A 144179-nucleotide genomic window follows, 5' to 3' on the forward strand; every position below is an offset into this window, starting at 1 on the left:
AATGGAGTTAATTACAAGTTCTTGCTGAATAAACAGTTTTATTTTGATTCTGCTGCCTTCAAAACCATGTAGATGCAGCCATGGAGTCTGGCTAGCTGGGTTAGGATTCAGATTAACTGCTCGAGCCTAATTACCTTCTATAACTTTACTTGTACGGACAAAAGGGCTGGAAATGCATCTACATATTGTTCTTCTGCCTGTTTTCCCTTCTGAATCAACTGATCTCACAAGAGAAGCACAGCAGGAGTCTGCCTTATTTCCACAGTCTATCTACAGAGTGGTAAACCTGCTAAATTCCTCTTTTTGTCAGTCTAGATAGATAATCTTAGGGACATCGTTTTAATGCAGCTAAATGGCTAGAGATCTCATATGTATCAATTAGAAACAGAATGTAGAAAAGCTGGTGAAAAATTAGGTCTCAATGATTTTGCACCTTTATCCAGAAAAGTGCAAGAGCACCCAAGAGTGTTTCTTCAGAAGGGGAAATGCAAGTAAAATCTGTTTCATCGCTTCTGCAAGTGTATTTCCTCTTTTCTCATCACAGAAACTCTAGGGAGACAGCTTATTTGTTTGGACTCAGAACAGTAATACAGTTTGCTCTGTTCCTTGGTATGTCTGTTTGGAGGAGAGATCCAGATTCTGAAGGAGTCTTCTTCCTTTCTCAAAGGTTTTAGTAAAGATTACTTTTAACAAAGATTACTTTCCAGGGATGTTTTCCTTTAGGCCTCCATGGGAGGGCATGAGCTGCTGTCCTCTGCTTGATTTAAAATGCTGATAGAGAAAATTTCAGTCCAGACCATAAAGTGGGAATGGAACACAAGTCATAAACCATTGGGAATAGGTTTAGAACCTCTCTGAGGTAGGAGAAGTAAAAAGAAATGATCTTTTCCAGATCACTTTAGGCACTTAAGGCGTCTAAGGCTAGAATATGTAAATTCTGCTTTCCTTGTTCCAACTTGTATGCTAACTATTTATTTTCTGTCCAGAAATGGCACAAACAAAAATACATAGTCCTTCTCCATAGGTTTTCACCCTCAGAATCTCAAAAAAGTTTGGAGGATAGAGGAGGGAAGAAAGATGTAGAATGGAAGAAATATTTTTCCAATGTTTCTGGATGTTGCATAATTATCATCTTGCCATCTCTAAGAATATTTTTCCCCTTTTTTACTATTTAAAATATTATAGCATAATTTAAACTATCAAAATTACACATGTATGAGTCTAATTCTCAAGAAGCCTCTCTCAGCCACTGCTCAGTTCAGTAGAAATATTCCTACTTAGTTCAGGCAGAGCAACATTGGATTGCAGCAGAATTAAGGGTGGTAAGATGGCAGTTATATTTCTAGGGATGTTCAAGTTCAGATGTTCAAGTTTGGTTTAGATTCTGCTGCTCATTATGAACAGAATTTATTTTACTATCTAATTAAGACACAGGCACACAACAGTTAAACCCTGGAAAGGACTCACAATTTGCTTAATTCTTTGAGTTCAGAATGTTTGCTTAAAATTGGGAGCAAATTGAAAATTTATAAAATGTTTGTTTCAAAGGTAGTGATTCAATTACCTTTGGAAAAGTAATAATTAAAGTTCCTGCTACAATAAGATATATGACAACAGCCTTTTATTAGAGGTAGGTCAGCCTGATCCAATTGCTCTGGACTTTTTCCATTGACTTCAGACCCATAGAACAGGGCTATTGGGAACTGCCCAGGCAGGCTTGACAGCAAATTCTTGTTCAAACAGAAACTCCAGTCACTAAAACTGTATCAGAGATATTAAGTTCTGAACATTGCAACATTGGAGCTAACTCTGTCATTCACTGATCTTAAATTATTGCCTAGACAAGTTGGAAAACTGATGATATCTTTTTTTCATGAAAGGCTTATATAGATTAAGATAGGATGGGATGCATAGTTTGTAACATTCATAAGATTTTAATATCCTCCATGATTTTCCTACTCAGAGATGACGTTAGGGTCGTTTACTCCCCAGAAGACTTCTCTGAATCCTCAGGTAGCTGTCTTATGTGCAGTGAAACTGGCAGGGTTAGAAAACATTAATAATATTCAGAGAGTAAGGATAAGCCAAATAAGAAGGCCTGTTATTTTGTTACAGATTTTCTTCTCAAAAACCTGTGACAGGCTTCAAATTATAACATATTAGCCTTTTCTCCTCTAGTGGGTTAAACATTAGGTAATAAATCAATCTACTTTATGCTATGCCACTTTTTAATGCTTTTTTAATAGGGGCTAGCAGTAAGCATAGTAGCATCTTTCTCAAGAAGTGCTTATTTAAAAATATTCAAGATCATATTTTTTTTGAAGAGTGAATGGAAAACTTTGGACACAATTATTTTACATTTTACATGTACTTCTGTAAAAATGTTATGTGGGTGGACAATTCTGTTGGAAATGTATCCTTTTGTAGTGTAGTGTGCTTACAGGCACCTGAAGTATCAAATGAATGCTTTTTGGGAAAAGTAAAAATAAAGAAACCTTTTACAGCCCTTCAGTAAGGGTGGTGTCTTGCAACACATATTCCAAAGTTTGTCTTCATTCCTGCGACAAGCTCCATTTGCTCCAGAACATCTGGGTGGGCACATCCAAGGTACCAACACAGGTGAGAAAGCTGCAGATAAAGCTTTGGAGGAGAATTCCCCAGTATCATTTTTCCTGTGGTTGAGTAGGTTTTCCCAGTGCCTTTTATGAAAGTTAGATCATGTTTTGATAAGACAGTCTAACAAAAAAATCATTGACAATATAACATTTCATCCTGTTCTGTTTAATACGAGTATTTAAAAATAGCTTATGAGTTTGTACACTCAGTTCATTTTTGTGGACATAGATACCTCTACTCTATCTGGACTTGCAAAGCTGTGATGCACAAATAAATTGCTGCTGAAGCATATGAAATCTTGCATGGACAGACAGACAGCAAGTTGGACTTGCATGCTTACTAGTGAATGACATTTTTGAAGGCTTAAATTTGACCCTGGATTAGAAGACTGTTATATATGCAACAAAAACGTACACATTCTGTCATATTGGAAAAATATTTTTGTTTTGGATGGTTCTGTACATGCCAGAAGACTCATACAGAATATGTTGCTATGGTTGCTACACGAAAAACATTCTGTTTAAATTTTAAAATGGTTAAATAACCTTGTAAAAATTCATAGATCAGTAAATATTGGCTGTGCCTTGAAATTACTCTGTAGCTGTCTTTTAAGCATTACAAAGTGTGATATGGTTGTATGAGAGCAAGCAGAAGTTCAGTAGGGATAATGAGAGTGGGCAGGAACAGACAGCGTGTAGGAATTTGTGTGTTTACAGAGATTCCTAGACAATCTCTTGACATCCCAAAGGAGCTGTGCGCCTCAGGAGAAACAAGGGGAGGAATAAATACATTTTGTGAAGTCTGATATGATTTTAGATGTAAGCTTTATCCCTGGAAACCCTGTAGCGTGAAGAAGGTGCTTGTTAGTGGAAGACTTTTAGGCACCTTGGAAATGCTAATATTAAAAAGAGAGTTTGAGCTTTTCCCAGGATTAGGTGCTGAAAGAAGGAGAGGGATGAGGAAGAGATCTAAACACCTAAATTTTCATGTAGCTGTTATCCCAAGTGATTGCTCAGTCTCAGAGAAGAGGATAGATCTTAACCAGGGGCCACTCTTTCCCTTACAGGGAGAGCCAGAGTGGGAGCACAAGCATGCATGTCACAGATGAAAGTAATGTATTAAGAATTTGTCTGAAAGACAATGTAACTGTACTACAAGCTGAGCAGCTCTCTGAAATGTTGATGCCAATCTGAGGGGAGAAATAACTAAAAGGGGAGCAGTGAGAGGAAACTAGTTCAATACAGCTCTATGTCAGAAGGTGGTGCAGAATGTACAGTCTCTCGAATCAAAGAAGCCATCCCAAGATGTCATTAAGAAATAAAAGAGTTAATAAAAAGATATCAATAAGCCTTGGGCAGTACATAAGGGGCTGTCAGAAGGGAGTGATCTGATGCCATCAAGACTTTACCTGAACACTGAATTTTCTCTGCCACAGTAGCCCTGGTGGGACTTGACCTACTGCTGCCTTGCACTGCAACTGCTGGGTGAAGTCTTTCAAGATGGTCCCATCCTGCCAGATGGTCAGATTTGCTGTGAGATGCAACGTTAGCGGGAAGAAAATATAGAAAGGGAGGGAGAGGAGAGACCTGTTACCTCTTTTTAGTTTCCTCACCTAGCATCTGCTTTGCTACTGCCTCAGAACTCTTCACAAGTAAGTTACTTGGCTTTAAGTAAGTCTGAGATTAGTGAAAAGGGACTACAACACCTTTGAAAGTGTTAATGGAATAGGCTATGGATAAAATTTTTTATTTATGACCCATTTTGTCCATTCAATTCTTAAATGAAATACTTCTGCAATGTTAAAGTTACTTTCTCAAAACTGTGTGATAATACAAATTAGCTTATATATTACTTCTGACCACATTTGTGTACAACTGAAAGGTTTTCCTCTTGTACTGGGATATACTTCTTGTTTTTTTTACTGAGCTTTTATTGACAATGCAATTAAATTGAAGAAGTTGGCTGTTATATCAAAAGAATTCAGTTGAGTTGTCATTCAGGAAAGCAAGCCTGGGGAAAGAATATAGCAAACACAATATTCATTGCTTTATTTAAGTTGTAAAAACTGTTATGAACCTTAAATATGTAATTCTTTACCATTTGGCAAGTAATTTATTAACTAGTATTAGATTCAAAGTTAGTAGTCTTCAGCATGGTCTTATTTAACTAGCATCTAAATCAAGAAAAAAGGTATCTGTTGTACTCTTATGAGGAATTAATGATAAACAATAAATGGATGTTAATGGTAGACTACATCTTCATAGGATCATTTCAGATCAAAGTTCAGTGTACTCTTACTGCTATTTCCATATTTGTTCAGTGGATACATTAAAGGCTAAAGTCTGTGAGAAGAGGGAGAGGGTGGTGACACAACAAGCTGTCGCAAAGCAAACAGAGTTACAGATTTACATCATTTGCCAATGTTGAAGTGTATGGGCTTACCTCATCTTAGATTTGAGGTGATATGAAATAATATATTCCTCAGTGAAAGCTATATATGCTTCCTCTTTGCATTTATTATAGCTTAACTACATGCACCTTGGTAATAACAGTGGAATTCACCTTAGTGACGTTAGGAGCAGGGTCTCCTCTTCTGTTTAAGGAAGTCGTATCTGTAGCAGTAAGTAGCTGACAATCAGGTGATCCTTTAAAAAAGTAAATGATTGATTTCTGTTTTAAAATGCCATTTTTATTTAATAAAATATCCATATACACAAACCTTTACATTTTCATATGTGTATTTAGTCATAATTCCCTGGATTTTGGTCTTAATAATTTAAGAACTCGGCTAATTTTATTTCTAAGATGACTGCGTCGCTTTGAAGTGTTTGCATCACTTTCAAAAATGAAATGTTATTTGTAGCATGAATAGTACTTATCCTTTATACATTTCCATCTTCTATAATGAATGTCAGTGCTTGGAGTTTATACATGAAAAATGCATTTTGCTGAAGTTTTTCTCCATGAATAGAATGCAAACATCTGCAACATCCTCCAATTCATATGAGAGGGAGCCATCTTGTGGTTCAATTTACAGTTTCTTGAGAAATTAAGATACTATTGGTGTAACAAAGCAAGGAATTGCAGGGCAGGGGGGGAGGGCGATAAAATCCCTGTTTCAAATATAATACCATTAAATATAATATGTAGGAATTTCCAATATTCTCCTTCTTAAATAAGTTCAACCTAATTCTAATACCATATAGACTTATTTTGTAGTAATATACCTACATGGAATTTACTCCTACTTCATGCAAGGGCAAACAGGTTAAAGTATCATGTGCTTTTAAAAACAATTGTTTGAATGTCTATACCTACTGGTCATGCCTAATGAGAATGGCTCTGTATAGAGCTAAATATATATAAAGTAACATGATGGTTTTCAGAACAAGTCAGGTATGTCATGTGGCTTGTTAAGAGAGGAATTAAAACATGTTATATAAACATGGACAAAAATTTTAGTATAAAATATAAATATTTGTTTATTAACAGTTCGGAAGTATTTATTCAAATTTTGAAAATCTTTGATTTATTTCCAGGTTGAACTTTTTTCTCTGTTTCTAGTTTTGCCACTTTGGTGGATTGTCTTCCATGATTTTAAATTCACAGAGTAGTGCCTCATTCAGGGAAAATGATACCTAGCAAACATAATTCTCACCCCTGCTCTTGTATAGAGTGGGATATTAGAAATAAAATCCACTACATGGATGAAATGGAATGAAATGTTTATTTCATTTCTAACATGATTAGACAGCTATATACAAACAATATCCTCTTTTTCACAGAATGGTTGAGGTTGGAAGGGACTTCTGGAAATCATTTAGTCCAACCCATGTTCATGTTTGTACATTATTAATATAAGTTTATTATTTGATATAATATCTGTATTTTTCCAGAATGCCGTGTCAAAAGGCCTGCATAGTTTATGCAGCACCAATCACATATTGATCTCTTTAAGATCTGTTATTGCTTCCTTCTGTGACTTTGGGATCACATTGCCTGGCAATTACCTTCTGGTTTAGCTGCTTGTTGCACATCTCAAATGGGTGCCTTTGCAGTTTTCATGCTCTGGGAACTGTGCACCTTAGCGTGAAAACATTGCCATTCTAGTAGTTTTATACTATTGTTGCTTGTCAATATATATGAACAAGGTCAAAGGTACCAGGTTTTATTTGCTTTTGGGAAGAAAAGGTGGTAAAGACCTGACAGAGCAACAACTGTCATAAATAGCAGGGGTTTGATCCCGCAGTTCTGTGGGCTGTGTGAGGGCTTGGTCAGGAGCTCTGCGCAGGCTCCGCCAGTGCTCTGCTTACATCGGGCTGTTTGTCTAAGTCGTTGCCATTTCATAAGGCTCCATCCCGTATGTTGTTGAACTGAATTATTAGTAGCTGATAATGGAAACAACTCTTTTGAGAAAATGCCACAGTTCTTGTTTTTGTATCCCATTGACTTGAAAAGCAAGTGGAAAGGGGTGACCTGATACCGCTTTTGCTTATGGGCGGGGGATTGCAAAGCATCTGCCTTGAGACTCTGAGCATGCTGCTAAGATTTCCAGTAGCCTATGTGGCATTAGTGATACGTGGCTGTTACTGAGATGACCCGTTCTGTTTGCTCTTTATGAGCATGTTAACACTGCTGTAATCAAATTAGCAGAACTCAGACTGTTGTCAGAGGAGTTCTTATGTGTTACTTCTCCTGAATTTTGTCGGTCATTTTTCTATCAAAGAATATTCAGGGGGGCAGATCTCTAAAGCTTCCATAAGGCCATTTTTCTCCACATGAAATTTTTTGCCTTTTTGATAATAAGGCCAGCAGGACTATTTTGGAGTGACTGTAGTTTTTTAAACAGGCACTTAGCTGGATAACCTGAACTTTCAAAATGTTTTTTTTTTCATAACAGGAGCCAGTCTTCCGCCTACAAACATCCTCTGTAGAGCCCTCTTTCCATCCACTAACTGTAAAGGAAGCCTTGGGAAATCAAACTTCTAATTGAGGGCCTACCCTCCTCCAGCAGTCTCCCCTAAAACACCTCTGTGTATATTTTCATTAATTCAGTTAAAGTATTTAGAAGCTTATTCTGAACAATAAAGCAATTTAAATCACTCAATTTCTTCTCTTCAAGTTTTCAATCGTGCAATATTTAAATGCTAATACACCTTAACTATTCTTGAGATTTTCATTCTTTCTTCCAATGGGGTTGATAGTCCCTCCTGTGACTTTAAACTTATTGCATAAAATGTCATAAAAATAATTGCATAGTTTCTGAAAAAAGTTAACTTTATTTTTTTGAACAAAATATGTAGAGTTACATGACTGACACCATAAACTGCACATATTTTAACACTTCTGTCTGCAGAGAATGTCAGTTTAAGTGCAATATTATACTGTAATACAAGAAAAAGGAATTTAATCAAATCCATGCATAACACATTTATAGGATTTTACTAAAAAGTACTTTGAGATGAAATTGCCATTGTATGTTGTCTAGAAGGAATTTGCAGGAGAATATGTTTAAAAATCACAGACAAGTTATTTGTACACTAGCATATTTTTCTTGCTGTAGCCTTTAAAAAGCTGGGATCACTAACACACAAGCTACTGTACGTTATGTTAAAACTTTGTCAAAAGCTTATGGCACAATTTCTTTTTATACAGTTCACAATTACACATTCATGGAACATCAGTAGTTACTTTAGTCCATTTCATCCATTAACATCACTCTGTCATACCTTAAAATACAAACAGAAGAAATGTTTCTTGCATATTTCACAAAGATGAAAGTGAAGAAGAGCAGTAATGTTCAAGAATGTCAAGAATACAGGACGAGCCAACATTTTTCTGGCGTTTAACCCACTGCTTCTAGCAATCTAACCTGTTTCCACAAGCCTTCTGAACTGATAATATTTCAGTAACTACTGTAGGTGACGTGTGTTGCCTGAAGGCACCTTTTCCACAACCACTGCAAAACAGAGTGCCCATTTTATTATTAGCAAGTAGCTGAGTTCATGATTTAGATTTTTCTTAGTGGTCTCAAAAAGAAAAAAAGCCATGATGATCTCATATTGTTCTCATTTAAATAACCATATGATTGTATACTAAGATGTGGATAAAATTATTTTACTACCTTGCAGGGATCCTGTAGGAATTATTAGCTCACTCGGCAGTTTCACAGTATAAGGCCAAATTCTGCTCTGTTGGATTAATTCCAATAATAGCTCAAATGAGAGCAGAAGTTGCACATAAATTATATCTATCACTTTTTACAACCAACCATCTCAATTTGGGCTGGGTACCGTAAAAATAAATTCATTTCCATCTAATATAAAATTATTGCTAAAAAAGAATACATTTTAATTTTTTAAAGGTTAAGGAAGACTTTTTAATCTTTCCCTACTCTTACAAATATAAAGTGTTTACACAGTTTATCTTCAATCTATTTTTATCTACATTACCATCCTACAGTTCTGTAATTGGTTATAGTGCAAAGTGGAAGCATTTCTTTATTCCTCAAATGTAAAGTGCACATCTGAATCGCCTAAACGTAAGTCTTTCTGGTGATTAAACAAAATCATATCTTGCACTTCAGAAAGGATTCCTTAAAAAGCAGCCTATAAAAAAGCTTATGGAACAAGCTCTAATATAGAGAATTCAGAAAAAAACAATATGTTATTGAACTAAAAACCTGAAATTCCATGTTGTTCCTGTATTCCACTAGCCTGCTTAAATAGTAATGAGTGTCTGCAGTCAAAACTCCTTGAAAATAGAATGTGGGGACAGCAAAGAGTTACCTTTATTTTGAAATAAAGTTAATTCTAAATAGTAAAACACTTCTTCACTTCCTCCCTGTCTCCCTCAAGTCTCTTCTAATTTATTAACGTTGTAGGGGAAGAAAACCAACTCTCTGACTTGGCAAGGTATTTTTTTGGTATTTGGAGATGGTTTTAAAAACAAAATGCATTTTATTATGCAGATTTTAAGTAGGAGTTTGGTACTCTAGTTTCTGCAGGACACCTGTGGTAATTGAGTAAGTTTAACTACTGTACCTATGAAGCATCTTCCTTATCCTCTCTCAGCGACTGAAAATTTTTAGCCTTACAGGGGATGATATGATTAGGACCACATATCTGTCTTTAGGGCAGGAAGCAGAGAGTGGTGTGAAAGGCTTCAGGCTTTCTCTCTCCATATGGCCCCTGTGCTACGCACAGCCCCAGCTCTTCCACCTGTCCCCATGCCCCACTCCTCTTTCCATTCAGAAAGCAGGTGGTGTGGGAAGAAAGTCAGCTCTGCTTCTTGCCAGCCAGAAACTGCCGTCCCAAGGGAATGCACACTTGGCAGCAGCTGTCCTGGGTAAGGCAGTGCCCCCTGTGCATGCTGTTTCCACCTGCACTGGCATGCCTGTGGCCGGGGCCTGGGGGCTGAACGGGGGTGGTAGGGAAGCCTCATGCTTCTGGCTTTCTCCTTTGTGGTAACTGTGCCAGCTCTTTGGCAGCTGTACTACTGCAGTAATCCACCAGATCCTAGAGTCTTTGCCTCTGGTTTTGGTGCATTGCATGGCTTTCCAAACATCAAACTATCAAACATAGGTTAGCCCCCTAAAGGGGGGGGGGCCTAAAGGGCTAACCTATGGCAACCATGAAAACACAACCTGAATAGCACAGAGCCTGCACCTATGGTGAATAATTACCTAGGTCCAGGCTGCGATGGCTGTTGCCTGTCACACAGGGGTTGTGCGTACAAGAAGCTTCCCTGTGTGGCTTTGCTGAAGACCTGTGTCCCAGCATAGGTCCTCAGCAAAGCCACACAGGATAGCTGAGGTAACTAGCTGCTCCAGACTCGTGAATGGAACCCGTTTTAGATGTAGGCGAAGTCCCAAACAGGTAGCATCTGCCTCAAGCATCATTTCTTTGATCATTCTGTTTCTGCTTCTGCATTGCTCCTTGTGCAGGATTGTAGCAGAGATGCTGCAGTGTGATGGATGCTGCAGAGTACCTCTGTTTGCAACTTCCTGATCTCATTCCCTGCTGCTTCATTTTACAGTTATAGAAGAATCGGCTCCCACACTAATCATCATAGCTGATGACAATAACTGTTGATTCCAGCTTTGTGTAGAGGGCAGGCATGCCTTTTGGCATTTCGGGGGTTTTCCCGTAGTCAGTTAGTGGACAGCTGGTATGTGTGCCTGGAAGTCTTTTGTAATCTTAACTGACATTTACCTTTTTCTTTGTCACATGACTTTGCTCAAAGTTGCTTGGGACTGTAAAGGCTTCTGTTAAATTGGTAAATATTATGGTTACAGTAAAAGATAAAGAAACAGCAGTTCAAGAGAGTTCTTCATACCATTGCATCAAAATAAAAAACCTTTACTTACTTTAGGGCAGCAGTATGACATGCCAAATGTTCCATACATTTGAAAGTATCATCATGGAACCATTCTTGCTTTTTCCCTCTCACTGGAAATATTTTTTATCCTTAATAGAATTGCTTAATACATACAAAAATGCTGGAACTGTAGAGTTTTCATAACATTTTAAATATATTTAATTCTCTTAATTAATATGCCCTGTTAGAGGACTGAATGTTATAAGTAAATTTTCAATGTAGAAGTAGGATGTGCTTACCCTCCCCATGTAATGGCCTATAGGTAACAATCCATTAGGGATGTTAGAAAAGAATTATAATGTAGTTTTATGCTTTTTATTGTATATATACGACGTACTGTAATTTTGACTTAGATTAGCATACCATCTTCCCCCTCACTGAGGTGATAGATTCATACACGTATGAAGGATCTTGCCCTTCTTGTTCAACAGTTCTACATTCCTCCTGACTCCATTATATTTGCCAGCACTGTAATTCAGTCCCTCTTTTATCACTTTCAAGACTTCCATCTCATTTCTCTGTCTGAGAACATAGATCTTTTCTCGCTTAAGTAGTGAAGAAAGAAATTAGGGATACATTTATTTAGCTTGTATTATTTGGATTTGTTAATATTTTCCAAACAAGGTGATATTAGACTATTGAATGATTGGGAAAGAGGCAGTGTGAACCAGGAAGTCAAGTGAAGTGTTATAGAATAACTCAGAGTTATGTATCTGGCCAGCATTTTTATGTACCAATCTCTTCAATGAAGAATTCCTTATTGAGGGAAACCAGCTATTTTAAACGGTAAGAAGAGAGATAAGCTTGAGAGTTCATGTAATGTTTTATGATTGCCTCTTGATTATGGGTCCAGTACTTCAAATAGGCCTTTAACTAAATACTGTTGACTTCACTGAAAGTAAAAATAAGTTAACAACCCTTTTTATAAAATACAGTTCACGACAAGTTTGAAGAAGACAAATGTAACCCAGCTGAAAGGTCAGGCGTTAGTTCATAGTACCCCTTCACACAGATCAGCACATGCATTCATTAGTGATCAGGATTTTTTGGAACATGTATATAAATAAATCAATTAAAAATGACACCATGTGAGCAAACAATAATTGCTTAAAATGAATTGAATTCATATCATATAATAAATGAAGGAAAACTGTAAAATAACACTGCTTTAAAATAAGGGAGGATTATACAGCTTCTTTCTGAGACAGTTGAACAAAATCAGAGAACTGCTATTTTAAATCTCTCTAACTAATCTCTGGAGGAAAACAACAAACCCAACCAAACCCAAGGTTGCTATGTTATAATCCTCATTGCAGGGTAACATTGCTTCTGTTACTTCATATGCAACATGCCTTTGGCAGTGCACCAGATGTTTGCCTGCAGCTGTATTTTGCTTTTGTATACGCATTCCAAGCAATAACAAAACAAAAATCTAAAACATGGTCAAAATAAAAACATTTTGCAACGAGAAACAGCCTCAGCTACTGGACTTAAAGTATTGAGTACTTCTAAATGTCAGATTTCCATATCTTAGCATGTTTTTGTTTTTCGGTAAAGAGTAGCAGGAGTGTTTACAGACTATGCAATAAATATGATCTGTTGTGTTATAATTCAAAAAAGCAACTAATGTGACTTATGTAATTCTAAATGGGGAAAATCTCTCTTAACAGTTTTAATAGTGTTTTCCCTTTTTATTAGTATGAAGTACAATTAAAGTAAAAGATCATCTGGATTTTTTTTCATGTTTTAGAGCTGCATGTTTTTCAAAGTTGTGAAGTACTACTTAAGCAGTATCTAAGTCATGTCAATAAACTTCAAAGAATGAGAAAGAAAACTCCATATGCCTATATATCAAACTTTCTGTGACTTATGTAACATATAGGAGGTATATGTACATAAACACAGCTGTACTCATCCTCCTGATATTTCAGCAGAGCTGATGACTGCTTTTAGCTTTGTTACAGGGTTTCTTTTGCACTGAATTAAAAATGGAGCATTGCAAAAGTTTAATGCAGTTTGTCCATCTCCAAAGCTGTATGAGCTGTTACCAGTTGAGGAAAAAACTTCAAAAATAGAAAAAAGATTAAAAAGCTTTTAAGTTTCAATTTATCAAAGTGTAACTGTAGGTAATTAAAAGAAAAAAAAAAGCCCTTACAGGAAGCAGTACATGACAAATTTTAATATATTTTCCAAGTGATATTCAGACTACTGGGCAACAGTACCTTGTGCTGTCTCTGAGATTATTTCAACACACATTTTCCAGTGGAACCATAATATGGACTACTTTTAATAAATAATATAACTTAAATGCATCATATGCGCTCATTCCAAAACCACAGATATTGTTCTTAATACAAGGAAAAGTCCTTCGATTCTAAAACTCAAATCAGTAATTTGTCATTATCTTGTAAAACTGAAATAAGCGTTACAAATGCTAATCTATTCTCTAATACTATGGGATTTACCTAGGGTGTTCTGGACCCATTTTATAATTAAAAATACACCAGAATTAAAAAACTTTTAAGGAACATCAAAGAGTACTGTACAGTTATACCACTGTGTAACAGTATGTATAAACACTTGGCAGTAAAGCTTCAGTAGAGAGTGATTTACTATGAAAAAGTTGATAATTAGTTTGATGTAGAAACTGCAATAGCAGACGTATCTTCTCTGGGTGTCATTCTTCCACTGTGACTCGGTAAAGCAAGTCATGCAGGATCCTTTTTGTTTTTCCCCTCGATGCCTTTAGCTCTGCTGATGACTTCTGTGCATATTTCTAACAGAAAGCCTCCAGTTGAACATGCCAGCCAGAACTGTATGTGCTAAAAGCCTTAATCTTGTTATTGGTGAATGTCCTCATGCCTAATGATTTTGTAAATTACCCAGTAAAAAATGTTGAAAATCAGAAAAGCTAATGGAAAACAAGCTCTGGAAATTGTGTCTATCTTCTTGGCCCGGTCAATAAATACCTTTCTCATCTCATCAGGGCTTTTTGGTGCAGCTTGAATGGGGTTTTTTGGCCCCTTTTGTGTCACTCCGTCTTTTGCTTGCAGACATGGCCCCATTCCATATGCTGTAAAACTAAACCGACTTTCTCTTACATCATCATCCTGTTGCAAAAAGAAAAAAAAAGCAAGATTTTTTGTTTATAGAAATCTTACCAGCTGCTAAGTACCAAGTGCTGTACCTTTACCTCAGTGACTTCTTGAATCTGCAGTTTAACTTGTTGAAATTCTGGCCTTATCAATGTCTCTGCCAAAACTATTGCAGCCACTTCAACAAGCCCAGTTTTATCTATTTGTTTATAGAATCTGTAATCTTTTTAGAGAAAAAAGAAATCTTAGTAATCTAGTAGCAGTCAGGAACACAACTACTGATCGGTTTTGTTTTTCCCCGTTTACAGCAGATGTCTGCAGTCTTCAACTGAGCAAATTTCACATGATCTTTTGGACAATAGCCATTAACTTTGTGCGTTACTTAACAAAATGGTTTCCTGGCCCTGAGACATAACCGTCATGCAAATAGTAATGATGGTCACATTTAGTAAACATGCGGTGATCAAAAAGGCAGAATTCTCACTTATATAATTAATCATTTGTATGCCTTATTTCTACTCTTCCCTGTGTAGAGAATAGTATGTAAAGTGTCTTAGTTTAAAATAAAGTGAATGAAAGCTAAAGGCCGGATTTTTCTCCTGCCTTGTTCTGTCAATCGAGGGGAAAACTGGCAAAGACATTCTGAATTCAGGGAGCTATAAGAGAAAATTGAATCTGGTTTTAAATCACACTGCACAGAAACAAAAACAGATAGTCTGAAGATGTACATATTCTCAAAGGATGGGTTTCAAGAATGTGGCTTCTATCGGGAGATGCATTTTATACCTCTCTCTGCCTGGTTAGAGGTATTCTCAAGTAGTAAAGGAGGTAGAAATGCAGACAGGTAAATAATACATAGACTGAGAAGCCAGGTCCAGATTAGATCTGAATATATCCCAGAATATTCCTGCACTATCTGTGCTACCCAAGCATAGTGCTATGATTTTGAGGGCATTCACATTTTTTTAGCTAATTTTAAATTCAGCATTTCCTTTTTTTCATGTCTAATTTAACCCAGTTTCTTTAGGATTATAGGCTTTTATAAAGTATGACAAAATATTATGTATATGTTGTTTCTTAACTATTTTGGAAAATCATTTTCATAAATATTAAAAAGTTAGAAGTGAGCAGAGTCAATTTTAATTTTATATGAGAAATTTTGATATTTTAAAATTCTTCCTAGAGTGAATTAAAATCAAAGTTAAAAAAATATATTTACCAGTTATTGTTTAAATACAAACTTCCGAATTTCTCATTTTGAAAATACCAGTGCCATTCAGAAAATTTGAAAGTGTTCCAGAATGGACAATTAATTTTAAACATCCTTAAATTTTTGATTAAGTGATAGTTACTAGAAAAACCATTGTTAATTTCTTTTGTTTTTTAAAAAATCCAGCAAATTTTATTATCAATATTGGTCAAATCAATTATCTACAAGAAAATGCAAAAACATTAGTATTTGAAGTGAACTAGTTGGCAAACAGCATGAGCATCCAGCACTGCTGTAGTTATTACCCAACCGACACAGTTTTTCACATATGTTAATTGAATAAACTTCTAGACTAATACAGTTCACTGAAAACACTATACTTCAAACCTGTATTTGAATACTTCTATAAAACCGAAAGTAATGAAAAATTAACATGAAAGCAAAAGAGGAAGAAAAAGCACTGACTTACTTAAATGTGGAGATGAATAACAGAAATACAAAATGATAGGATGATTTTTTGATGACATGATAAAACAAAGGACTAATTACTACAGTACTGTGCCTCTCCTGTCAGGAAAAAATGGGAAATAATATCTTTATTGGAACATCTCCAGTTAACAGAAGTTACAAATCCATAGACTATGAGGATTATTCTAGAGTCGACATATAAACTCCTTGATACGGGCAAAGATCTGTGATTCATGGTTAAATCTTTTCACACTTCTCCAGAAAATAGTGCTTATAACGTCGCTAGCTCAGAATGACTGTGTAAGAATTGTTCCGAGAAGCCGCTCTCGGTTGGACGTGTTTGCAGGGTGAAGCGCTGTGCTGTGGCTTCCCTGGCCCTGTGCTGTGCTTGCCTGAACTGAGTGAGTGATCCCCTAGAGCGGCTGTAAAGCTCAGTTCTCTGCTTGCTTTTGACTTGCAGACATCCTGAAGTGAGCCAGTGAGCAGGCTGCTCGGAAATCCTGTGTTGCTGAGGCAGCGATGTGAAAGCCCTTCTCGGGGTCTATCTTTTCTGCCTCGTGTCTGTCGGGTGCCGTGAGGGCAGGCGGGATGGTTGGCGCCTGCCAAGTCCGGCCAGAGCGCTTGGGCTAATGGCTATGCAGAGAAGGGCACCTCCAAGAGCATCGTAGCGTGCCGGGTACCCCCTGCCTTTTTGCTGGCACAGCTGGCGCACCCAAGAGGTAGTTCTGCAAGTTTTCCAGCAGATCAGTAATGCAGAAAAATCATTGAGTTGGCCTCAGATTGATATCTGCACAGCAGGTGAGATGCAGCTACTATTGCTAATGAAATTAACTTTTGAGTGCTTTTTCAAAGCCATTGTATAAAGTGACAGTGATCCCCCATTCATTTTCCTAAAATGCCTTGGCTGAAGTCCTTCTTTTTGGCTAGAAATATGCCTGCAAATACAGGTATCTGAGTCCTCAACTGTTGAGATTATCTAATGGAAGGATCCTATGTATCCTGATGCAGAATCTGCCAAGCGCAATGTCTTCCTCAAAAACTCCGTTGCATTCGGAGTGAAAACTTTCTTTTAAGATGTTATAAGGAAGCTTTTTTTTTTTCTTTTGCGTATATCTTTAGTGCATCATCACTAAGGAAAAGGAAATGAATGACATTTATTATTGATAAAGATTTTAGTGAGGTTTTAATATGAATGTGGTTTTCACACATACTGTGTAGTAGCTAACAGTTTGAATACTATTCGGTGTACAGCTGCATTTAAATATTTTATTACTTCTATTAAAATTGTGATAAAGAATATTAATACATTTAGATAACAATTTTTATTTAGAAAATTAGATTTTTTTGGCACTTGAAGGAAATAATTTCACCTGCTTTATTTTTCATATCAACATTGTTCTATAACATATTCAGCCATAAAATAAGAGAAAGATTTCAATTTGCTGTTTTCTGTACAAATACTTAGTAATTAATTTTTCTCAAAAAATAATATGCATAATTGCTGAAGATATCTCTTGTAGCCTTTTGACTGTAGGTTGCTGAGGATTTATTTGAAGCCTTATCTTTGGTTGTTTGAACACTAATTTTTTTACTGTTAATTTTTGAGAAGAAAAGCAGTATTGAATTGTTTTGCACTACAGACAGCTTAGTTTTAAACATTTATCTGGTACCAGCTGATTTCTCCTAGAACTGATGTCAGTGTTCCTTTGAAGTTGCAGAAAGTATAATTTTAATTTTATGTTTTAATCCAGATTTTAAAAGATCAATATGGATTACAAAATTAACAAGACAGGTACCTTTATTTACATTTCACGTCATCACATACAGGTAGCAATGATGGTTTATGGAGTCCACATGGGAAGACATTAGTTCAAACAAAAGGACAGGGCCTCTGTTAATGACTAGGTATCACATTATGACAAATGGGACATCTTCTACATAGTTTACCCTTAAATTTGTACTGTAGATTTGAGGCAAAGTCCCGTCTATACGTCCTGTACATCTCAAGCCATTGCTATGCTGCAATGATTCATTCATTTCATTTCCATCAAGAACTCCCTCAAAATACTTTCATCAAAACAGATGGGTTGACCAAAAAGAAAACAAAAGAAAAGACGTGTGATTACCATTAAATCAATCTAGTTCGCATGTCTATTTTCCTCACTAAAGATGCTTCGATCTTTAGATTTTTGAAAATAGAATTATAAGATTGACTGTTCCTGAAAAGTAAATATTTTATACTAAAAGGTAATGTAGAATCAAAGTGTTTTTCAGTATATGTATACAATTAATGTTGTTTCTTGTACAGTGGAAATGCATCCAAGAAAAACAATGTCCATAAATATGTTTCAGTATCCCTGTATGACTTCAATCATTTTTTCTTTTTCAAGGACCCAAGAGAGTGTAACTTTAAATGAGTAATTAATATTTATTCATTTTGAAAGCATATTTCCAGCGTATCAGTAAGACAGTGCCTGTGAAATTGATGAGTTCTTTGGCCAAACACAGCAAAGATTTATGGATCATATAATGGATGACGACCAAATGCAGTTGCAGATTGGGAACTGAAACTTCTCTGTTCTCAGGATTTATTATGCTAGTTTGTGTAACTGTAAAGAAACCAGACACTTTCTAAAAAATCTCCTATACCTGTTGTGATGCTTGTTGGAAAACAGCAATGAATAATTTGCATGTTATGTTGCAATAATTATTTTTATTTATTACCGTATGTGTAGCACAATCCCAGACTCCCTCAGATCAATTACAAATTTTTGTTAATTCTGTGGGCATTGGATTTGGCCTCTAAAAGAGAAAGTTACCTTTAAATTATTTGGAATCCTTGAGTGAGTTACAAGTATACCAAGAGTAGCCAGAAGGTGCAGTTATACCTGAGAATGACCGTTGACGCTGCTGTTAGTGCCATCCAGGAAGGGAGGCTGCAGACATACTAAAGTGTTACAAGAAGGAGGCAGTGGTTGAAGGGGGAAAGAGCATAAAGAAAATAGCAATGATGGATGGGCTTTGGATGCAAGAATGTCCTGATATGGTTCTGTAGATAATTCCTCTTTGTAGAATGTGTACTTTTTCCTAAATCTCAACTGTTCTTGCTTTGGTTTATCATACTCACAGAAGTTTTTTTGAAGTTAGATAATACATATTTTTTAAGGGAGAGATTTCAGTTCTCCTGTACTTTTACTCAGCAATGAGAAGGAATAACCCAGTCTTTCTGTCTAACTTATTTTCATGCCTTCTGCTTTTGTGGTCAAATGAGTTTAGATGTTGTCATTTTAGAAGTCAAATAAAATCTAATTCCTGAGAATCGGTGGCTAGTCACAATCTTTCAGTGTGAATTCAGAGCCTATTTATGGGTCACAAAAACATACTAAACTTTATAATCATGAGCTATAGTAGCTGACTGAAAAAGACAAAAGAGGAAGGCAACATAAATATCTTGATTTACCATCCTAGGTTTTCATGTTAGAAATTGTGGTGAGCAAATAATAACATTTGTGGTAAGGAAGGCTAGTTATTAACTGCTTGCTTTGATCCATAAGATATCAGTTATTATTTGTATACCAGAGGGTTTAGGATATGATCCAAATTTTTTGAAGAGATAAAATCCCTATACTGCAGTGTTTCTAGTATACTTGCTGGGCAAGCAATGGTTTAATAAAACATGGAGAAAAAAGAGAAACAATTAGGTGAGCTGTCTCTGGAGCCTGAGAGGGTAGCTTCTCAGAGGTTACCTCTGGTCAGGAGCTTCATCTCTACACGGAACTGGAGTCAGTCAAGAACCCTTCAGTTAAATTTGTTTTGTCAGAAAAATGTCTATTTGTCAAAATCATAACCTTGCACAAGAACAAACCATTTTTAGGTAAACTTATGCTCAGAAAACTGTCTTATGATGAAACTTACAGAGACAGGAAGGAAAAAACACATACTCTCAAAATATTCAATACCCTCACCTCGGTTGTAGGAAACTCATGTTCAAGGCTCTTGCTATGCCAAGCCAGGGAGTGAGTGCCTTAGCTACAAGGTTATTTGCTATTGTGGGGTGAATTGGTCTCCTACGTTTTACATAGTGTTTGGAAAAATAAATGTTTTCAAAACATTGGTTTCATCTTGATGCAGAATTGATTGTTCAGGGAGAAGGGAAAGAGAAAAAAATGGAAAATTTAGTAAGATGGAAAAGTAATTTTCTATCCCGTTCTTAAAAATTTTCTTTTTGTAGTCTACTCTTTCGGAGTTAATATAGCCCATAGCAACTAGAATTTTCTGCTATTAACCTGCAGATGCAATTAAAAGAACCTACTGTCCTTTCTGTGTGCAAGATACAAACAACTTCTGAAGATGTTAAAAAAAAAAAAGATGGCTCACACAGAAAGTAGGAAAAGCAACAAATTATCTTGTGTTTTTGTCATTGCTGAAAGTAAATACTAGTTCTATAACAAAGCAAATGTTATTTAAAAACACAATAAATGAGAAATCTTCTCCAAATAAATCTTTCAAAATCACAGTAAAAAAGCGAACGTAAAAAAGGTAAAATTGACAGATCAGCTCTCTGTAAAAGTAGCTTGTATTTTTGCTTTTCTCATTGTGTGCCTTGAGAACATGAAAGCAAGTAAATAAATTCTGTTATTAATTCCATAGATTTCAATGCATAGAACAAGAAAAATCTAGGCTCCGCTTAGTAAAAAGAAAATCTGAGAGTACAATATAGAGTGTTTTCAGGCAGTAAGGAAATATTATAATGGCGGAATACTTGATTAGCTAACCAACAAATGGCATCATGACATTGATTTCTCTATATCTGCTATATCTCTGTTAGCTATATATCTGTTAGTATTATCATAAAAATCATTGAAATGTATGTCTTCATCCTTCAGTATCTAAGGGGGGGAGTATTTGATGCTTTACTATAGACTTTGGAGTCTGTAAGTCCAATCCTTTAATTTTACTTGAGTCTAGCAGGCAACCTACCATGAAGTTAGAGGACTGTCAAAGGAAGTGTAAAATTAGAATAAGGACTGCTGATTCATACCATGATGTCATGATGTGATGTGATGATTGCATACTCTTTTTAAGCAGGCTTTTCTTAAAAGTGCCCGGTATATTGTGGATCCTCCCTCAAATATCTCTAAGGTGAAATGTGATTGACTGTGATTGCTGAAAAAGTATCTTTAGCAAGTCTAAAGTCTTGCTAAAAGAGGGCTGAAAATATATTTGTTTTGCTTCTAAAGAAGAAAGGCAGTAGTACTTGCCAGGCTCTGACCCTGTGGTTATAATAATCAGGCTGTATTCAAGATAGTGAAAAGACATCGCTTGAGCTGAATAAAGTGAATTTGCCTGAGATCCAGAAATCACTGTAGTACGTGGTGGAAAAAAAGGATAGACTAAAAGTGTAGTTGCATAATGTATCATTCAACATAGCTGTTTATATTTGATACATAAGGCTTTGGTTTTGGCGCACCTGCCCCCAGCCCGGTAATCTGTCTCTGCCTGGCCCGTTCCTGCATTCCAGACCTTTGAGCAGCTCTCTGAGAGCTGCCATGTTTCGGAAATAAACACCCTGTCACAAAAATGCTGCTTTCCTCCTGTGTGTCTCGGGAAGCGTGTTTGCTGCTGCTGCCAGCTAAAAGGAAGAAGAGCGCATTTTTCACAGGGACAGATGCTGAAAGCAGGCATATACGGAGTCTGGACCATCCTCTAAGCTGTGGTAGATGAGTGTCTCTGTGCATTTGAGCAAGGCTAGGACTTAACACACAGCAACAGACAAATGTATGAAAATGTCATTTTCATATGACTGCGTAGCCTTCTCTCCCTTGTTCACACAGAGTCTTGCTAGCAGAAACTGCTAGATCAGCTTTACAGTGTTATATATTTTAACTATCTTGTAAGTAAAAGGGAACAAGCTGTTAATTAACTTTTCTTTGTGATACAAGCAATAAAGTGAGGTAAGCCTACAGGAATGGAAGACAGCTGTACTGAGTCACGTGTCACTCCTTGCTACGGCCATGCTTTGACCCGTAGCAATATTCTAGATAGTGACTGAAAGCCAGTGAAAGGTCCTGCGTGACAGCAGTTGTGGGTACCTATTTAATGAGTAGGTTGGAGAAATATTTTCTCTTGGAAAAATCTGAGGTAGGAGTCATGCATAAAAGCTTTACTCAATGCTTGATTTAGCTGACTTCAGAATTTAAATTTGTAGCCTCAGTTGCTTGGTTTTATACAACGTTAGCAGTGACTTATTTTACAAGTAGTCTAGATAGTTTCAGCTATAGAATAAATAAATAACCATTGCTCCATTAAAGTTTCTTACTAACTGTATGAACAATTTACACTAAAGTTAATTAACATGACAGAAGGAAAAAAACCTCCTCAGCCTTTTAAAGTAAAATGTTTATTCTTCCACCAATAAAACAATTGAAAAAGTGATTTTTATATTAAAAATATTTACATGAAACACAGCTGTGAAGGCTTTGAACTGAACTCTAGAAGCAAGTTAAGAAATATTATTTGTTGAATCTCAATGCAGTACAAAATGCTGCATGTACCAGTAACATTCATCCTCTGAAGAATAATCTGACTCTTCTAACAGAGTGAAATTCATGCCTGCACAGATGGCTCCCACATGGCCCATGCCTCATTTAAATCCTTCTTAATCCCTCTTTTGAGAATTCAAGTTGGATTTATGCAGTGCATAGTCCTTGTAGTGACCCTCTGCCTAGAGTGGATTTCATTCTGTGCTGCCATTTTATTTATATAGCCACTTTAAGCAGCACTATGTTTACCAAGTAAAGTCTATATCATGGCATAAATCAATTCCTTTGACTCTCTTTCAAAGTTGTTAATACTGCTGGTTTTACCTTGTTCTTCTTCCTCTTCCGGCGGAATCGCAGAAGTTCTTTATGCTGTCTTGACACAAAGTTTACAGCTGCATATTCCAGAAGTGCAGAAAATACAAAGAGCAGACACACAGCCATCCAGATGTCAATCGCTTTGACATATGACACCTATGGAGAAAATAGAGCAGAAGACTGAAAATGTTAAAAACACAGATGTGAAGTCTAGTATTTCGTAATGTTAGGAGGAAGTGCATTAATATCTCCAGATCCCAGGACTATGTTGATCAAACAGAATTTAACATGAAAGTTAGCTAGGTAATAAGAGGACCAACAATGCAATCTGTATACCTTAAATTTTATTTTTTTTTAAGTGTAGTCTTTCACAAATATTTGTTTATTTTTTACCTCATTTATGTCTTTAGAATGTACTGTAGGTCATAAACCAAATAATCCACAAGAAACACATGCTGTTTTTCCATTTCTCCCAATATAATATGTAAATGATACTAAGGAATTAGAGAATAGCTTATAGTGGGACCAGTGGGAATTCTCCTATTGTAAAGAGTCTGATTTAAAGCTCCTGGCAGAGAAATTAGCTTGAAGAAGGGAGTTAGATGGAGAACTCCAGTATGTTCATTCCCTGCTATTATGGGCATGGTAAATCAAAGATACTGGCTCAAACTAGGCCTGTAATTTTGACACAGTAGAAGTATGGAAAATCAATTACAGAATAGAGGAACTCACTGCAGTCCTTCATTATTGTGAAGCTAAAGTGCAGGACGTAATCTGAACTGGGAATATAGGGCCTGTTCTCTTGCAGTGTGCAAGAGCTGTATCCTTTACAAGATAAAGCACATCTGTGTGCAACAGCTTTATCATTTCACCCAACATAGCTGGCATCAGGCCTCAAAAATATAACAAGTGCAATGGTACATGAAGATGGTAAAGGAATAACCCTTAAAATACAAAAGAAAATGTTTAAAGCAATGACAGGTCAGGAGACTCAAAAAGTTAATCACAGAAATATACCATTCTTTATATACTTGTTTGGAACCTATTTATCTTCACTTTTTTTCTTTTTAAAATGTCGATAAAGCAAAAGTCTCCTTTACTTCTTGTGGTGCTAAGAATGCAGGTTTCCTGTTGAGAGGGAGATTTTCTCATTAAATTGAGATGCTTGGTCACTCCATCTGGTATACTACTTTCTCAACCATGACGGGTGACATGGTTCAGCATTACATAATGGCCCAGTCTGACCATTTCCACAACTGTGATATCTATTTGTTGATCTGAGAAATGTATTTTTACATGTTTTAGGATTATACAAGTTTTTGTTCCTTCACTCTTATCAAGCGGGTGTGCTGTATTGTGAGCAAGTAAAACTGAGGGAATAGTCAAAATAAAGGACAGATGTAGCAGTTGCTCCCTTAGAACAGCTGGCTGGATGCAAACAGCTGTTCTATGGATAGTTAAACAACTTTGTTTTGGGAATCAAGGGGAGGAATTGACTACATTTGTAATTTAGACATTAATTACTGTGGATAAATTCATAATGTAGGCAGTTTCTGGGCAAGCAAGATGACTGAGAGCAGGTCAGAATCTATGACCTTTAGAAATTCAAGTCATCATATTTGCTAGCACATCATCAGATACTGGGATTTGAAAAGGATAAGCTAGTCAAAGGCTAACAAGCAGCATTTATGTGGTACTGAGTAACTTACTTTCATGCCTTGCTGAGTTTTGTGGAATTGTAGGAGATATGAACCTGGCTAAACAGTTGAGTCAGGAGAGAAGTAGTGTATATTTGATTGATGGCTCAAAAAAACCCTAAATATTTCAAAATGTTTATCTCCTTTCCTTCAAAAAATACTTATGTGCTAATAATCAGAGCAGCTATTGAGAGGATGACTAGAAGTGTTTTTGTCAAGGAGCGTTATCACTTTGTACTACCGCAGTGCCAACAGAAGAAATTCTGCCTACCTTTGGAAGTGACGCTCGTGAACCTGAGCTTTGTGTCGTCATGGTCAGTACAGTTGTTATGCCTAAAGCCACTCTGGCTGGAGCTGCATCCATGTTGATCCAAAATGACACCCAGGAGAGAATGACGATCAAGAGACTTGGTATGTACATCTGGATGAGATAGTAACCCATTTGCCTCTCAAGGTGAAATCGGACTTCAATGCATGTAAACTTTCCTTGTTATAACAAAGAAGAAAATATTTAATAGAAATAGCATGTTCATTACTGTCAACATGTCAACATAGTGCACACGCTAAAGAATTTATACAATGTCAAATATATTTGTTCTCTAATGAATGATGAATATTTTGATTTCTCTTTAGTGGTTTGTAATATATATGCTCTCCACTACAATGGGAGTATCTACTGAAAAGAAAGGGGACTGAAAAATTGAAAATTTAAGAATTCAGTAAGCTCAGGAACCCTTCTCTCCTTATAAAAACAAAGAGATGACTGAAACACAAAGCATTATGATACAGAAAAGTTGCTCTGTGGGATGATACTTGTTATCCTACTTACTGTTTGGAAATACTACTATCTGCAAAGAAAAGACTTGCTCTCCCATGATACAAGATCTTTATCTCTTGATTCAATTTTAAGCTTCAATTTGTTTTTTAAATGCAATGAATTGGGGAAAAATGTCCTAAGATCAGTATGGGCATTAGGTTATCAATAGGAGATTGTTCTAAATATCCTCCTTTATCCCCATTCCAGCTGTTCTGACTTAAAAACACAATGACCGAGGTTCAAACAGAAATAGAGCATGTGGAATTAGGCTACTTCAGGAAACTGATCGAGTGGCCTAATTCTTTCAAGCAGTGAACATCCAGCAGCTCCCACTGTTTTAACTGTAACAGAGCAGAAAAATCTGTTGTTTGCTCAGAGAAGTGCCATAACTCACAAAACCAGTGTTTTCTGTCACCCAGACTGCTTTTTACCCTGTAAGCAAAAGAGTATTTCATAGATCTTGATCTGCATTCATTATTTTTTTCTCTCTTTTCAGTGTTCTTATTACTTAGATATGAATGGTGCTGAACACAGTGCTGCTAGTAACAAAATAGTGTATATGTGAAACAGTTTCTCTTATCAAGAAATATATATACATCAGATTTCTGTACTTGTTTGAATGAAAGTATTTACTAATTCTAAATTTAACATGGAAAACAATGTAGTAATTTCTTAATTGGTTTTGGGTTTCTCAAAAACTGTGTATTTTTCAGTAATTTTTAATAGCTATTTTCCTAATCTGTCTTTGTATGTTAAAATGCCATAACAGAATGATCCACATTAAGAGTGCTTTCATATTTATCATATTAACAGAATTTATGTATCAAATTTATTTATCAGCTTGCCCTATATTCATATTGTATGTTGTACTGTGACAATAGTGTTTGGAGTACAGAAATGAGTTTCAGATCGATAAAGCCAAACTGAAATGTTTTTATTCTAGGCATAATAAGTGCTTGGAAATATATTTCTTAAATATGCTATTTTCTTAATAGTGGGGTCTGTGAAGCCACAATTTTTTTCTGTGATGTCATAGCAATTGTCATTGTGTAAAATTTTTATTTTGCTGAGTAACTCAGAAATACCTATATTAAGAAAGACAGTGGTTGTGAAATCCAGTTAAGTGCACATGTTCAATTTTAAAATGACGTGATATAATTTAGGAGTTTTATGTACGAGCTCAATTATTAGTTTCACTCCTAATCTCTTTGCATTTTTCTGAATCCTGCACTCCTGAAATCTGTGGTCCAAATCCTGCCTCAACCATTTCTTGCTCCAACTTCAAAACTTCTCTCTTCTTCAATCAAGGAATGAAGTTCTGGTTTAACAAAGCAAATGGGAATTTTGCTGTTTACTTCAGAAAGGGCCAGGATTCCCCCCTCCTCCCCAACTTTCTCTCTTCAAAATGCTACGTGTTACATTCGTTCATTTAGCATTTGGCGCATCCCAGATAATCGTTTGAAGTTCTGCACTGTCCGGCCTTTGTCAAAATAATATTCTTGTTTCAAGCTGATCCTTACCCTGAAGATTTTTTTTTTTGTGACATTTGTTCTGTTAATTCACAGGTCTTTGACAGAACTGGTCTCTTCTTTCTCAGCAGTTTTATTAATGTTTTTTGTTCTTTACCTAGAGTAAAGAACCATTCCCACATGTGTTCAGTACTGTCTGCCATAAACGCCCATTTTTTTTTCTCCTTACAACTCATTTCTTGGCATATGAGAAGGAGCTTCAAAGAAAACTAACCTGTTTTGTGTGTCATATTGCAGTCATAACTCAGAACTGTCATTCTTGTGTGTATGATACCTGAATTAGATGATGACAGGCTATTGCTCTACTGTAAAATGGCTGTAAAATACTTTGTTCCTTATCTACTCTAGGAATGAAACTTTATAACCCTTCCTGTAAAACACAAAAAAGAATCTTTTATGTAAAATGGTGCTTTTATAATGTTTATGCAGGTGCTGTTAATTTCTAAGATAGCCAATCAGGGATGTGTGAAAAAGTGAAGATAGGAAAGCCAGTTTCAGGTAGATTAAGGCAGGTGTTGTACATTAGAGTAAGCCATGGTGGTAAGGAGTGACAGGAATGTGTTAACCAAATGTAGGTCTCTTGCAATCTATTTTAGTATAACCCCCCATCAGCAAGGTTTAAAATTCATCACGCGACATTTTCTTCTTCTAGGGCCTCATGTTCCCCTTTCAGGACAAATTAGGAGGAAAAAACAAGGAGCTTCAGAATGGATAATGTATGCCTAAATGGAGTGTCAATAATTATAGACTATTGCTTGTACATTGCTTGTACTCCAAGGAAAGGTGGGATAAGACATCTGAGTCTCTTTCCTGAGTATTCAAGTGAGCTTGAGTTATCACAGAGGTCTCAGCACAAAAATACTGTGGTCCTAAACCACGAGCAATAAATAATACATTAGCTCTGATGTGGTTTATTTTTATGTAGTTGCAGGTTTGTCAGGTTTGTCTGAACTGAGGAGGAAGGGATGAATAGCTGTGGACAACACAATCCTAACTAAATGAAAGAGATTCTGCAAATAAAAAATATAGTAGCCAAGGAAAAAAGGAGAAAAGAGAAATGGGGTTATAAAAAGGCCAGAAATAGAAGTGAGTGATATGTCAAAGGAATTATATGGAAAGATTTTTTTGGTCTGTTTTTGTATTTTCGTAAACATAAAAAGTTTCATCAGCCAAGGTTAAAAAAAAAAAAGTGAAAAGTGCCACAAAGTGGAAAAATATCTTTGCTTAACTCCATTAAATGTGTGACTTAGACTCCTGCCTTGGGCTTACACACAATGAGCTTATGGACATGCCAGTCATATATTCACATTAGGAACTGGTGGGATCACATCAACCTTGGAACTTGCCTCTCAGCTGTAGTTGCTGTTTTCTGGTCAAGACCACTGTGTTCCTCCTCTCCTCATTGAAAAGTTAGCTTAATCCGCAAATAGATGGCAACTCCCAAGGAAGACTTGTGTCTACCCAGACAGCCACTATTCCAGTGCTGGCTATTGGATTTCTCACCAGTGGAAGACAGCAGAGGAGAAAGGCAGAAGTCAGTCTCAGCAGTGTGGTTGCAGTGGTTGCTGGTCTAAGTGTGGGAGGATGATGTTATATTCTGCCCTTCCTTGCTGAGCATAAACTTGGCTGAAGAAGCAAAATAAAGTAGAAACATTTGCACCAGCAGATGTGACCTTCAGCTAGGAGGCAGCCAACAGAGGTTGTGCTGTTAGTTGTTTTCCAGCTAAAACCACTGTGGGCCCCGTTCTTCTTCCCGAATTCCATTTCAAAGTCAAAGTCAAGTTAGCTGTGGTTTAACTATTTGACTGGATGCTTGAATGCATCAGAAGAGACATACTCAGACATCAGATGAAGACTCAGTCATCAGATGCATCAGATGCAGACATCTCAGCTGGGGAAGGAGATAGAAGAGCAAGTAAGAGTATTACTGTAATAATTCATTCTCACTTCATAAAAAGTGAGTTCTAGTTGATTCTGATATGCACTGTAAATGTCATGGAGAGTGGCTAGGAAGAGTATAAGAAATCTTTGTGGTAATATGGTTTTGCCTAGGCTGAGCAACAAATTAAGGCATAACGCTAGTTTCAGTCAGGCTAGAGCTAAATACAGATGTGCACACAATCTATAAAATGGACAGATTTCTGTAATACAGAGAAAAACAGCCATAGCTGTAGAAAGAGGGTTTCCTAAAAGAAGAATGTTTTTTTCCTGAAATAGAGGTAAGTCAAGCCTAACTGGGGATTCAAGGGTGATAAAGGCACTAAAAGTGCTGCCTTCTTGAGTGCTGTACCTGTGCATACAATGTGAACAAACTGGTATAAATGCAGAGGATGGTGCATTTTCCTCTCTTACACATGTTCTTTGGTGACAATGCAAGATCTGCAGTATTGTGGGCTGCCATGATTTCCATGTATCTTCCAGTCATTCTATCAGATTTTTCTTTCACCCAGAAAGCCTGAGTGGTTTTTCTTGGGAGTCAATGTGCAGGGCATATGTTCTTTCTGTTGCTCATGGCTGCTGCCGCCACCTGTGAGTGATCTGAGGAGAGAAGTCAGTAGAAACAGCAATTTTCCACCCCTTGGCACACCTTCACACAGCACAGCTTCCTCTGGCCATGGCTGGTGCTGTTTAGGCAGTGGGGTAAGCAGGCAGCAGTATGCCTGTGTGGTTAGAGGGGACTGCCAGGAGTGCAGAATGTGCAAGGGAAATCAAGCATAAGTAGTAGCTGTCAGGCCCTAAAGGGTCCTTCTTTTCAGATTCTCATCTGCCTGAAATTGCTCCAGAGGGAGTAGCTGGTAGAACTTAAATGTATTTGTCCCCTCCTGGCTTCCGTTAAGATATCCCTTGGAGGGAGCTCTTCTTACTCTACCTGTACAATGTCCTGGTCATGGTAGCAATTCCTAGGAAGGCTGAACAGCTGTTTCTGAAGCTATATAGAACGTGTTCATAATGGATAATCAGCACAGGAAAGTGAACCAAGGAAATAGTGTGCCTGAGAAATAATTAATAAAAGTAAGATTAATAATAATGAATAAATTACTATTAGATTCTTAAAAATGAATAACAATGCAAAATTTAAAATGAATTAGTAAGAACAAATAAGGAACTAAGCATGCAGAGATTCAACTGTTAATCCATGCAGGATGGAGAGAGATCTGCTGAAGGAGCTGGTTTTTAATACCACTTTGGATACTAGTAAGTGGTAGTCTAGTTTTTCTTGTAATAAAAGCCATTGATAATGCTAATATCTGATCTGCTGTGAAGTGTTTTAAGTACAGCTGTGGCTGTACTTGTAGCTTAAATGGAGAAATAGTGCTAAATGAAAGTACATTTCTAATGCACTGGAATGGTAGTCCCAACAGGAGCATCAGAATAAATAGCTGAATAACTGGAATTCTCATGATGCTGTTTGATTGAGTAATTACACTTCGTATGAGTATGTGCAAGGTGTCTGCTGCACTTTCACAGTTTTCTAATAATTGATGCCTGGGAGTCCCAAATTCTCTGTCAATACCTGCCATTGCAATGCTTTGAATATTCTTGCCTATTCACTGTACCTTTATATGGAGAAAAAAAGGCTAATATTTATTCAATTTTTCATCATTTATTCAGATGTCTGTAGCAGGACACCCACGCTGAAAACACTTGGTGGGAGGCACGTACACTGCTGTTCAGCTGCAACCAAATATGATCTAACTGCTGGTCATCATAGTCTTACTCTCAGTGACATTTTTCCAATCCTTCTTTAAGGCCAGTGCTGGCACTCATCTGATCCTGTGATGGGACATTTCAGTGTGCTGGGTAGTAGAAAGCTGGATAAGTGAAATTTAGATCAGTCCTGTGCTGAAGGCAAATCCTTCATCATATCAATAGAAGGCCTTCCTAAAGTGTCCCCATATATATATGGGCCTTAGTGTTTTAAATTACTCAGTATGCAGGATGAAATCATCATGGCAGTGGTTTCTGTCGGCATTAGTAACAGTGAAGGGATTTGCTCCAAATGTCCTCAGAGAAACTGGATTAATGAAAAAAAAAGCCAAATGGGAAACATTCTATTTGTAAAGTTATTAATGCCGATACTTCTTTTTGAGGACAATTTTGTGTTCTAATTAAAAGAACTGTTTGACTGAAGACAGGACTATTTTCAATATGATACACCGTGTTGCCATAAGAGAGATGACATACAGACCACCAGCGCTTTCCTTCTCCCTTTTGTGATGTGCGTTCTGGTTGGTCTGCAACTGCTAAAATAAGACTGTAATTAACCTCTCTTGTGTTATGTATCACACTATGCAGCTACCATAATTTCAACCAGATAGCATGAAAAGGAACTTGAAATACATAAACTGACTTTCCTGTGAGGCAATACTGCAGAATTTTAGAAATAAAATTTTGTCTGCTCAATTTTTGAAAAAAAAGTAATTTTCAGAGGAAAGTAGGCACTGTTTGTGAAAAATACTGATCAGCATCAAGTCCAAAAGTCTGCTGAAATTTACTTAAACAGAAACCTTTTCATTTGCCTAACTAATTATCAAATCATTTTGGATTCTGTACTATTCTTAAGAGTGACCAGTCTTTCAGTTTATTTGCATAATGGGATAAAGGAATATGCTCTTTCTTGATTTTTCAAAAGGCAGTGAAGTTTGGCTGGCTGGCTTTTTTGTTTTTGAAAATATTTTCTTACTTGTTTTCTAAAGTTTAGTTTATTAGAAAGCTTCCAAAGTTTCTAATAAACTAAATTTTATTAGCATAACTATTACGCTAATAAAATGACACATGGTTTGTACTGTAGATGGATAGACAGTGGCACAGGTACAGCTATGCCCAGTTGACAAGTGTGTTTGATTTTTGTGTCTGTTATCTAGTGGATAGCAATCAGTGTGGTATCTTTTTGTCTTTTGTAGTCCAGGGAAGGAATGAAAAAAGACAGGGGCCATGAAAAAACAGGCATTACTCTTTTGACATCAAAAAAGATCAGTGCTTGAGCCAGAATTGCTGCTTTTACTTTCTCTCCTGTTTGAGTCATTATCAGATGCCATTAGGCAAGCAGTCTGGCTGTGTTTATTATTGTTCAGTAAAAAGACTTCTTTTTTATTCCCCCCAGAATGTTACACAGTCATTTGAGATGCACTCTGCTTTCCTTATTACTGAAATACTGCTAAATATTTTCTGCACTTTCACCTTCCCTTTATGAAATTTCTTAAACAAGCAATATGTTCCATAAATACGTATGTGTGGTATGTGTGGCTAAGCTGGTTATTTTAAGAGACTGTATCTATAAAATGGATTATATATAAATAAACTTAGTTGAAATTATTTTCATACCTCTCTAAGAAGAAGACAAAGTAACAAAAAAACCTTAGTATTGCAGTCTCCAGAAAAAACCTTTGCAATTTGCAATGGAATATAAATTGCACTTTTTATATATTTTGCTGTTAAAAACTGCTTGGAAAATACTTGACTTTTCCTCATCATAAAACATTCAGACCGAACCTTTGATCGTGCAGCCTGGCTAGAAATTATGATTTTTGAATATCTGGGATGCAGAACCAGCCAAGTTCTGAAATATATGGCTGGCATCTGTGTATCTAAAGCCAAGATTCACAAAAGGACTGTAGGATTGTCCAATCTTTTTTTTCTTTCAAGGCAGTCTGTGAAAGAAAGGGGCTAACAGTGCTGTCCATCATTTACAGGATACATAAGTTCTTGCTCAGGAAGGAAGGTAGCTTGCTTGGAAATAAATCCCAGTGCAGGTAATAAAGCTGACTGTTGGCATAAGACTGATAATCAATGACTACATTAAGAGAAAAATGAAAATAATTTGGAAAAGAATGACTATTCCTTTTTCAGCTGCGCAGATTCACACTTACAATTCCTATCTACCTCAAAATGGAGGCCGAGCTACTGTTCAGAGGGACCTCCACAGCCTGGAGGAATGGACCAGCAGCATCCTCATGACGTTCAGCAAAGACAAATCACAGTCTTGCACCAGGGATGGAGTAACCTCATGCAGGCTGGGATGGACTGGATAGGTAGCAGTTCTGCAGAAAAGGACTGGAAGCCTGGGAGATATCAAGTTGAATGCAAGTCACCGGTGTGTCCTTGCAAGGTGGAAAGCTAGTCACGTGCTGTGCTGCATTAGGAGGAGTGGAGAGGGGAGAAGCAGAAGCTAAGGAGAATCTAATGGCAATCTAGATAGCAAGGACTGCTAGATGTAAGACCTTTACTTCCAGACAGCTGATGATATTTTATTCAATAAATGTTTAAAATAGAAGGGTTAAATTTTGGTAGGAGCGAGACTGAGAATCCCAGTCTCTTCTTCGTCAGAGGAAGATGTCCTGCTGGAGTCAAGCAGATTTGCCATAGTAAAGATACAGAGGTATCAAAAATAGCCCCATACAGAGCCAAGTCACACCTGTCAGTATTCAGAGTATTATTTCAGCTGGTGTTTGCAGGCTTTTGCTAGCTAATGCTATGATGCATGAATTCATGCCATTGTATGTTGGGCTTTTTGCAGCCACTGGTACCTGTGAATGAAATTAAAGCTGGGTGTTGCATAAGAGCCCAGGAGAGCAATGTGGCATAGGAAAGGAATGAAATAATTTGGTAAAGCAAGACCATCCTTGGAATGTGAATGGTTCACGTGTTGTGTTTGTTCTGGTTATTATGATTTCAGTTCACTTCCCAAATTGTCATTGCAGATATGCTGGCAAATGCAAAGACAGCTGAAGGGATCAGAAATGTTGTTGCATCACTTTAGAACATTAGACTTGATGAGCCAGTATGCTCTCAACTGTTATGTCCCTATATTTGGAAGCAGTTTGTTTTTCAAGCTATGGTTACAAAGATGCACTTTCAATTGGGCACGAAGCACTGATAAGACATGCACTGATGAGTTTCCACATACTGTGCTGAAGCATTGTGTTGATTTGTTTCGCAGGGACTTTTGTTTTTTCTGTTTTACAGGATGTCTCAGAAAAGCTTTCTGTCCTGTACTGTAACTAAATTCGTAATGAAAACTTACTTAGTCACTGACTGCATACCAGCTGCAATTGCTTAGCATCCTTTTAAGAATCCCTTTTAATGTAATCTCCTGTGGGCCAGATAAATAGGCTTATTTCTGTTTTTAAAAAATGATTTGTTTTGTTTCTTGTGGATTGTCTTAAAGAAGTATCAGTCTGCAGTATCTCATTTTGGGAGCCTTAGAGAAAGGGTATTAGTGATCACATACTCAAATGGCGTAATGGAGGAAAAGAAACACTGAGTTGCTGTCTTTTAATATCATGTTTAGTGTTTTTTAGCCTACACAGAGTAGTTAATAATACAAGTTCTGACAGAGAAACCAAAGGCACTCCCACCTTCCCGAAACCAAATCAAACCCCTTTAATTTGCTGAAGCTAACTTCATACTGAAGAATGAAAAAAAAAAAAAAAAAAAAATCCCCAAAACCTCAGAGTAAGACGAGCATTATGTTGTAGAGGAGAATGTCACAGTGGATGTAATCCTGCTGACTAAAATGAGCTTTTCAGTCCGTGTTGCCCTGCCAGCATTCTTCCTGCTTTGGGGGCCAGCATGACCCCCAAGGGAAAGCGGGCTTGCTCTCCTGCTGTGACTTGGCGCGGGCAGCTCCTCTACTGCTTGCCGCAGTGAGGGCATACCCCTGTGCCTGGGAGGGTGCCCCCGAGCGTGGCAGTCCCTTCCCTCCGCACATTCCCAGCAGCCCGGTTGTCTCCCCATTTGCTGAGGTCTTTTAAAGTCTGCATCCAGGCGCATGCGGTGGGCGCCAGTGTGCAGGCTGCCAAGCTTTCTGTCTTAGTAGGTAGTCTTACTTTTTAAATGCAAATCAAATGGCCCAATTCTGTTTCTAAGTAGGGTCTGTGGTCTACACAGACAGTTCAGAGCACCTCTTTGGCCACAGAAATGCAGTTTTTGGCCAAAGCGATATGGAAATATAGTGGACTGATGCTGTCCTGTCGTTATGACAGTAAATCTCTTCTTCTACCTAAAAGTGACAGCAGTTCACAGGGACAAGCACATGTGCTTGTCCGTAGGCACAACTTGACAGCTGTGAGCCTTCACATGCTGTCACTAACAGCTATTCCTCCCGCTCCCCTTTGCAATTTAGGGCCAGAATGGCAAACACAGGAGACGCAAGCTGAACCTGTGGAGTCTAGCATGTTAGGCCTTGGTCTAGCATGTTTTCCTACTTCTGCTCAGAGCAAAATTAATTCCATCTTAAATAAACAGGCCTGAAACAGAGGTTATGAAAAAAAAAGGTAGTGGCTTAAAAATATTGAAAAAATGAAGTCTCAGTCAACATCAAAATGTTTAAAATACAATGATTTTAACAAAAGCTCTCAGAGGAAACTGTCAAAGTATGTTTAACTTGTCCTCACTGTGATAAAGGGGAGCTATTTAAATGAAGAGGTGGAGTTCTAATTTTGACCATATTAAAATATTTTAATATATTGTTCCATATTAATATTTTATTTGACCTTAGGAGCATTCTTACGATGATCACACTAATTTGAGATTATCAACTTTTTTTTAACCTTACTGCAATGAAACAGTTCAAGATTATGAAAATGAAACTTTTAAATAATTGAAAGAAGAAACATTTTGGATTTTTCCCAGGGAATTTTAAAGCAATGGTTTCTTAAGCCTTTAATGAAAGCAAATGGTTTTTTAGAGAGATATTTGGAAATCACTGGAAATTCTGACATTTTAAAACAGGTTTCCATTCAATATCAGATTAAGTCCCACAGCAATGCTTTAATTCCTGATTGAGAGATTTTTGATATATTACATTGTACAAATGAACTTTAGAAAGCTGAAGAGAATACTTTGTACAACGAATGTTCTTCTAATAATATAATTAGCACAGCTTATAGAAGTACAGTTATAGGCACATGTTAAAATAGCGCAAAAGCAGGAGAGCCCTAAACATGAAGCAGAGATTGCCTGTATAATTAGAAAGAGTCAGAGAAAAATCATTAAAATAAAGTTTGTTTTCTTGTTTGTTGCAGGGATTATGGTAAAAAAGAAAAATAATGTTAATTTCAGTATTCTCATTAACAAAATGATGTTGGAATGAAAAAATTATCCTCCTAAAGGGTATATATCTCCATTTTTTGAAGCTTTTTGAGGATTAGTCAGATATTAGTATTTGTACAGTAAAGGTACACGTCAGGTATTTCCAATTTGTTTTAGGGAACACTTCAAAATGTCAGTATTAATACCTCCTCACTCTAAGCAGAGTTTAGGGATCATTTCCCTCCCTTAGGGTATCGTGGCAGCTGTGATAACCTCCATGTTGAGAAGCACTTTGCCTTAATTTGGATTGCAACAGGACATTCTTTATGAATGAGCTGTTGAGTCTCCCTCCCAGCCCCGCGTGCCGTTTTCTGACAGAGCCAGGACAACTCGCTGCGAGTGTATGAACCCCAGAATCCAGGCAGTGCCTCAGATCCCACAGTACAGACGTGGCCTCAGCACCCCTTGCAAAAAAAAAAAAAAAAAGCTGAATTGCTTCTCAATTATTTCAGCTATGTATTTTCTTAAGCGTACTAGTTTTGTTTCATTGTTCCAGTTATTTTATTTATTTTGCATTATCCTGCAAAATGCAGGTATATGTTTTAATGTTCATGTGAGCTCAATGAGAATGTTTATAAAAAGAGACCTCTCCAAAATAGCAGGAAACGTCTTTCCAGTTTTAATCATCAAAATGCTCTCCTACCTGTATTGTAATGCTTGGTACAGTAACATAAATCCTTTTCTTCTTTCAACAGAAACTGTGGCAGAGTGAGCCCTTCTGCTACTTGGACAGCTCCCTTTTCTTGCCATTCAAAAATGAGATCATTCATTGTGTATCCAACTGAAAAAAAAAAAGAAAAAAAGGCAAATAAACTCTAAGTCAGCTGCAAATTTTTAAAACGGAGACATTCCAAATAGCGATGATATAAATAAATGTCATAAAATGAGAAAATACAGCAGGTTTCCTTGTAAAAGTTAACCAAAACGCATTATCTGCCATTTTATACCATACTAATCTAGGGAAAAAAAGCCAGTTTTGTTGATCATTTGTGAAATCCTGTTAATCAGGTAGTCTGGTAGTGGAGTTAACAAAAACACCAAAATGAACTAAAAATTGAGTTCTCTTGGGTGTTTTTGAAAACCCTACCCTCCTTCGCCTAGGAAGGATAAAACAGGCCCTTCAGTTTCAAATCTGTTTCTCATTTTATGTGGTGTGAAATTGTGTATTGTCAAAGTTTTATTTATAGTTTTATGGATTTGAAGTAAGTTAGGTACAAATCCTACAAAGAAAACAATGAGAATTCTGCAGGAGTGAAGTTAGCTGAATTGAAAAAAATACTTTTCTCTGAAACTGGTACAAACCAAGAACAATTGAATGTAATCATCTTCTCATATTAGCTGACTCAAGTAATATGATATTAAGAGGCATTTGGTTTTAATATTCAGATTTCCTGCATACATCCTTACCCCATGCTTGAGTGTATATGCTTAAATAAAACAGTAAAAGCTGTAGTAGAAGTACTAACCAGGGACCAGACTTTGTAAAGGGCAAGTAGTCTTTCCTCCTGTTTCCCTCTCTCAGCTGACTATGTGCGTGGGATACCACTGAGGAAAATAGCTCTGCTCCCTCTGAATATGTCAAGTATTAACCTTGCAGTGTATCCTTGGCATCCTCTTCCACACTTCTTCTGATTCAATTCCGTCCAGTTATGACAAGTGAAAAGCGCTTCCTATTCTCATTCATTAAAGCCTTGCTCAGAATCTAATAGATTTGGACAATAATGAGATTTTAAAATTGAAATCTACATCTAAATAGCTTCTATTGTCGTAACAGCTAGAACCACAAGGTTCCACTTGAACTACATATAATAGCTTGAACCACAAGGAAAAGAATGGAGTCATTTTTACATCTATATTATATAGCTTTCACCCATTTAATTTGCTTCTTTGCTATGTTTCCTCTCTGCTTTAGTCCAAAGCTAAAAAGCTGATCAGAGTAACCTAGTGATAAATGGAAATATCTTTTAACCTTTCAGTAAGAAATTACTGTTCAAAGGATAGTGTTCAGGACTTTCTAAGAGTAACACTGCCCACAAATACTGCCCATAAATGCTGGAACCTTGAGTTTCAGTGAAGGAAATAAGATGTTTGGTTTGTACACATAAATCTTTCTCCTGTTCTATTCACTGACCTCATTACTCTTTGAATACATCTGTGAATGCTGCTTAGTCATGATGCCCTGATACGCTGAGCTCAGCTTTGAGACACGCTTCATCCTTTCTAAGGTACCTGTACTGAGTACATCTGTCAGTTAAGAATGAGTGATTATAAATTTAAAACTCTTTCCAACACCTCTCTGTGCTTCTAGATTTTTTATGTTTCTTTTGGAGAGTATCTTACACAAGGTATTGATAGACACTCAGGATGACTGTCAGTTACATACTTGTGTATTTTGCTAGGGCTGGATGAATATGCTGAAAACAAGACCACATTTTTTTGAATAAGTATTTCATTAAGATTAGGTCTTAACAATTCATTACATGCATATATTAAATGTGTATGGAAAAATTTATTTTACTGTCTTCCTCAATATGCAACATTCTAAAATACAGTTTTAAAATTCACTATTGAATGCCATAAACTATGAAAACTGGAACGTATAGCTCTTAGCAAACTTTGCATGCATTCAGACAAAAAGCAGTTGTGTGTAAAGCAGATTATCATTTGAAGCATGTAGATTATGGCCAGAAGTGATATCCCCTGAGTAAAATTCTTTGAACTGACAAGAAACAACTGCTGTGTCGAAATGTATTTCACTAAATCGGATTCACTCATCTCTAATGCATGTTTTTAATTTTAATTGTCTACCCTGGCCACTAATTCTTACATGGTACATGCTATTAAAAATAATAACAGTGTATGCAAAGTGCTGATGTAGTAATTTATTTTTCTTGTGTTTACATTTAAAATACCCAAATATAGCTTTATCATTCAATATGGTAATTTCAGTTTTGTGAGTTCATATTTATGCAGTAAATGTGTCTTAAAATATAAAAGAGCTAATGGACATAGGAATTTATGTTCAACTCAAAGAAAACAAAAAAACCCAAAAGTAATATGATATATATCCTATTTCTACTGTGTAAGTATGTTAAATTAAAGCAACTTAATCTCTGTTAAATTTGTGGCCCTTTATTAAATGTGAAACACCTGTCCCAACCATGTGCCTGTTGAGTTAAGGAAATCTAAAATTTTGTAACACTCATGTAATGGGGGAAGTAGGAAAACTTAAGTTATATAAATATATGAAACTATTTGATAATTCTAACTTGTTTCTGAATTTTGGGTAGTAAGCAGTGTCAACCATGGCAAGTATCCTTGATTTTCTAACTGACAGTATATCCTTATATGGTGCAGTTCCAAAAAATTAATAAACTCTTTCTTTTTCCAAAGAAATTCTCCTCTACTATATAGTTCTGTCTTGTTGGCATGGAGAAAAGGAAGAAAGACTACAGTGGGAAATATCTTTTCATTTGCAGATATAAAGCAGAATTAGAAAATTTGTAAGAATTAAGTCAGTCATGCCAGAACAAACTGAAATTCATATTCTAGGCCAATCCCAGAATATTCTTTGCACAAAAGGGTAAAACCACATTATTCTTCTGGGTTAGAAAATTTTCAGGATGAATATCAATAGCAATAGAGCTAACTGTGTTTTCTTAATGTCTCAAAAAAGGCAAATATTTTTGTTTCTTAATTAATTTTGTGAAGAACTGCTGAATAACACAGAAAATGACTCTGAATGCTAGTTGTATTGCTGTGTGTACTATGTATAAGGGGGAAAAAAAGCATATCTCTAGAAATGGCCATTAAAAAAACTAGCAGTTACCGTACATAGTATATATACTATTATAAATTAGGCATATGCTGCTATATATGCAATGGAGCTTAAAATCAGTGCTCCAGCCCCTGAACTTTGGGAGCTCTGTTGATTAACGTAATCAGTGTCCCTTATTGAAGTGGCTGGGCTCCCTGCAGCATGACAAGATACCGTGGCGGCTTCTGAAATCACCTTCAGGATCAGTCTCAAGAGCAAAGATAAGCAGAGGCTTATGATCCTGATAGGGATAAGGCACTGAAGTGCTTAGTGCCAGCAGGATTTGGGTGATTATGTGTGCAGCAAGCGGCAGAAGTGTAGGGAGCTTTGCTAATGAAAATTTTGGAGCCTCAAGGGCAGTTGAGTGTTATTTTTCAGATTTAGGATCCTGCAATTTCTGGTCATAAATGTTTACAGTATTAGAATTATGTGAATAACTTTAAAATCCTTAGGCCACTGCCTGAGTTCGGTGGGACTGTATATGGCATTCATACATATATATTTGCAGTACTGAGGCCTACATTTGCAAAATGGAAATCTGGTTAGATATTTTAACAAAGCAGGTCTCTACTAAATTACCTTTACCTTACTCAGATAGAGGGAAAAAAAAAAAAGAACACACTCAGCCATCCACTACTAAAATGAGTTTTACAGGAATAAAAATGAAGAGGACTAAAGCATTTCATTGTCTGCATAAAATAAACAACTGATTAGCTGAGAAAAGATAGATGAATGAAGTAAGTAATGGTGTGGTTTTTTGTTCTGTGTGTGTATAGCACTGGTCACAGCAGTAAAGATCATGACTAGAGCTGAGCATGTCTCAGACACAACTGTAATTAAAAAAAAAAATCTGAGTTTAGTAGTATCTAAATATTAAAAATAAATGAGATAGATATCCGGTTTGTGTTTTCTTAAGTTTTGCTTTGATATTCGTGAATAATGGCACTGCTAGTGAGCAAAGAAAAAGGAGGAGGAGGAAAGGACCCATTAACTTAGTCATATTCTTTGTCTGCATCTGTTACATGTGTATCTTAAGAGTGAAACCTAAGGCATCATAGTAACTGAAAATCATAGATTCTCAGTATGGATAGATGAATGTAACTAGCAACTTTCTCTTTTCAAGTCTGTTATTCAGTGGATAGGATACAAAATGTGTATAAATATTATGGAAAATATTTACGGTACCGCTTGAGAGACAAATTCTGCTATTTGTATATTATGACAACAAGCTTGAATGTGGAGCAATAGAATGTGGAAAACACTGCAGCAAATGAAAGTGGAAACACCTGAATAAACAAATGATTTATACGTAAAAAGATACAGCTGTGTTCCTGTAACTCTAACAATTATAATGTGCCAATTTGTTGGGTGGATATATGCATAAATGGTCAAATAGAATATCTCAGGAATGCATTATCTTGCCACTGACCAGTATATACAGAGAGGTTCAATCCAAGATTTTAATTTTTGATGAAAGCATCAGAAGGTATGATAATGAAATTAAGGCAAAATATCTCAAACTAAATGCCAAAAATACTGAACCTTAAGCTTTTGCTTCTTACTTGGCTGTTTAATTTGGAGTTACCTGATTGATGTATGCACATTATCTTCAAAGCAATTTAATGAATATCATTCAGTAGGGTAATGTTAAGTAAAAGTCTAAATGTCTGTTGCTAATATTGGTCTGCTGTCAGAGATTAAAAATGTACAGTGTGTATTTTCCAAATGGCCTACATGATAAAATATTAGAGAACCTCTATTTCCTTATGTGGTTATCATTGTACAGATGGAGCAGTAAAGAACAGTTACATGGTCAGATCAGTTTATTATGAGAAAACTGTGGGCCCGAAATGTGAAGAAATTATTCTGAACAGATGTGTAGTTACTAGTACAAACTTGTGCTGTGCATGGTATATTGTTATATATGTTGTGCATCTTCTAAGAACTGCGCTGAAGTATGTAATAATTATGAAGAACCAGGATATTTCTCTTTAGGGATTTTAATGGAGAAGGAGAATAATGGTATCTTTATTGTGTTATTATGTCCGTAAATACTGAATACACAGAAGGTGGTTGGCAAGACAGTTGGCACAATCTAGATACTTGAATTAGAGGAAGTTAGAAGAACCAACTCACAGCAATGTCACAAAATCAGGAATCATGTCCTTTGCACTGTTTTTCAAGTTCAGATAGAAGCCTATAGAAGCCCTGTTTCTCCACTGATAACCTGTTCTTGGTTTTGCAAAAATAGCAAGCATGATACTTAATCATGTATTTGCTATGCCTCTAATGGCATTGTATTTTGTCTAGTTGGATAATTTCAGTGGCCCTCTTTTGATCTCCTCTAAGAGTATAGAAAGAGATGACCCAAAGACAAATCAGAGAGTCCTTTTATCAGCTACACAGAAGTGTAAATGCTCTGTAAGTCTACTTACAGAGCTTATCCTGAAGTAGATGGAAGTACTTCTCAGCTCTTGAATCCTAACTTCATCTTGGAGTAAGACTTGAGTATAATATGTTTCCCTCCTCTCCTTCTTGCTCTCATCATATCTGATTTCCATGGTAAGAAAACTTGGTGTGGAGGACCAAAGGGAGTCCCAGTCTGTGTCTGGAAGAAAAAAACTGTGGATCTATTTCTGAGTACACCCGTGTACTGTGTAAACCTTTGCTACATAATGGTTATCCATATTATTTGTAGATTCTTGCTATTCAGTCTTACTGTATTATCTCCATCCTTTCTTGCTCTTGCTTTGTGAACAGAATAGAAATATCTGCTACTTACTTGCATCTCCTGCAGCCCAACATGATATTCAGTCTCTCACTCAAAAGGATATTTTTCTTTTTTCACTGAGAGGTGGTTTTGATCACTATGATAAATTGCTACCAGATATTTTTATTATTGGTGATTAGGAAATTCAGTGTTATGGGAAAAGGTCCAAGTGATGATGTTCTAATTTTTTTTTTTTTTTTTTTTAAAAAAGACAGTCAGTCACCAACCTATTTTATACTAGGTTACAACTCACTTTTGGAAAAAGTGACCCTTTTATATTACAGAAACAGCTGAAAGCAATGGAGACTATCACGTGATACAATGGTCTGCAGGACCACATCTAGCAGAACTAAGTTAGGTGGATTAGTAAGGACTTCTGTCTCTGAAATGTGGTGTGCTAGGATTTGGGTTTGCGGTCTGTAAATGAGTAAGGATGCATTCTTGAGAGAAGTAGAGATGCCAGATTTTGTACATTATGGGCCACAAACAAGCTACCATGGCTAAAGTAGAGTGCAGTTTGCAATATTTTTGTTGTTGTCTGGCTACTGTCCAGATATTTGCTCTTACTTTTCAGAAAAGGCAAAGCTTTTACCTGTGATTCATGGAGGGGCAAAATACTTCACAGTTGTTCTTGAATTTCTCCAGGTGAAAGCATGTATATTGACCATTACTGAGAATAACTGAAACTATAAATTCACGTGCTAGTTTATCCCATTTTCCTATGTATTTTACCTTCAAGTACTGAACCCAGTGTGAAATTTTGCACTGCAGGATTTTGAAACAAGGAAACTGCTTGCTATTGTTTGTTTCTGGTGTGACAAGGAAACAGGATTTGGGTGCGTTCTTTGTACAAAAAGATTACAACAAAGATATCTGCCCTGAAGCAACTGTTTCTCCTTGTAGTGGAAAGAACCATGAAAGAGACCTGAAGGAAGCAGTATCATGTGTGTCTATGCTCCCTGTAATATCCTTGTCCAAACAGGATTACTTTTTATCATAACTTTAACTGATTAAAAGTTGGTGTTATGAATTTTTCATATTTTCCTAATTAACACTACAGCTAAAATAATTTAATGTAATTTACATTTTCTTTTTCATATAGCAATCACATTTACATAATAGCAAATTACTTCCACAAGAGGGCTAGTTAAAGTCTTGCAGGAGTTTTTTACTGGCAGTAGGCTTAGTTGAAGTCAGTATGTGTTAATACCTTAAAAGGTCTGACAAGGTATATGGGAATTTAGTGGTTCACTGAGAAAAGTTTAGACTTCTTTGTGTGCAAGAAAAAACAGAAAATTATCTGTAATATGTAATGCTTTAAAATATGCAAGACAGTCAAGTGTGTTTGCTGTGATGCAAGTACATTATTTATTGAGTCTTACTGGTTCTTGTTCTTTAGGGATGATGCTCATGACTCTGGTAGATATTTTCTCCTACTCTTTTTGACTGACTGAACATTCTGCTTTTAGCCTCACAACACACTTGTGACTTAAAAAATAAGTAGACTTTCTCATTAGATATTTAAGTTATATTCCATTCACTATGAAACTTTATTTAGAAAATTATCTACAAGATGATATCTACAAGATGTTTTGTAAGTGACTACTGTGCAATGTACACAACAGATATTGGTATCTCACTTAGCAATAGGAGAAAAAAATATATGGTATTAACAGAAGAAGAATTCTGCTTGAATGGACAAAAAGGTAGAATCAACATGTTTTGCTACCTTTTAATGCAATCAGCTTTCTATCATTTAAAGATTAATATAATCTATAAAGATGCTTCAAATCACACAAAATCTAATCAGTATGGTCATAACTACTGAGAAAAGGCAGAAAAACACACTGGTTTGTTGAACAGCACTGTTCAAAAGTTACAATACTGATTAGGTTGCATTAATACTGACCCCTTTGACTTACACTGCTTTAACCCAACGACCCTGTTTTAGCACATATGGTATGCAAAATCAGATGGTAAATTGCTGGTAATATGGCAAGGCTAGCATCCCAGAAGAGAAATGTTGCCAGAGGAAGTTTACAGGAAGAGGATTGAGGACTATGTCCTCATGGCACTGTAGCCTCTCTGCAAATAGTTATCATAAAGAGAAACTACTCAGATGAGGAGCCTGAAGTTATTCCAGCTAATTAGTTCGTGAGGCATGTGCTGGCAGACTGAGACCTCCACCTGAGATGAACAAGATAAGGCCCACGCCTTATCTTGAGTCATGGTTGTCAATATTTGTGTCTGGAATAGTTGGTGGAAGTTTTTAAGATATCTAGACATCAAATAAAATTAAGTGACAGTCTATCTAATCCATCTATCTAATACTATACAATACTTTTAGGCAGAAATTGGACAAAACGGATATACTAACTCTAAAAGCTTTAGTGTCCATTTGTGTCTTTAGAAAGCATTAAATATTGTCTAGCTAGAGTGAGAATTTTCAGGATGCATTCCAGGTTGCAAAAGAGATTGAGGGGGAAAAAGAATCTGATCTACTGAAGTGCTTCTAAATAGCAAGGCAATGTAACTGTCTGGAAGAAGGAAAACTAAATCATTCTCTTGGTCATTTCACAGAATCACAGAATGGTTGAGGCCAGAAGGGACCTTTAGAGATCACTTAGTCCAACCCCCTGCTCAAGCAGGGTCACCTAGATCAGGTTGCCTGGGAACGTGTCTGGACAGCTATTGAACGGAGGATGGAGACTTCACAACCACTCTGGGCAACCTGTTCCAGTGTTCAGTCATCCTCATAGGAAAAATGTTTTTCCTTATGTTCAGATGGAACTTCCTGTGTTTCAAGCAGGGCACCACTGAAAAGAGTCTGGCCCCATCCACTTTACAGCCTCCCTTCAGATATTTAAATGAATTAATAAGATCCACCCCCTCAGTCTTCTCTTCTCCAGGTTAAACAGTCCCAGCTCTCTCAGCCTTTTCTCTTATGAGAGATGCTCTAACCCCTTAATGATCTTAGTTTTGCCAGGAGCTCCTTGTTCATCCATGCAGGTCTCTTACCCCCTTTGCTTGACTCCTTGCTCATTGGGATAGACCTCTCTTGAGCTTGGAGGTGGTGATCCTTGAATATCAACCAGCTTTCTTGGAACCCTCTTCCTTCTAGGACCCTATCCCATGGGATTCTTCCAAGCAGGTCCCTAAAGAGGCCAAATTCTGCTCTGTTCTTTTCCCAAGAAAACTCTGATGTTGTCTTTTCAAAAATGGTGTTGGCAAGTTATTACCAACACTCTTATAAGAAATCCTTGAAAGAAAAGGTAAATTGTATTTGTTTTATTTTCAATACTATTATTAATCTTATTAATACATATAACTATTTTGCTCATCCAATTCTGAAGCATAAGAACAAAACCCACCTTAAACAAATAAGGTGTCCATTCAGCCTACATCAATCCACATAGTTCTATAGAAGGTATTGAAACCAAGCTGTTTATATCAGTTTAATGTATACATACTGAGAGCATGAAGGTTTTATTTTAGCTAATTCAATTTCAGCTGTAGGCATTAAAAGCCCCATAGTCTCATAGGCAAGACAGCGGGCATCCAACAAATTTGTCTTGAAGAATTATTGAAGAGTCTTGAAGGTATTAACTTCTCTTCTTCAGGCTATTCCCATGGGACTACCCCATTACAGATAAATAAGGTTAGTTATTTAGCATAAGCAATTTCCCTGATCTTCAGAGTCTCCATGCCTTTGAACCAGAATTGTCTTGGCAATTCCAAGATTTTTTTTCTCACTTATGCTGCCAGGGTCTTAACCACCATTGTAGTACCATTCCAAGCCATGAAGAATGAAATTTTTGAGCAAACTTGTATTCCAGTTGAATATTAATTCAACCTGTAAATTTTCTACTCAATCTGTTTTACTCCAGGAAGGCTATTCTCTTCTTGTGTCTTACTGCACTAGCTAAAGGCATATTAAAACCTAACTCTTTGTCTCTGTTCAATAAACAAGCACATAAATGGCATGAAACAACTGGACTGAATATCTAGCATTTTTGTACAAGAGAATTTGGTTTGACTACACATTTTCTTTTATAGTTCTTTTAATCTTAGTGATTTATCTAAATTCCATTCTTTTTTATATTTACTGTCTAAGGTACAGGTCCAAGAGTAACATTGGATTTATTCAGCAAACTGAGCAGCTCTTTAGGTATCCAGCTGAGGCAAGGGTTACGGTTGTGCTGACTGGAGTAGTTTTACTACCTTTCTGTTAGGCAGCCCAGCAGAGTGCCTCCAGGATATGCTGCCTGCAGATTACTATTTCTAAGAACATGGCAGAGGTTCGAATTGTGCCCTGAATTCCAAACAACATAGCGTGGGGAGGATCTGATCGATCTAACGTACCTGACTTCAGCTAAAGGATAGAATAAATTCTTCTAATATATGTTAGCCATTAAAAATACTAGCTTGAGAAATCAGTTGTGCTGCATTTGAGGACTAAGTCTATGCTGGAGCTCCAAGAAAGCAGGATTTAATTCTGTGTACTTCTGAGCTGCTTTGCAAAAGGTCAGCCCTTTGCACTGCCCTCTAAGTTGTTCTGACAGGATCTCTCCCTTGGGAGTTATAGCTTCTATTCTTCTTAGCCTTTCAGATAAGAATAACATTTCAGGCCCAGTTCTCTCCCACATTTCTCAAATGTAATATTCCTTCCTGGAGCCTATAGACTTTCAACTGTCACTTTAATATCAGCTTCTGTGGGTTCAGCAGCAGCTGGAGAGTTACTCCTGCCCTTTCTTCCTGTGCTGATTGGAAAGTGAAGACTACAAATATCTAGCTGTTTTTAGCTGTGTGTGAGGTCTCACTTCAGGTATAGAGTGAGCTGAGTCACCCTTCTGCAGAGTAGAAACCACAGGGCGAGGTGTTGGCAATTTTTGTGCTATTGAAATGGAAGGCAGAGAAAATTGCCGCACACTCAGGCAAAAGCAGGCATTGACCTAATGTGCCCATAATTACTCTCACTCAGGTAAGCACCCTGGCTTCCCTGCCAGGGACGAAATACAGTTCAGTTCTATTATCTTTATAGTGGCAGCTCTGTGCTGTTGTGCGAAAGCAGCCAAGTGCATACCCCCTCCTGTAATGCAGATCTGCCATTGGCCTGCTTGCTGAGATTTTCATGCACACAATCTGACAGAGACTGGGAGGAAAGAAATTGTACTGTTCCGGTAGCAGCATCGTATAGTACAGAGTGAATTTCCTCAAAAAAGCCAGAAGACAGAGAGATGATTGTCTAGAAAGACCAAAAATCCCCCATAAATCAAACGGGGGGAAAAAAAGGCCATTCTTTTAAAAAGTTAGAGACTGTAATTATCAAAATAAAATGAAGTATTCTGTTGGGTAGGGAAGTGCTTTTCATAGTATATTTCTTCTTTCGTAACTAATTTAATATTTTCATAGTACTATTGTTTGAAAATCCAGGAATACTAAATTGCACAGATAGTTATAACTGCAATATAGGGGATGCTGTAATAACTGTAATAAGGGAATGCACTGAGAAAAAAGTGAATTTTAAAAAGACATGCAACAAGCTGTAACACATGAAAAAAAAACCATTTTTTTCCTTTAGAGATAGGCCACAAAAATAAATATGTATTTGCCATTTCTTTGTATTTTATTCAAGCAGAATAAAACTAAAATTATCTCACATGTCTATAGACTACCCTGGCATAAAGCACAAAAATGTAGAAGAGATTATTTCACATGTGCAGTTTGATTTGCTTCCTTTCTAAGATATGAAAATAGTTTGTTTTAGTTGCTAAGAAATCCTTTAGTTAAAGAAATCCTTTAAAAATAGAAGACATTTTCACTTTGATATTTTTCAGACACTTCATTATGTGTGACCACTTCATCATGAATGACCAGGGGCAAATCCAGCTGCTTAGAGTGATTTTGTAATAACCATTACAAGAGCTGGTTAAAAATAAAAATATCATTTGGGGAGAAAAGCTATGCATGAATTTTTCACTTAGAGCTTTCCATGCTGGAACAACAGTATCAATATTGGTGGGGAGAATGTGTTACTAAACAAGATTATTATTTTATAGCAGAGGTACAACCCACAGTTTGTCCTTTATAAGTAACTGTGAGTCTTGCTCTGCAACCTAGAATGATGGTAAAATGAGTAAGAAAAACATGAGTAATTTCTAAGTAACAGTTTAATTTGCTTAGTGTCACATGCAAGAACAAGACTTGCAAGATCAGAGGCAATTTAAAGAAACTGAAATAAATAGGTGGTGGAAATTCATAATTGTACAATAGCCTTCCCAAGTTGGCACTCAGTGCAAAAGACAGCAGTGATGGTCACTTTAAAGAGAAACATCTGAAAGCACCGCTGCTGCTATTTTGTTCCTGCCACCAATTTGCTTGTATAAAATACCCTGATGATTAGATTATTTGCCCAGGATGCAAGAGATCTGTGTTCGCAGTTTTGAAACCCACACCTTTCACTTCCCTGGACAGTGCAGTAACCAGCAGGGTATTTACTTCACTTCCCCTGTTCAAGCTGTCTCACTGTGCACCAAAGAATGTAAGACAGGCTCACATGAGAGTTTGACACTGTAGCCTAGAAACTGAAATAACCCGAAGAGCCTGAATCCATCCAAGAATCTCTTTCATGGATGGATTCAGGCTCTTTGGGTTATTTCAATTCTTACCTCAGGAGATTTGATATGAAGTGGATAAGCCTGAGAAAATGCTAAATGCATCCATCCTCCTTTTTTCTTCTGTAATTTTTAAGAGAACTAGATGCCTGTTCTTATCTGGTGACTGTGGATCTTGAATGGTTGTGTTCATCTTTTTCAAAGTTCTGGAAAGTGGTCAGTGTTCAGACTCACGTTAAGCATTTTTTTAACCTAGCTCTGCTGTCTAGCATGTAGATATTTTTTATAACTCTTCTAAAGTGTCTTAATTCCTTTGCTGTACTCACTGTTTAGGGAAACTGGTTTTGGACAGATAACTTACTGCCCTAGAAGGTCTACGCACTTGGAAATTGTGTCATTGTGCCCACCTTCCTTGGATCTGTCCCAAACTTGTTTCTCTCAGTTTCAAGGAACTGCTGTCTTCTTCTTGCAAACCTAACTGGTTATTCTGCTAGCAGGCATGTAGGTATAATTAGAGCTCCTACATGCTGCAAAATTTTCTGCCTGATAATTTTCAGCTAATTTGGCCATAGTCCCTATTTTTCAATAACTGGAATTACAGTTCAAACAGAGTCAGACAAGGGGATACGGAGAAGGCTTTATTACTTCTAACTTCCCTGTGAAATTAAGTGGTCCTTCTGTATAACTATAATATTGCAATATCTCAAACTGAAACACTGATTTGTATTTTGCTAAGCTCTTCTTTTGTGAACATTGCCCCTCTGTACTATGTGAATGTGCAGCAGGGAATTTGATCCCACTGAACTGGATGATTAAAAACAAGACTGCAGTGCAAAATGTTCAGCTGGGAAATACAGTAGAACATCTACAGTGCTATTCAACTAATAAGTATTGGTTCCCTACGGTGCAGTTTGTGGGAATTTGTGAGCTCCTGCAAGGTTTCTGTAAAGCAAAACAGATGCCTCTTTTGTTCAAGAATGCTCAGTTGTTGTATGATCTGCCCTTAAAACGGTTGAAAGAGAGGGAAAATGCAGCTGAGTTTTATGAAGTTGTTAAAGTAACTATTTCATAACTTTCTAAACACAATTTTTTAAAAATTATATCTTTTCTTGCTCAGTCAAATATTATGATACCTTCTGTTTGAAACTTAATCATATAGAGTGAATGTACCTGCCATATGTATGTACTCTGATACAACTGCTTCCTATTAACCTTGTCTTTAGTCACATTAATTATAAAGGTGACATTGGTTATTAGTAGAATTCTCTCCTTAGATTGAATGTTCACTTTTGGTTAAACGATGAACATATAACATTCCCCTAAATTCCTTGACATTTGGAACAAAAAACTGTTGTTCAATTTTTGTCAAGAAAATCTCTGCTGTCAGATTCAGCCATTGACCTCATATTAAAAGCCTGCTCTGTAATATTACCATATGTCCATTGTAATGAAAAATAGATCTGGCTTTCATACTCACCCTGCAATTTTTTGTAAAAGCATACTGTTATCCATACAACAAACAGTTCTGACATACTGACTGATATATAATCACCTCCCACTTCCCTCTGCCCCTGCTTTGTTCCATTAAAAAAAAAAAGGCAAGAAGTATCTTAATCAAATTATATACAGTGTATTTCTGTTCTGTAATCTATTTCAAACGATCCAGTAATCTCATTCTATGTGCAGAAACTTCTTTTCTGAGATATTTTACATATTGATCCTAAAACTATAAATATAAATCTCACATTAAGATGGGTACTTATTATTTACCTGATTGTTTTTCCATCGTTAATTTTCACAAACTCCAAAATTGCCAAAATCTTTCAGAGAACACTTTTTATTATTTTTGTTTTTTACACCATTAGGAGGATCTCTCTGCTAAGAATCCATCTCATTTTGAGGGGAAAGGCAATTCCCAAACATTTCATATCACAGGGAAATGAGAGTTTAACGCATATCCGTACTATGCCTTCCTCCTCACACATACTGTGCTAGCTCAGATCCTAGCATCTTACAGAAACTTTGCTTTTGTCTTTTTGTGCATGGTGGCCTTGAAATGGCATAGCTTCTGTACACTTTCCATCCTGTTTTCTGTTTGAAAGGACATCTCAAGGTAGATGATAAGTACAATGTACAGTGGGTTGACTTAGCAAATGCTAGCTTTGTTTCACATATAAGGTGTTACTCTTAATTGAAAGATAATTCTGTAAAGCTTGTCCTCTCTAATCTGTTTTTACCTTCCCCTCTGCTCTCCTCAGGATATTTGTATATGCAAATAGGACTTTACAAAGAGAGTGTTTATATCATCTGGAGTTGTAATTTGGCTTTTCCCGCTGAGAGTGCAACACTGGGTTTGGGCAAACCATTGCACCGTCTCTGTGTTAGAAGGCCATCAGGTCTATTTTTCTGTTTGCATTTTGCTAGCTGTTTTCAATGTCAAGCTAGCTGTGCTACTACAAATCACATTAAGCTCAGGCAGCCTTCTGAGGACTCTGAAACGCGCCAGTGTTATGGCTGATGGCTGGATCATCATTTGATCCCCAGATGGATGAGACTTTGTATGGATTTTGCCTCCTCCTACCTGAGGCCCCTGCAGCCCTTGCTGTGGTTTCTGGAGGGCGTTCCACTGACCCAGGGTGCTGCCCTGGTTGAGAGGGAGGAATGAGGGGATGAGGGCTGTGTAAAGCACATGTGGTGTGTACGTATATGTGTATATTTAAACACATAGACATACTCTATAACCTTTCTACAGTTCTCCTTTGCAGTAAACCCTCTTTCCAGTTCTTTCTAGGATGGTCATATAAAAAGTACAGATAAGCAGCTATAACATGGAGGCATGTTGAAGAGCAGGTACTCAGTATAAATTACCTTGCCTCCTTTTGTAAGGACCCCAAGTTATTCTGGATTTCAGGGTGTTCACGTAAGTCAGATAAATCACTCCCTTAAATTATTCTCATATATCCTTTCCACTTTCCCATATCACTTTCCCCCCGATCACATACAGATGTGTATGTGTGAATACAGAGAAGAATTTATGGTGAATCCCTCTATGCATAAATTTTGCATAAGGTAAGCTTTGACCCTGCATACTTAGCTTTATATTTACCTGAAATTGTTGATTGTCAGTGCAAGTAAGGTTAAAAGTATCTTAATGCTTCACAGATTCTTTTGATAAAATCAGTGATTACTTTAAAAAGGTTAGTTCTCCTGTCACTACTGGGTGTCTTTCTATCCCCTGGGTGGCTGTTGAAATCTCAACAAAAGTATTTATAGGAGAATACATTATTCAAACTTACAGCTTTCCAGCTGCATTATACATGTTTGCACATCCATTGGAAAATTTTTGAGATCCATTGGACAGGACAGTATTAAAGTCAATCTGAAAGAACACAAAACATATATTAAAAATATACCACAAAAATAGCATATATATGCACAGGAAGAGTGCATCAATACACTGGGAGTCATTAAAAACTGAAGTAAACACAATTTTCCATTAAAAATCTCTGAAAAGGGATAGATATTAGATGAACCCATTTCATTCCCGTAGCCTATGATGACAAAAATTGTGGAAAATGCAGAAAGCCAACTTATTACAGACTTTCAGAAAAATACATTTTTCAGGAGAGTTGCCTAACTTTATGGGAAGTCTAAAGGAATGCAACAACAGCATGCTTTTTTGTGTTAGAGCAGAATTATTGTACTTTTACAGTATTTCAAATCCTTGGCATAAAATTTACCCAGATTTACAAGAATTTCATAACAGATGTCAGCTGCAAATCATGCTGGCAAAGTAATTTATGTGTTATTGTCCTAAAATAAGGTGCTTATATTGTCAACACAAAGGTTTAAGATAACTTTTTAGGGTATTGGTGGTAGACTAAAATATGCCTGTAATTTTGAATGGCAGCTGTGTTTTGTACTAACCACGATATTTCTTGCTGAATACTTTGCAATCTATAGGGAAACAAGATATTTTTACATTTTATGTCAATACACTCATTAGTGAGTGATACGTCACAGAGAAATGAGAAAGAAGAACATATGAGGTGAAGGTGTATGTGTTCCTTCACTGGGCATGTTAAGAACTGGTAGGTGCCTATTCATCATTTAGGGTCATGACTGCACCTTTCTTCTTGCTAGAGAATGCCTGGCATGGCCATTCTCCCCAACAGTCATCTATTAGTTCAGCTGACAGAATGTTCTCCAAAAATCGGAGTGGCTTAAAATTAATTCCTTACATATAAGGCCTTTTTCAGAATAACAGTGCTCTTGCTTCCTTCTCTTAAGTCCATTTCCCTGTGTTTGGCACTGGGGCTAGATGCTGTGGGCAATAGGTAGCAAGCATGGCTGTGTGTCTCACTCTTTTACCTCCCCTCTCCCCTCTCCAAGGCTTCCTTTGTTGCTATAACTTCTGTTTAGCTTGCCAGTGACAGAGCTGAAGGGGGAGAGTCAGAGGAGGAAACTAGTCACCTCCTGTTGAAATAGTCCCAAATTCTGATGGGTAGGCATTAGGTTCACGTAATTCATTTCTCTAGATAACAATGTGGCAAATCATCTGAAAGAAGAGACACCTGGGTTCTACTTTGTGCTTCAATAAATATTTTAGTATTTTATATTAAGTATTTATTGGAGCAGCAATTTGAACCTTCTCATTGTTTACTTGTCTGAATATTTTGTTCAGATGCAATTAGGGAGAGGAGGAGAGATTAGGAAATAAAAAGCAACAGTTTAGGCATTTCCCTTTTTTTTTTTTTTTTTTAATGTTAACTCTTTAGCAATTTGCATGTCTACCCTCATCAAAAGCTAAACCAACTGAAATTCACTATTCAGCTGCATGTCAATTATATAATTTTAAATCTTTCAGAAATTGGCCCTCTTGGTAATATTTCTTAATTAAATCATGACAACATAAACATTCTGGCTTCACTAGAAATACAAGCACTATCAGGCATCTGCTATCATTACAGTCAATGTTTGTTTTTATAAATTTAGTATGATAATGTTTTGCATGTGTTTATATTCTGTTTCATATGACTATGAACTTAGTCAAAATTATACTGAAGTTGCTATCCAAACTTCTGTCAGAGTGGTTGTATCTCTACTGTGTGTGCTGTGTGTATTTGGAGGGAGTAGGGCAAGGAGAAGGAATTATTTGATCAATGTGGATCAATTATTGGATCAAGGTGATAGTAGCTGCCAGTGCATCTCAAGGTGACTCAGATAATTTGGAGACAATTGATTTAGCTCTGCTTTTTACTTTGGTCCAGAGAAGGAGTCCTTTTTGCATGTTCTCTCTTGGTGTCTAGTGCCAGAATGCATGTTATGACACTAAGGAATGTTTATTTTCCCAGACCGGCAGACTAACCTCCTTTTGGATATGATGTGCTCCTAGGAAGTTTAGCCAAACCCTTTCTCCTTGTGTAAGCTTGAAAAGATGTTGCCCACTTGCACTGGAAGATGGGAGGAAGGAGGCTCCCATGCCACTGGTACATCCATGCAAGTCACAAATATCTGTTTTTTTTTCTCTTAGTGTACAAACTGATTTGCAGACTCCTGTCTCTTCAAAAGAACCAAATTGCCCATTAGTGCAGTATCATAAAAGCTTGCAAAACTAAACATGACCTTTTTCTCCTTAATATTTTGTCTGAGATATTTTTATTTTGAAAAGTGCAACATTTTGCACAAGCAGTTCACTGTATTAATACCAAATCTAAATCCTGTCTCATGGGGCATTACTATGCCTATAACAAGTGCATCTCTCATTAGACCAGGTTTTTCAAGACAGTGGTAAGAATGCCTGCTGATTTCTGTATTAATACAAGGAAAGTGGGGATCAGAGAAGAGAAAAGAGTCAGAATATTTTAATTTTGTCAATACTTATATATGATTGCTGCTAACAGCTTCCTAAAATTTTTCAAAAATTTACTTTCTGCTCCTCCCCCCACCAGCAATAAGTGAGCTATTCTTTAAATCTCATGCTTCCTCAAACAGGTCCCATTTCCATATTGAAGAGCAAATGCAATATCCCAAATGGTGAGAGAAATAACAGCAGATTGTCATGCCATTGGAAGTGTGTGAAAGAAAGAACTTGAACTCATACACAGGCCTGCTCAGATTTTAATATTCCAGGAGTATTTGCTCTGTGCAAATCTCCTAGCTTGAATGGGCTTAGTTTCTGTTTTTTAAAATGGGGGTGATACTTTTCTTATTATTTTTACTATGCATATAGCTAATTAGGGATCATTTTCTGTTGTAGTGTTAATAATGAACAGTAATGATGATAAAATTCATTATTCAAAACTCACACTTACTTTAGTGACAGTTCTGCATGACTAACTACTGAAGATAACCAATAACAATTCTTTCAGCTTATTAACAGTAGCTACACTTTTAGGCTTCATATCTTAAAAAAAAAAAAATTTTGATTAGAGACTCACCTGATGGAATAAAGTACATTTCCATTTTTGAAAATTCGCAGCAACTTATTGTCTGTTGTAACTTCATGAAAGTTGGCACCTTTCTCATTAGCAAAGAACAAATCGGGTTTCCAAATTGAGTCCAGCATGGATGGATCTAAGTCTAAAGAGTCATCTGGATATTCACTGTATGCAAGGCGTGGATCATTCCAGTTCTGACGGAGAAAGATGTTCACTCGGTAATCCTGAATGAAAGAGAAAACAAGCAAAGCTTTATCAAGCATAGGGATTTAGCTTTTATTTAATTTCTTAGCCATGTAATCCCCTGTCCATCTGTGGATGACAAAAGAATTACTTTGCTGAATGCCAGCATGATACCTATTTGTAATAGTGGAGACACAATGGATAAGAATAAAGATGCATTTCAGGGCAATTGAAAAAAATCATAAGGTAAGGAAATCTGAGCTCCATGTACAGTTCATGTAATGCCATATAACTCTACCCCTACAGTAGCTCTGTCTTGAGATAGAAATGACAGATGCATAGAATGAATTTTATGGTATTGCCTTTTTCTGCTCAACTCCTGGCAAAGGCATTCCCACTTCCCTCTCTTAGGCAGTGAGAGCCTGTCCCACTGAAAGGAGACCCCAAATCTCTTCTTTTCGTTTTCCAATCCTTGTATGATTTTAGACCCACCACTTAGTTTTCCTGTGCCTCAGTTCACAATTGCAAAATTGTATGAGTAGTACTTTGCTATTCAGCTGTATGAGGAAGACAAAAACTGTTCAAATATCATGGGGATCATGGGTAAGTTAGCTTACGTACAAGTGGGGTCACCTTAATTTCCACAGACAGTCCTGTCTTAATGAAGGGTGTTTTTATAGAAAAGATGAGTGGAGTGATTCAAACTTCTGGAAGTCATCCCTATGAGAGACAATGTTGTAACACTTATGGCTGGACACATTACTGAAACTTTACCACTCTGGAAGATGAAAATATTTGTTTTTAAGTAAAAGTGAAGGTGAGCATCTTGTTAAATGGTATCCAGAACTGAGAGACTTGAGAGCCTAAGCATAAGGCCATAGGGCTTATGCTTTAGTTGGTCATAGTATGATTTTCTTCATTATTTGCATTACTGCATTGATGGCAGAAGATAAAAATAAAATAGAAACAAAGACCATGTTGATACGTGCAAAGGGAGAAATGGAGCAGGGTATCAGAGCTTACTTGACACTGCTGAATGTCATTTAAGTAAATAACGTCATTAGTTTATTGCTAAAAAGGTAATGAATATTAACTTTAGAAAGGGAAATTTTTGAGACAGAATGGGAAACGAAGAAATATTCAGTGCTGAGCAATAGAATTTTGGCAATAACTATGGGTAACAGCTATTAATGGTTAGAATAACTAGTTGAATCCCCACTGCTGTAGAAACTGTGGGTACCACTGAAATTCCTGTACAGGTATCAATATTTTGCAGGTGTTTCATCTGATGAAGCTTGCAACAAGTAGCCATACAATTATGAGAATAATGCTAACAGAGCTTAATAAAGGACAATAGGAACCTCAATATGCAATGTTTACTCATGAGAAGTAGTTCTTTATATCTTGAGCACCTGCTGTTGGGGTCAGCTTAATTATTCAGCTTGTGTGAGGGCAGCCAAATATGCTGAAAACATGTTATCAAGCATTTGTGGCTTGATAAATACTGTATATCATATAGAGGAAGTCCCAGTAGAGGATTTTATATTCATATCCTTATAGATAAAGCCGGTAAGTGAAAAACTAAACCTGAAGGATGAAATTCATTCAGGTTGTTGTTTTGGGCATACATTGAAAAGGCTCTGTGGCCAAATGGAACTTTATAACATTAAATGCAACGTGGAAGAGGCATAGGATTTGTTAATCTTCATCCACTCAAATGCTAGTTGAGACCAGCAGATAAAGAAATGAAGGAAGGGATTGAAAGAAATTTCCCTCCTTCACATGGCTAGTGACACCCTCAAGAACCATGAAAAATCCCTGATAGAAACTGTAGGTATTGCTTTTTCTTCATAAGCATCATGGCAGGGTGAAACCAGAGCCGGGGCTTTTTCCTGTACAGATGGAGAAACAAGTTTCTGTGTTCTCTGAGCTAAACCAAAACTCCTAAAACAAGATTGTGCCTCAGTGTTCGTAAAACCCAGCAGCCGAGGTCTTGCATGCAGTAAGAGGACTTAAAAAAAACCCTGAAATAACCTTATTTCCTTTCATTGTCTACCCAACACCATGTAGTGCCAGTTTCCCTTCCACATTCCTGTATAAAGTCCAAAGTCCAAGAAGAAACAGGATTTGAGAGTAGTGATGACTCCACTGCCCACCCCAACATGTGGGAGCTGTTACACATTAGCTCTAAACCTGGGGCACTGTTAGAAGGACTTTATCTATACTTCAGCCAAACCCAAGTTTTAACTCATAATTTATTTCATCTGAAGTGTTTGTCTGTTTATCTTTTTTTTTTCTCTCTCTGTATATGATGAAATAATGAGTGAGATTACTTATGGAGTAAGGGACCTCTCATATGTGTAAGAGAGAACAGGTGAGAAATACATAGCAGAAGGTTGCAGTGAAAATGGCAAACATAGGAAGAGAAATGGAGGGATCTCTTCCAGTTTACATTAAGCTATTTTGTATGTCAGTTTGCCACAAAAGTCCTGAACCAAGTCAAACTTTACTGGTTTAAATGTCTTCCAGCCTTTAGGATGAAAAAAGTTAAATTGTACTGATCCCCTAGTTAAATTGTACTGAAGCAATTTTTCATTGTTCTCTACCCTGAAAAGACTGACTTAAATTGGCTCTCGTTATTCATTACAAAAAATCATAATCTATCAAAAGGAAAGAGATACATTTGGCTACTATTGCATGAAGGACAAGTGTTCATTGTCTCAGCTCATGATTATACGGTGTGAGTTTAAAGCTTAACTGCTTTAACCAAGTAGGATTGTTTTGTGCAAACACAGACAACAGAATTAAACTGTTAGCATTGATTTGTTTTCCTATAAGAGGATTACTGTTCTTGAGTGCTACTTGCTTGCCCAGAGGGTTAACTCCTAACTCTGTGCTGGGCAGGATCCTTGAGGGGAGAGAGAAATCATCATTAAAGCAGTGGTGACTTCCACAGCCACTTCTGTAACCTCAGGGCTGCCATCGTCTATACAGCTGCTGTGCCTTGGTTCTGCGGAATGAGAATGATCTATGGGTCTGCACTTGGTCCAGCTATCTTTTCCCTTAGCCAGAGGATAAACTTTCTTAGAGGGTCAGGATACAGTTCATCTGCTTCATAGGGCTCAATAAAAGCAAAAACTGGGAGATCAGGAGCTACTCTTTGCTCTTCAGGCTGAGGCTGAGACCATCATGGAGCTCTTTACTAATATTTTTATTAGCAATTTCTGAGACACAATGAAATCTAAAATATTTACGGAGTATGTTGATTTCTTCTTCATTGTAGTGACACAGATAGAGCTATATTCCCATAGTATGTTATACAAAATATAGTTGGACTGCATTACTGAAATTTGGGCACAAATCCTCAAAATATTATGTGCCTAAGTCTCACTGAAATAGTCTTCTGGGTTATGATTTTCATAACTCAGAAAGAATTCACCAGTACAGACAATGTACTGTTATCTCTTTCTATTACTCCTCAAAAAAGCACAGGGTGGCACCAGTCATATCACTTTCTCTTGATTCTTATTTTATCTCTTATGGTCATTCCTATTTTGACTCTTATATTTTGACATAGTAGACAGCTTTTCAAGATTGTTTTGTGTCCTTTGCTTTCAGAAAGAATACAACAGAAAAATTATCACTGACCTTGTGTTAACAGTTAATGTAATGATGTGCTTTTTAAACAGACATTTTACTCCTCTTGAGGATTTCCCTTATAATTAAATGATCATCCAGGAAGTTCAGCATGAGCGGTATTTTTCCCAGCTTGGTGAGTGCCTCACATACAGACATTAGTATAGCAGACCTTTTTTAACTAGTTACTTTTACTTTTCTCTCAGTCTTGCATCCCAGATTAGCTGATCCTATTCAAACAACTTGCACGTCTGCCATCTTCCTCCTATATGACCACTTCAGCCAGAAAGGCAACTGTTTTCTCAGACTACACAGCCATCACTTCCTTAGCTGTTGAAAGGCTGAAACTGTAATTTGACTTTTTCTCCTCTTAACTAGAGGCAACAAGTAAAGTGTTTTAAATAACTACAGTCCAGCAAATACCATTTATATCCAGTGTAACATAGCTCAAATATGAGCCATCATTTCTTGTGGTCATTCTTTGTGTACCATAGGAATTTTACAGAACACACATTTTTTTTCTGTTGTAATAAACCAGCCTGCTCTGCGTCCTTCCCGTGAATTGTCATATCTGTCATTCTGGACCCACAGAAGAAAGAGTGGAAAGATTATAAACACAACTGATTTAACTTGAAATTTTGTTTTAGGGAGATGGTTAGGCACTGTAACAAAAAATTTTAGGATTAAACTGCCTCAGCAGCTAAGTTGGGTTAAAAACCTCTCTTGACTGAGCTAAGAATGTGTGTATAGCTCAAACTATATGTTTAATATCTGAATAAGAATCAAAGCACCACTGAAGTGAAAAATGTTTTGTTGGCTTGCCATGTTAATTAAGATTTTATCATTTCTATATTTTTAAATACTGCACACCTGCATTTAGAGAAAAATGAAGCCACTGCTTTTATCTATTCTGGTTCCAATTTTTTCTAAGCTCAGTGCTATGAAAATCTGCTAAATGCAGGTACAATGATCTGGATAACAGTCCTTAGTAACACTCGCTCCACACCTTTTCCACACCTGACTACTAAGATCTTACAGGGGTCCGCTTTCCAATCCCACAAAGGCCTTAACAGGCTTGGTGGTTGCCTGGCTGGAAATTATTTTCCGATGCAGCAAAGGAATTTGTATACTTAAAGGTTAATGATTTTCAGCAATTCCTAGCTTAAAACACCAACATTGAGGCTCTATAATTTTAACTAATACTTATAGCAATTCTGTAAATCAGAATCAGTATTTGAAATTTTTGTATTATGATGTAATAATAAAACAGTATATGGAATGTAAAGATGCTGATTTTCTACATTGTAAAATTTAATCTAGTTATGGCTGTATATACCTCAATGTGCTTGTCAGTATGTATGTATGGCTATATCATTTCTGTTCACTTGCATCAATTTTATAGTAATCATCTGTGGGGATATTTGTGCATTTTTAATATGCATTGTATGTGAAATCCTTCCAGATCCCAGCGATAGAAATATAAATGCAGATTTCCAAAATAAGGCCTCCATTTGAATATTGCAGGTCACCTACTCTCACCATTTTTGAATGCTGTCATTTGAACCAAAGAATCACATTTTCATGAATAAATAAATAATCTTCCAGAATTTCACCTGTTTCAGTTCCAAATGCCATTATAATTTTTACTAATCTATCCATCTGAGCGAAATTTAGATTTGTCCTATGCATAATGTAGTCAAATGATACTTGCTTTGTTTAGTGTTAGCTCACTGCAGAATTCTAACATGCAATCTTCTGGACTTGCCAAGAACACTTCTAAAAGCAATTTTAATAGCATTGTGTGAAATATTATTCTTGTGAAGAATATTCATTTTTAGTCGATGTACATTAAAAACCTGCCTAGAAAAATTCTGGAGGAGTTTGTGGGAAATTCATAAAAAATTGCATAGAAAGCAGACGTTTATGAAGTTTCTGCAAAATTATAGGCAAAGTTTAAAGACCAGTTGGACAAGATCATTACTAATTTTAGTAGCTACGTTTATTGCAAGTGCATGAAAAACAACCAAGAGCTAAGCCCCATATCTGTGGGTTATACACATGTGCAGACTAATAGCCTCCTAAAGGTTAAGGTTAGATCTCTCCATAACCTATGTCTGTTGCTATCAATTCCATTTGACATAAGCCTGGAAAAGCTTTTTGCAGACAATGGAGTGAATTGGAGTTTACTTCATTATAAACAAAAGCTAAATATAATTCCCTAAGAAATTATCACAGATGTAATGTACAGGGATTTTCATGGGGAGGTTGATGTGAGCAATGAGGATTACCAGGGTGACTTGCAGTAAAAGGAAGGCAGAACTAGGACTAGTAGGACTACTAGAGGCACGGGGGAATAGGGAATGAGTTAAATGATTTAAGTATTGTAAGGAAAGGAAGTCATAAGACACAAGAGAATCTTTGCCTAAAACAAGTAACCAATGTCTTGAAGAGCTGCCTCAAACTAAGTATAATTTTACAGCTATAGTGTGCTATTTGTTTTACTGAAGCTGTGGATCAGCCCATAGGGAATGGGAGTACTTGGTCAGACAGCTGTGTGTATTCTCATCCCTCCGCCTCTTCTGTTCCTCTCCCTTACCACTGCTCCAAAAAAAAACATGCAAAAAATGCTATAAGATACTCCGTATCAGTGGAGGCTTCAGAGAGTGGTGCTGGTTGTTCCATATGATTCTGTATCTGATGTGGCTTCATATTTCAGCATAACCTCCTCAGCACCCAAGCCTGTACAGAAATGCTGTAACGCATGTATTGCTTCCTTTTACCATTTTGTTTCTTGGTTAAATGAAAAACATCTTTGGCCTTTATTCTTCAAAAATACTTCAAAATATTACTTTTATCTTCAATATACTTTGACTTTTTAATCTTGATATAATTTGTTAAATAGGATGCTTGCAACAGGCTAATTATTAGCCCTTAGCAATTTCAGCTTTTATTATTTTAATTTTGATGTAATACTCTGAGAAAGAATGCTAGACTTAAAAATAATTTCACAACTGGTATATAACATGGAAAGGAAAACAGAAAATATTTATTTTCTGAGCCAGATGAATGCTGCACAGTCCAGTATGTTACTAAGATTGCTACTGCTATGGGCTGGAACTAAATGTATGTTCTTGTGAGAGCAGTAAATTTCAGAAAAGCTTTTCAATGCCACTTAATGGAAAGTGAAACTGTCTGCTCTCCAAAAACCATAATGTTAACTTTTTTACCTCTCATTTTGTAGTATGAGCTTTTCCCTTGTAGTGTATGCTCTCCTAGTTTGCTGCAGCTATAAATAACTGATTTTTATTATTTTAGGAAAGCAATAGATAGTTTTTCAAAAATTGAAGGACGGTTTTGATTTTGTTACACTGATGCAAAAGCAGCATAATTTGGGAACTTAATGGATACAGATTGCCCTAGTTTTCATCTCTCATAAGTTTGCTTTCTCTTTCTATACATGAAAAGCTAGTATGTTACAGAACACATTAATAGATTTAATTATTACTGGTGAGATTTGCTAAAGTTGCTGTCTTAGTCTCTGAAAAATATGAAACTCGACATGCTTTTTATTGCTGCTCTGATTAGTATAATTAGACAGGGTGCCCTGTGGCCGATTAGGACTTTGTGGTAATAGCATCTTTCCATTTTAAATTTGTTCACTGGCCCTAAGCACTAAGGCTACACTTTAGGTAACCTAATTGCTTTGAGTAAATTGATGGAGTTTCCTTGGTTTTCCTTTGCATTTCAGACTGGATCCAAAGCTTATTCAGCTAATGATTTCAATATGCCTCTGATGAAATTTCTTAAATATAGGAACTCAAGAGTGTAAGTTTAAGCAAGTCCCTCAAATCTATAGGTTATTTTGCATGAAACGGCAAGCCAATATGATTACAAAGTCGGAGTAGAAGACCATTGAGATTCACACTGATATCTGAGAAATGTAAATATAGCTTCTATAAAATCTGAAGGATTTCCTTGTATTTTCTTATGCTTAATATTTGGAATGCCTTGATTAGAGATTATTTATGGTGAGGCGTCATCTGGAGTCATGCATATTCCAAAAAAAGAATGTGTAGAAGGCGGCGCAGAAAAGAATGAGCAGCGAGCTAGCTAGTTCTAGGACAGGAGAAAGGAAAATCTTGATTTCTTTAAGCTGGTATAAAGATGAGGAGATGACATGATTGCTGCCTCTAAATATATTGAAGGGTAAATACTAAAGGGGGAAATCTTTTAAGCCAAAGGACAAGAACATCCTTTATTACAAGTAAATTTAGGCTGGACCTAAATGTATGATCTTGTGAGAGCAGTAACTTTCAGAACAGCTTTTCGGTGTGAGTTAATAGAAAGTGAAACTGTCTGCTCTCTAAAATAAAGAAGCAACAGGGATTGCATGTATTGTGTCTGTGGTAGAAGAGTGTGGTCTTGATGGCTCAGGAGGTCCCGTATGCTGATTTATCTAATTAATTAATGTTCATTGCAGTTTGGGAACAAAATGTATTGAATAGAAAAGAGGGAACAATTAAGGGCTCTGCAGTCATCCTGCCAGCTGCAACTGAGAGCTATGGAAAGGAACAGCATTTTCACCAAACTGTTGCACCTTTAGGATGGAGATTTTTCCTTATTCACCTGTCCATTAGACAGGAAGTGTTTACATGCTGAAAACCGCCTCAAGTCTTCTCACTGTGAGTCATTCTTGCTTGCCACAAAACATAACTATGTATAGCTGATAAAATTAAAGCAGTGGCATTTCATACTGAAGTTGTTGAGTTGGCAGCAGTGTGGTACAGAATATATGAACAGTCAAAGAAATGCACTTAACTTGTTCTGTCAAGTATTTCTGAATCTCTACTATTCACTGCCATGTTTGATGAATACATTTGCCATGGCTTCCTGGTCATGTAATCTTACTGAAATCTTAGATTTAAGCCGAAGGTTCCTCCTTAAATTCAAATTCCAAGCTTTATATACACAGTTTATATACACATCTGAACTCTGCACATCAGAAGCAGTCCTGTGCTTTCTATAGAAGCACAGGAAGAGTCCACATTATAGCTAATCATAGAAGTTTATTCAATTACAATCACAAAAGAAAATGGGCAGTATTTCCCATGCAGGCAGATACTGTGTTTAGATAAAGCAATCTTTAATGCTTTTCACAAGAGCGTGTGGAAGTTTTCTCAGTTTAACTGACTGTGGTGAATTAATTTCCTTTAATTTTGTGTAAGCTTCAACTAAGAATTGTCTTGAGTGAAAGAAAATGCTATACTCTCAGACCCTGACTTTTCAGTAACTGTCATTAACTTCCTGAAAAAGAAGGCTAACTTGTGGTAAAGGCTTTTGCAGCTACCCAGCTATCAAACAGTATAGAGAGAATGTGCAAAGTGCTGATAGCAGTAATATGGCTTTCAGTAGGAGATCAGTATGGGGAGGGAGCCAAGACTCTGTTCTCTTCAGACCAGCTAGTGAAATAGTTAGGTGCAAAACAGAAGAAGCATTTTCCGAAGCATTTGGATTTTGTTAGCCAGAATTCCCACAAGGACTGAGCCTTCAAGTGTTGCTTACATATTCATTTCCTTCTTTGATATGCACTCCAGTTTTAAAAGGCAATATATACAGTTGTAACCATTAAGCACAACCAAGCACAACTAAACAATTCAGTTCCTTGAAGTATGAGAAAGTGAGAATGCTTCCAAGGGTGCTACCAACGTACATTTGTTTCTACCAGCATGTATTTATTTCATTGCTCTTGGCATTCAAAATTCTATTTATTTTAATAAGATCCAATGAGGAAAAAAGCAAAGCAGGGCAGACCAAAGCCAAGTGAAGAAACCCTCCTCTTATGAATGCATTTAACCAATTAAAAAGAATGAATACCAGATAATCATTCCACTGCTGAGAAAGCATGGAAGAGAGCTCTCTACAGGAGTTCTAGGACTGGGGAAAGGACAAAGTGTTAGAACTAGAAGAGGGATTCTCACTGCAAAATGTCCTCTTCCTGTAGGATGAACTGTATGCTCTAGAAGGGAGGTTTCTGAATTAGCTTACCTGAGTTGCCATTTTTTTTACATACCTGCATTTTAAAGTGCAGTATTTTCTCATAACTGTTAGCAAAGAAAGGGGTAACACCATGTACTGAGTTCACACTGCGTCTAATTTACTGCAAATGTTTATCCTTAAAAGTGTTTTGTGAAAATGGAGAATATTTTACTAAATATGTTCAGTATATTGTAAGTAGAATGTATCTCTTTTAGCAGTGCCACCATATGGAAAACATTTTGCTAATGGTTGTTTTTTGGTGTATGTTAATCCATTCCAAATGCTTGCCCAGTAGAAATATTTCCAGTAGCAATGAATAATTCCACTTCAGAAATGGGAATTCCATCACACAAATACTTTTTCTTCACAAAAACTGTTTCTTCAGTCTGGTACATAACTTCAGACATCCTGAAGTTTATTCCGGCATATCCCTAAAACACCAGAAGATGGAAAACTATGGCTCTAGATCATTCTCCTCTGCACTAGATCTGTCTCTCTGAGTGAAATAACTCTTCCTGAAGCTTAACAAATCATTCATTACTCAGATTCTACTACAGAAAAAAAACAACAACTTTTTTTTTTGCTTCTTTACTGAAGTCACAGCTTCCAGTGCAAAAACTTTTACTGCTGTCTTGCCAAGTTATGCAGAAGTTTCAGATACCCGAATGCTGATGTGTACTTTGATTCTGGAGAACTGGTCTTAAAGAAACAAAATGATTGGGGAAGAAGCCACAAATAATTAGGCTGTTGGTAGGATATTGATTCATCCTTTTGTTTATTGTGCTAATAAACATCGGTGATCTTTTCACTGGCTTGATTTATTATTGCAAAAAACTCCAAGTAATGGGGTTGTCCTATATTATGCATTACATCTTTGCGTTATTACAGATCTGAAGTGTAGCAAGGCTAGTAGCAATCTATGGCTGTATGGCAGTTCAATTAATGAGTGAAAAAAACTTGCAGTGGACTCCATGCTCCACCATTAACTGTAATTTGTTAATCTGCCAGAGATTTAGCATAACTGCTAAAAAGAAATTATCTGTGATTTAAATTAATCACTGAATACTTAACTTTAATTGACATGCCAAATCTGTGTCAGAGTAACAAGATTTGACTAATGCCACACATCCCTAAGAACATGCTTTTCTGTGCTGAATATCTGTAGGGCATTCCTTACAAGGAACAATGTAGATACGCTGTTACTCGTGATAAAGAGTTTGTCTGACTCATTGAATCCTTCTTGATGATCTGTCCTGGAGTAATTCCATAGGTGGAAACTCTTATTCCAGAATTAATTTTGGCAGTGGATAAAACTGAGGATGACCTAATTGCTCCTGTTCTTGAATTAGACATTCCAAATAGAGAGTCTGGGAGTAGCTATGATACTTCATCACTCTCTTAATAAGAAACAACTTTTTAAATTTTCCAGAACCCCAGGATTTCACTCAAAAAAGAAATGTCTTTTTTTCTTTCTAAGCCTGTGACCTGTACAATCTTGCTGAATAAGGGCAGACCCTTACAAGCACAGATGGAGAGCTTCCCTTCTTAGTCCTGCCTCAAGTTAGGTTGCTAAGCACTTCCTTGGCAACTGGGATCTGTAGATTTGAGCCCTTGCAGGCTGAGGATGTGCAGTAAAGCCTCTCAGTTCTGGCATGAAAGCTCTAATCCTAAACTAATTTGAAAATGGTGGGTGCTTTTCCCTCCTCCTGTAAGTAGGACAGGTCAGATGATTTGGGCATTTGAGTGAGGGTGGACTTGCCTCTGATCTCAGGAAGCTTTAAGTGGGGAGACAGGAAATTATTTGAGCTGTTTGGAAAAGATTGCTGTGCTTGTGGATGGAGATCTCTGGCTTTCTTTATCCATGGGCGTATAAAGTCAGATTTTAAGATATTTGTTAATGTTTTTAATCTTTCCGAGCTGTTCTTTGTTGGATTTGCTTTTGTTGAGCTTACATATTCAGAACTACTAAGTGTCTAGGTGGGTTATTTGTGAATAGTTTTGTTCAAGTTATGTTTTAAGTTTTGCTTAATTCCTTTGTAAAGTTTGGCTCCAAAATCACTTAACAATACTCATATGGAAGTCAATAGAACTAAAATTTAGCTGGAGAAGAACTAGCTAAATGTCTAGGACTTTGAAATTATTACCTGTAATATTAGAGGTCTCAGCTTCCAAAATTAAAATGCAAAGTTCACTGAATAAGTATACAGATTATTTGTGCACAAAGCACTATTAGGTTTTTCACCTGCTTTCAGGACCTTGGAATCTAAAGTGCTATGGCCGGGGTTAAGATTCTGCTTGGGATAGATGAGTATAGCTTTATTTTTTTTCCTGCTGGGTTAAATAATTTCACATCCACCATCACTGCTAATGGTTTGGAAAATGGGATCTGTTCTGTCATTATTCTTGTTAAATGTGTTCATGACTTTTCTTTACTAGAAGTATGGGTCATTTCAGGATGCTTATTAGTACTTTCAGTGTTTGTCATTCAACCTGTACTTAAAAGAAGGCTATAGGCAATATATCTGTGAGGAATCCTTGGTTTTTAGCTTTTGACTCCCTTCTCCTTATTTTTAAAGCATTCAAAATCTGTTGAATTCAACAGTTTGCTTCAAAATCTACTTATCTTCCCTAGCTTTTAGGATGGAAACATTGCAAAATGGACTGGTTTAGTTAGTTTTAGGTTGTTTTTTTCTTTCTGGTTGATTGTCAGTAGCAATGGCCATATTTAAGTTTCTGTGCTCGCAAATAATCATTGTATCAAAAGCCAAATCACCTAGTTAACATCTAGGATGTTTACTCTAAAAAAAATTAAACATGGTACTGACATACTGTATAATAAGCTTTGCCACAGCTGTTACTGAGTGTCATGGATTGGTTATTAGTTACAGGTTGAACATAACTTAATAAGTTCCATGGAACTTGTATGTTCTTAGCTCCTTTGCATTACACAAAAATCACATTTTGCAACTTGTTCAAGTTAATTGACTTTTTTAAGCTTTAGCTCAGGGGCTTTTACATTGTTTTCACTTTCAAGCAATAGTGTAAGGGATTGTATGAAAATGTATGCGACCATTACATGAACAAACATCATGCACTAAACCTGTCTTTGTTGATCTTCGTCATATTCTCAGTTAACAAAAAATTCTATTTTTTTTTCTGCAGACAAGTGATGAGTCCCTGAAGATGCCTTTGCTTTAACACCAAAAGGTATTTCTGGCTAAAGTGAAAAATTGATTTTTTTTCTGAAATGCTTCTTTTGTTCAGATAACTTTTTGATGATATCTATTCTGTGACTTTTTAAAGTTGTTGTTAAATTTTATATGGTAGCACTTGGAATTTGGCTTTGGTTTCAATGAGTGATTGAATGAAATAATAGTAGAAATCTTTATTAAAAATGTGTTGTGTATATTTGAAATCATCCTCTGTTTCATCTCCTTAGGGAAATATAACCTAATTAGATCAAAGAAGAACTTAGGAATTCCATACTAACTTTCCCTGCAGGTTTCCTTCTGTTGGCCGTTAAATACTGTATTGTCTGCAATAGGGAGAAAAAAAAAAAAGGTAAAGCTGAACTAGCTTAAGTTCAGGAGCAGCACCTGCTAACTTCAGAAGTTTACCTCTTGCTAAAATGGGCTGTGGGAAGGAAAACACAATCTCTGACTTTAAACAAACTTGATTAGATATTGGTGGTCTTTGATTTTATCTATCAGCATGAAACACACCAAGAAGCGTCTCAGGTAAATCATACTGTTTTAGAGGTGCTACACTGGTGACACAGCAATGCATAGAAGTTAACATGGAGTTGAACTGAACCAGTACTGGGGAGAAGGGGTCTAATTCATTTGTTTACACAAAGTCATCTAGTGGCATTTGAAATGTCTGAAGATATGCTGCCTGGCTTTCAGGTGCTGGTTCAAAAAGATGCAGGTCTACTGCAATCCTATGATACATCTACCAGCCTAGATATTCAAGGAACTCTTAGGGATCGTTAAGGCTATCTCAAAAAACATTAAATGCACTTGGGGAACCGAGTCAGTCTCAATATATCTTGAAAGGGCACAAGCTCCATTTACTAACCTGCTTCTTTCTTTAATTAATTACCTTTGTGAACCAGTGTATGTGTGTCTAGACTAGTAGCAAGGAAGAAAGAAAAGAGTGAACTCATTGCTGGGGCAGAGATGTCAACTTCATGGGTTTCTGTCGGGTTGAAGAAGAGGATGGAAGTAGAGGCTGCCCACTGAAGAGCCAATCCTAATCTTATTTTCATAGATCTCAAATACCCTGGTTTGTAATTCAACGGTCATACCAGAATGGTAGTCATAGGCACAGTTCTGAAACATTTTACCTCCAGTTTGCTAATCTGGGAAACAATCCTGCAACATTATAAAGTCTAGTATAAATATTGCAATAAAATTATCCAAAATGACTGAAAGAATTAACCACTATAAGGTATAAATATATACTTGGAAAGTATTATTACAGATCAAGGCGTATGTAGTATATACTTTATACATTCAGTTTTCTAAATTTATGGAGTAGCCAGGTTTGTAATCTTCACTTAATAGCATTGTTCGTATAAATAATGAAAAACACATTTCAAAATAGGGAGCTAATAAAGATTGCCTAGAAACATGAAATCTTCGGTATTGTACCCCTTCAATCATACTAGAAATCCTGCTGCTTTAGTTACAAGAAGTCACTAAACCCTCATTCAATTCAAATCTCTAAAAGAAGATACTGCAAGTAAAAGACTGTCAAAGATTCCACATATTGTAGCACACAGAGTGCTTATAGATGGAAAGCAGACAAGAAATCTTCATCTTTATCTAGTCCTGTTAATCCAATAAATTAGCTTTCATGTGTTCCAGTACAATTACATTTTGAAAATCCATTGACTCAGAAAGAAATCTATTAACTCAAAGATCAAGCAATGTAATGACTACTTTTTTTTTTAAGCAAGGGAATAAGTTCAGATTTCCTAGAGGTGCTTTTGAAGATTGATGTTTTATCACTAAAGATAGGAAAAGAAGAAATAGTAAACACTTTTTCTAAGTTACCCGTATTCAGTACCCATCTGCACTATTAACACTTTTTTTTAGTTCACCTTCACTCTCCTTATGATTGTGATAGAGCGTCCGATCAATATCTGATCGCAGGGGCTCACAATCTCTGTCAGGAAAAGCCTTGAAGATGCAGCTTGGTGTTTTTTCTGGGGAAAAAAAAAAAAAGATATGGGAGTAAATTTGCCACTTGGATTTGAGAGTGCTTCATAGAGGCTTGCCAGCTGGGACCTGTCTGACCGAAGGAGAAGGCTGTAGCCAGAGGGAGCTAAATCTTGTTGACCTCGCTCTGTTGAAAGCCAGGAAGGAAGGAATTGAAAAAGCTAAGGCCTACACAAGCTGAAGCACTAGAGGCAGAGGGGCAGAGGAGGCTGTGAGCTGGGATTATCTGTAATTTGGAGAAATGGAAGAAGGTTAGAGTCTCTGGGTAGACTAGAGACACTTGCCTGGTGAATCTAGACAATAGGGTAGCGCTTTCCGGGAAATGTAATTAACTAACTGAAGGGACAAAGGAAAGTGCTTTGGGAGTGACAGAAGGGACAAAACCAAGATTTCTGTGCTGGATGATATGACTGGGGCGGCTGAGGACTACACACTAAGTGAGACAGATTCTGAAATCATAAGGATTATTTTGCACTGTTGAGAAACCAAAATGCCTCAGGGAGGCTGAGTTTTACCACTGAGTAAGTTAGCAATAGAATTTAGGAGGATTTAGGAAAAAAAAAGATCTGGCACCATCATTGTAACTTCAGTTATGATATAGGGAGGGGGAGCTGGGAAAATGCATATCAACCCACACCTTGCTGTGATCATATTGGCAAATGTGGTGACAACCATATTTGTTAGCATATAGTGTATTCTATTTAGAAAAGAAACAAAGGTATTAGGACTATCTAGAAAAAATATTCTTACAGGCTCTTAATAAGTTGTATCATTTTACTGTTGAATTAGAAGTATTATATAATGGTTTCAACCTTCTTGAATATGATTTAGGATACATTTTTGCTGTGTGGGTATGAAGTATAAAAAAATCTGAATGTACTGCTTTTTCATGCTGAGTGGTTACTTTGACTATTGTAATTAAAAATGCTCACCAAGAATGAATGAAGTACTAAGTATTCAAAATAAAATGAAGACATGAGAGCAGAGCTAAATTTTAAAATGATGTCAAAATAACTCAAACTTATGCAAGGTAAGAATCTTAAAGATAATGCTTAATGTCCAGTGTATGTACTGGAGTGTTTTTCCAGCGTACCTGTACTAGGATCAATAACATAAACTGGGAACAAAGATGACAATCTGAAAATCCTTTATTTTCTTAGTTCAGGTTTATTTTTTACAGTTATTCTAAAGTTACTGTAGCTTTTGTTTCTGTAAATGGAATTTTAGTAAATCACAGGTTCATGCAAAAATGAAGGCCTGGGGCTATATTCTTATATTGATAGATGGGGATTTATGGACTTAACTCCTATTAGTGTTAATGGGAATTAAGGCAAAATCCCCATATATGATGATTAATTTCCATTAGCTAAATACACATCCTGAGGCAGAAAAATGATTTCCTTTGGCCTGGTCTCTTTCTATATGTATCTATATCTATACGGAGAGAGATTTTTTTTCTTTTACATAAATAACCTTTACATTGGTATCTGTGTCCTTACGAATTGTCTGGAGTGTCACACAATACTAACCTCTGTGGAATTAACCTTCTTGTATATTACAACAAAGTGTAAAACTTTATAAACAGCATACCTCATACAATGTGATCAGAGCTATGTAGTGACACCACAAAGATCTTCTAAATAATAAGGTTTAACACCTTTAATCACTGACTAATAATCCAGGAATTAAAAAATAATCTTATTTTCACAGATCCTGGTATTGTAGTATCTGAGTGGATCTCAACTTGCAAATTAGTTACCTTCACAGCTCTGTGTGGGAAATGCTGTAATTGCTATACACAGGGTATGAACTTTTAGCAGCAGCTGACCTGCTAGGTGCTATACAAACAGAGTAAAAAGACTGTTCCTAATATAAAAATAAGGAAGAAAATGCTGGAGGGAATGCAGTAATGCCATAGGCTTTTATAGTACACTCCTGTATACGGTAAGACTTTTTTTTACTTAAATTAAGCCAAAAAGACCAGTCAGAGGAAGAAGAATAAAAGGAAGCAAACATAGATAAAAGGTGATAGGAGGTATGGACTTTCCTCTGGCATCACTAGAGCCAGATCACATGGGCGTAGTAAATGCAGGATGTAAAAATTAGGCTAAAGGCTGAGTCAAATCTGTCTTGGAAAAGGGAGATAAAGGTTCTGGAATAACCTTTTATGAGAGTTCAGATTTGAAGAAAACATTTGGGTTTTAAAGAGCATTTGAATAGGTGATCAATGGGACTATAAAGCAGAATTGTCTGCTGCAGCAAGGATCTGCATTGATGATCCAGGAGGTCCCTTCCAATCCTTTGTTCCTAATATGGTATGTGACTACAGGGAAATGGAAAATTTGAGATGCTTCTTTTGGCCTCTTCTAATTAACTTGTCCAGCTTTCTGTATTAAACAAAGCGATTTCTAAAGTTTTTAAAAACATTTGTTAAAATTGATTGAAGAGAAAGAGAAAATTATTCTATTAAGGAACATCTGAAATTCAGAGCTGATTATAATCCTTATCTCAGTAAATATTTGTCTATTTTAGATAAAATAGAACAATTATAGGAGGGATTTGGAGATCCAGATCAGAATTTTCTCATGCTTAGAGTACTAAAGCAGCTGCAGATCTAGACTTAAAGACCTGCAGACCTCTTCAAATGAGGTAAAAAGATTTTAAACTAGGTCTCCCTTACTTAAGAAAACATTACTCAGCATGCAAGTGTGAAATTATCATTGCTGCCTATTCCCTAGACTTTCTGTGAAACAACCTCTGATTAACATGTTCTAAAACATTTATGGAATTGAGGCCTGAAGTTGGTATAGATAGTTGAATTCCTGATTTGACCTTCCTTCCAGGACTAGGCAGTCCAGTGAGGAGATACTGTGTGCATCTGGTGGCAGCCAAAGAGAGATGTTGTGGGTCTGTGTCAGGGATGCCCAACTCAAACAAGTGGATGCAGCCACTTGGTTTTCAGCACTAGGCCAGAGGTAGTGAAATGTTTTTCAAGTTTGTGTGGCAGCAAGGGGTATAAACTATTGGTTGTTTTTCATGGAGAACCTTGGTGATTTTATTCAATGATCAACATTCTGCTGTTGCTGATGTTCATTAGTGAAAACATCTGTTCATGGATTTATGTATCACCAAAGAATGCCAAAGTTTTTAAGCATCTTGTTTTAGTCTTTGGACAAACTGAATGACAAAGACCTGCTAAAATTTAAGAAGCAGAGACCGTCAGTGTTTGCTTTTTTTAAAAATCTGTAGACGATTTTGTTCAATTATTTGTTGGTATGGAACTGTATCTTCAGGTACCACAAAAGTAGGGTCAGCCAAGAGCTGTCCACTTTGAGCTTAGAAAACCTGATGTTAGTCTCACCTGCAGCTTCTCTACATGAGCTCAGTTTTGCATATAGCTTACTCTTTAGAAACACTATCCTCACACGTTGAGATACCTGACAGACTGCCTTTTGCCTGCTGGTATTAAGTAATAAAAATTTTGTCTGGAAACCTTGACAGCATCTCACGGTCTGAAATTAGTTGCATTTTCCCCTTACAGCCGGGTATTAAGATAGTTTGAAAGATCTGTTTATATCAGTGGAGAAAGTTAAATGAAACCAGCAGTCTTTATTTCTTATTCAGATATTTCTTCTCCCTATTGCATAAAGATCCCATTGAATTTCAATTCCAAATGCAACAAAACATTACAGAACTTTGCTGTGACTCAACCACTGAGCCTTTTTTGGGATAAATATGAAATGTATTGCAATTCATCCTCTTCCAAAGAAGCCTGAAATGAACTGTGGGTCCCAACCACAAAAGTGAATCCAGTTTACAAATCACAGCAACTGAAATGACATATTAGTATTTCAATGTGAAAGCCTCCTGGTAAATTATGTTTCTAAATTCTGTTTTAAAGGCATGTCTTTTTGCGAAAGGACCACACCTTTGTTTTGTTTGCACCCATTACACGGCTGCTTTCAATGCAAATGCTGGTTTGAACTTCTTTACTGTAAGTATTTATGATCTACTTTCTGTAGATACTTATAGTATTGTAGATACTATGTATTAGTAGTAGATACTGTGTTTCATACCTGTGACTTGTTCATGCACAGAATATAGTGACGCAATGCATCACTTACAATGCAGAAGAGTCCTCTTGAGTTCTTGCATCACTTCTAGGTTTCCATTAATACTGAAAATGCATACTAAGAACTGACTTGTGTTGTTCATGACAATACTTTAATCAAAAGCCAGCAAAAAGATCCAGAACTTTTTCAAGCAACTTTTCATCACTATAGTATCATTTATTCTAGACTGTAACTTCACAGTCAATCTAGAGAAGCTGACTTTATGAAATAAATTCCTTTCAGTAAGGAAATTTCGCGTCTTCATAAATCTTTGAAAGGACATCTAGAAAAGGCAGGCTTTGAGGCCTGAAAGCAAGGTCTTGCTGTTTTTTCTGAGCTTTCAACAGAAGTTGGCCACAGAATGCTATCCAAAATAAACCTAATACTTGGGCTTGAGTTGGTATGTTGATGTTGTGTGGTGACAACCAAGAAAGATTAACCTAATGTTTATCTCTATTAAGGCAAGCTTATTTGTTCACTTATTAATGAAGTGTCCCTATTCATGGTTTATATTTCTATTTTTCTATATATCCATGTTGAATATACTGGCATTAAAAAATACGAAAAATGTGGAAACTGTCCGTTTAACCAAACCTGTTTTTCAGATAACAAAATCACACTCTGCTAACCAAGGAATGAACACTACTGCTCCCTAATAACACCCTGGAGACTTGCTTTTGAAAACAGCTTAAAAACCACTGGCTTGCGAGGCCCGGGGAAGAAACATGCCATCAACTCTGCAAAGACCATCAACTCCGCCAAAGGCCAAGCTTCTGGCCATTTTCTGTAATCAATGCTTCTAACCTTTCTGCTAGTCAGGAAAAGATTACAAACATAAAACCAAATTTAACAGTCAAAGATGTTTTGTTCAGTGCAAAGCCCATTTGCTGCTCAAATTCCTGGAACTTAATTCTGGAATGATCCAACCCAAATTTTGTCTATTAGTTTTCTTCTGAATCATTTATAAAGCATCAAAGGAAACAAAAAGGAAAAATTGGCCAGATTTTTGTTTACTTTTTTTGGAGTCATATAAGGAACCCAAAAGGCTGGAATTATTTCCTGAGCAAGAACTCTGGTATAGATGCCAGGAAAGAATACAAGAATATTCTCATCATATAACACAGCAAGAAAATGATAGGAAAAGCTATGAAATATTGCATATATCCTCATAATCTTCCCAGAGGCCAGGAGATAAATGCAGTGAGACTATTTTTCCTCATTTCCAACTTGTTGGGTGAGGATGATCTTCAGTGTTAGTAAGGAAACAGATTTTTCCAGATTATTCCAGAATTGATTCCAAATTCAGTTATTGGTATGTGATAACCTCTATATGCTGTATCTGTACTAGCCTCCTGTGTGTGTATCCTCCTCATCCAACCCATCCTACCATGGTGCCTGCCATTCCAGCTCTCTCTACTACAGTTTATCTCTGTAACTCTGATACTTGACTCTCGTGTTTTGCTGCACAAGTCTACCTGGTCACATTCTTAATAAACTGGTCCTGTGCCACTGCATGCTATGCTTCCATTTCCAATCTCTATGCATCTTCCCTACCCTAATCTCTAAACTCAACCTTCTACCCAATACTGAGAGTTAGGTAGTGCATCTGGGGTTGCAGAATATTCTGTATTCTTTTTTTTCAGGACCTTGAAATGTTTTGTAGCCAGGAATCCCGTGTGATGCATGGCAAACTGCATTCTCATAACTACCCCTCTGCCATCATGGGTGCCTGAAAATACCCTCTCCCCTCAACACCCATTAGAGATGTGCAGACACCCTTGATCAGCTACTGCAAGCAATTGGTATCATGTTACATCTCACTACTGCCTTGTAACTTGCAGAAACAGATGTGACTTGGCTGTGCTACCTTCATCTAACATTTTCTTCTCCCTCTTTGACAACACGACAGTGTGATGAAGCATAGTGCTGGCCAGTGTCATACCTGATGCCTTCCACCACACAATATCTGACCTCCAAACTCCCTTTCTAAAAGATTATCCTAGTGTTTGCTAAAAGTTTCACAGCAGAACTGCACAAAACAATGTTTCCCATTCCCGCTTATAAAACTAATTGATATAGGTCTTTTAATTTGAAAACAAATGATGCTTTTTGTTTGCTAATTCTTATGTTGTATGTGTTGTAATGGTTTTTTTAGGCATGCTTTGGTTGCATTCCATAGAATTTGTATGTAATATGGAAAATATATGCTGTATCCAGGGATGGCGATATGATGCTGTTGGATTAGGACACTGGTTCAGCAAGGGGATTTGCTTGGATTAATCTGGTCGTGTAACAAACTGGACAGCTGCTGACCCAGTAGAATTTGAAAGATTCCTGTCTACTCCTGACTCCGTGACCTAGACTCAGGATGGCAGAGGCAAGTTCATGATACCACAGGTCATGCTAAATAAGCCAGATTCCAATGTTTTTATCATTTCAAAACTGCAAGGTGGCCCTTATTGCAGGTTCGCTCATCTGAAACAAAAACTGCGCAAAGTAGATTTTTCTGCCAGTCACTTTGTTAACAAACTCCTATATCCATTACACAGACATATTCAGCACGTTTTTACAGGGAAGGCATGTATTTCATCATATTTGAGACCATCATCTAAATGATTCACTCAGGAAAAATGCGTGGTGAACCTCTTGAGCATTATGCTTTGCAATGTATACAGGTGAATACTCTTTTCAAGTGCTCTATTTTAAGACAACCTAGACTATATAGAATAGAACATAAATAGAAGTGCTCATTTGAAGAAAGATGAAGGTAATAAAATTCAAGAACTGTGACTCATTGAAGGAGAATAACTATGATGGCTTAAAAATGGGTTAATGTAGGTTAAAAGCCCATTTTATTTTTAAATGTAAGATAATCTCATTATTGCTAGGATCTCAGAAAGATATATCACCTGCTTCCTAGCAACATTCAGGATAACACACAGCTCTTTGCAGGCTGAGTCAAGAAATACCCATCAGCAGAAATGTGGCATGAACAAATAATAGACATATGCTTTTTAATATGATAATTGGTTGTATTGATGTCATTTGCCATTAGGTCTCTCCATGTCTCTTTCAATGCACTTTCAGCACATGCATTATGCTAAGCATATTAATACATACTTAGTAAATATTGTTGTAATTCTGAATTAGGATCAAAATGTTGCTCCTGACCTTTAAAACTGAGAAAACCAAATTTGTTGGACTGAGGTGAGAGAGAGAGAGGGAGTGAGAGGGAGCTTAGAAATTGCAAAATTCACCTCAAACTTGCATCAGTTTATAAAAATTGTGTAGCCAGTTTTGTACTAACCGCATGTTGTAGGAATGAACTAACATCAACTATCTAGCATGTGGTAACATACAGTTGTAGGCATGAAATATATCTTCAGTAAAAGGCAACTTGTTTTGTTATTTATGTTAAATTAATAACTTTAGATGTTAAATTATTACTATGGTCATTTTATTCTGAGCCTTCAGATTTCTTTAATCTCTTGCTATTATTTATGATATGTAAATCCTTGTAAAATCCTATGTAAAAAAAGTAGGAACATGTAAAAATTGAAAGACTGGACCTAAGTTTTCCATTTTAAATGCAAAACAATAAGAGTGTTGCTTGACTAGAGGACAGTGAGGGTCAACTCCTCACTTTGTTACTATCATCAAGACATACATATCTGGAACTATCATTAGGCTCAATGATAAGGGAAGACTGGCAAGACTGGACACTAAGTGATGCTGATTCTAAAAGTTTTGTTTAAAGAGAGTTTAAATGATTTGATTTACTTCTTTCTACTTCCTCAGAGCATAGATGTCATAAATTAGGATCCTTATATGATTGCTTAAAATTCCTAGATTCAGTAGAATCACAGCTTCCTAGCAAGAGGTGACTTGCCTTTTTCCCACTATAAACCATCTGATTTGTCTTTTGAGACAAAGAAAAGAAATATGAAATGACTGTAACCTGTATTATAAAGAAGTAAAAAAGAAAAAAAAGAAAAGAACCAATTTAAAGAGGTTAACAAGGTGTAAGTCAAATTAAGCTACTTAATGGTTTGTCTGTCCTTCCAGACATCTTAGACTCCACAACAGTAAATGGATGTGGATGAGCCTAAGAGAATCCATTTGACAGAAGGCTGATTCCTGCTGCACTGTGAGTTCCCATAGCAGTGTCACACTGGTCTTCCTGACTGAGATCAATAAAGTTTAGTAATGTAAATTTAGTATCAGGCTGTTTAGCAGCCGGTCTTGGGGTTTTTTACCCATTGTCCTTCTGTGACAGTCTGCTGTGTTATGCGTAACTGAGACAGCAGGGGGAGCCCAGATTTTGCTCATCAAAGAGAAAGACTGACGGTGACAATAGCAATTACAATGGCAATGAAAGACATGGGTTGGTATACTAGGACTTCTTTAAAACTAATACATCATATGCATACCCCGTTATTATTTAGCTGGTAATTTTAAATCCCAGATTTTCTTCAAGGTTAATGGCTAGGTTTGGTTTTGCATGTTGCTTACTTAAACTCTTGTGTCAGTTTGGGGAAAAAAAAGATCAATATAAAAATTCTTTTTGAGTCTAATAAGTTGTTTTAATAACTTGTTCAATGTATAATGATTTAGAATAAATATCAGGACATGGGTACCTGAATTTTAAGAATTACAGTAAATAACAATTGGTAAAATACTGAAGTGCAGTGAATTGACTTTTGTTCAACAATGCAGAAATAAAAAGATTTTCATGCCTTTTCAAACACCATTCATTTTCAGTGCTGGGGGGAAGTAAAACTTGATAGATACACAACAGAAAGTCCTATCTATGTGAGAGTATTTGTTGTTTTAAAAAGCCAGATTTAATTCTTTGAGAATTCAACAGCTGCTGATCATAAGCAAAAAGTCTGATCTGAACTATATCAGCGAATATGTTACAAGAGAATATCAATACCATGAAGTCAGCATTTGTCCTAACATCAAGGTTGTATTCAATTGTCCAGACTTGAAATGCATAAAATACTGTTAAAAGTCCCATGATTCTGACCATGTTTTGGTATTTTCTCTATAACATAGTGCTACCTGGAACTATTTTTTACATATCAGGTTAAATTTCTATCTTTAGTGACACCCATTATATGTAGAAACCCCTTCTACTTTACTGAATGTTCTTTCCTACTGAGAAGACTCTTTTTCAAGAAATCTAGTCAGGGATACATAGTTTGTAGTACATCTTAACAGTTTTTATTTGCCTATTTTCAAGGCAACATAGAACAAAATATAATTTCTTTATAAATAGATAACTATTTTGTAATGTAAAATAATCTCAGGGTAAGGCTAAAATGGAAGTGATGAAACTACACCACGGGACGGGCAGCTCATGTTTGTTTCATTTACGACCAAATTCTTGTTCTCCAGGAGCGGCGCCTACAGGGCGGAAGTGATTTTCCAGACCCCAGTAGCGTAGAGGAAACATCACAGCAACAAAAGATATACAAGTTGTGATCCGACTGACCAGGGGTGAGCTATTTTATGCGTAAAGGAAGGAATCTGTTTAATTACTGCCTGAATTGGTCAGAATTTTCTAGTAAATGAACAAGCCAGCTGTTAACTGGTATAAGCGCCTACCTCCATCATAAACGCTGCTAATGCCAGTGCCAGAAGCTCTGGTTTTGCTCACATCTGGATACACTCTCTTCAGAGATCTGTGCTCCCTGAGCACTTAACCAGCCTGCCTCATTCTGGTTTCTGGTTTCAAGCCACTATGTATGATGTCCATATACTGCACTAAAACCCACTCACAAAACCGCTCATGTTCAGCCTAAAGATCAAAGGCAGCTTCATTTGCACTCTGCTAGCAATTGGGTAGAGATTTCAAAAAGGTTTTATAATTACCAAATTATGTTGTTAAGCTGTTAAATAAGTATTCTACTTGTTGTACAGATGTCAAAAGTAAGTGGCTTGCCAAGGCCAGGTGCAGTTTGACAGCTCAGATTAGAGCTCATGTTTTTAGCTTGCAGGCCTGGTTTTTTAGAATGAAATCCTTTAGCTCTACAGATTGAAAGTACTACTGAACACAAAGACAGAAGATGAGCAATATACTGAAGAATACAAATATTCTACAAATGTTTGCTTAAGTCCGTCATTCTTTTGTAATACTAAGTGTAAATACATATAAGAAGTGTTCTCTGGACTTACAAAGTGATTACTCTGCTAAATTGTACTGGAAGGAAAGGTTTACGCTTCTAATTTCTTTTGAGAAAACACATTTGACATGAACTCAGGTACCTTATTTTCAAATCCATGACAATTTTTATGTAGTAGCAACTTCAGTTTGCCAAACTTCCTTTATATAGTGATTTAATTGCTGGATCTTTCCACTTTACTGACCCTGTGGTCTGTCTTCTGCTTTGCTCCAGATTCATCCATTCAGTCATTTAAAAAGTAGCTGCTGTAGAGTACTATTCTAATCATGTGGGTATTAATCCTCTGATCAAACCTGAGTAAATCTCCTTGAATGCTCTGTCAATCTGTTTGGGATTTGCAATCTGGCAAGGAACCCAAGCTGAAATACTAAATTAAATCAGTTTTCTACCTGGAAAGAATTGTATGCCTCTCCTAGTAGCATCTACCACAACATTTCAAGATTTGTAAAGATCAAGCAGCTATGAGTATCACTTTGGGGACAGAGGTGCTAAATATTTGACTTTTTGAATTGATGTTATAGATTTCCTAACTACAGGTCCTTGGCTACATTCAAAGGTTTCATTTTTGCGCTTACTAATAGTAATTCATAACGATGGCTTTTGCTCAGTATTATTCCTTTATCTTCTTTCTTGACTATACCAATCATTTTTAGTTCATCTGTGTTCTGTCATTCCAACTATGTATCCTGATATCTGAAATTGTTGGGATTTCTGAGCATTTACTATATTTGGATCTTACAGAGTCCAACAGCTTCTTCCTTCACCTCTCTCTGTATGTTAACCCTCCCTGTCTCCAAATTACTGTATAACTACTTTCAAACATGTTTAGTTGCCTTTTTTCAAAATATGTTATCTCATCTAAGTAATACATCATGGCTGTTAATGGTCTTACACCTCTGGAGCTTGATCACTTGCACTACTTATTTTAAGACTAAAACTTTGTCCAGAGAAAAGTGAGGCACTTGTATGGAGAAGGGATGCCTATATCTCCTCTCTTATGAAACTGTAATGAGCAACTCAGTGCTCCAAGATATTCAGATTCCTTATTGTATTAACAGATATGGTTTATCTGTTAAATAAGATTGCCCAAGTTATCTTTGTTGGTTCAGAGCTCAATATTTAGTTTTACTGTCTTTGGACTTTGACCTCTCTTTCTCCTTATTTCTTTAAAATCTCCAGTCTTTTTGTACTCTATCTTTTGACTTTCCCCTTTAATAGCGAAATTATAGGTATAGCTTAAAAAAAGTGTGCAATCCACTTAAATTTACCCCGTCTGAGAATTCATAGTGAAATTTTATACACCACCAGACTTCCATTTTAGTTATTGTATTGTTTGTATGCATTAGCTCTGTGGAGATTGGCATGTAAACTTTATGAAAAAAGTCCTATCTGCACTATATACAATGAAATTATAAATACTGTTAACAAAGTGACGTAATAAATTGACATTTTTGAGTTTGGAGAGCTGGAATACTATAGAACACTAATACCTTTCTAACTGAAAATAATGAATTCAGTACAACTATCAAATAAAACTCAGGGAGAAATAAAAAATCTTGCCTTTATTTTTACTGGTGTATTCATTAGTATGGCAATGTATTTTCTGTTAGAAAAATAAATTGCCAAATTAAATGTTCTCACTCTCTGCTTATAGGTGTGGCAGAAAAGGATTTCCTTCTCTGTTTAGTTCCAAGTGAAGAGAAGCCCTAACTTTTGAGCTCTTTGAATTTTCTTTAACTTGAACTTTAAATGTTGTTTGAGGTAAAATATCTTACCATGGTTGTCTCTGCAATGGATCCAAAGCTGTTTATAAATATGTTGCATGTGACATTAACTGGAGGGCCTGCAAAAGAAAAAAACACCAGTCCCTGTTCCAGAATCATTGCTTACTGAGTGAATGTAAAAATATATTAACCCAGTAACCTATTATGAAACAAAGGTTCATTGACTTAGGAGGAAATAATGCTATATTCAGGACTCATTTAATGGGAAATGAAATTGAATGATTTCTAATAATTAATAAATTTTTCCTCTTGATTTTTCTCAAAGGTACACTACTCACTGGCCAGTTTTAAGATTAATAAAAACAAGTTCATTTGCACAAGGGGATGCTATGCAAAAAAGAACATATTTTTTGAAATATATAGCCAAAAGTATTGTTATAGGAGTTTTAGTGAACAATCTGTGCCACTTCTCACAACAATTAGGGGAAAAAGTGACCTTTTTCACTCAAGACAGCTGCTATTTTTAATGTTATCTGTCATCAGTGGTAACAGAAATACATTATTGCTGCCCTTATCTCTACCATGCTGACAGGAACAAATGTGGATAAGAGAGAATGACTTAGAATTCTATTATCATTTATTTTATATCCACAAAATGGTTAAGAATCCATTTAAGCTGAGTTTTCTGTTACCATGAGTCTTCAGCCAACTGTTGTTCAGTCTTATCCTGCATTTGTGAAGCATCAGGAATGGCAGAGTAGTCATTGACATCTGAGCAATGAATCATGTCTTCATGGAAGAGGTCTAAAATTCCTTTTTATCTGAAAGTCTCTGTAAAAATGGCATTGTGGTGTTGCATGCTAATTTCTCCATTACTTCTTAGCAAATTCAGTCGATGTACAAAGGAAACAAGGTTTTTCCATCACAAGTTTTTCTGTCACTCTCCTGCATCTTGATATTCTTGTATCGTTAATGCAGTTAGACATTGGAGAAGCTGATTTCATTTTCCATTGTAAACAGTCACTAATAATGAAGGTTCTGTTTCTGGAATTTGAGGACTGGACTTGCAAAAATTTATGTAATGTTTATTTTATAGTATCACTGAAGTACCAAGCCACTCTGTTGCTGCTGATGCTTCACAATTACAAAATTTAATGTGACCAGTGAACTTGATATTGAATATTTGAAGAATCAGGACGTTCATTAACAGTTTTGCTAGCAGGACACAATTTGGAGTGTCCAGCTTCTTTTCCTCAAGGCGATAACTGTTTTGAAGTACTGTACGGCTATTGCAACAATAAATTGCTACTTGTACTTTTATCATTTTAATACACAAGTAAAGACTACACACATGAAGCGAACTTATCAGGTAAGAAAGTACCACTCTGCAGTCACTTTGACACTGTGATGATACTTGGGTAGTTATTTAGAGCTGCTGAGCATATCCAGTATTTCTTAGAATTGAGTAAAAGCTTGACACTGACATCAGGAAGGAATTGCTGAAAAGGATCAAGGGGAAAAGAAAAAGCAGGGGAGATAAAGGCAGAGGTCAGTAGAAACCTGGCAGAGAGAAATGTGTTCTCACTGGCTATGGTAGGTGATTTGTTTTCAGGGTAGCTTTCCTTTCCGAGACCTTTATGCTGTAGTGCTTGTCATCATTTCAAATTCAGTATGGTATTGTCGTGTTTAAAACAATACTTTGTTTTAAAGTGGCTGTAATGCTGTATCAATAAAAATAGTTGTTTTTTTTTTTAAAAAAAAGCCCTAAGTCTCTGCAACTCTGGTGTGTAATTTCTAAAGCAGCATTACAAAGAGATAGTTAATAGCTAGTTAAAAAGAGAGTAACAGGAGAAACTAAAAGCAGCTTGCAAACAGCTGAGGGATTCCTTAAAGAGATGGGCTCAAAGTAAAAATGAACTCCCCAAAACCATGGTCAAGTAGAAGCATAAATGAGGCTGTTAAAACTGGAAGTCATGTTCAAAAACATGAAATCAGGCAAGAAAATGTAAATTTATAATAAGGTAGGCCAAAAAAAAAAAAAAAAGATCTGAAACTCACTAAAGACAGAAAAACTAGCAATCATAACTATCTACAAGGCATTAAAAACAGGAATCCTGCCAAGAGTTGGGAGATGAAATCAGGAGAATATGATCAAGACATAAAAGTAACCATGAAAGTGAAAAAGGTCAGAGGAGAAAGACTAAATGAATTCTTTGTATCAGCGTTTGTCTCTGGTGGCTGGCGGTGTCAAATACCAGAGCTGTTCTGATGGAAGATTTGTATGAAGACTGTGGCAGGTATCTCAGACCACATGAACACAAACAAATTGACATGCGGGGCTATCAAGCCAGAGACTGTAAAAATCTTTGTGAAATTGTGAAAATACTAATCACTGTGAGTCAGCTGTCACCTGTGCCAGTTTTGGTATTTGTGGAAGTGTGTACCATGTCCAGCAACTATAGAATGAGTTGAAAAAGGATTCCAGGGATGATGCTGGGACCTGTATCCTTGTAAGTCTAACCTCTGTACCAGCCAAACTGGTAGAAATGATGAGAAATAATACATTTAGTAAATATGGATGAATATGATACTTCTGTGAAGTACTGTCTCTCAAATCTATTGAAGCTCTCTGAAAGAGTTGATGAACATGTGGAGAAAAGTAATCTAATTAAAATAGTTTATTTGTATTTTCAAAAATTTCTCAATGTCTTTTTCAAAGGTTTTTAAGGATATTAGTCTTCATGAGGTGGCAGATACTGCTCTTATGGGCCTTTTGTTTTAAAGTTATTTTAATACTAGGAATAAATAGACAGTTTTCACAGTGCAAGGTGTTTGATAGCGAGTTCCCCCATGGATCTGTGCTGGATCTTTGCAGTTCAGTGATAATTACCTAGCAATATAATTTTGCTTCTTGTATAAGATTATTTAGAATAGTTGTCTATAAAGCTGACTGCAAGGAGTTGCAGAAAAATCACAAAACACTGAGTTGTTGAGCAATAAAATATTTGATGAAATTCTGTGTCAGTCAAATGCAAAATTATCCTTACTATGCATTCATACTGATGAGCCCTAAATTAATGATTTCTGTGCAGGAGGGAGAGTCTAGATTTATTAAAGATGGTTCTCTGAAAACAGCAGCACTTTTTCAGTAACAATCGAAAAAGAAAGCAGAATGCAAATAAATAGATAAAAAAATGAAGTACCATGCAAATATATCATGAACTTGAATACTTCAAAAGTTCTCCTCAGCCCACCTCAGAAGGATGTATTAGAGGAAAAAAGAGATGTCAAGAAGGCAGTCAAGGATGACAAGTTTTCTGAAATGCTGCCATACAAAAATACATAGATAGAAAAGGACTCTTCAAATTAGAAGAGAGATGTGATGGGGGCTTGGGGGCGGATATAAGTATCTGCAAAACTGTAAAGATGTATAGAATGCACTTTTTCTCCATTTCTCAAAGTGTCACATGGCAATAAAATCAGTAAAATTGTTAGTCACTAGATTCAAAACAAACAAAAAAGGATACTTTGCACAGTTCTAGAACATGAAGAATTTATTGCCATAAAATACCATAAAGTCCAAAGTATAAACAGTTTCCAATAGTGATTAGAAGAACATACCAGTCTAAATTAATGGTCTATATGCAAGTCCTGGCTTAAAAAATTCCTAAACTAATGATTGCTAAATACTGTTTGCAAATACCAAGGCAAGGAATACTTTATACTTTCCTATATAAATCCCCAAAGTTCCACCTTGTTTGATTGTAACCAAAGGCTACAGTCTGGACTGTATAGATTTAAAAATATAACCTCTCTTCTGTGTCACGTACTGAGTTTGATAATGAGTCAATTCCTTAACCATAATATTATATCAAACCAGTAGATATATCAATAGAAAATATTAACTGAAATATCAATAGATTGGTAGAAAAAACAAGAACAAAGTATAGTAGGATTTACTAATAGTTGTAATCTAAGTAGAAAGTGGTATCTCTATTAAAAGTGAGAAAAAAAAAAGATGTCCAACCAATTCATGGACTGATGTTCCTATATTTTATTTAAGCTTTGGGAAAGCAGGCATTAGACAGGAACACTTCTGCAGAAAAGCTGCCTCAGCAAAATTGAAGGAGAAAATAAATGGTGTTTAAAAATCCAAGGAAAATGAAAGAAGTTCCCAATATTTCTTCATAGCTTCATAAGGAATTTTTTTCTGGCCAGGTAGACGAAACATTGTACTCTGCTAGATTATGCTAGATGCATGTGAAATCATATGTATAAAAATCTTCTATATTCGGGAAGATTAAAAATGAGACAATTTTTTATTAAATTCACTTTTGAATAAATACTAGAATGAGGAGCTTCTCTGAGGAAACTGCCAAATTGTCAGGTTTAATCCTGTCTAAATAGAACAAGTCAAGTCCTTGAACAGAAACTGTGGAGAAGAGAAGAATCTGTCACTACTACAGTCACAGACTGATAGACCTATTGTAGCTGCCTGGGATAGAGAGGGCCACTGTCCACCGTCACTCTGAAGGAATGATTGCACAGCAAGAAAAGCTGTGCCTTTAGCTTAAAAGTTCCCTGGGGACCCTAGGTATATGCTCTAGATGCTTGCACAACATGGAGCCTGCATGGCTGCATCTTTGTGACTGCAACTGCAGTCATTAAATTGAAGCTATTATAAATATGCTTAAGTCTGTTGCAGTCACACCTTCATGTTGCTTCATTATTTACTGATAGACAGTATGCAGGCTGAGATAGACATCTCCCCCATTTCATCTATAATCGGTAGAAGCTGTTTGTGCATAGTCTTTCCAAATAGTTTATTGTTATTAGAGCTTCCAGAGATGAGAGGAAGCTCCAGGGTGGCTTCTGAGAGTCAGTGACGTTTAGGTGACTTTTATGCTATGACGGGTAGCAGAACTGGGAGGCCAATCTGGGCACTTATTCTTATGTGAGCACTCTGTAGAAGACAGTTAATGTTACCGGAAAAGTGGAAAGTTGTTCATGCTGGCATTCTGACCTTTTCTATACATTTCAACACTTGCGAGACACTTTTGTCTCTGTTTTTCCTATAACAGTAGGGGATTTATGAGGGATTACCTTTTGTGTGGCAGTATGATTAACAGAGCCACAGTGAGAAATGAAGAATTCATTAATGACAAACTGGGGCAGAGTCCCCTAAACCTAAATATCTCGGGGGTATTAGTACCAGTGGCTTCACTTCAGTTGGCACATTCAACTAATGGATTTAACTGATTTGAAAAGTAGTAAAGCACTATTATCCATATTGAGATCAGAGTAAATGTAATTGTATGAGTCAAAATTAATAGCTGACAGTGTATCATATTTTCAAAGTGCCCTCTACTGAATGTCAAGGGGCAGGTGACAATGTTTTCTAAGCATGATGAAGAAGTGTTTACTGAGTAATGTAAGGATAACATTTTCTCTTTGAAACATAATTATATGAAGGAATTCAATGGCACCATATTGACTGGATTGTACTACAAGAAAATTTCCCGAGGCGTCAGCAGTAAAACTGAGGTTATTCTCATATTTCTGAAAGAGCTGCAACACAACCTTCACATTTTTGTTTGCACAAAGCTATTCTTAAGAGTTGAAATCCTGAACATCTTACTTGAGTCAATGACGACTTTTACATAAAGACTTCATAACTGGGTCCAAATTTGAAAGACAGTGAAGTATTCCCCATATTTTAAGGAGAAAAAGTAGTCTGGGATGTGGACTATCTAAGTAGCAGAAGCATCTTGATATAGTTTTGACTTACAGGAAATAAAAATACTTTGCAATGGGAACAAAGATTTTACAGGAGTTCTTCATTTATGTTTTTCTCCATAGCTAAATAAATACCACTAGTCTTCTCTTTAGTCTATTCTTTCTATTGGGCAATTAATTATAGATAGGCAGTATTTCTTATCCAAAAGCAGAGCATTCAGGCAAAATACATAATTCTGTGCTACCTACCAAGATTAATTATGACAGAAAGGTGGTAGCTAAAAATGTTGGCTACATAGGAATTTTAAGAGAATAACAACTAAAATGGTTTAGGGGGGTTGATGAGCTGAGATCTCTTATTAATACTTGTTTGGTTTCTTTAAAACTGTTGATAAATTAAAAACTCAAGAAGGCATAAAGTTCCAGTACTTGTCCAGTACTCCAGGACTAATAAAACTAGCCAGGAAGTGGCAAAGTCTCTTAAGGAGATACTTATTCTTTGGGATAGATCTGAATCATTTTAGGCAGATTTGCTCAAACTGCATAGCTGTCTAGAAGATTTAGAATGTGCACTTTTTGAAAAAGAACAATGTCAAATTAGGTTTTTGTCTCTTTAAATTTCAACGGTTACAAAAAAAGGCCCTTGAATTGAGGCAAGTCTTTTGAATTATACATTCAAAAAGCACTATATTGAATCCACTAATCTCTAAACCATCTGCCTGTTCTTCACTGTAACCTCATCAGAAGATTGTGATTGCATGGTGTCCATGACAAGCTCCAAAATCCAATCCCCAAATGAACTGCTAAGCCGTAACAGCCTTGTTTTTAAACACTTGTTCGTAGGACTTCAGGAGACTCAAAGAAAAAAGAAGAAAAACTACAGTGCTTAGACTTTGCCTGAGGTCTTCTTTTGCCCAGCACAGCTTTACCTTAGGTTGAACCTGCAGTTTACATTCTAAGGAGTATAGTGTGGAAACAAGTCAAGATAACTTTAAAAAGGAGCAAAAATAATTTCAGAGATTCCACACATATAAAAAAGTCATTTTGGAAGTTGTGTGTTACATTACTGTGCAAATATTGTTTAATACACCAATTTTCCCTACCCCTCAGGGAGCCCACCACAAAAATTTTCTTCAGAGTGCTTCTGGGAGGCACTGTCCAAGGGAGTTATTCTGAATAGTCATGGTGAGTATTAGTCAACAATGTAAATCTTTTTAGTGATATGTTTAAATTTCCATTGCATGTTTTCCCTTTTTGAGAAATATCAGCACTGCTAACTTATTAAAAGCTATGCATTTCCAGCTGTGGTAAATCTTGGATAGTAAGTTTATATATACAGTACTGACTTTTAAAGGCTTACTGATGAGGAAGTAATTTGACCAACTACTTGCTTTGTCCTTATGAATCAGACCAATTGTGGCAAAATATATATATATATATATATATCAGGAACAGCAAATAACAATGGCTTTAAGGCATAATTACTTAAGTTTCTGAGACCTGGTGCCATAAAAAAACCTATAAAATTCAGTGCTGAACAAGAATTAAGATGGAAATACAGTGATAGATGACTTAGAGGAGGAATGCCTGGCTGTTCAAAGGAAAAGCTTCATAGCACATATGGAGTAAAACCTGCCATATAGTAAAACATAAGAGATAAGAGAACCTCCTGGAATCAGGAAGATAGGCATAGAAGGAAGCACCTAAGGCAAGATAAGAGTAATGCCATTTTTAATCACTATTGTTTTATATTTTCAAATAATATTTTTATTCTGGAAAATTTGCAAACTGATAATGTTATTTAAAAATTCAGAAATTTTGAGTTTGGATGTGAGGTCATGTGATTAATATACTCTTCCTTTTGGTTAGGATCAGGTTTGAGGATTAGGCACTATCTCTTTCACAGGCCTTGCTTTCTGGAATGCCTCAGACTATGGTTATCAAAGGTGGGAATTCAAATCCATTGAAAAGCATTTCAGAAAAAAAAATTAGAAAAACCAAACCTATTGATAAGCTAAATTGTCAAAGGACTACTGTACTAACAAACAGTGAAGGACTGGTTGGAGATGTGAAGGTCGGGGGCAGCCTTGGCTGCAGTGACCATGAGATGGTGAAGTTCAGGATCCTGCAAGGAGGAGGCAGGGCACCAAGTAGGATTGCAACCCTGGAGTTTAGGAGAGCAAACTTTGTCCTCTTCAGGGACCTACTTGGAGGAATCCCATGGGTTAGGGCCCTAGAAGGAAGGGGGGTCCAAGAGAGCTGGTTAATATTCAAACATCACTTCCTCCAAGCTCAATATCGGTGCATCCCTATGAGTAAGAAGTCAAGCAAAGGAGGTAGGAGACCTGCATGGATGAGCAAGGAGCTCCTGGCAAAACCCAACCAGAAGAAGGAAGCATACAGAAAGTGGAAAGGGGGACAGGCCACTTGGGAGGAATATAGGAACGTTGTCAGAGTATGCAGGGGTGCAATGAGGAAGGCTAAGGCCCATTTGGAATTGAATCTGGCAAGAGATGTCAAGAACAACAAGGGCTTCTTCAAATACATCAGCAGCAAGAGGAAGACTAGGGAAAATGTGAGCCCTTTGCTGAATGGGGTGGGTGCCCTGGCGACAAAGGGTACAGAGAAGGTAGGCCTTTGCTTCAGTCTTTACTGCTCAGGCCAGCCCTCAGGAATCCCAGACCCTGGAGACAAGAGAGAAAGTCTGGAGAAAGGAAGACTTTCCCTTGGTGGAGGAGGAGTGGGTTAGAGATCATTTAGGCAAACTTGACACCCACAAATCCATGGGCCCTGATGGGATGCACCCACGAGTGCTGAGGGAGCTGGCGGACATTATTGCTAAGCCACTCTCCATCATCTCTGAAAGGTCATGGAGAACAGGAGAGGTGCCTGAGGACTGGAAGAAAGCCAATGTCACCCCAGTCTTCAAAAAGGGCAAGAAGGAGGACCCAGGCAACTACAGGCCAGTCAGCCTCACCTCCATCCCTGGAAAGGTGATGGAGCAGCCCATCCTGGAGGCCATCTCCAAGCATGTGGAGGACAAGAAGGTGATCAGGAGTAGTCAGCATGGCTTCACCAAGGGGAAATCATGCTTAACCAATCTGATAGCCTTCTATGATGGAATGACTGGCTGGGTAGATGAGGGGGGAGCAGTGGATGTTGTCTACCTAGACTTCAGCAAGGCTTTCGACGCTGTCTCCCATAACATCCTCAAAGACAAGCTCAGGAAGTGCTGGCTAGATGAGTGGACAGTGAGGTGGATTGAGAAGTGGCTGAATGGCAGAGCTCAGAGGGTTGTGATCAGTGGCGCAGAGTCTATTTGGAGGCCTGTAGCTAGCGGTGTCCCCCAGGGGTCAGTACTGGGTCCAGTCTTGTTCAACTTCTTCATCAATGACCTGGATGAAGGGACAGAGTGCACCCTCAGCAAGTTTGTCGATGATACAAAACTGGGAGGAGTGGCCGATACACCAGAAGGCTGTGCTGCCATTCAGAGAGACCTGGACAGGCTGGAGAGGTGGGCGGAGAGGAACCTCATGAAGTTCAACAAAGGGAAGTGCAGGGTCCTGCACCTGGGGAGGAATAACCCCATGCACCAGTACAGGTTGGGGGTTGACCTGCTGGAAAGCAGCTCTGTGGAGAAGGACCTGGGAGTGCTGGTGGACACCAAGTTAAGCATGAGGCAGCAATGTGCCCTTGTGGCCAAGAAGGCCAATGGTATGCTGGGGTGCATCAGGAAGAGTGTTGCCAGCAGGTCGAGGGAGGTGATTCTCCCCCTCTACTCAGCCCTGGGGAGGCCCCATCTGGAGTACTGCGTCCAGTTCTGGGCTCCCCAGTACAAGAGGGATGTGGCACTACTGGAGCAAGTCCAGCGAAGGGCTACAAAGATGATTAGGGGACTGGAGCATCTCTCTTATGAGAGAAGGCTGAGAGAGCTGGGCCTGTTTAGCTTGGAGAAGAGAAGGCTGAGAGGAGATCTTATCAACGTGTACAAGTATCTGAAGGGAGGGTGTCGAGAGGATGGGACCAGACTCTTTTCAGTGGTGCCGAGCGACAGGACGCGAGGCAACGGGCACAAACTGAAACACAGACAGTTCCATCCGAACATGAGGAAAATCTTCTTCATTGTGAGGGTGACAGGGCACTGGCACAGGTTGCCCAGAGAGGTTATGGAGTCTCCTTCTCTGGAGATATTCAAAACCCGCCTGGATGCAATCACAGAATCACAGAATCACTGAGGTTGGAAGGGACCTCTGGAGATCATCCAGTCCAACCCCCCTGCTCAGCAGGGTCACCTAGAGCACATTGCACAGGATTGCATCCAGGCGCGTTTTGAATATCTCCAGAGAAGGAGACTCCACCACCTCTCTGGGCAACCTGTTCCAGTGCTCTGTCACCCTCACAGTGAAAAAGTTTTTCCTCATGTTAAGATGGAAGTGTCTGTGTTTCAGTTTGTGCCCATTGCCTCGCGTCCTGTGCAACATGCTCTAGGTGACCCTCCTTGAGCAGGGGAGTTGGACTAGATGATCTCCAGAGGTCCCTTCAAACCTCAACCGTTCTGTGATTCTGTGATTTGGCCAGCTGTGAAAGTGACAGGAATAGAGCATGTTACTACTGAAATTAATGTTCATAGCAAAGATAGGGCAAGGAAGGTAACATTTTTTCAATGAGAGTATATTTGTTTTGTTTTTACAGTTGTTCCAGAAATTGCATCTGTGTGAAAGAAATACTGAATTACATGACAAGTTAGGTTTGAAGTTACCTTTGAAATTTGGTCTGATCCTTGCATCGTAGCCCGACATCCGACCCATTAGTTTATCCAGAAAATCAGATGGCGACATTGGCATGCTATGAGATCTTGCGCTATCTGTTTCCTTTGTGGCTACCAAACTAACAATAAGGAAGGAAAAAAAAAAAAAACAGAACAAAAAATTTCCTTAGAGATATTTTTAAAGAAAACTTTAATTTTTCACATTCAATCACTTTGCTTAATAGTGTATGAACAAGAAAACAGCAAAGCTAAAATTGTCTTTTAACTAGTTTATGCTTTAAAAATAATAATAGCAAAGAATTAATTTAATTCATTTATATGTAAATAGTAAATTCATTTTATATCTGTTTTTTAACATGTGAATTTTTTTTGCTAAGCTGCATACTGATAGGACGGTGTTACATCTTCAGGACTTCTGGACATTAATACACTTTCAGTCATCAGTAATTGATGCTTTATACAGAACTGCAGAAGTAAAAAATTACGTCATCTACACAAATAGCTGTGCATATGGAACATCATAATTTGGAGTCAGCTCTAAGACTGTTTTGTTTAACTGGGTGTGATGTAATAGCAGCCTATGTTAGAAAAAAATAGTCAGGATCTTTTATAGGTTGATACTACTGCCACTATTTTTTGTTCAGTGAATGTTTTATGGTGATATTTATACATACGATACCAAACAGTTTCCTGGCAAATTATATTCTTTAACATCGTCTTTGAGGTTCATTTTCCACTGAAAGAAAAATGACTGCTGTGGTGGAAAAAAAACTTACTGGAAGTACTATCTTAGGGCAAAATTTTCATCTCAGGGCCACATGGCAAATGTCATCTCATATAGCCTCTTCGCCATACATATGCAGAACTCCCACTGACATTCTAAAGTGTGTTCTGCACATGTCAAGAGAGAAGAATATCAGCACTGAGATCAACCATGTGGATCTCAAAAAAAAGGTCTTTTGTTATAGAAAAAGCCTGTTGTTGTAAAAGTCTTACTTGAGTGCTGGCCAATATATTGAAAAATGAACACAGTTAATAACTATATATATATAAAAAAGTGTAAGTAACATCATGTTACACCGTGCAGCTAAAACCATTAACCATTTTAAGAGCCTGAAAGAAGATACAGAGCTTTTTGTCATGCTGATGTCTAGTCAAAATTTATTGCAGAAAGATGCAAATCTCTTTTACTTACCTGATTTTTAGACAATTGTTTCCTACTAATGCCGATTAATTCTTTTAGAAATGTTTAAATATGCCTTTAATTAGAGTTACATACAGGAAAGAATGCAAAACTCATAGGAATTTTCTAATTCATTAAAAATGCTGAATTTTGCTTGTTAGCAATAGATAGTGTTCAGAAATGGAAAAATTCTATAGATGTATGTTTGTATGCACAGGCCATGTTAAGTGCAGACTGAGAATGCTATTTTTTTCTCCAAAGACTCGGGGGGATGTTTTCATTTCAATTTTCTGTTGATCCATATGTGCGTTGGGTGGTTACATAGCTATATAGATACATATTTTCAGTCATCCAAATAAATATTTTTAGTCATTAAAATTAATTTTTAGTTACATGGGTTACTTGGGACATGAAAGTTACTGTTTTATGGCAACTTCTGTTTACAAGGTGCACTAAAAGCTCTGTCTTCAAATTGGAATTTGGATTTAATATCTTAAACCATAGAATTCTTTTTTGGGGGGCTTTCATACTGAGTGTTGCTTGTAGCAAGTTTGGGAGACTTGCATGTATTAACTTATAGACATATTGACCTCTAGACTGTTTTGGTATTATATTTTTAATTAGAAAATAGCAATGAAGTCTTTTAATGGTAATATTAATAAAATCAGAAAGTTAAAAAATACATTTATCCCTCTGGTTGCTTATCTAGTGTTTATTCTATTCTTTGGTAAGTTGATTGCATATTTCTAAATTTTTCAGAATCCTTTGATACCTGGTTTCAATAAAGATGCTTCTTTAGTGTCCTTTAGTAGCTAACCTGGTTCTTTATTTTTTTCTGTGGCTGGATAAGGTATTTGTCTCTGATAAAGTAAGCACTCAACATATTCCTTTCCTAGTGCCATTTAAAGTTATTGGGATGTGTTCAGTTCCTGCTGGCCTCTGACATCATTTTCATCATCAAACCTTCTGAACAGGTCTGGTTCATCACAGTCTTGCAACTCAGAGTCCTTTATATTTCTGTAAAAGATTATTCATGGTTATAAAGCAAACAAAAATGGGAAAACCCAATTACACCTACTTCACTGCACTGTATCTGTTTGCAAGGCTGTGGGGAATCAAGTTCCTGTACATATACTGACATATAAATAGAAATGTATAGATGTATAGACATATATATATACATATGTTTAGATATTTCTCTTATACTGTTAGGCCCATTGTTAGCTTCAACACTGATCACTTTCTCTGAGTGGAGAATTTTTTTTTCACTTCTCTGAACTTCTTCTAGAATCTTTCTGTTATTGCAATTGTTGTTGTTTTCAAAGGCTGCCATGGAATAGAGTACTTTAAAGTTAAGGTTATTAGGAATTAGCATTAGCTAATACCTAGTAAGAAAAAATAATTGTTGTTGGGACTACTGATTTTCCCAAGGTAGTTTTTGCCTTTTTGTGACATCATGGCAGTGTCAATTGGTATTTAATATAATTAGTCAGTTTAAGCTTAAGAATATCTTGAATAATTTTATTGCCTGCTTCTGAAAACAATATATTCAGGGTAATTAATACTTTTTGTGTAAGCAAGTTTTATACTAGAAATCTCAGCCATAATTTGTAATTAAAACTTACTTCAAAGAAAATTTTCCTTTGTTCTCAGCTTGATGTGTTCCTGAGTAAAAGCTGGTTGTGCATTGCAGATTTCTGCCCTTTCAAATTCCCTTTAGTGGAAAACATGTATCTCAAGAAGCTGTTGGCCAAATAATTTTTTCATTTATCTGAGCTGACTTGTGGAATACTCTTCTAATCAAAAAGGACCAAGACTTGGTAGTATAGTCAAGCTTCAGTATGGCAATGGATTTTAGGAAGGCCTACCTGGCAAAGTACTGTTTTTTTGTATACAAATTATCACCAAAATTGATTCTACATGGTAAAGATTTTTCAGTTTTATTGTACATTACCTCTGAAAGATAAGGCTGGGCTAAGTGTACAAGGTTGCACTGCTTTCATGAAGTATGAAATTAGCTCCTTTTAGTGTTAATGGGAATTCTGTATATAACCTTTCTCTTCACTACACACAACTATTGTATGATTCCAAGAATGGCTTTCTGCCCATCTGGAGGGAATCTACTCTGACCTGTTGCATTTTTTTAAAGAATTTTGTGTGTGTATTTTCCAAGAATTTAGTGTCATCAAAACTTATATCCTGTGGTGCATTCAAAAGTAAACTACAACAAACGTATGGTTAGCATAAATTAATTATGCAGCTTTAAATCACCAAGAAGGAAAACTGTACACAGTTGTTCATAGGCAAAGTCAGCAAAGAATTCCCATTGCCTAAGTTTTTTCCTGGAGAGAAACTGTAACTTCCCAGTCTTCTGGTCTATTCATATTTCACCAGGAAAAGCTGTCAACAAGGATGCTAGCTGCCATAGTGCTTTTATATTGTGGCTATCCTGTGAGTTATTGGTAAATATTACTATCAGTTAAAAAGATTTAAACTATTTTCAGATTTCAGACTCAAACCAGTACTTTATTTCTTTTTTTCAAACATTTTAGACCTGATTAAATTAAATGTGGTTAAACAATCAAAAGGAAATTTGTTAATTAAAGTAGTGGACAAAAAGCAACAACAAATTTTCCATTTTTCCATTGTCAAGCAATGTGTTCAAAAAATTGTTTGTGAGCAGCTCTATTTAGACCATCAAAAGCTAGGGTGAAAATTTTTGTTCCAAGTAGTCTGTCATATAAAACAGGCATCGACCGAAAATCAGAATCACCAGGACTATAATTACTGTTGTCATTGGACTATTCTGTCTGTTAAATCACTGCTCACTTAAAACCTGAAGAGAGATGAGCTTTGTGTCATGTGTCAAGTTGGAATTTAATGGACAGAAATAAGAAAACATCCTGAAGTCACAGGTCTGTAATAGTGCATGGCCTACCAAAAGTTATACTTGAGCCAGGAACAGTTAGCTCAAGCTGAGGACATTGGAATGTCTTAGAAATTAAGAAAACACCTCGCATAGCCAAAACTCAGACTTCTGTAGATTGTACCCACATTCTAAACTCTAGCCTGAAAGTTATTGCAGGGAGATGTAGTAGAGATGATGTTCAGCCCTATCATCTGTGATCTAGAAATAAAATATAAAATCATTGGTGGTTCAGACTTAAGAATCACAAAAAATTGACTGAGATATAAATACTGATGAGGGCAAGGAAGTAACTCAGTCTTTGAAGTTAAGTCCATTTAAGCAGAACATTTTAAAACAGAGAGAGGAGGAATACTTACAGACATGAATTGGGAATGTGGGCCACACCTACAGAGTTGGAGACTGTACCTAGGAAAGTAGTGAGTCTGAAAAAGGATTCAGAATTCATGTTGAATAGTTCAGCACTGTTGTGGTAACGTTTTCACTGCACTACTGTGTTATGCAAGGGTATGGAAAGCTTGTAGGAGTGAGTAGGAGCATGAAGGTCACTTTATTATTTTATATGCTATTAATGAGGCAAGCTCTGGGACATGGCATCAAATTCGGTGTCCAAGTTTTAAAAGGGACATTAAAGCATTAGGAAAGGTACTGAACAAAGCCACTAAACCATGATCTGAGAGCTAGAGAAATTTCCTTACAGTAAGAGACTTTAAGAGCTCAATCTGCTTAGCTATCAAAAAGAAGATTGAAAAGTAACATGATTGAAGTGTATAAATACCTCAAAGGGTGGAAAGTACTGGACATTTATTCTAAAGAAGAAAGGCAGAAGAATAATCAATGAGATACAGACAAATTCAAATGGGAATTTAGTCACACAGTTTTAATAATAAAGATAACTTAATAGTAGAACAAACTGTACCAGTCAAGACAATATGACTTTCTGGAACAAACAATTTAACAAAATACAAGGTATAGTGTTTCATATATGGGTAGCTTGATAAAAAGGACTGACCTATGAAAAGCAGGCTGAATTAGGAGTAGACATTACAGATCTCATGCCAAAATCTTCAGACTGCCAAGAGCCAAAAGGCACATTCTAGACTTGCAGAGTTTAAGGAAAGGAAGTAATGGGAGTAGTTGAAAAGTGGGAAATGATGTCTTCCCAGGGTTATTCTGCCCTGGGGCTGGGTTGCAGACTTGTAGGTACCAGTAAGGTAACCTGTAACCTGAGTTGCACGTTACACATGGTAATGTTGGCCCATTTTGCTCAATTCCTTTCACAATTGGGTATTTGGGTTGCTCAGCAGTTCTTTTACCAGCCCCTCCTCCCTGCATAGCATGTAATTAAGCCTCGTAATGGAAAATGCGCTTGAGCTGTTAATAATCTACAGCCAGCGCAAAAATCAGAGATTGACCAGCGCTGGGAAAGAATGAGCTAATGTGCTATCTGTGACATGCACCTGCAAAGAAGAAAGAAATTTAAGCTAAATGATAACACTGGCATGAAAACAAATGAATGGAAAGTGGCCAAGAATAAATTCAGATTGTAAATTAAAAGGTTTTCAAGCACTGAAATACTTCAGTTCAGGAATAGTCTAGCGCTGGGAGTAGGGATACAAAAGCCCTCCCTGTTTCAAGGTGAAACTTGGTAAGGATATTAGGATGTTGTGAGAGGTATGACTGTGTTTGCAGGCAATGGATTCAGTTTTCTTTAATCTCCCTGCTGAAGTTGTTTGTACTACTGTTGATTTTTTTATGTGATAAAAAACATTACAATTTCATAACTAGAAGAAAATATATAGGTAGGATAACTATGTAGCAAGAGCACCCACAATCTACAGAATTTAAATGGGAGATCTCATCTAGCAGTATTGGTAATTCATTTTACAAGAAAAGGCACAAGTCATGAATTTGAACTCCTGAAATCTCTCTATAAAGTAGGCACATTTGTAAAAAAGAAACCTAACTCTCTCTTCCTTTCCTCCAAAAGAAAATGATTGAGGAAGAACTCTTCAAAGGGAATTTCACAATCTCCACAAACAAATATATGATTCCTTTGCTAAGACTTTTAGAGCCACAAAAGTCAGAAACTACTTTCCCATGTTTTTTGAAGAATGACTGTATTCCTGCTCTCAAGCTGTCATTTTCTGTCTGCCCCAAAATAGTGCCTGTTTTTCTGAAAGTACAAGTAAAGGAAAGGGACTCTACAAATGAAGGTGTTTTATATGTATGCTTTTTTTTAAAGTTATATTTTGGAAAGTCATTTCAATGATACTGCCTTTGAGAGTTTCATGTCACTGGTGTGTTACTGAAAGTACTGATTTTCGTTGATTTCTCCCGTCAGATATTATGATGGATTCAAAACTTTTTGAACTTTTCATCTTCAAGGTGTTTTTTTTTTTTTAATCACTTCCAGTATGTTGTTTCAACCCTTAAAAAGTATAATTACTTATTTGAAAACATTGAAGAAAAGATGTAGTGGGCTACTGAGAATATTAATGTAAGAAAGCGTAAAGCCCTCCAGAAGGGCTTAATATGAATATTATAAAGAAAAGATGCTGAAAGAAATTCTGTCTCACACCATCCACTGACTCTTCTCAGTTTGTTGCTGGTACAGGAGGATGACAGTGATGAAAAATGAGTATGGTTTGCTGTAATGATCCCTTCTGCTAGACACCAGAGAGATGTTACCAACAAGTACAAGTTAGAGCAGTGCCATAGTTTATCCAAGTTATTCTGAGCATTATCTGCAGATTGTCACTAATTTAATGTTGAAAACATTTATTATAAATTACCTTTGACTTGAGATAGTATGTTCATTTTCTTCCTTCCATGGCTAGAATACCTGTATATTTTACCTTGGAAATCTTACATTAATACCATCGTTGAAAGTCAAGTTTCTGTCATCTTTGGCTTGGTGAATTTTCTCACGTAATAATAATTCTTTCTTTCCATTAGCACCTTAAATACAGACCATTCAGAAATTAGAAATTTTGTATTTTATCTTAAAATGGATGCTACAGAGCTGTTTTATGATGCTTTTCATGCATTGTAATGGTCCAGTAGCTCTTTCATTTCATTATTTAGCTTATTCTCTGAGACAGCAAGTGTGGCCAAACCCCTGGAGCAATCGGATCTTGTGTTTGTGGTCCATTTTATCCAGCTGATGTTTGAATGCTTTTAATGCACTTTACATTAAAAAGCTTTACTGAGCAGCTCAAGGAAATTAATTACACACTCGTAAGGAAAACATAAACTGCAGCCAGCCATTATGCGCTCTGCTGCATCTCGCAAACAGCAATACACAAAAGCATTTCAGCAAATTAATCTGAGTTGGTACTGATTCACTGGTTCACCTCATGAGTATAATAATGGTTAGGTGCTTTAATCTCAAGACTACTTCCCTTGATTCTATAGCTGTAATATAATGGTGATAGAATTTGTTATTTTTAAAACAAAAATTATTCAGTATGACCATTTAATTAACAAGGTCTGCTAAAATAAAATGATCTTCAAATAGCTGGTGTCTGATCATCTGACAATACTTTAATACTGTGTTTTGAAAATTACAGCAGTAAGATTCTGTGATATGAGAACAGTCTTTAGACTCTGTTCTGTATCATTAATAGAAAGTATTTGGTAAGATTAATGTGAAAAGTGAACATTACATTTTAAGAGATCAGAAGCATAGGATTTTTTTCTAAAGGGAATTAATCTAATTATCTCATTATCTAATCTGTGAATTAAAGCAGATCAGAATCTAGAGTATGTAAAAATTGCAAATATTATTCCAAGAGTGAACATGAACCTGCGAAAAATACCTCTTTCGTCAGTAGGATATTCCGAAATATGACAGCTTAAAACAAAAAGCACCAAAGGTTAACAAAAATGACCTCTGAAGGCCTCTAGATCATTCACATTAATGTTTTCCTTGTTTGAACAAAAAAAATAAATCTTACAGAAGGATAAAAACTGCTTTCAATTTTAGACAAAGAATGCCAATATAAAGCTTAAAAAATATTTTTTTGGTTTCTGTTGTTAAAACTGTTTCTCAAAAATTTTCCAAGTTTTTGGACAGTTTGTCATTAAAATGCGTTTGCTCAGTCAAGTAGCATGACACAAATGGTCTTCTGAGATGTGATATGTTTAAACTGGCTCCCTGAAATAGTTGTGTCAGAAGAGTAATGCATTTCACTGTTTTTGATTTGACCGAACAAGGTTAATTTCTGAAATATTTGCTGATGGTGCGAATATTGTGGAATGGAACCTCAGAAGAGACACAAATATGTTTAAATATTTTTTAAAATTGCAATAAAATTCTCAAGAGAAATTTTAAAGCAAACTCTACTGAAAATTAAAATCCCTCAGAGTAAATGGAAGACAAATGGCCTGCCCTTATTGGAGGCTGTTCATCAGCAATATTGATTCATAAAAAGCCAAAGCCATTTTGGAAAGCTAGGAGCTGTGTCAGAGGATTACAGTTGCATGGATCCAGTCCTGGAAGGGACCCACAGACCCTGCTGTCCCTGCAGTCCTATTGTAGCTCACACAGGAAGGATTACTCCTGAGGGGTAAGACAACACTCAAAATTAGGCTCTTTCTCTGAAACACTTTTGGATGAATCACTCTCTTTTCATTAGCCACATTGTGAACCGAGGGCAACTAAACTCCTAACTGAGACACCTGAATTGGGTAACATGACCCTCTTCTATAGTTCAAGGTTCAGGCTAGGAGAAGACAGATTTGCTCCTCCCAACTCCTCCTTTCTATTCCAGCACTAAAATAATTCTACTTGAGCTTTCTTGGTGAATGAATTAATTTCAGCCTGGGGGACAAAAAAAGAAAAATGAGTTTACACTGTTGAAAGAATAAATAAAGGAAGAGGGTAAAATGTACTAAAACCCAGCGATGCCAAATGAAGGAGAAAGATTATATTTGCAGTGACTCAAAAATGACTGAGATTCCAGCTGTCTTTCCTACAGTTTCTGTTAAAAATGACAATAATGTATTACTTGCTAATTAAAGATGAAATTTCTTTTGTTTATTCTTATTCATAAAGTCATCAGTACCTAATGCAGTGATAATGCAGATTTTCGTATCCTACAGTGTTTTGGATAATAATGATTTCATTAGCTCAGAGACAAACACAGAATTCTTAACTAATGTTTGTCAGAGAAAAGACTGTCAGTTCAACAGCAGAAGCAGAAGCATTTTATTGCCAATAAGATTTTGAAGAGCTGTTTTCTAACAAAAATCCTCAGGAGAACATTTTCAGTGACAGGTTAGGTTTCTTTACTGATTTTTTCATATTCTTTGATTTTTCTAGTGGCCCTCTTACCCTCTTATTTTTAGGAAGTTCAATAGGTCAGATTAATTTTTGATATAATGCCAGAGAGATATGTAGAATTGAGTCAGAGATTACTAGAGACATTTTGGACAAAGCGACAATTCTTTATATGCAGCAAACAATAAATTGCCAATTTAAGATCAGTAATTATCTATTCTTTATTATCTTAGTGGTTAGAAAGGAGAACTGCATAAAAAATATATGGGATTGCATTTCAATGCAGCTAATAAAAATAGCTGTTCCTTCAGGTTTGGAAATTTTTTCATTTTTCTGTTTCAGTGACTGAAGTAATATGGCATTTTAGTGCTCTTTATAGGTTAGGCAATGGATTAATTACCTTCATTTTGTTATGATGTTCCTGATACCTTTGTAGCATAATATTCTTTTCTCTTTTATCAATACAGTTGAGTGTTGCTCCAGCCCTACAGACTTCCTCCAGCTCTGTTTGCAATGAAAGTAAACTGATATAATGTCCATAGCATATTTACTTTATGTACTGTAGTTTGAAAAAGCTTTGGATCACTGTAGTATGTTTTTGCTTTTTCTAACAGAGACAAAGACTAGTGAATAATGGCTTTTAAAGTCTTTTTCAGTCACTTTGACCTGATCCTCATTCCACAGGTCAAAGGGCTTTATATTCCAAATCAGGCTTCAATTTGTATATACTTGTTGGTGTTTGTGACTGTGTATGTATATGTATGCACAATGCTTTTTTTCTCCTTGGAAAAACATTTATCTCTTAGGATAAAGAAGAAAATGGATTGTCAGCATTTTTCATAAACATAGATGTGGCTTTCCACCTTAATTAGGTCTGGATTCATTAAACTATAGATTGTCTCTCTAATTTCATTTTCATGTTTATGACAAATTTATTGTTGCCAAATTTAGCCATGCAGCATTTGAATTTTCTTAAGACGTTTTATGAATTCTGGCTCTAATCTGAGTATTTGTTCATGATTTTCTCAGAACCACTTCATCTCTGAATAGTCTCTTGTGCCTCCTGTGTACCTGATTTTCATAACTGCTTATAACTGCATCATAAATTCAGGTCTTAGTGTCTTACAGTTTCTTAATTTTTCTCTACCTACATTTTTGGGAAGAAGTTGTCCCAGATGAATGGAAAAGGAGTAGAGGAATGTTTCAAATATTCAGATTCAGACATTTTATAATTTTCAACCTTTGCCCTCAGTAATGAGCAAAACCTTATTGTTGTGTTGTTAACTCAGGACTCTTCCAGAGAATGACTGCTTGAGTTAAATTTCTGTCAACTTTAATTTTGAATTAAAGGTAGTCAGATCTTCCCAAAATTCAATTAACTGTTTTTTTTAGACAGATAATACTCAACTGAAGTGAATGGAATTTCCTTGAAAATAGAAATCATAAATCCCTAATTTATAGTAGTTTAAACTTGCATTACTATCTCATTATAAAGATTAATTTGCATATTAACTAAATAATAAAAGTTGTCAGAGTAATGGATAGTTTCAGAAGCCTCTGAGTAAAATAATTTTACAGTATTATCTTTTGTAACACCAGATATCCCACTGTGGATGCTTGTCAGAGCTGAACAATTACATTTGTTTTCATGATTAATGAATGATTCCTCTAACGGACTGAATATGTTCAGGAACTGACTGGTGTCTTTCACCACCATAATGAAGAATAATTCAACTGATATCAGTAAGACAACAATAATATGAAAAGAGAATTAATTAAAATGAGACTTTGCCTGGGTAAGGACTGCAAACCATTTTTTCCCAAGGCAAACTCTTTCCAAATCTAAGAGCAAATATTGAGAACAGAATTTTACAGATTACAACTGCTTAGTTGATCCTGTATTTTGACTGTGTCCCAAAATGTCCTTCAAATAATGCAGTTGCAAATTGCTAGTTTTGCAAGTTCTAATTTACTGCCTAGATTTTTAACTATTGCTGTGCCATTGCCCCATAAGCTTACTTTGCATCCACTAGGTTCTGTACTGTCGTTCAATATAATCCAGAACAATGCCAATTGAGGTGTGTGTTGCAGAAAAAAGGTAGGTGTGATAATCATCAGTAATGACCAGTTACAATTCCACAGGCACACTGTTCCTTCATTTGCTTTGCTTTGCTTTAAAAATCCACCTTTATGAGTTGAGAACCATAAATGAAACTGAAAACATTTGGGAATCTGCATAATTCTTTTTTGTGTTTTCCTTCTCAACCAACTCTTTTTCTATTCACAAGAAACTTTATAGAAAATCTTATAATAGAATTAAAGGATAGGGCTTTATCAAACTTGACAAAAATTCAGTTCTGAATTAATGCTGTGGGGCCTGTGAAGACTAAAGCATAATTCAACTAAACACAACTCCATTTGCCTTAGGGAAGTTCTGCTTGTGTTGGTACAACAATGTTGCCCTATATCTTCAGTGAGCCTGTCAGATAACTGTTTAGAAGATGACACTTTTTTCCAAGTGGATATAAGGATATAAGTTAAATTAGAGGAAAGCTGAATATAGCTTGGAGAGTCACTCACCTTAAGATAAAGTATTTCAACAGCAACTGCAGCCTAGACAAATCAAGACTTACCAGTAAATAGAACTCAGGGCTATATAAAGTTCTTTCCCAAAATACTGCTCATGAAATTGTTTATTTTGATTAGTCAGCTAGCTATAGAGTAAATACTGTGTTACTACTATTGATTAAGAATTTTCAAATGAGACAAAATATTTCTAGTTAGAGAAATACTGATTTGTTTAAATAGAGTAGAAACATATCTGTTTCAGTGTCGTTTCAATGAAAAGTAGGCAGGCTTGTGTGGGATCTTGTCTGGTGTCCTTTCTATTCGCTCAGCATCAGTCAGTTTTTTAGTGCTGGTGTGGAACTGCACATGAAGAATCTTTAAGAGTTTCGAAGGTGGGGTCCCAGGTTCTAGTCTTCAAAAACTTCTCTGAACATCTCCCCCACACCATTGACAAAGATTCTTCCTGCTTTTCACAACTTAAAATTCCTGCTATGCATTGAAAAAGCAACAAAACCTTTTCAGAATTTTGGAATTTTCTGTGAAACAGTAATGTTGATGTTCAATCAGCCATGTTAATTTACGTGCGCTACATGAATGAAGTAGTTTTTTCCTCTTTATTAATTATATGCAGAATCAACACTACAGTGCTCCAGTATATGATGTTGTTTAAGGCAACACAGGGTTGAACTGAAGGGTGATGCCCAGAGTGGCAGGATTCATGCCACATAATGACAGACCTTAGTGTTTCTAATGCATGCACTGAAGCATATTCCTTACTAAGTCAGAGAAAATAACATGAAGGTTAAAAAACAGTGCTGTTAGCCTTTCATATTTCCACCAAAATTATCTTGATCCACTACACATACACAGACAGTGGTGGCTCTTTAAACACACAGAAAGTGGTGTTTTAAATTCCTCTCAGATACACATCTGCTACACATTTGCTATCCTAGTCTTGCCTGTGCTATGTATCCCATGCCCCCTTGATTGTCATCTCAGTCTTCTAAACTTCATATAAACAAATGAAAATATGCTGGGTGAAGGAAAGATATGCCTGAATGTGTTCTGGTCTTTCTTATCTGCAAGACACTTCATCACCTGAAGGAGTAATCACTGTTAAAAAGGATGAAGAAAGCCATTCTGTTAACCGTTACTTGAGCATTTTTCCTTTAGGGAATCTGAAAAAGTCCTCACAGTTTGATTACAGGTGAAAATTTGAGTACTCTTACATGCAGAGATCTTAAGAGTTCTTTTGCACAGTATTAGAATTTTGGGATAAGTTTTGGAGATGAAATTTTACCGTATAAGGAAGGAGAAACTGGATGCAAATATCCCCATTAGTTCCAGTTCTCCACTGCACTGTACTTTTTGTAATCATGTATTGCTATCTCAAGTGGGTGCATTTCACATTCTCTTTGTGTAAAAACAACTTGCAATATCATGTTCAAAACAGCTGAGAATCAGATCTTCAGTGTGCAAAAACTGAAGGAAAACAGAGGTTTGTTTGTTTAACTCTTCCAAATTATTTTTCACAACTAACATCTGATAAATTTGCATCTTTCTATTTGCAAAAAAAAATTATTTGTGTAAAACATTCCTTTTTGCAGATGCAGCAATGAAAAAAACACTATAGTTTTCCAAAAAATATTTTATGGGATCTAGTCCAGATGTGATGCTGAAATTTGACCACTTTTTTTTTAATGTCTATTATTAATGGCATCAGTGGCAATGGATCTGACCTGGTAGCAACAGGGAAAGCATCGCTCAGACACACATCCTTTCATGGAGGCATTAGATAGAGGCTTAGACGCAAAATTAAAATTTACCTTACAGTACAGCAGTTAGTCATATTCTAGCCATTTGAAGTCAGTGCTTTACAGAAAATACATGGCTATAGTAGAGGGACGCAGGGTGGATTGGTATCTGTGCACCGCTTAGTAATTCCCTGGTCTTGCACTAGTTGTGCAATGCGCTACCTTCTTGGCATGCTGCCGTGCAACCCCAAGACTACCCTGTTGGGTTAATACAGTCACCAAGGAGGAATGAAACTTGGGATGAGTCTCAGTGTCCTTGGTCACTGACCCTAAATTAGTTGGAGGTGATTAGGAGGCTGGCACAGAGCTTTCAAGCTGGCTCTGTGGCTTTACCCAGTGCCTCTTTCCCCAGGACGAGTCTCTTGTGTTACAGGCAGATTAGGATGGGAATTATTATGGCCAAGATGTCCAGGATCTGAAGTTATACTTAAGCAATAAAGATTTGAGTGATTTGCTTTATATAAGTATCTCTTCGTATAGCTAGAAAGTGAGAAATGTTATATGTATATGTATATAAATATATGTATATAAAATACAGATAACAAGTATATATAACATAGAAAAAAAAGTGTATCTTTTTCACTCCTTTGTGCCAAACCGACTCACAAGGCATGTAAGCCAACCTTTTCCGGAAAAAGTCCCTAGACTCTGTAGTCACCCACTAAGATGGACTGAAAGTAATAATAATTAAAAATAATCATCTTCTGAAGAAGCATGCTGGTATAACTGTATTTACTAGGTGTTTCTGCTGAGTGGTTAGTTGTGAAATAGTGAATGTTAAAAATTATACAAATTTTAAACAGTCAATTCATAGAAAGTCATATCTTAGATATGGCACATTACTACCTGTGGATCCTCAAAGAGGATGTTACTTAGATTATGTTGGGTTTATAATTTACTTTTCAAGATTCTGAAAGAAAGAAAAATGCATTTTTACAAGAAATTGGAAATAAGTTTTACATGTGGTGTTGTCTCCTGCAAACTGTACATAGTATGTGAAGCCTTGGGCAAAAGTGAGGTGAGTAGTATATGCCAATATATCTTTTTTGATGTTTAATTACTCATGATGTTCTAAATCATGAGACTGGCACAAGTGACAAGAGGCAATGCTTGTAGTTGAATAAGGATAAGTTCTTATATCAAAGATGGAATGCAACAAAAATATCCTAAGACTGTAGGGTATGTAGTCATAATTGCAGCTTGAATTTTTAATCAGGGAGAGGGAAATGTAACAGCTGTACTGATTTTGCTGATAATACCCTCCTATTTTAGTTTTAGCTGTAAGAATCACGTATGGGTTAATAGCAACAAGCTCATCCTCACAGTATAAGATGATTTAGTACTTGTGTGTTGGCTCTCTACTCACTTTAATGTTTCACTGAGTTAATTTTCCAATGTATCCACGTGTCTTTGGGGTCTTCTTCAACTTTTCTGCATTTTCTGTCCTTTCCTCTGGCAACTACATTCAACTCATGTTTTATGACACCAAATGGAAACCTCCTTAATAACAATATTGACAAGGATTGATATTCTTTCAGGGAGTTAATACTTGGTAATAGCCCTGACTTTCTTTGTCCCTGCTCGGTTTTGTACATCCATGCTAGGGCTAGGGGAATAATAGGATACCATGTGGTGCAGGAAAATTATATAGGAAGTGTTCATTATGTAGAAACTTCATTGCAGTGTGGACCAATTCTAACCCTGTTTGCTGTTGGATAATTTTGGAGCAATTAATTAGAGAGCTGACTGGAAAAGTAACAACAATAGTTTCCTTTAATACATTCTTTTATTCTTTTATAATGACATGCTGTCTGTTTTTGCACTTTTTTCTCCTTTCTTTTTGTTATTACTTACTTAGCATTTATATTGACATGGCATCTAGAGTCATCAATCAGGTAGGATCCTATTGCTTCAGAAGCCATAAAAAATAATGGATTAGAGTCTCTGCTGGAAAAAATGGCCAGTCTCAAAGACTGTCCCCTTCTTTTCCCTCTGCATTGCTGGGTAGACTGTTCTGCTTCCTGATGCCCTTCTCATTCTCGTAGTTTGGTCCTGCATGCTTGTTACACATGGTTTCTGTCTGTGTCTCTTCCATCTCTCTGAGATGTTTCCTTTCTGCTGGTAGCTGATACTCTTCTTCAAAAAGGTGTCTTTTATTCTGTTTGTTCACAATACTTATATTTCAGTGACAATAAAACTTTTTCTTTCTTGTTGCTCTCTGCTTTTTCTGATTCTTCCAATAAATATCATGAAGACCAGTAGGAAAAAAATAAAAAGAAGATGCAACACCATACAGAAGGACTTTTCATTATTATTTGAGCAAAGCTGATTTGTAGGAATCGTTCCATATAGGTATTATTACATAATACTCAGTAAGGTGATTTGAAGCTCGTATTCTGTATCTGTTAAAATGAGAGGGTCCGATCTTATACAAATTTTCACTTTCTTGAATTGTCATGAATCCTAGGATATCTGGACAAGACTAATCTGATAGAGGAACTATTACCTTTTTCATCGTACGGCAGCACAGTACTCATCTCAAAATATTACTTGCTTTCAGTTGTTGTTAGCATCATTTCACTAGCAATGAATTAGGAGAGGCTGAAAAGTAAGAAATGTCACTAGCACAGTAAGAATTGAAAGATTCATGTTCTTGATTGAAATTGCTTTGTAATTTAATTTTATTTTCTTACAGCTTCTAGCGTTATAAGCTCAAAACTCTACACATACTTCTCCTTCCTCAAACATAAAATGGTGGTCACTTAGGAAAATATATTTTCTTTAGTAGAAAGAAGGAATGACTAGTAAAAGTTCTGATCAAATTCACACTGGTGACAAAATTCTTATTTTGGTAGAAAGGGATTTCAGTGTTTTCACTGGTCCATTTGAAATACAAGAGAATTTGAATTACATATCCTCATTTATGAGAAAACTTTGTCTGAGTTTCGGAATTTTGAACACCTATGTGCTGATGGGCACATGCTGCAAGGGAGGCCCGATGCTCTCCCCCTGACATTTTGTAAGAGCCCTGAGCACGTTCCCCTTATCCCAGGGGTTGGGCTGCCTGGGCTCCGTGCCAGCTCTGACAGTGCCGCTATCCAGCTCTGAATCAAAGAGTGTTTGATAAAAAACTGTGAGAAGCCTCAGCAGGGGCTGAGGCTTCACCTCTCCCCCCTCTCCGGAGCTGTTTCTTTTTTTCCTTTTTCTTTATATTTTTCTCTGAGGGATGGTGGGGACTCACTCTTGGTCTCTGCTCGAGCTACAGTGCAGGTACACATGTACGTGGTCTGTCACCTTCCTGATTCTGAGCCTGACTCTGACCTGCTGACTTGGCTTTTTGGCTTGACCTCAGACCTGCCTCATCTCTGCAGACTTGCCTGGCAATCTGAACTGTTGTTTGAACTGGACCCGCTCTACTCTCGTGCAGGTACTGTGGGGCCATAAACTTTGTTGGTGAGGACGCTGCTCCTGCCTGCTTTCTGGAACTCTTGACTCCCAGCTCAGCTCACCTTCCCTTACAGAGTGGCCTGCCCTTGCTGCTCCTGACACATATCAAGGCTTTTTCATTAGGACCTGGAGTCTGTTGACTGATTTATTCCATATAAACTATCTTTTGAAAATGGCGCTGGGCTTCAGAGGAAAGGTAGTCTCCCTCAGTACCCACATCCTGATTCACTACTTTTTCTTTCACACAGTCTTCTATTCACATTCTAGCTTTAGCAGACTTTTATTGCTAGAATAGTACTATAGGTATAATCTCTCACATCTTAATGTGCTGCTGAAGTCTCATCAGAAGCTCTGAAAAACTTCCTTTCCAAAGATGATCATGATGGCATCTCAGATTTAATGTTTTGTAGCTGTTGTTTCTCTTTCTTTCATTATTTGTGTAAGAAAGGAACTGCTGCGGGCTTAGAGTACCTTGACTTCTGCTTCTTAAAGCTACTCGTCTGTAGTCAATTTGCAATGCAATGCAAGAATAATTTCAAAATCAGCTAACTGTGAGCTCAGACATAGAGACAGAGTTAGGTTGCATGGAGATTTTTTCCACAGGAATCTGGTCCCAAAGTGCAGTTAGCTGTCTCTGTGATATTGTTTCCTCCAGCATAGGCTAGTGAATGGAATGAGGAAAGAGATGATAAACCTAATTGTAGCATGAATCTTAGTGTAAGTTATGCTGATATGGTTACCTAAGAAATATCATACGGGGAAAATCTATTTTGCATTTCCACAGTGCCACCTACCTTTCCATCCTGTGCTTTCCCGATACACAGGTCCACATATAAAATGTCTCTGTCGTCCTTAAGGAGAAAGCAGTGTCCCTGTAAAGTCCGTGATGGTGTAGTTTGAATAGAGCTCTACTGAAGTCCATGCAAATTTGAGAGCTTTCTTAAAACTGTTTGACTCACAAATATGACCTGTGTCATATATGACTCACAAATACGATCTTTGTATTGATTCTACAAATAGGATCTTGCCCTCAGCATGACCTCTTGGAATCCAGGCAAATCCAGAAAAACTTGTGTTCATGCCATTACTTTAACAAAAACTTAGCGGAATATTCAATCTTGGAAGTGATTACAGTTTCAAATTCAAAGTGTTTGTTTTCCTTGTTTAGTAGTGAATTACAGTTATTTTCAGGTTCCATAAAATTCCTTTTCCTAGCCCTTATCCTCACTGGTGCATCTCTGCCCACTTCTTATTATCACACTGGGGCTGGCTCTGGCAGTCATTAGTGAGCAATAATGTTTCATACTATTTTATTTTGGGTCTGATGATAGCCTTTTCCCATTCCTCAAGTATATTACTGGAAAACATAATAGAGTGTTATCTGCTTAAACTCTTGTTTTCCATATCTAAGATATATTAATCTATTATTATGTTATTAATCTAAGATATAGTACTACAGTTATGTGCAATATTATGAAATGCAATTGAGGATGTTTTCTCTACAATGTTTTTCAGAAATGAAATTAACAATTGCATCATACAACATCCAAAATACACTTTCTTTTAATCAGTTGAGTTTGTAGAACCTTTAAATATGAGATGAAAAAAAATATTTCAATAAAAATATCAGGTGCTTCTCCTCTTGCGTAGCATACTAGTCCAGAGACTTTGCTGATTAAAGCAACAGGCCCATAATTATATAATCTATATTGAAAAAGAGACCTTTTGTTTTCATTTGACTTGTACTGAAAATAAAATTAAATCTCTGTCTTCACAGGCATAACATTTAAAGGGTCTTTTTAAACAGTCTCATGGCTGCTGGACAAGAGTTGAAAGTTTTTCCTATTAGGGTCCTTCAGTCCTCTCATGAAGCCTTGAATGCTTGTTGATGAAGAGTAGGAGAGTTTTTAATGTTGCAAAATATCAGGGAAAATTTGTTATTTTTTCTGTAATGTTTGAGCAGGTGAAAAACTTAGGGTCTGGTTATTCCTAGGAATCCCTACTACCTCTGTCTTTTCACTGAGGGTGTTATGTAGGTACTCAGAGAGAAGGTGGGAGTCTGTGTCTTACAGAGAGTGGAAGTAGCATCCTACTATTCCCTGTTCCCTTTGCTCTAATGTAAACAGTTACACAAGACTTAAATCTGGAGAGAACTAAGATAAATGGCCCCAAGAAACTTAGGAATTTTACAAGTTTTAATATTTTAACTTTTTTTTTTAACACTTTTTCTTCTTCAAGCTGTGTTGCACATGGAGACTTCTGTGGGTCTGAATGAATATCACTGACTCTGCCTTTCCTCAGGTTTCTCAGTTTGTATTGCTAGACCTAAAGTCACAAGCAGGCTTTATGTTGAGATACATATCAAAGATATATGTAGATTCTGAGCAGCTTCCCGAATTCATTCTCTAACACTGTATGTAATGTACACCTGGATCTTTGAGCAAAATAATCATGGTCTTTGTGGAAAAGTGGTAATGTAAGAGCATAAGGTTGTTGTAATACAACAGTTGTTTGAACATTGAACAAAATAATTTGAATTTTTACAAAATAAAATGCCACTATACCTTCTGAAACAATTAAATGTTAGTCAACAATTATATAATGCAAAATACCTGTATGCCTTCCAAAACTTTTATTTTTCACTTATTTTTTCCATTGGAAGATACTATGTATCTTTATATTATTAAAAGAAAGGACTAATCATTCAACAGTTGGATGACATTTAAATATTATGCTGAGGAAAAATAGGTTCTGTAAGTACATTGTAATAAAATAATAATAGGACAGTACTGCATGTGCTCCCTACAGTCTACAGGGGTTTGGTCTTCTACTTCGAACATTAAATATTCAGTGCAAATAGAAAATTTTGACTGTAATATATGTGCATTTAGTCTTTCCTCCCAGAGGCAATTAATCCCATACCATATGACCCAGTTCCTTAAAATCTCTTTTGCAACAATTGCAATAAAATCACGTTAGAAACTATTTACATTATATATGTTGATACAAATTAAACTAACTTCAACAAGAAAGAAAAGATTCATTATGAACCTGTGATCACCTGTCAGGGTGTGCCATCGTTGTGAGGCAATATACATTGCTCTTTCAACTTTCTATTTGTGGTTACAGATGGTTTACATGAATAATCCCAAAACTCTCTCTGGAGAAGTATTTTTAAAATTTTAGTTCCCTTTTTTATCTTTGTCAAGTAACAATATGATGCTTAAAAATAATCTGGCAGTGTCGTGATATATGCCATAATCTATTTATTGTAATATAGAGCTAGAATGTTTGTTGGTAACTAGCACAGTTAATTCTGCATCAGCAATGAATATATGATGACACTGAAGTCTGCTTTTTTGCATGTCTGTTTTTTTTTCTTTTTAAATTTTTCCCTCACCTTTAGAATGATCAGAGTACTTAAACAAGTTTATTGTAGCCTACTATCACCACACGTCTAGAACTATGTATTAAAAAAAATGCTTGCGTTGATATCATAACATTAGTTTAGCTAGAAAAAGCGCACTGGGCAGAAAGAAGAAAAAGGCTTATGAACCTCAATCTTCTACTCTGGTCATAGTTTATGGATGTATTGTTATCTTTCAGAATACAAATCCTAGACTGCCCAGTGGTACAGTGCTTTGTAGTTAGACCTTTTGAGAGAAATTCTGTAGACCATCTCCTCTGTTCACACAGCTATCATTTTTTTGTTTCTGCATTAGTCTTTTCTGACCTAATATGATCCCTGCATCTTCTTTACTGACCAAAACTGATAGTAATAACTGAAGTCTGAATATTCCCAATTCGGGTTATTATCTGTAACTTACGCATATAGCTATTTTGCACCAGAAGACTTGTCAAGATCATGAATGTTACATTTCCCACTAAAAACGCTGATAAAATTCAGTGACCAAGCAGCAGACCCCGACTGTGAGCCGACGAAGGAAATGCACATCCTCCGGTTTGCAAAATGCGACACCAAATTCGAGGCAACGGAATGTTACAAAGTCATTCGCGAGGCACAGATCCCCCGCATTTCAAGTCCCCGTGGCCGCATTCTGGCCGGCGGAGGTAACTAGGCATTAGCGGTGAGGCTGGAAAAGCAGTGACAGCGGCGGGGCTTTGCGCGAGTCCCAGGCATTGCAGCTGCGCGGGGAAACGGGCACCGCAGGGCAGTGAACTCACCTGAGCAGCACCGCGGCTTCCCACAGATAAAATCCCGAGACGGCCGCGCGCAGGTACCTCATCCGGGCCATGCTACTCGGCGCCGCTGGCCAGCCCTGCCGCGGACGTGCCCGCGGCATCGGCACCGGCATCGGCACTGGCACCGGCACCGGCACCGGCGGCGCGGCGCGGAGCGCCTCGGCTCGGCTCGGCTCGGCTCGGCTCGGCTCGGGCGGCGGCGCAGCTCCGCGCGGCGCCCCAGCACCCTGGAGAGCTCCGCCGCCGCCGCCGCCGCCGCTAGCGCCCCGCCGCGCCGGGCGCCCTCCCGCCGGGCCGCGCCGCGCCGGCCCCGCCGCTCCGCATGGGAGCAGAGCGGGAGGCTAATGGCAGCCGGCGAGACGGGGCCGAGCCGCGGCGGCGGCGGGAGCCCGCCCCCCGCCCGCCTTCCCCGGCCCCTGCCAGCAGCCGGCACCTCGCCGCCGGCCGCATGCCCCGGCGCGGGGGGCGCCGCGGCTCCCCGGCGACGGCGGGCGGGGAGGCAGGGCGGGAGCCGGGCCGCGGCCCCCCGAGCGTCCTCCCGCCGCCTCCCTCGGGAGCGCCCCGCCCGCCCGCCCAGCCCCGCGCAGCGCAGCGCAGCGCAGCGCCGCGGCGGCCGGCGGAGGGGGGCGGAGCGGAGCGGGAGGGCGCGGGAGGGCGCGGGGCGTGTGCGGGATGGTCCCGCCCGGGGCCCGGGGCGCCGGGGGCCTTGCCGAGCCCGGAGGGAGGGGAGCGCGCCCCACTCCGCGCCCCCCGCTCCGCGCCCGCCGCTCCGCGTCCCCGCCTTCGCACACGGTACCGGCACCACGGCCAAGACCTCCCGGCCCTCCTCAAGCGAAGCTCCTGGTTAATTTTTGTCCTCAAAATAGCCCCGGCCCGGGTGGGTTCCCTCCGCAGCATGGTGGGAAGATGGGCGATGCCTGCACAGGAGCTTACGGCTCGAGAGTTGGGGTGAATTCACTGAGACTCGGGACCATGAAAGGTTGGGGAACGGGGGACTCTTCTGCTTCACCTGTTGGGCTGGTGACATGCTTTTTCTTAGGAAATGGAGGGGCTGGGGAACACCTGCATATTTCACTCTTCTTTGAAAGTACAGCCCCAATGGGCACAGGAAAAGTGCATCTTCTTCTGTCTCTCTTGATGGAAAGAGAGAAGATCTAGTACCATAAGAGTGACTGACAGGGAAACTGTAAACGAAGAGCATTTGAAAGTTTGGCTGGGGAGGAGACCTGAAGGGATTCTGGGAAGGAGCAAGGGAGAGAATATTGTAAGAAGAGAACAGAATATTTATTCCTGGGGAGAAGAGGGAGAAAAGGAGAATGAGTTTACAAGTACAGGCGACTGTAGGGAAGTGACATGATTGTAGTTAGAGATTGTGGGTAGAGAAACCAAAAAGAAAATTTTATGCAAGCCAGGAGCTGTTTGCATTAAAAAGGGTAAGTAAGGATTTATGAGTTTATAACGAGAAATATTGTTTGAGAAAATCATGTGGGAATTTGTATGGTTGGTGCATGAAGGAAGGTGAAAGGTGTGTGAGGAAGGGCTGTATCTGGAGGGGGGCAGAAGAGGTAATGTCTGAGGCTGTAGAGTGGGGGTATTCTTCCTGAGCCTAAATGGCAAAGGCCTTTTATAAGGCCAACGGGTAAGGGGCCCTTGAACACCTACCTCATGCCTGGGAGAGCCAAGGGAAGGGGAATTCTGGGAACAGTTTAGGGACAGCTCTCTGGATATGTGAAATGCATTTGGCTGGGCATATCTTCCTGTTAGTGTTTGCTACAGTAGCATCTGCTGGCTTCCTTTTTCCTGTAGCCACTGATTTCTTTAGACAGCAGCCCTACTGCCCCGTTGGCAGCCACATGATTATCTCAGGCCTGAGCCTTACTTAAACTGTTAAAAAGCCATAGGAAGCCCAAGTGCTGCAAAAGGGAGGAAAGGAAGATGTGGGGACAAGGCAAAGATTCAACAAGATTAGGAGCATGAGCAAAGAGTAAAAGAAACTGAAACTGAGGAAAGTATAGTAAACTCATTACAGAAGAAGGAAGATGGAAAAACAGATGGTAAAATATAGAACAACTTTTACCCAGAATAGAAAAAAGAGATAAGAGACCACTGAGTAAAGGAGATGCAGTAAAGAGGTAAGAAACATGAATTTTTTACATTGTTTATTTCTATAAGAAATAGGTTATTTCATTATAAATCTTTAGAGGCAATCACATGCTCCACCTCCAGGAATACTGCCTTTTTTTGTTTCCAAAAAGAAAAAAAATCCCACATGTAGCACTTACCTCAGTCCTTAGCCTATGTTTTCCATTTTCCCCATACCCCTATTTTTTCAGCTGTTCTTCAGGGGTTGCTCTGTCAAGCATAATAACTCAATAATAACTCCTATCACATTTGTAGATCCAGTTTGGCTTTCTTTGTAAGGCATCAAATATATAAAGAAGAATATACTAGAACGTCACTAACTTGCTTCCTTTGTTCCTAAAGCTTCGTTTTAGACATAGTGGTTATGTAAAAGGGAAGAACAATTCAGGGATTCTTTCTATTCACTACTCTAAGGTTCTTGGTCACTTTGCAAGAAATTTACCTTTTTGTTCTTGTCCTTCCCTCACTCCCCACTCCTTGCCCTGGCGCTAGCAATGACAAGAATCTGTTTAAACCTTCAATTGAAAATATAATAAAAAAATGAAGAATCCTTCTATTTGCTCAAGGTCAATTTGGCAAAGAAGGTGCTATACTGAATCAGTGTACTTCCTTTGTATATTCAGAACAGTTGATTCTCATCTTTTCCCCTAAAATAAGTATTTAGTGAGGCTGCTTCTCAAGGCAGTGTCTTATCTTTGTGCATTGTGTACTTCAACATTGAATTGGTCTTACCTTTCCCCAGGGCACTGAGACAAATGCATTTTTCTTATGATGCCATTAATTAATATTACTGGCATGAATTCTCCAGTTCTCCTATATGAACAGTTCTGTTAGTTATAAATATGAGCTCTACTTTAGATATTCAGAGTTAAAACTTTTGAAATCTGTTTGGGGAAAACATACACTTACTTGTGCTTTAAGTAGTAACTTCTTTGTTGCATCATTTCCTTCTGCTAGATACAAATGCTGTCTTCAATTTTTAATTATTTCTAAGAATTACAGTGCTTTGGAAAGTTATTACGTAGGTAGTGTTGAATATTAAAATACTCTTTTCTGAGCAGATTCAAACAGCCCTGCTTGACTATGAAAAGTTCCAGTTCAACAAAGCACTCAAATGCATACTGTTGTCTTCAGTGAGATTAGAAGCATAGAAGCATGCTTAACATTTAATCAAAAGCTTTGATAAGATATTCCCTGTTTTAAGTGCCTTAATTCACTGTTGATTTAATTACAATATTTTTATTCTTTCCGTATTACTCGTGGAAAACTTACCTACTATTATACAAGGCTGAACACACAGCTATGTCCAGTCATTAGGAGAACTTTATGGTATCTCTTGATACTCGTGTTAAGTTTGTGAATTGAAAGGTGAGACTTGTTTGAACATCCCCTTTAAAATTGAAATCCATAGGGTTTGACCATGATATAACCTTGTCTCAAATGTTAATGTTGTTAATTTAGACCTCACATGTGTGGATAAGAACATCATAACATATCACTCTTCAGAACATGATAGGTGGTATGTATACACAAAAGCTGAGCTGTGCAGTTTACTTACAGTAGTATTGGAAGTCAGAAATTATTTAAATGTTTGTAATTAATTGAAGGACAAAATTGAAAACACTGGTGTGTTGAAATGAAATTTTCACCAGAATGTGTTAGTTTGTGTCAATCTCTAATTCTGCTATACAGAATACTTAGTCAACCAGCACAGTATAACTGATAGCCCTGAAGACTGGCCCACTTAGCCAATATGTAAGCACCTCACAGTCTTTCTTCTTCCTTCATTTGAACAAGAAGTGTATTAGAGTTATCTGTATCCTAGCTAAATGCCATAATCAGCATGTTGTATAGCTAGTCTTTCTCTGGCACAATTGATATTTAGGTATATTTGCAAAGTAAAACGCTTGTACATACGAGTTTGAGAGATGTTCACCAAGAGTAGCTATGTTAAAGAGTGGCTTCAAGGTTGTTGGAGATTTATTTTAAATTCCCTGGTCTGAATAAGTTAAGGAAATGATCCTGATGTTGTCTCAAAAATCCTGGATAAGTGCTTTAGCATTTGAATTATTGGTCATTTTGCATCTGTGACTGGAAATGAATGTCTCTAGTTTTTCATTAGGAAAACACTGATAGAATGTCACTGTCATCACAGTGGATTATTTTTTTTTGTCCCAAAAATGGGGAAACTTGAAAAACTTAGTATACTTGCCCTCAACAAGAGATTGGCATAGGTCAATTTCATAGAGTAGCTCACTTTAACAACATGCAATTTATACAACTGAATGCAAGATTGTGCAGCTAGTCAGCAGCAGTAATATGGAGAAGTCAATGCGCAGTCAATGTGGAATATTAAGACAAACCAATCATAGCAGTAGTGAGAAGGTATTATTATCGTTTTAGTGTGCACAATCCTGGAACACATTTTCAACGTTCAGTAAGTTAAAGTAATCATTCTAGAAAGGTTTCTGCAAAGAGCTACAAGAACATTACAGTTTGGGATACCTTTTTCACATAGATGAAAGCAATTTCATCTATTTAGGGCAGAATGGTTTAGAGGTGTCTTTATGTATCTCTATAGGAAAAAAGACTGTGAGGTGGAGGTAATTCTTTAAATAAGTAGGCATAGTAATTTAGCATGGCTGGAGTATGTCATAAGATGAATTTGGAATAGAGAAAATCCTACTTAGAAGCAATTAAACCCTTGAAACAACAAAGGAGCAAGTAGAACCGATAGCCTTTTAAAGTCTTTAAAGTCTTTAAATCTAGATCAAACATAAGTCCTTGGCCCTGATCCGGAAGCCACTGGGTAAAATTTGATGAGCCCTGTTATTCAGAAGTTCAGACTAAATGATAGTTCCAGTGTTAAAACACGTGAATCTTTAAAACCATTATTTTTTTACCGTGATATATTGAGCTACAAAGTTAAAGGTACTTACTTTCTTACAAAAGTAATAAATGAACTTATAAACATCAGATTGGCTTCCAAGCTGACAGAGTTGAAAACCACATATATCATAATGGTAAGAAATAAAGATCTCATATATGTAGTCTTTTCCACACACATATTGCCAGATTTGGACATTCCAGCATTTTAAGAGGGTGTTGTGATGGAATATGACATCACTGTAGTTTTAGATCCTAGTTTTACTGAAACGTGTTTGATTGTGTTAATTAATCTGGCTTGCTCCGTAAACAGGATTCCCCAGGATGTAACTCATTCAAGTGTAAAACCCCAGAGGCTTTGACCTATTATTAAATACAAAGCTACAAATAGAATAGATGTCTTTATGGTAAAAACAACTCTGAAATAGAAGGGCCAATGTTAAAATATGGGAGTAACAGTCACTGAAAAGAGAATACAGTTGTTCAATGTACCTCAAAAAGCAACAATAGGCTTACCAACATATTTCAGTCTGCAAATAAAGAAGTGGGAAGTTTTTACAAGAGCATTTGCCAGTTTTGTCCATAAGAAATATAGGTGCTGGCCACAAGGCTGTAATGTAATATTCTTCAAAATGTATTAGCTCACAAGCAAGACTTAGGGTGACTAAAATAAGTAGATTTGTTAGTCTGCTTTGCTTATCTGTTGGCTGTTGCATTTAATTTCTAGGTGCATACAAATTAATAGTTGTTACTTCATGGATAACTAAATTACCAGTATCTTAACAAACTGAGATATGACCAACATATTGCATGCATTTTTATTGAGGTAATATTTCTTCTCAAACATAAGAAGAATTCTTAAGCCTTAATTCTCTAGTGCAGATGGAGTCCCCCAGTTCCAGTGGTAACTGATGATATAACCATCAAGTTCTTTAGATCTGTGCTAAACTATATGATAATCTAATTCCTGGGGAGAATTCAGCAGTAAGAGAAATTAAAATGCAGATAGATGGTCTATACTTTACTCTCACTGCTAGAGCTGATACACTATTAATAACAGTGGTATATTTTAGGATAATAATATATCACATAAATATATATACAGCATGATTTGGAAAATATAATAACAAAGGGAGAACAGATCAGAAACTGCAAGGAAAAAACTCATAGTCACATAAGCAACAGGTATATAGAGTTACTATCATGTATTAGTCATGGTGTTTACAAAATATATGCTTGTGTATTCACTTTATATGAAGACAACTAACCAAGGATATAAATAGAATGTAAATTTATACTCCGTAACTAGGCACCACTGAAAAGAAATGCTGAGGTGGAGCTGAGATGTTTGTATTTACCAGTGTCTTGAGTGCCTTGGAGCAAAATCTCATCTTTTCTTTATGTGCTCATAATGTAGAATTTGCTGATGAGATTCAATATGAATTTAGTATTTTCCTCTTTTGTTTTCCAAAAATATGAGAACAAACAGTGATCTAAAAAAGAGGCGAAAATGCCAGTGAACCGTTGTGCACAGAGGTATCAAAAGCAGAAAGATTTTCAAACAAATTTCATGCTTTGTTATTAGCTCCATTTATTAATCAAGGCTTCAATCCATTAAACACTATGCTTAGCTCAGAGCAAGAGAGCTGTTCTACTGGAGTCAGCGGCCTTATTAATATTTTGCTGGCTCACGCCCCAAGGGAGACAGTTCCTGCTAGGTAGTGAGCATTTGCCTTTTTCATTTAATTATTCCTTGTAATCATAGGAGGGCAGTGCTTAAACATCCAGACTGGCCTACCATCTTCCCAGTGTGAAGCTTCTTCTACTTTTTGAGCGCTACATTTTTTTGCCTGTGAGATAGGTTTGTGTACAGAATTAATTAATAAAATAAAAGTAATTAATAATATAAAAATTAATCACATACACGATTAACTTAGAGAAGCAAATTGTACTTGTATGAATTAACTCATGGATTTTGATGCTGTAAATACACTTGTCTGCATGTGTAAAATGTAGTTTGGGTTGAAATAGTTTTAATAATATGGCTGAAAATACTTGTGGATCTTGTAAAGATCTAAAAATTATTATGAGGGCACCACAGGGTTTTGTAACTGAGGTTGTATTGATGTTTGTGCTTAAGGCAGGGATTATATATGACATTTGCAAAACCTGCTGGTGTTGGACTAACTTTGTTTCTGTTGAAGTCTTAAAAATTAAAAAAACAAAAGCTCAAATAAGCATCTCTCAGTGCCCAGTTTCAGCAAAGTCATAGTGACAGCATGAGTATATGCAAGGAAGAAATCAAGCCTGGCCACCCCAGGTTTCCTCAGGTTTCCTAGCCATGCTTGACACCAGTTTTCTCACTAGTCCAGGAGAGTATGCAGATTTTTAAATCTCCTAGTACTGACATAGGCCAGACACATATGAATAAAAAGGATTTTTGGACATACACTTTGAATGCACTTTCAGTTCTCCAATAGTTTTTCACACAAATCTATTAAAAAGTTTATGAGCTATATAAACTGTCAATGACCCTTTGAATTCCTGTATGACCTGAATAATTGACAGAGTCTCTTTTATAACAGTCTGGGACTTGATTCCAAAAATATAAGACCTGGGTTAGCTCTTGGTTTGCTAACAGGATGTTACTTTATAAACACCTCTATTCAAAACTGTTTTTCAGAGCTGTGACAGAAAACCAAACTATTTTTATCCACTTTTTCATGAGTAGCTCTTTTCAAATACTTACATTTTGACTCTGTTGACCAAATACTTTTTCAGATAATTAATTGGCTGGAGAATGAATTTTTACAGTGACAACTCATTACATAAAATTGTTTTTGTGTATATTACTTTTATGTGGAATGAGTGGTTAACTACATAATTTGACTTGTTTATAAGGGATTGGACCACTGGATCATTCGCATTTAGCTGTAATTGTCTGTTTTTCTGGCCTTCCCTTTTCACCAGCCAACTCAAGAATCCTGCACTGGAAAGCTCTTTCAAGAATTTAGGCAAATGAACATTATTCCTGAAACTAAACAACAGAACTAAGTGAAATCCTCCCTTACTGTTCTCTACAGTTACTGAACTATCAGCCATTGCCATTTGTGCAGAATATGAGCTATAATAATTTGTAAAATGGACTTAGTATGTAAAGTGAAATTTTATGCATAGAATATATTGCCATAACACACCTGAATTTACACTCTTTTTACATCAAGTGATGCCTTAATATAGAGCAACCTTAGGATTTTGCATAATGTGTTCATGTGAGCAATCTTGCTGAGGTAAATTATGAACTATATCTTCATTAAAAGTACTGATGTTTTTTACAAAGGAGCTTCGGAGTACCAGTGAGAACTTTCTCAAGGGGAAGTGAGTTCATGTCCCTCAGACTTGCTCCAGTACAAGATATGGGAAAAGAACCTGAATAAATAACAGCTCAAGCTTGGGCTTAAGACCCAGTTTCAGCTTCGATGTTCCTCAGCCCTTGTAAACCCAGGCCATAATCTCATAGTTCAGCAGATCCTTATCAGCCATAGGATACCTCATAGTCCACAAGATTTTGAATCTATTCGTGTTCTAAATCTGAGATAAGTTATACTTTATCCATCCTTGTTAATGTGTCCCTTTTGTTTTTGGTAAAGTAAACCGTCAACTGGACCTTAAAATAAAGTTGGTAACATCCCTTATTGTAGAAAGAGTCATGTTTCCAATGTTATTCAATGTCATGAAATCATTAAGAGATGTACTCTGCCATTCTGATTCATACTGAATAGTGCCTTACATTGTACATAGTTCCAGCTAGTTGATGGAATGATTCAGAGACTAAGCTGGAACTCAACAAAATCCAAAAGGAGCAAAATCAATATCAGTGATCAATGATCAATAAATTCAGCAAAATCCAGTTTCTGTAAAAGGCAATAGTTGTTATTGATCTGAACCCACATTTTTCAGGGAGAAAGATTTAAAGCACCAAAGTCAATGGTGCATGATATTTTGAAATTTTGTGTATAATAGTGAACAACTTCACATACGTCATTTTCATCATTGGCATCACATCTTGAAGATAAGGGGTTGCAACAGTATTCACAAAAGATTGGAATTTTTCATTACAAAGTAAATGCTGATAACTTTCCTTTTAGCAGTGATTTTGGTACAGTCTTATAGTTGCATAATTTACTGATGGAATTTATTATCATTACTTATTATTTATTTATTTTATTATTAATTACTAAATGTGATAAATCAATACACTAAAAGCTGCAAGGGTAGCACAGCATTCAAATGCCAGTAATTAGTCATGGTTATGGTAATCTTAGACTATCTTAGCATAGCTTATTTAATTTGTCTTAGTTTATTTTATTTTATGGTTATTTTAGCTTCCACTTAACCAATTTCACACAGAGTGCTATCGGTAGAGTTAACTATGAATGGGAAACCACTCCCTGGGACACAGAACTGCTCTATAGAGTTTGCAGTCAAAGTATTTTTTTGATATTATTTATGATTCTACATGACTTAGTGTAGTACTGTATAAAGATACCTTGCTATTTCAGGCAATCATACTATATAAATTTATCCATTGTTTGGCAGGAGTGGGTTCCAATGTAAAACTACCTAAGCCATTTTCTGCTGCTATTCTTAGAAGGGTAATATCTCATTGCTCTGATGATTAGGAACTTTTTTCTAATTTCCAGCATTGATTCATTCCTTGCAAGTTTACATCCACTTGTGGTTTTCTGGTTGACTTGTTTTTTGTCAATATTATTCTTTTCTTTCGTTTGTGTTTACCTCAGGAAATGTATTTAGAGAGCTTTCATTTTGCATGACCGAGTGGACCAAGCTCCTTCAGTCTCCTGAGAAGCTCTTCTCTCCTTTTTCCAGTTTGAATTCCTCTTTCTCAAAGCTGAATGATAAGAATAAAATGGAGTATTCTGAGTAAGCACAGTCCAGGACTTTACAGAATGGCACTACTACTTTCCTAAAAAATAACTTTTCCAGTATATGAGGGAATACCAAGAGAACATTCCAGAGACATGAGGTTCATCTGGAACCAAAGCAAAGCAAAAAACCCAAAACATCCCTGTTCACAGGTTTTGCACCTTCCTGTCACATGGTCTATTAGATGCCTTGCTTGGTCCTTCATTTGTATTCTTCAGAGTTTAGCTCATGGAATTTACCAGATTAAATGACTTTTTAGTTAAAGCAATTTATCAGTAACTGTATTACATTCTGAAGTGTGTTTAACAATAAGTGATGATGACTTAGGTCTACACATAGCACTTCAGGGCTAGATTTGCTGTTGTGGTGTAGCTATGCTGTTCAGTCTGATGCCAAAGTTAGTGTCAATACAACCCCTCTATTGAGTTTACTATATCATTTGGGCTGCCAAAGCTCTTGTGTCTGTCCCTACCTTGCCTGCAATCACACCAGGAAAAATGTGCCTAACATACAGAACTGGGCAACATACTCTTCCCTTGCTTCAGCCCCTGCTTGCTGTTTTGGTCTACTGAAAACATTAGCCCTAGAATGAGTAGACATACTGATGCTGTTATAGTTTGATAAGGTAGACAGAAGAATAAAAAGAGGGTCAGCATGCAAAAAGATGGATTCTGTTTCTTTCAATACATATTCCAAATTGCAATGAGGGCAGTTCTGCATAATAGCGCCTGATGCTTAGTGTTCCAGTTACTCAGAGATTCATCAGCTCACTTCAACTTATTTGATGTATTTCAAATGCCAACGAGTGTTTTGGCTATGCAAGGAGTAAAATTTCATATCCCTCAATGAGCCCCTCAAATGGTGCATTCCTGTACACTTATGTCAGGGTCCTGAGGACACTAACGGGCCTTAATGACCCTGACCAGCCTCACCCGGGACCCCACCCACACCCTTTGCCCATGGCCCAGGACCCTATTTCAGCTGAGCCCAGGGTCATTAGCCCCTGCCTCAGTGATGCTGGACCATGAGTGCTCCAGTCCTATCTCCTACTGCTCCTGGTTGGACCTTGAACCCATGTTGTAGCCTTGTCTCCAGGCCCCTCTCCACCGCTATCTCCTGCTGTTCCTGGATGGACCACAGACCTGATTCATCACTTGTGTTGAGGGCTATTGATGGACCCTGTTGCCAGCACCTGACCCTGCTGGTGCTGCTCAGGTGCAGCAGGACTGCAGCCTTTGGTGTGGGCACAGCCTGGGCTGGGGTTGCCCTTGGCTCCTGGCTCGCCTGCCCTGAGGGAGCAGCCAGCCCTTGCTGCTCCCTGACAACTGTGGGCACATGTTGCTGGAAATCTGTCAGCTTCAAGGGAACTGAGAAGTCTGTCTGTGGGAGTGCATTTGAAAGTGGGTATAAAAAGCTTCTGTTCTCACATGGTAACACCTTACACCTCCTTTGAACCTACAAAAGGCTGGGCTTTGAAGACTCAGCACCACTGTATACAGCTCATCATACCCGTGTCTATGCGGTGTTGATTTAAAAAACACGCTGGTGACAGCTACGCCCAGAAAATACATTCTTTATTGTCTTCTTCAGTGGTATAGAATCATGTCAAGTTTTCAAAATCAAAATTATTAAACAGTTTGAGATATCTGACTGAATTTAATTCTTTTTTTCCAGTGTTAATACATATTTATTACAGCAAAAGAGTATTGTACAAAAATATGTGAGTTTATGTACATTATTCTTCTGTTTTGAATGCTGATATGCTGTTCATAAAGGAGAAGATGATGCACAGCCACAGTCTGATGGTGAATACTACTTTTAAAAATTTTAATAAAAATCATGTCAAAGTATAAGCAAAGCTTAAGATGCTTGTACAAAACATGTTTAAAATTCATAAACTTCCTAAAGCAAAAACTCGCTCATCTCCTATAAAACAAGAGTTTTGAGAAATGTACCAGATAATAAAATGTCTGCAAATAAATACCAAAACTTTTTTTTTTTGGGGGGGGGGGAAGAAGTGGGGAAGTTAGTCTTTCTAGGTGGACTCTCCCCAAACACAGCCCCCACCATTCTGCTCTAATTCACATGCCAGGTGGAGGTTGGTGTAACTGCAAACAGCATCAGACATTCAGCAGGTGAATTAAATTACTCAAGCTTAACAAGGTAACTAAAAAAACCTGGACCCAGCTGCTGTTGCTCTTTTCTTTACCTCAGAAAGAGTAGGTCAGATGGGCTGTTGTGGCTGTCCTAACTTGCTGGAGAGGTACAGCTACTGAAGACCTAGAAAGGTACTTGATTGATGTTCCCCTCCCCCCTTTTTAAAGTTTTTTTTTTTTTTTTAAATGTTGCATTCATTTCTTAATGAAATGTTGTGTGGGTGGGTTGTTATTGTTTGCTTTAGGAGAGTGCTTTTTGAAGCTGTCTTAGGAGGAGATAGCTTTCTTTATATGTTCTCTGTTTCTCTTATATTAAATATTTTATTTAATGATTAAATTAAAATTAAGTAACTTCTTAGGTGCAGGGATCCATCATGTGTAGTAATGTTTCTGAGATTGGGGAGCCTGATGAAGTTAATGTCTTACAGTTTCTTGGTAATGTCTTTCTCTGACAAATTCTAGGGGTGCCTTGAAATCTTAAAAAAATCTTATTCTGGTTTTGGAGGATTTCAGTGGTTTTTTTTTTTTTTTTTTTTTTTGCTTCATCTATGTTTCTCTTGGGTATTATTATCCCCTGGAAGAGGTTGGAGAAAGTATCTGCTTTCGTGTAGCATTTTCTTTCTGTTGCAGTCTTCAGGGTGCAGCCTACTATGCAGAGGCAAGGTGGGAGTACGGATGTGGGAGGCTATGCTGCTGAGAGCTGGCTGGCCAGTAGCCTGAAAAAGGTGCCAGGGATCTTTGGGCTTTCCACACTACTGTTGTTTTCCTGCTTGCTCGTTTCATTGTATTAATTCTCAGATCACTCTGCCTCCTGACTTCTACTGACTTGCACCGAAGTTCTTATTGTTAGTATTCCTAGTTCATGTTTATGAGATGTGTGTAGTTTTCTGATCTTTCCTGAAGCTTGAGCTGATATATGGGGTTTTCTTGTTATGTAATGGCTACTCCCTAAGGGTTCCCAGCTAATGCTGTTCATCACTGAAATACAAGTGTTTCTGAGAGGAACCGCATTCTGAAAAGGGCTTGTGATATGGCTGGTAGCTATAACGTTTCCTAAGTCGGTATTGGTTTTGTTCCTATATGTCAAAATTGTTTCTAGGAGTTGCTTGGTATTGCTGCTCTTCTCCTTTTACGCTAAACGGAGAATGTTAAGATGACTGTTCCTCCAAACTGAGTGCAAATAACATGGAAGTGAGTGTAGGTAAGAGGAACAATCCTATAAACTGATGCAACCAAATAATAATGTGGTATGAGAGTGCAAGCACTTACCTATGGCCAAACAGGATGTGGTCTGAATTTCAGCTATAGGACTAGAACGGTGGGTTGTGTATGTATGTACGTACACATGCGCTCACCCTGCTGTATATACACCTACCTCTGTATGTACTGCCTAATAGTAGCTTGATATAAATACAGTGAGGGAAGAGATGGGATGATTATTTCAACAATTCACAACAGGATTTCTTTAGAAGCTGTGCTACTCTTCCAACTTGCTGTTGAGCTATTGTGTGTGGTATTGTATGTGTAAGGGGTGAGAGGAGGGGAAGGCTTTGAGAGGTGCAGTCCTATACAGTTCTCTCCTGCTTTGTTGATTCACTTAATGCAGTTGCTTTGTAGTTCTTCTAATGAAGCTTTTTACAGCCTCACTCTTTTGGGAGGGAGGAGGAGGTAAATGCCTTGTATTTTAAAGGTATATAACTTGAAAATGTCATGTAAGTGTTGAGAGTTGAAACTTTCAGTAATGTTGAGACTGTAAGGGACCTGTGGCACAAGGAATACTTTATATTAGAAAATGGAAACAAATGAGATTTCACCTGCTTCTTCAGGTGATTTGTTTCACTTGCTTTACTGAACAAGCCTCTCTACCTTCTGAGGTTCACCCCTCTAGAGATGGCACATGCAGGATGTGGGACAGTTCTTCAGTATGTTTGCTTAACACAGAAATGTGTACAGTATAGCATAATTTTCAGAATATTAAAATACCTGCTTCAGTTTCAGGGACTCATTGCATGGAGTGATAACCAAATAAGGTGGACCAGGAAGAAAATGGAGATGAGCTTCTGCAGCTGTTCTGCAAGTTGTCACTCTGATGCAACCATGGGCCTCCTTTCTAGAAGAGGTCAGGGATGAAAATGCTGTTTCTCTCATCTTGACTATATAGGGTGGGAAGCAGGAAACTGGGGACATAATATATTGTTTATTGAAACTGCAGCAGAAATAGGAGAGACTTCTATCAAAATAGCAGTAGAACAGTTAGTATGCATGTCTCTTATGGGGGGAAGAGGCGTGAGTTTACTGATGTAGCAAGCAGATAACTTCATTTGACAATATCTTGGTTATGTTTATACGCTAACCATAAATCTCAACTGGAATATCAAAAATACCTGGTTCTTCATTCTGGATGATGTTCCTGACATTTTTTTGCACCTTAGTTTTCTCTGAAGAGAGAAAGATACTTCATTTACAGATACAGATGTAAAGTGTCAGATTTAATTGAAAACACCAAAAAGCAGTGGGGGTGGGGGAGAACAAGGTGTACTGTTAGGATATCTTGTAATAGCACAGTTTGACTTTGAACCCTGCACAATTCTAGAGATAAGAATTAATAAGATCAATTTATTATAACTACTTCAATTATATCCAGGTTTTGCAAAAGAAATGGTGCAAGAATTTGTAAATCATACTGCCTTTTCTTCAGACACTAATAGCCTGGGGAAACAAAGTCATGGTTATTGGAAAGATGAAAAGGAGCAGGTTGATCCATATTAAAGCAAGAAAAAACAGTGCATAATTAGGATTAAAGGTGAAAATACTTTCATGGCATTTCCCTTCTTAATTCTCATTAATGGTGTGTCCTGCCACAGTTTTTATCAAAAGTGAAAGAAAATCCTGTATGTCAGCCCTGAGGATAAGTGAGATGAGTGAGAAATATGTCTGTCCTTCTACTGGGCATAAGCTCTTAGAACAGATGACACCTTGATGGATCAAATTCAAAACTGTTTATGACTATTGATAGGGAGCTGTGGTCTATATACAGAAGTGATATTGTAGAGTGATTCATACTTTCAATTTGGAGGTGTGAATGTGCAGAGCTCAATTAGTCTATGCTAGGTGAGTAATGCTTGGTGGATTTTTTGTGAACTATTTCTGGGAATAAGAGAAATTGAATGAAAAAGTGCAGTATGAATGTATGAATAGCCTTGCAATACAAATGTAGCATGTCAGTTCCCCAGGTAGGATTTCCAGCAGTGTAAGGCCTATTAGTAGTGGACCCAGGAAGGCACTACTGGCAAAAAGCAAATTAAGCTGTGCCTCAATAGAGTTAGAATACAGACTTCAAGAACACAAATTAAAACTGATACTATTACCAGTTCTCTTCTTGCCTTAATCTATGCCCTCTTAGGGAGATGGAATGAAGTACATTAGTCAACAAAAGATTTGAATGCTATTTTCAGAGGAAACTATGTATTTTGTGGAATTGGTTATAAAAAAACAAAAAACAAATCTGTTTGATGTAGCTATTTGGCTGTTGTAACATTTAAGATCAACTGGGCAGTATTTTAGCAAGAGATGCTGAAATAGGATGCGTACTGAAAGCTAGGTGAAGTTCTCTAACTTGGAGAGTCTGTATAGCTATTTTCAAATCTGTTGTATAATACTATTTTATTTTTTCTTTCCAAAGCCTAAACTGGAGAAAAATTCTTTTTTTCTTTTATCTGCTTATTGGCACAGCTGAATGACTGAATATAGATATGAGATCAGGCCAGCTTGTTGAAAACGCTTCTAGTGAGGGATGTAAAAAGATCACATTTGTGAGACATTACTTGTGGGATTTTCAGCTAGACTTGACAAGCTGGAAGCATTACTTGGTTTACTTGAATGCCAAGATACTTCTGCTAGAGGAAGATCTAAAGTATTGTTGCTGTACAGAAAACTCTTAGCAAAAATAACTCGTTCAACAACAGCTTTAAGGATTCTTTAACTGTCTTTTCAGTAGATACAGCAACAATATGCATTTAAAAGGCTATTACCTCCATTTAGTCTGAACAACATTCAGCAACAGTAGTAGCAGATAAATTTTCATATAGGTCAGGAGCACTGTTTCTACAACTGGAGAAAAACTGCCTATATGCTGCATTCACAAAGAAGTAGTAATATAAAGGTGTGTAAGAAATGGATCCAAAGCTGTCCATGCTGTCTGACTTTAAAGCATCTCAAATCTACATTTCCTCAGCCATTGGTAAATTGCTGACCTGTTTTACAATCTGTTTCAGTATCTCACAAAAACTGCAGTGATTAGAGCAGGCTCTTGTGCTTCTGAAGGGTGCAAATGTCTTGGAGAACACTTAAAAATAAGATGCGAGAACTTTTTTGTGTTCAGAAATACTTGAATAAATACCTGTCAGGAATATTGACTTCAGCTATGATGGTTATTTTTCTTTCAATGTTAAAACATCAGGCAAAGTATTTGTGAACTATGTAATCAAAATTCTGTAATGGGTGCAGAGAAAGGAGGAAGGCTTTAGAAATGTATTTAGACTTGGCAATTATCCAACCGCAGACAACCTGAGCAGTTATGTTTTTACAGTACATGTGAGTGAGTGGTTTGGCTTTTTGTTTTTGTTTTTTTGGTTTAAATCATTATATTTAACATTGCCAAGAAGTAATATCAAGTGGTGAGCTTTGAAAAGACCTTCAGTTCAATAGAACCAGCATGACCCTTGTGTTTCATAATGCTCTTTATTAAAGGTAGTGCATTTTGGTTTAGTACTTCAGAAAAATGTTTTCTAACTGTCATGCATTTCTATGTACCTGTGGGAGCCTGCTTTGAATAAGTAAAAGCCTTAAGGTGAAACAAGTGTAAAACAAAAAGAACTGGGTTATTAGAGTTAATAACAAAGCTACTTGATGGCTGTTGGCTGTAGGTAGTCATGATATCCTTTGTGGAGAGAATGCAAATGTGAATGGCATCCCTAAGTTAAATGCAATGCAGACATCTTGCAAAGTCAAGGGAAAAAGAATGAACTGCGTTGAGAGTTATGCTTCCTTTGGAAGCCCCGAGACATTTGGAACCTGGCAAAAATTCTTCATGCTGACCCATAGAGATTAGAAATGGGCTTCTTGGGTTTCGTTATAGTGAAACAGGTTCTTCTGGACACAAGAAGGTGCAAATCAGAACTTGGAAACATTTCTCAGAAAATAAGCCATTCTCAAGGAGCTTATCTCAACAGGAGTGAGTGAGCAATGCCCTGCAGGTTTTTTTCAGCATTATGTTCAAGGTGTTTGTGTTGTTTTGTTTTTAAGATACAGCTATTGCACGTAAATGTTTCAAGCTATGTGCTTGTCTTCATTTGTTGAGTATTTATTGAAGGAAGGTAAATGGAGGACTTTCAAAGAGCTATGAATGTCTTGGTGTGAAAGAAAGTCTTTTCAAGACTTGTTGTACAGGGGCTTATGCTGACCATTTGCAGATGTTGATGCTTCTTGTCAAGGTAACTTCTGAACAATTTGTTTATTAGTTTGCAGCTGGGGCTAGAGGATTTATTTATTTATTTGAAAAGAATAGCTTTGAAATATTCTTTTTTCATGGGGCCTTGTCATAAATTAGGGTGAACTTTGGCTAGTAGCAATTGAAATGCCTTACAAGAGATCACTCATGAATCCAGGTAAAGCCTGAAGTTGCCTTTCAAAGGAGCCTATGAAATAAAAAGCTATTTAGCAATGAGATGATCAGAACTCATAGTTAAGTCTTCAGATATTACATTACTTCTACCATGAATTCTCATTGGAATCTAAAATATACAGTCTGTTCCCATGAGGATAATTCAGTATCCCCAAAATCTAACTTGAGGGCTTTTATGTCTGCATATATTATACAAATTTCCAGTAAATGCCATTTGAGTAGTCAGTGGAATTGCTTTACACATGATATTTAAACTTCCTTAGTCTAGTGAAAAGTTGTCAACTGGTTTTGCTATATTAATTGTGTAAGTACTGAAGCATTATTCACTTGTACAAATAGATATGAAGAGACTCTTGAATTCCTCCTTTTCTAAGAGACTTCCTTTGTGTTTTTCTTTCCCTTGCATGATAATCAGAGTACTAAAAGATTTCTTAATGATACGAACTTCTTTTAGGTAGAGTAAGTCTTCACTCTAGCATGAATCAAGTTCCCCCTGCCCTCATCCTCCCTGTACCGTTTTTGCCTTTGGAGATAGTAAGTGTTTAACTGTTGTTACTGCTAATTCTAACAAACTTCTGACATATGGTGTGGCACTTGAGATTACTGCCATCAAGTTGCCTAATTGCCAATTTCATAGTAGTCTGCAACAGGAAAACTGTTAATGTGCTGTGAATTTGTAAATCTCTTTATAAAGATTGGGTGTTATCTGAAGTGATTTCTCCAGTATGTTCAGCAGGATGTCTGGTCAAGGGTGTTGGCTAAATAGCATCTGTACTGTTTAGATAGAAATCGAAGCTTTGTGGCAACACATGAGAATGAAATATTTCCCACCAGCAGGCACATGGACTCAGGCTTGCAAAATGACTTAAGTCTTAACCTGCTGCAGGGTTTACTGTAGTTCCAGGTTGTGAGGGGTTTTTTTGTTAGTTTGTTTTTTAAACAAAATTGAAGCGAACTCTTAATTGGATAACTGAAATCTCTGCCTTCCTGTCTCCAGAATGGGAGACGTGGACTGTAGTCATATGCAGGCAAAACCCAATGAATTTCCAGGGCTGTGAAGTATAATGGTTTTGAGATACTATTTAACTCTGTGAGATTCAGAATTATTAGAATGAACTGTTATTTTCACTTGTAACAGTTTAGTGACTGTCTACTCCTAACCAGCCAAGTACTTTTACCAATGTCCTTTACTTTATTAAGGGAAGCAAAATAGTCCTTTGCACAGGTTAACATAAAAAAAGCCATGCTTTTACTGGGCTAAACAGACAAAAATGGTAGTTGCCTGACCACTGCTTCAGGAGTTAGTAGTCACATGTTGGTCACACAGATACAGTTGCATTACAGTTTAAGGTAGATTGAATGGATCCTCTACCAGACAACTCCTGAATAACTTTATCTGTGAGGAATCTAAATCTACCCAGTTAGCAGGAAAAAAAAAATGGAGGAAAAAAAGGGAATACAGTATGCATATATATATGTGTGTGTGTGCTTTCGATAATAGTATAGTATTTGCTATTCAGGAGCAATTACTGGACTATTACAACAAAGGTAGAATTTGGGGTGGGGGGGGTGTCTCTGAGTGGAAGGTTCCTCCTCTCCTTTTTTTTTTCCTTTAAGGAGAAAAAAAGTCAAAATACTTCCAGGTAGATTTTTTTTTTGAAGTTGGTTTCCATTGATGTCACATGAATAAGATTTCTTTGCTCCTGTTTTGAAATATGTACTTTAAAGACTGCTGAATTAGGATTGCAGGTCATAGTGTAGAGATAAACGTATGCATGTAAAATAATTTATGGAGAAAAAGGACACATCACACTAGAAATATTAGTAAGCTATTAGCTAGTGGCTTGTTTTTCAGAGGGGGGAAAAATACAAAATCCAGATAGTCGAGTGTTATTAGACCTTCTTTAAAACATGTATAACTAACAAATGCCTGTTAGCTATGGGTATTCCTTGGCAGGATAGGTGCTAGAACGCAAGTGTGGAGATGACTTACAGGTTGCATAGGAGAATACTTTATCAAAGGTTCTAGCTGATTAATAACTTCTGACTGCACCAAATCAGAAGAGGATTTTTTTGTTGTTTATTGCTATGCTGTTTCCCTAATCCTGCTCTGTTCTACAGTATATTGTCGCAGAATTCTGCTATAGTACACCCATTACAGGATATCTGAGCAGTGAAACGAGAGAAGGGAAGCTGTGACTCGTTCAAGCTGTGTGTGAGCCTCCGCTTGTCTTTCAGTACATGAATGACTTTGAGTTCAGATTTTTATATTTCACTAAACCAATGATTTTTTTATCACTATTGCTGACTTCATGTACTACATCTTAATGTAATCTACTTATACGTGATCACATAAGCGCTGAAAATATCAAAGTTCTGTGTGAGGCCTGCTACTTCCCTACTGTGGAAAACTACTGAAAAATACATGGTGAAAACAAAGATTCACCTAAAAAATAGAAAATATTAAACATCAGACTGTATTAAGGAGTGAAATATTTAGCCTGTCCAAAGAAGGAAACGGTGCTTAAGAGAATTCAAATAATTTTTTAGTTAATATAGTGATTTTAAAAAAAGACGAAATAACTGGAAAGGGTGAATCTCTGCCAGTGGTATCAGGGTTTCTGTGAGACTGGGTGCAAAGTTCAGAACACTAAACAAATATTGAGGTTTTCTTTTCATCTTATTTCTATATCTTTATGAAACTCAGTAATCTTTATGAAACTTGTTTTTAAAGACTGCACTAGCCCAATGTAGTGAACAGAGGCAGCAGTTCGCGCAGAAGGGCACGCGAAGGGACGTGCGAAGGGACCTTCATTTCTGTTCCCTGTGGTGTAGGTTTCCTCAAGTATGGTCGTGACACGCCGCACAGCGCATTCCCCAGCGGCTGCTGGAGTTGCTGTGTCAGAGGCTGCGACCCAGACTGACCCTCTGACAGTAGATGCAGCTCTACAGGTCTCAGGCTGCAGGGAGTGCTTGGGGCCTCTCCGGGAGGCCTGGGCTAGCAGTCAGCTCTCCTGCAGGAGGTGTGCTGCTGTTGACGAGCTGTGTCGTCAGGTAAGGGAGTTACGGGAGGAGGTCAGTAGGCTGCGCAGCATCCGAGAAGCAGAGCAAGAGATAGACAGGGTATTCTCGGAGACTGTACAGCATCAGGAGTCCCAACCCCCTGCAGCAGTGGAGTTGCCAGAGGGCTCTGTGCCGTGTGAAACGGTACATCATAACACCATAGAAGAAGGCTGGAAACTGGTCACTGCTCGTGGGAGGAGAAAGGCTCCTACTCCTCCTGAAGACCTGAAGCTGAAGAACAGGTTTAGTGCCCTCCAGGATGAGGAGGAGATGGGCATGGCTGCCAGGGAAGTACCTGGGACAACAGACCCTGTGCCCTGCCGGAACACCCGGAAGAAGCAGCGGGTGATTGTTGTGGGGGACTCCCTGCTGCAGGGGACAGAGGCACCTATCTGTCGACCTGACCTCTTGTCTAGAGAGGTTTGTGGCCTGCCGGGGGCTCGTGTGAGAGATGTCATGCAAAGACTGCCAAGGCTCGTCCACGCTTCGGACTATTACCCACTGCTGCTCTTCCCTGTGGGCGCCAATGACACCAAGGGCAAACTGGAGACCATCAAGCAGGATTTCAGAGCTCTGGGGATGGTGGTCAAGGATCTGGGAGCCCAGGTCATCTTCTCCTCAATCCTGCCAGTGAGGGGGATGGATGAGAGGAGGAGGAGACGGACTTTCCAGGTTAACGACTGGCTGCGCCGCTGGTGTTGGCAACAGGGTTTTGGTTTCTACGACCATGGGACCCTGTTTGAAGATCGACAACTGATGGCGAGAGATGGGATCCACCTCACGAGGCGGGGCACGCGGGTCTTTGCCAACAGGTTGGCCAACCTGGTAAGGAGGGCTTTAAACTAGGAAAGATGGGGGAAGGGGAGAGTTATAGTGACAGGGTAGTTGGCAAAAGACTGCTCAAGTCAGGATGCCTCCAGCAGGTGAATGCAGCCAGGGAAGTGCGCATGGGATGTGGCTATGGAGGACCCTCTTTTACCCCTCCTGGGAAACCTGCGTGCTCAATCACCTCTCTGAAATGCCTGTACACCAATGCACGCAGCATGGGGAACAAACAGGAAGAACTAGAGATGTGTGTGCGGTCGCAGGGCCCTGATCTCATTGCCATTACAGAGACATGGTGGGATAGCTCGCATGACTGGAGTGCTGTCATGGATGGCTACGTGCTTTTTAGGAAAGACAGGCCAGGAAAGCGAGGTGGTGGAGTTGCTCTTTATGTGAGAAAGCAACTGGAATGTATTGAGCTGTGCCTAGGGGTGGATGAAGAGCGAGTCGAGAGCTTATGGGTAAGGATCAAAGGGCAGGCTAGCATGGGTGACACTGTTGTGGGTGTTTACTACAGGCCACCTGATCAGGATGAGGAAGTCGATGAGGCCTTCTACAGACAGCTGGAAGTAGCCTCACAATCACAGGCCCTGGTTCTCATGGGGGACTTCAACCACCCTGATATCTGCTGGAAAGACAACACAGCTAGGCACAAACAGTCCTGGAGATTCCTGCAGAGCATTGGTGACAACTTCTTGACCCAGGTGGTGGAGGAGCCAACAAGGAGAGGTGTGCTGCTGGACCTCGTACTAACAAACAAAGAAGGACTGGTGGAAGATGTGAAGGTTGGGGGCAGCCTTGGCTGCAGTGACCATGAGATGGTGGAGTTCAGGATCCTGCGAGGAGGCAGCAGGGCACCAAGTAGGATTGCAACGCTGGAGTTTAGGAGAGCAAACTTTGTCCTCTTCAGGGACCTACTTGGAGGAATCCCATGGGTGAGGGCCCTGGAAGGAAGGAGTGTTCAAGAGAGTTGGTTAATATTCAAGCATCACTTCCTCCAGGCTCAAGAGCGGTGCATCCCTATGAGTAGGAAGTCAAGCAAAGGAGGTAGGAGACCTGCATGGATGAGCAAGGAGCTCCTAGCAAAACTCAACCAGAAGAAGGAAGTCTACAGAAAGTGGAAAGGGGGACAGGCCACTTGGGAGGAATATAGGAACGTTGTCAGAGTATGCAGGGATGCGACGAGGAAGGCTAAGGCCCGTTTGGAATTAAATCTGGCAAGAGATGTCAAGGACAACAAGAAGAGCTTCTTCAAATACATCAGCAGCAAGAGGAAGACTAGGGAAAATGTGGGCCCTTTGCTGAATGGGGTGGGTGCCCTGGTGACGAAGGATGCAGAGAAGGCAGAGTTACTGAATGCCTTCTTTGCTTCAGTCTTTACTGCTCAGGCCAGCCCTCAGGAACCCCAGACCCTGGAGGCAAGAGAGAAAGTCTGGAGAGAGGAAGACTTTCCCTTGGTGGAGGAGGAGTGGGTTAGAGAGCATTTAAGCAAACTTGACACCCACAAATCCATGGGCCCTGATGGGATGCACCCACGAGTGCTGAGGGAGCTGGCGGACATTATTGCTGAGCCACTCTCCATCATCTTTGAAAGGTCATGGAGAACAGGAGAGGTGCCCGAGGACTGGAAGAAAGCCAATGTCACCCCAGTCTTCAAAAAGGGCAAGAAGGAGGACCCAGGCAACTACAGGCCAGTCAGCCTCACCTCCATCCCTGGAAAGGTGATGGAGCAGCTCATCCTGGAAGCCATCTCCAAGCATGTGGAGGACAAGAAGGCGATCAGGAGTAGTCAGCATGGCTTCACCAAGGGGAAATCATGCCTAACCAATCTGATAGCCTTCTATGATGGAATGACTGCCTGGGTAGATGAGGGGAGAGCAGTGGATGTTGTCTACCTTGACTTCAGCAAGGCTTTTGACACTGTCTCCCATAGCATCCTCATAGACAAGCTCAGGAAGTGTGGGTTAGATGAGTGGACAGTGAGGTGGATTGAGAACTGGCTGAATGGCAGAGCTCAGAGGGTTGTGATCAGTGGCGCAGAGTCTATTTGGAGGCTTGTAGCTAGCGGTGTCCCCCAGGGGTCAGTACTGGGTCCAGTCTTGTTCAACTTCTTCATCAATGACCTGGATGAAGGCACAGAGTGCACACTCAGCAAGTTTGCTGATGATACAAAACTGGGAGGAGTGGCTGACACACCAGAGGGCTGTGCTGCCATTCAAAGAGACTTGGACAGGCTGGAGAGGTGGGCGGAGAGGAACCTCATGAAGTTCAACAAAGGGAAGTGCAGGGTCCTGCACCTGGGGAGGAATAACCCCATGCACCAGTACAGGTTGGGGGTTGACCTGCTGGAAAGCAGCTCTGAAGAGAAGGACCTGGGAGTGCTGGTGGACACCAAGTTAAGTATGAGGCAGCAATGTGCCCTTGTGGCCAAGAAGGCCAATGGTATGCTGGGGTGCATCAGGAAGAGCGTTGCCAGCAGGTCGAGGGAGGTGATTCTCCCCCTCTACTCAGCCCTGGGGAGGCCCCATCTGGAGTACTGCGTCCAGTTCTGGGCTCCCCAGTACAAGAGGGATGTGGCACTACTGGAGCAAGTCCAGTGAAGGGCTACAAAGATGATTAGGGGACTGGAGCATCTCTCTTATGAGGAAAGGCTGAGAGAGCTGGGCCTGTTTAGCTTGGAGAAGAGAAGGCTGAGAGGAGATCTTATCAACGTGTACAAGTATCTGAAGGGAGGGTGTCGAGAGGATGGGACCAGACTCTTTTCAGTGGTGCCGAGCGACAGGACGCGAGGCAATGGGCACAAACTGAAACACAGACACTTCCATCTGAACATGAGGAAAAACTTTTTCACTGTGAGGGTGACAGAGCACTGGAACAGGTTGCCCAGAGAGGTTGTGGAGTCTCCTTCTCTGGAGATATTCAAAACGCGCCTGGATGCAATCCTGTGCAATGTGCTCTAGGTGACCCTGCTGAGCAGGGGGGTTGGACTGGATGATCTCCAGAGGTCCCTTCCAACCTCAGTGATTCTGTGATTCTGTGATTTTAATGGGCTTTTTCGCTTGTGAAATAAGATGGTAATGAAAAGAAACACAACTAGGTTCCAGTCCTAAAATCCTTTCTCACTTTTTCCATAAAGGCAGAGCTTTCACTGATGTCAGTGACAGTTTTGCTAGAGTCAGAACTGCAGGACTGGGCTGATAGCGTCTGACTTGATGAATTTCAAAGAGATTTCGTTTCATGACCAGATGGATCACTTTGGAGCTTCTCACTGCCGGTGGAAATGCTTCCTCTGATCATGTTTTGTTTTCCTTTTGTTTTCATGCTTCTTTAAAGCTTTTTCCTGTGAGACAATGTTCTACCAAATGAACAGTACATCTTCACTGAAAGGATTGTAAAAACATTATGGGCTGTAAGTGCATTTTTACATGAGTATTTGAAATGCAAAGCTTTAGTTCTTACTGAAAGATCCTTTTTTTCGTAATAGGACTGAAAAAGGTCTTGCTGCAACATACTCTTTATAGTATTTTGGATGGCTGTTTGGTAACTATAAGTTAAGATCTATTGGAAGGGACCCCCACATATTTGAGTCTTAATTTGAATAAGATTGGATCACAGCCTCAGAGATCAAACCAAGAGGAGGCAGAGAAGGAGGAGAAGGAATTCTTCTCACCTAAGCCAAGCTAAGGAATTTGAGAGCTCATACTGGACAAGCAAAGATCACTTTCTCTCCCCCCCCGCCCCATTTCGTTGTGACAATGTAACTTGTATGTGCTCCGTTTAGCCTAATATGTCTTGCCTGCAACTACTGCTGTTTCTGGAAGTAATAAATGCAGCCAGTGCTCACTTGAAATCGAGCTTTAGCCGGTAGGATGAAACAGGAAAATACTTATTTTTAGTAGACCTAATATACAGAATTTCTTATGATAGGTCTTCCCCCCCCGTATATACCTGCAAGCTGTCTTTGTATATGAAGCTTTTCACAAAGCACTGCAAATGACCTTATAGTAAGGTTACCTGTTGCTGAAGTGAGGCAATTCATTCACTATAGTTATTCTGCCACAGGCAGTTTCATAGATTTATACTGCCTGCTATGAAACCTATGATTTGTTGTGTTATTTGGACTTGGGTTGTAATGAGCAGCACTCCTTCTTGCTCACACATGGAAGTGATGAAAACAGATGTGTTATCCTTATTTAAACAGGTACAAATGTCAATTTTATAAACTTTTTTCCCCACTCAGCAGCTTAGTAAGCATATTTTTTAGTGTTGTAACAGAATTATGGTAGCTGTGTTCCTGGACCTAGCCTTCACAAATATTCATGGTTCAAAAATGAAATATTTCTGAAAAATTACTACTAATGGGTGTGAGGTGTTAGTATTATACAGTTTTATGGAACATATACAAAGGGAGAGGTTTATAATAGCAAAACTTACTGAATTAAGCCCTGTCTTTATTCTCAGACTTTCTCCCTGACATTTTGTCTTTAATGACCAAGAGTTTAAGTTTGATGAAACTATTTATGTATTTCATAAGAAATACTTTTATTCCCCTACCTTGGTTATGGGGGCATTCATCCTGTGATAACACATTTCATACAACAGGCTAAAAGCCTGCCTGTAATAAAAGCCACCAAAGCAAAGACAAATGTGCTTTCTTCTGGTGAGGTCTTCCACAGAAGATGGAAGAAAGATGACCGTATCTGAAATGTCAGCTTCTAATAAGTCTCTTTTTTCTTTTTTCCCCTCATTAATGCTGATCATATTTTGCTGTTTGAAGCTTGTGAAGTAAAGGCAGGAAATTACATTTTCAAAAAGTTTGGAAAATGAAAACAGATGACATGGTAAAGGTGGATCAGGACTGTGGGGAAGCTGCTGAAGACTCTGTGATGGACAGATGGACTCTGTATTACTGGACAGAATTACTGGTCAGAAATTGCTGGATACTTGGTCCTTAAGACTATAGGATAGATATTTTCCCCAAAGGAGTCGGTGCTGTTGATGCTACTTCCTGTGCTCATCTCCATTTGAGAAGGGATATTTTTTTCTACTCTATCCTGATTTTAGCAATACTCTCCATTACGGATAAAGTATTGGAAGAGGAACTTGAGCTCTCCTTCCCCTCAGTCTGGCCTATTGTTGCTTGCAAGTGACAGTGAGACAGCCCTTCGGACTGGGAAGGGGGAGAGGAGAGGATGGTTTATGTTAGCTGCATTAGGTCAGTATTTCTTGTTTTATTCTTCTCTATGAAGATATCTTCTGTCCTCTCAGAGCTGTCTTGAGTACTGACCTGCAGATTTAAAACTAATTGCTTTTATTCCTCTTCCCTCTTTTTTTCTTTTTTTTTTCTCAATGTGTAGAGCTAGAGGAGGTGTCTGATCCAATGGTCCTACGTTAGCTCTTTTGATATCCTATCCGGACAAGGAAGTGAGTGAATAGCAATAAACATTAGGCTGGAGCAACGTCAATTCATTGTGTTCTTGCTGTGAGGTGAGGAGTGAAAACTCTGTGGTCTTATTATGATAGCTTTATTTGGTATGGGAGCAAGGGCTTTAGGTAATAGAGGAATGAAGTGATAGGGAATCAAGCCATTTGTTTAAACTAAATACTTCTATATACCCTAGGCTCTTCCAGTGCCAAAAAGTGATTGTTTATGGTTTCAATTAATTCTTGACTAATAATGCTGCTGCAAGTGTGGCATGGTTCCTCCAGTGGAAGTCTCGCAAAAAGCCATGGAGTTTGAGGCACAGCCTTAAGTGTGGCAAAATGTCATGCTGTCTCTATACTGAGGTTGGCACACTTATCCTTTACAGTAACAATTATTTGTAATATTTTGAAAGTTGTGTGTCCACCTCTTTTTTTCTTTTTTTTTATATTGTAGCATACTTACTCTCTTGCTCTTTCTTCACATTCAAAGCTCAAATCAGAACAGCAAAGCAATGCATTAAGTCATAATAATAGATATAGGGAATTATACAATCATACAACATATTTACCATTGAGCTGCTTGAGGAAGTAAAGTGAAAAAGGTTAGAGCAGTTGTAGAGCACTGATTAACTGAAGAATGCTCAGTATATGCACATCTGTATCATTTCAGTTTCTGCTGACATTCTGTAGTATATTCAGTGCTGTTGTGTGCAGAATGTAAAATACAGTTAAAGTACAGAATCCTATAAACATCTGTTCATATTTCTGACTTTCTGGAGAGAAATGGACAACTAAATTTACCCATTTGTCAAAAGTAAATACAAACTTAAGGTTATTGTGATTAGATTTACATGCCTGTATGAAGGGAAAGATGCAAAAAGGAAAAGCCTTTTTCCTTGCACAACTTTAGGTGCAGGAAGCTAGTATTCAGTTCATGCTTCAGGGTCCTCTTGATTCTCTGCCTTCCCAATGTCAGCAGACTTTGTGTTGGTTTAGCTGGAGAAAATAGTCCAGTAAACTCATTTCATCAGGGACTATTCATGCTTTGTGGTTTAATTTGGGTATAATGCACCTAGACTGTTTCAGAGCTTTTATCTGTGAGTGGGTCCTACTACCAGTAGCAAGATTACAGCTTAACTACCAAAAATCTGCTTTGTACAATGAAGCATTTGGGGGATAAGAGGGAAAGGGGAAGAGGAAGGGAAAGAGGAGGAATGCACTCTGGAAAACTTTCATACTGTTGCAAAAAATAACACCTGTAGTGTGCTAAATCATTACATTTGTCACAAAAGTAACAATTCCAAAGCGTCTGATATTCTCTAGAGTTGTAAGAATTCAGTAGAATTGGTGCTCAGTCTGGTGCTCAACCAATTTGCAAATTCTGTTCCTTATTTGAAAATGGAATCGCCTCCATGGTGACACCAGTGAGAGTGCCCATGTTGATACAGATTTGGCTTTTCACTGGTTATTTTTAGGTAACTGAAATTCGTTTTGCTGCTGTTAAACTATTCCAGTTTTTTGAGGACCCTTAAGCGCACAGTGACAAATAACTTACCTACTTGAAGGTAAGGCTATGGGAGTTCACACTGGAAAGTAGGCAATGTTAGTGTTGGAATCAAGGTCTGATTTATGTGTGGTGGCAGTAGCTATAGTCAGAGTAAAGATTTAGAAGATCTTAAAATCCTGTAAATTTAACACAGTCCTGGAAATACTAATATGTCATGTTGGTTTCAGACAGATGTAGAGTAGCAAACAGCTGTAAGTAACATGACACAGAACACTCTTGGGCTTGCTTTGAAACAGTGACATTTAAGATCTTCCAAACTATTCTTCCTATAAATACATCATTTATAACAGCCTGGATGTTTAGGTGGCTTTGCTGAATATGTGATGAGTGAGTGGCTGTGTAATAATTCTTGAACACATTCCTAGGGTTTGTTCTTATACTGATGGCAATTTTTTTTGTCGAGCAAATGTGATGGGTATAATAGGAATGTGTACAATGGCAAGCAGAGAGATTTTTCTTTCTCTTCCCCTGTTGAAGCTGATAGAGGAAGAAAAATATCATTTTCACTGTCTGTGAATGGCACCGTCTTGCAAGAATACAAATATTTTCTTTAAAGGTGGTGAACTTTGGAATGAGAGAAAATTGTGTGCATTGCTTTTCTTAAATTACTCCTGCTTTTGAAACAGTGATGGAATGTGGGTATTTAGGTGGTCGTGCTTGTTTCAAAATCCTCCTAGGCTTTTGTACCAATTCCACTCCATTCGTGCTTTGGCATAAGTGCTACAATGGGTATGTGAACTTATTACACTAAGTGTACTTCTGTATGTTATCTTTTTCCAAGGTAATCTTGACTAAATGTTGTTCTATGAGTTAGTGTTTTGCCAATATCCAGAGAAGATTCCAAAAATGAATACAGATGTGGAATAGTGGCAGGACTGCAGAGTGCAATAGCGGTATGTCTACTTGAGCTGTAATGTGAATAAACACTTTGGGAAATAGAGCTATTTTTGTCCATCGAGGGAGTATTACTTATTGTGAATGAGTCCAAATAGTTTGGATGGTGAAGGGATTGATTCTCACACAGAATAGAGCAAGGATGCATGTGTGCACGCAT

The 144179-nt window shown here is 37.5% G+C and overlaps 1 protein-coding gene across 1 annotated transcript; it reads right to left on the reverse strand.

Annotated features, from left to right (window-relative positions):
* Positions 1-13835: 13835 nt before the first annotated feature.
* Positions 13836-114533, reverse strand: GLRA3 (glycine receptor alpha 3). Its single transcript, XM_067297132.1, has 10 exons — positions 114415-114533; positions 92999-93126; positions 82555-82622; positions 55403-55626; positions 52259-52341; positions 36405-36542; positions 24594-24808; positions 22635-22781; positions 17716-17835; positions 13836-14105 (listed from the first exon to the last, which is right to left on the reverse strand). The coding sequence occupies exons 1-10, from the start codon at positions 114531-114533 to the stop codon at positions 13836-13838; spliced, it is 1512 nt and encodes a 503-aa protein (XP_067153233.1).
* Positions 114534-144179: the final 29646 nt, after the last annotated feature.

Source organism: Apteryx mantelli, chromosome 5 (genome assembly GCF_036417845.1).
Source record: "Apteryx mantelli isolate bAptMan1 chromosome 5, bAptMan1.hap1, whole genome shotgun sequence".
Classification (NCBI taxonomy): Eukaryota; Metazoa; Chordata; class Aves; order Apterygiformes; family Apterygidae; genus Apteryx; species Apteryx mantelli.

Excerpts from the sequence above, each read along its gene's own strand:
- GLRA3 (XM_067297132.1), bottom strand. The coding sequence starts at position 114,533 with ATGCCGCGGGCACGTCCGCGGCAGGGCTGGCCAGCGGCGCCGAGTAGC. Across the intron at positions 55,627-82,554 it reads CCATTGCAGAGACAACCATG|GATTACCGAGTGAACATCTT; the intron begins GTAAGATATTTT and ends TCTTTCATTCAG. Across the intron at positions 14,106-17,715 it reads TCTACAGTACAAATTTAAGG|GATGATGATGTAAGAGAAAG; the intron begins GTAAACTATGTA and ends TTTTTGCAACAG.